General features: G+C 41.4%; 6 protein-coding genes across 7 annotated transcripts; all 6 read right to left on the bottom strand.

Moving 5' to 3' along the window:
• Positions 1 to 16,655: 16,655 nt before the first annotated feature.
• On the bottom strand, positions 16,656 to 17,612 carry LOC134571396 (olfactory receptor 10AG1-like). The gene has a single exon (XM_063429600.1). The coding sequence runs from the start codon at positions 17,610 to 17,612 to the stop codon at positions 16,656 to 16,658; it is 957 nt and encodes a 318-aa protein (XP_063285670.1).
• Positions 17,613 to 36,859: 19,247 nt separating this feature from the next.
• LOC134571395 (olfactory receptor 10AG1-like) lies at positions 36,860 to 37,816 on the bottom strand. Its single transcript, XM_063429599.1, has one exon. The coding sequence runs from the start codon at positions 37,814 to 37,816 to the stop codon at positions 36,860 to 36,862; it is 957 nt and encodes a 318-aa protein (XP_063285669.1).
• A 10,797-nt stretch (positions 37,817 to 48,613) lies between these two features.
• Positions 48,614 to 78,343, bottom strand: LOC134571058 (uncharacterized). Of its 2 annotated transcripts, none has more exons than XM_063429103.1 (10): positions 78,320 to 78,343; positions 72,788 to 73,083; positions 67,295 to 67,549; positions 55,192 to 55,257; positions 53,543 to 53,602; positions 52,957 to 53,016; positions 52,612 to 52,659; positions 52,503 to 52,534; positions 51,321 to 51,389; positions 48,614 to 49,448 (listed from the first exon to the last, which is right to left on the bottom strand). In XM_063429103.1, the coding sequence occupies exons 2-10, from the start codon at positions 73,071 to 73,073 to the stop codon at positions 49,374 to 49,376; spliced, it is 951 nt and encodes a 316-aa protein (XP_063285173.1). In that variant the 5' UTR covers positions 73,074 to 73,083; positions 78,320 to 78,343; the 3' UTR covers positions 48,614 to 49,373. The 2 variants fall into 2 exon arrangements, with proteins under 2 accessions (XP_063285173.1, XP_063285172.1); XM_063429102.1 differs by lacking the exon at positions 78,320 to 78,343 and adding an exon at positions 78,272 to 78,293.
• Positions 78,344 to 83,808: 5,465 nt separating this feature from the next.
• On the bottom strand, positions 83,809 to 84,853 carry LOC134571057 (olfactory receptor 5AR1-like). The gene has a single exon (XM_063429101.1). The coding sequence runs from the start codon at positions 84,830 to 84,832 to the stop codon at positions 83,882 to 83,884; it is 951 nt and encodes a 316-aa protein (XP_063285171.1). The 5' UTR covers positions 84,833 to 84,853; the 3' UTR covers positions 83,809 to 83,881.
• Positions 84,854 to 95,100: 10,247 nt separating this feature from the next.
• Positions 95,101 to 113,047, bottom strand: LOC134571056 (uncharacterized). Its single transcript, XM_063429100.1, has 8 exons — positions 111,763 to 113,047; positions 109,182 to 109,438; positions 108,490 to 108,690; positions 106,827 to 107,021; positions 102,861 to 102,901; positions 98,956 to 99,075; positions 95,550 to 95,829; positions 95,101 to 95,438 (listed from the first exon to the last, which is right to left on the bottom strand). The coding sequence occupies exons 1-8, from the start codon at positions 111,780 to 111,782 to the stop codon at positions 95,227 to 95,229; spliced, it is 1,326 nt and encodes a 441-aa protein (XP_063285170.1). The 5' UTR covers positions 111,783 to 113,047; the 3' UTR covers positions 95,101 to 95,226.
• Positions 113,048 to 123,180: 10,133 nt separating this feature from the next.
• On the bottom strand, positions 123,181 to 124,125 carry LOC134571394 (olfactory receptor 5AR1-like). The gene has a single exon (XM_063429598.1). It carries the CDS (start codon positions 124,123 to 124,125, stop codon positions 123,181 to 123,183), a length of 945 nt encoding a protein of 314 aa, XP_063285668.1.
• Positions 124,126 to 144,179: the final 20,054 nt, after the last annotated feature.

Below are 144,179 nucleotides of genomic sequence, written 5' to 3'. Positions count from 1 at the left end.
GGAATGAGAGTACAAGATAGATATTCCATATGTCTTATTTATCTTTGAAAATTGATGTAAACCTAATAAACTATCAGGGTTATATTAGCTTACATTAAATAACTGCCTATTTTAGACATATTAATGTGCCCTATATAAGTTACTAATAGGGGAGATCAAAGGGGGCTCCTAAATGTCAGCATGTCATTATTTACTATGAAGAGTGAAAGTCAAGATCATTTGGAAATCTGAATTATATATGCTATTCAATTCCAGCTTCCCTTGGCCAACAACTACATCGAATATCTGCACACCATTCACATCAGCCACCACTGATACCGACCACCACTAGGTCCTTGATGCTTTGGAAATTGTACATACAGCAAGAAAAAAAGAGTGATTCTTTGTCACATCAACTCTACCAAGACATTACAAAAGGTTCGTTCAGTGAAGGCACACTTACCCTGTGATAGTCTGAGCAAGCTGCCCCCTGCTGTTTCCAGACACTTGGCTTACAACATCTTACAAATATTTTTTTAAAATACATGTACTGTTATTAAGGGTCGGCTTCATGCTTTAATGACTACTCCACGCATCATACAGCCGCTGTAGCAATTATGATGTGAGGAGTATACGGGCTCTGTTTACCAGTAATGGGCAAAGATCCATGAATTCTTCCTGGTCTAAGGATGAAAATACGGCTTTTGCAAAACTACAGAAGCCGAATGCTGATACTATATCCAATCTCAACCCCTCGAGGAACTCAGCATAGGCAGAGCATCGGAAGCCTGCTTGATGGCTTCCGATCCTCTGCACTACACTGCCGGGCGCCACGTGCGATCACCCATTGCCTCGGCATTGAAGGGGGTATTGCGAGATGCCTCATGTAACGGAGCTCCCTGAACCCCTGACTGGGTACCTCCATCAAGGACCGCTTCCTAGCTGGAACAGGGGACAAACCGCAGCACTTCTGCCCACAGTCACAGTGGCTTGACTTGGGCCCTGGAACCGCTCCCTCCTGGAGCCGAATGGGGAATTCGCTCTAGACACCCCCAGGCACTGGACAACACTTAATCCTGGGAGCTCTGTCCTAACAAGGACTTTCCCTGTGGAATCTTCCACACTGGAACAGTGAAAAAAGAATAGCCCTTTCCCCGCCCAGAAACCAGGCGACACATGGTTCTGGGAGAACAAGCTGGAATCTGTTTATTGGCAGCCACAACGGCCCTATATGCAGGTCCCCATGCAAGGGGCACTCCCCCCTGGACCTGAGAGTAAACCACAGTAAAATCATATACACAATCACATTGGCTGATAGGTCCAAGACACTCCCAAAGAAAACATGATAATCCCTCCCCTTTGCCTAGGAAATAATTGAGTCAAGCACTGTATTAAACTCAATTATCTCCAGGCACAAAAACACACATTTTTCAAACACCCCAAAAGTACCTTAAAATACAAAAAAAACCTAAAAGTTACATCCCCTGATAGCCCCGATCTGGGTGACCAACATATCCAAAAATTACCCAGATTGGTTAAGGGATTCAGTTATTTTTCAGGAAGTCTTAATTTTGACCGACCACACGCATGGTCCCATGCCCAAAACAGTTCCAGAGAATCAGACTTGTGGTCAGTCTAGTTCGGTAGTTTTAAAATGAGCAAACTACCGAACATAGTCAATTGTCTTACCGTGGAGCTTGATTCCCTTGTTCGTGGGAACGTTTCCACAGAACTGCACCTTTCTAAGTGCTCTAGAACCAAACGCAGGTGATTATGGAAGTCCAGCAGTGTTCGGGAGTTTCAGTGTCCAAAAATAGTTCCATAATCTCGACGACCAAACACCGCTGTCTGCGTTCGTGTGAACAAGATGGCCACCACCTTGTGGTTATTCATAGGAAATGCAGCCACCCAGACGAACACTTAGAACACTGCGGAGGAAATTGTCAATAAGGCTTAACAAGCTCCAGGGTGTTCTTCGGTACGTGCGACTGTTCGGTTCCCGAAACATATTGTTCAAACACACAAACGGAAACTTTTAATTCCAACCCCCTGCATTAAAACCTATGGGGGTCACTATGACCCTCATATTAATAAAAGGGAGGTTAAAACCTCTCAATGCCCCTACTTGCATGTCGCCTTTCAAACTAAATATAAATCAATATGGGGGTCACTATGACCCCCATATTGATAAAAGGAAGGTTAAATCCTCCCACTTGCCCCTACTCACGACATGCCACGAGTAGGGGCATGTTGCCTAAACAAATTTAAAACTACTAGTGACTGGGCAGCCATTGCTGCTCAGTCACTAGTGCAATGAGGGGAGACCTGGCCCAGGTAAAATCCTCCCACATGATCCCTGTGCCAGGCCCTCCATGTAGTTGGGGCATGTTGCCTAAACAGCAAGCAGCCAGTGGCTGCTCGATGTCATTTAAAACTGGATATAAATCATTATGTTTATGTAGAAGTGATAGAGAGCTATGGTAAGAGTACATGTAACCAAAAGTTATAGTAAAAAATATAACAATGTTGCAATATGATTTTCCCATGCTGTGTAATTTGACTCATAACACTCTAATTGGTTGGATTTCAAATTGAAATCCAACCAATAAGAGTGCTCTGTTATTTTACACAGTGTGGGAACATTCCAAATAACTTAATAACCCATGCTGTGTAAAATGACACAGAGCACTCTGATTGGTTGGATTTAAAGCCAACCAATCAGAGTGCTGTGACAGGTAAATGTAGAGACTTACCTGTCAGTCTCTTCATTTGCCTGTCAGAGCGCTCTGATTGATTGGCTTAAACCAATCAATCAGAGCCTAATTGGAGGGTGTGGAAAGGCTTTATAAGCCTTCCCCGCCCTGCGAAGCTCAGTCTGTGTGAAGCCCTTCATTGGGGAAGATGGGTTACTTTTAGCGTCAGGATATTTTTATTTTTTACCGCATTTTTTCTTTATCATTTTTACAGTTGCGACGTATATTATTGATTTTTATTTGGCTTTTTTGGGGGCTGAAGAAAGAAAAGAAGAAAGAAGGCATCAAATGGCAAGTATGAAATGTTATTTTACAGGTTTAGTTTATGCCCCCCCACGCCTCTATTATTAGGGTGAGGGGGTAAGTAGGATATTTTTATTGGGGGGTAGTGACTAGGGGTTTGGGGACCCCTAGTCACTTTATTATTTTAGGGTTCCCACGTGCTGCTCATGGATGGGGAACCGGAGGGGACATTAGGTCCCCCCCCATCGTAGTGACCCCCATATGGATTTATATTTAGTTGTAAATGACAGCAAGCAGTCACTGACTGCTCGCTGTTTAGGGGATATGCCCCTACTCGCGGTAGGGGCATGCGGGAGCTTTTAACCTCCCTTTGATTAATTTGGGGGTCATAGTGACCCCCTTAGGTTTTAATGCAAGAGGAGGAGTTGGAATTTATAATTTTTACAAGGAGGGAACTGGTAGTGCTCCCGGCTCTCTCCTTCCTTTTTTTTTCTTTCTTTTGCGCATGTGCAGTGCTGTTTTTGCCCTAATGAACGAAAACAAATGATTTGTTAACAAATTTCGTTCAAAAACAAATGGTTTGCGGACGGAATTCGGGATTGACGAATGAAAATGTTATTTAGTACGAAATAATTCGTACGAATGAAAATTTCACTGGTGCACATGGTAAAATCTTACCTTTCTGCAGCGCTGGGCTCCCTCGGCGCTGGGGACTCTCCTCCTCCATACGACGTCTTCGGCTGAATGCGCATGCACGCGCATTAAGTCAGTCCAAAGGAAAACATTCTCAATGCTTTCTTATGGATGCTTGCGTCTTCTCACTGTGAAAATCACAGTGAGAAGCTCGGAAGCGCCTGTAGCGGCAGTCAATAAGACAACCACTAGAGGCTGGATTAAGCCATATGTAAACATAGCATAACAAACTGCTATGTTTACAGCAGGCGGGGTTAACCCTAGATAAGGCATAGGCAACCTTCGGTACTGCAGTTGTTTTGGACTACACCTCCCATGATGCTTTGCCAGCATTATGTGTGTAAGAGCATTATGGGGGATGTTGTCCACAACATCTGGAGTGCCAAAGGTTGACTATCCCTGCCCTAGATGGACCTGGCACCCAGACCACTTCATTAAGCTGAAGTGGTCTGGGTGCCTATAGTGGTCCTTTAAGGAACAACGCACACATAAAAATAAAATTTTATCTTTTATGAGGCTACTTGGAATCACCTATCTCAGCAATAGTCTGTTGTCACTACTGAACATTTGTTTAAATTATCTTCTGAGAATTATATGCACTATATATATATCTATATTATTTAAGGGAATGATCACAATGGTTTTGCAGTTTTGTATATTATTTTAGTTTTTATGTGCACTATATATTATTATTTATAAATGAGAGAAATTAAAAAAATAAAAATATTATACACCCGTGGAAAAAAATTAAACAAGGTTGTCTGCTTTCCCCATCCCAGCAACAATTGTAAGACAACACAAACCAAACTACTGGTAACCAGTATTCGTTTTGTCGACTAACATTTTTACTCAAATTTTAGTCAACTAAAATTTTTGCGATTTAGTCGACTAAAACTAAAACAATTCAGATGACTAAAATACGACTAAACTAAAATGACTTTTTAGTCAAAAGACCTAGAAAATTAAGAAATAAAACTCAGAAATTGGGAACATGTAGATTCTCTTGATTTGCAAAAGTTGTCATCTAAACTATTTCTTTTTTTGTATAAATACCATCGATTTTCATGTGCTTTCCAGTATGACAATCAATACAATGAACCACATGATCTATGGATTTGGCTAAACAACATAAATATCAGAAATGGATCAGGAAGGGGATGTTTTACAAGGATAGTCTTTTTTAATGTCAGTGAGAATATTTAATTAGGAATTGACCCAGATGAGCCAGACCAATTTTACATTTTTTTTTTCATGATTTATTTAAAACATGGAATGTATAGCTAGCACATTAATTAGGATAAAATTAAAATATAACGTATCCACTCAAATATCGTTTGTATATACTATAACGTATTCACTCAAATATCGTGCATATATACTATAACGTATCCACTCAAATATCGTGTGTATATACTATAACGTATCCACTCAAATATCGTGTGTATATACTATAACGTATCCACTCAGATATCGTGTGTATATACTATAACGTATCCACTCAAATATCGTGTGTATATACTATAACGTATCCACTCAAATATCGTGTGTATATACTATAACGTATCCACTCAAATATCGTGCATATATACTATAACGTATCCACTCAAATATCGTGTGTATATATTATAACGTATTCACTCAAATATCGTGTGTATATACTATAACGTATCCACTCAAATATCGTGCATATATACTATAACGTATCAACTCAAATATCGTGCATATATACTATAACGTATCCACTCAAATATCGTGCATATATACTATAACGTATTCACTCAAATATCGTGTGTATATACTATAACGTATTCACTCAAATATCGTGTGTATATACTATAACGTATCCACTCAAATATCGTGCATATATACTATAACGTATCCACTCAAATATCGTGTGTATATACTATAACGTATCCACTCAAATATCGTGCATATATACTATAACGTATCCACTCAAATATCGTGTGTATATATTATAACGTATTCACTCAAATATCGTGTGTATATACTATAACGTATTCACTCAAATATCGTGTGTATATACTATAACGTATCCACTCAAATATCGTATGTATATACTATAACGTATCCACTCAAATATCGTGTGTATATACTATAACGTATCCACTCAAATATCGTGTGTATATACTATAACGTATCCACTCAAATATCGTGTGTATATACTATAACGTATCCACTCAAATATCGTGTGTATATACTATAACGTATCCACTCAAATATCGTGTGTATATACTATAACGTATCCACTCAAATATCGTGTGTATATACTATAACGTATTCACTCAAATATCGTTTGTATATACTATAACGTATTCACTCAAATATCGTGTGTATATACTATAACGTATTCACTCAAATATCGTGTGTATATACTATAACGTATCCACTCAAATATCGTATGTATATACTATAACGTATCCACTCAAATATCGTGTGTATATACTATAACGTATCCACTCAAATATCGTGTGTATATACTATAACGTATCCACTCAAATATCGTTTGTATATACTATAACGTATCCACTCAAATATCGTTTGTATATACTATAACGTATTCACTTAAATATCGTGTGTATATACTATAACGTATTCACTCAAATATCGTATGTATATACTATAACGTATCCACTCAAATATCGTATGTATATACTATAACGTATTCACTCAAATATCGTATGTATATACTATAAAGTATCCACTCAAATATCATGTGTATATACTATAACGTATTCACTCAAATATCGTGTGTATGTATACTTTAACGTATTCACTCAAATATCGTGTATATATACTATAACGTATTCACTCAAATATCGTGTGTATGTATACTTTAACGTATTCACTCAAATATCGTGTATATATACTATAACGTATTCACTCAAATATCGTGTGTATGTATACTTTAACGTATTCACTCAAATATCGTGTGTATATACTATAACGTATTCCCTCAAATATCGTATGTATATACTATAACGTATTCACTCAAATATCGTATGTATATACTATAAAGTATCCACTCAAATATCATGTGTATATACTATAACGTATTCACTCAAATATCGTGTGTATATACTATAACGTATCCACTCAAATATCGTGCATATATACTATAACGTATCAACTCAAATATCGTGCATATATACTATAACGTATCCACTCAAATATCGTGCATATATACTATAACGTATTCACTCAAATATCGTGTGTATATACTATAACGTATTCACTCAAATATCGTGTGTATATACTATAACGTATCCACTCAAATATCGTGCATATATACTATAACGTATCCACTCAAATATCGTGTGTATATACTATAACGTATCCACTCAAATATCGTGCATATATACTATAACGTATCCACTCAAATATCGTGTGTATATATTATAACGTATTCACTCAAATATCGTGTGTATATACTATAACGTATTCACTCAAATATCGTGTGTATATACTATAACGTATCCACTCAAATATCGTATGTATATACTATAACGTATCCACTCAAATATCGTGTGTATATACTATAACGTATCCACTCAAATATCGTGTGTATATACTATAACGTATTCACTTAAATATCGTGTGTATATACTATAACGTATTCACTCAAATATCGTATGTATATACTATAACGTATCCACTCAAATATCGTATGTATATACTATAACGTATTCACTCAAATATCGTATGTATATACTATAAAGTATCCACTCAAATATCATGTGTATATACTATAACGTATTCACTCAAATATCGTGTGTATGTATACTTTAACGTATTCACTCAAATATCGTGTATATATACTATAACGTATTCACTCAAATATCGTGTGTATGTATACTTTAACGTATTCACTCAAATATCGTGTATATATACTATAACGTATTCACTCAAATATCGTGTGTATGTATACTTTAACGTATTCACTCAAATATCGTGTGTATATACTATAACGTATTCCCTCAAATATCGTATGTATATACTATAACGTATTCACTCAAATATCGTATGTATATACTATAAAGTATCCACTCAAATATCATGTGTATATACTATAACGTATTCACTCAAATATCGTGTGTATGTATACTTTAACGTATTCACTCAAATATCGTGTATATATACTATAACGTATTCACTCAAATATCGTGTGTATGTATACTTTAACGTATTCACTCAAATATCGTGTATATATACTATAACGTATTCACTCAAATATCGTGTGTATGTATACTTTAACGTATTCACTCAAATATCGTGTGTATATACTATAACGTATTCCCTCAAATATCGTGTGTATATACTATAACGTATTCACTCAAATATCGTATGTATATACTATAAAGTATCCACTCAAATATCATGTGTATATACTATAACGTATTCACTCAAATATCGTGTGTATGTATACTTTAACGTATTCACTCAAATATCGTGTGTATGTATACTTTAACGTATTCACTCAAATATCGTGTATATATACTATAATGTATTCACTCAAATATCGTGTGTATATACTATAAAGTATCCACTCAAATATCATGTGTATATACTATAACGTATTCACTCAAATATCGTGTATATATACTATAATGTATTCACTCAAATATCGTGTGTATATACTTTAACGTATTCACTCAAATATCGTGTATATATACTATAATGTATTCACTCAAATATCGTGTGTATATACTATAACGTATTCACTCAAATATCGTGTGTATGTATACTTTAACGTATTCACTCAAATATCGTGTGTATGTATACTTTAACGTATTCACTCAAATATCGTGTGTATATACTATAACGTATTCACTTAAATATCGTGTGTATATACTATAACGTATCCACTCAAATATCGTGTGTATATACTATAACGTTTAAATATCGTGTGTATATAATATAACGTATTCACTCAAATATTGTGGAATTATTTTTTAGATTATATAGGGCTAGAATATGAGAATTCACATAGAATATTTATTTTTCATATGCTGTATGGATGACAAATATAGATATGTGAAAATAGTCAGATATCCTGGTAATGAGTTGAAGTGAGGGACCTGATGACATTTATGGCATAGAAGCTTTATAATAAATGGCAATGTATGGAGAGAGTTATAATGCCTGCTAGGCAACTAACGAGGAACCAGAAGCTATTCAGATACTTACAGCTTTGTAAATGGGTTTCAACATTCAGTAGTCTAGCAAAATATTACTGAGTATGAAGTTTGCACTAAGATCATTCAATGAAAATCTGTTCTAAACCCATCAGCAAAGTGACCAAATCAAATCATGTTAAAACAATATGTTAATGTGTCAACAAGTAAATCCTGAATGTAAATATTGAGATTGTTTATGCATTGTGCTATTTGTTAATCTCTTCCCCATAAAGTATAGTTCTATCGCCATAGAACAGAGGTAAGCTACCTACACCACCTGTAGACGTTATGGACTACATCCCCCATAATGCACTTACAGCCATATCGCTGGCAAAGTATCAGGGGAGATATAGTCTACAACACCTGGTGTGACGAAAGTTGCCTTACCCCTGTCATAGAACCTAAAGTCCTGGTAAAAGTCTTACAGTAGATACTTATGTACCAAGATACAAAAAGGATACTGTGACAAACTGCCCTTTGTCACTGGCTTTTTATACAACAAACTGCCCTTTGCCCCTGGCTTTTGGAGGAGCCCAATTGTCAGCCTCCTGCCTTATGACCATGGCCCTGGGGTGTATGGCCCTTTAAAAACATTATTTGGGCATATTGGATTGTAACACACTTTTTCTGCCCCTTTAATTCCATGAGAAAATGTGCCTCTTCCCCACCCCCGTTTTCCTGTCTATTGTTCTCCAGCAAGGCGTTGTCCCAGGGACACTGCCAGACCAGTTAAAACTGGCTGCTTTGTCCTCCTCAATCTCTCATTAGCCCTTGCTAAACTTTAAACCTATGGCGATTTTATTTTGTCCGTGGGATCTGAGCGCTGTTCAGATATATTTAGTGCTCAGACCCAAGCTATCTGGGGATAGGTTGAATGTGGGGGTTTTAAATGGAGATATTTTCTGTACCTGGAGATAATTAAGTTACCACACCCACTTAAGCCAATTATCTCCAGGATAGAGGAGAAGATAGACCGGCTGCACAGCCTAAATCTGTGGAACTGTTTTGGGCATGAAAGCCATGCTTGCAGTCGGTCAAATATGACTTCCACCTATCTTTTGAACCACTGGACCAAATTGTATGATTTTTTAATATGTTTGTCCCCTAGTTATGCTTGTTCTGAAAATGTGAATGTGATGTATATTCCTAAAGTTATCAACATTGTGTAAAATTGTATATTTTCCTGCCTGTGATAATTACGTTAGCCCATTGTGTTTAGTAATTATATCACAGGCAGAGGGGAGGGCTTGTGTGCCTTGGCTGGGAGTGTCTGACTGTATTGTAATGTGTTTGATTGGCTGTTCCACATAACCACGTGGGTGGTAACCTGGTGGGAAAACTTGTATAAAATAAAGTCCTTTGGTGCTCATTAACCAGACCTGCTTGACCCTTTCTTGAAGCCTTGGCTCATGCTTGGGGGATGTGATAACTACACTTGGGGATTGCTATAATCACACTATGCTCCCCAGGATAAGCTCTTGGAAGAGCTGTTCTTGTTCCTGAAACGTTCTCTGGATTAGGAGAGGTCTACCCACTGGAAGGTGGATCCTGGTCTTGGGTCCAGGGTGGGTGGAGGACGGCGAGACCCCAGCGCAGCTGCATCACTGGAAGTGGGGTCTGCAGTGCTTATGGTGTCTGGTGGAGTGCTTAGAGTCCTCAGCCAGCACTAGGAGCATCGATTAGTGGAGGCACTCGGTCGGAGTGCCAGCGGTCCGTCACAGATACAATCAAACAAAAAAAAGAAAAATATGTATTTATAAAATTACCCTTGTTAACAAACTATTGCTATATAGCTGATCACATGAATAAATATGTATTAGTATATTGTACCTAAAGGAGACTATCTATAGTATGGGATAAAGGTGATACAAGCTTCATGATAATGAAACGGCTGGTGCTATGTGAGTCTTCTGGTAATTAGAATGCAAAAAGCACCTCGTTCCATCACCCTACCCCACCCCTTACTGAATAGAGAAAGATAAATATAATATCCTGGATATCCTATACGGAGAAAGGAAGAGAAAAGAGGGGGTAATAATAGAAGGAGTAGGAAGGAAAATATCATCATATAAGCATGCTAAGCCCTGCCAACATAATAACAGCACAATTAATGCTACGACTGATGTATTTCACATACCATTATCTACTACTTAGTCCAAGATTCATATTTAGGTATCTAAATCTACACATGTCTACATACTATTAAAAAAATGTTGCAATTTTACATAGATTTTATTATCATTTTGTCACAAAAAAACTATATATTTTTGCTCCAATTAACATTTTGCTTTGTGAACTTGACACTTATATAGTTGATAAACAAACAAGTCTATGACTAAGTGCCACACTTGGCATGAAACACATTGCTGTTGTGTTTTTAACTATGTATGTATTTTTTAAGCACTACTTGGTCCAAAATTTTAGGACATATTGTTCTTTTTTTTTTACAGCTGTGTCCGTGACATTAGGCTTTTGGAATCATAAGTATGTGTTAATAAAGTTGCTCTGTGTTCCACAGTATATTGTACCATCCTCAGCCATTGCAGTATGTGACATAATTGGGAAAGAGACGAATATTCACAATCACCGACTGGCATGGGTGTAAAAGTACCATATTTAAAGAAGAAAGCTGATGCGATAACACATCCTGAGGAAGTCCAGAAAGTGACAGGATGAAACATGTTTATATCCTCCCATAATTTAATAATACTTGGACAAAGCCAGAAAATGTGATATATAGACCCCTCCTGTCCTGAGCATCGCCAACACCTATTACTCGTCCCTGGATACATGTGTGTTAATTAAACTGGCACCAAGTACCATCGCATGATAATTTTGCAGTATGCTTCCCAATGATTAAGGTTGCAGGAAACCTCTCTAGTTTCCCTTTGTCCCTGGTACCAAGTTGCTAACGAGAACAATTCCCCTAGATCCCTTTCCCATTTTAGCATATATTTCTGTTTCTTAGGTTCCATTTGTGTCAAGAGAGTATTACAGCAGAAAGATAATGCTTTAATATTAGGCAGTTTCCCCATACATTTTAAGGCAAACGGTGCTAGTGAATGGATTTCTTTAATATTGCTCTTTAATTCCTGATCTGTAGATATGTAAATATTTCCTTAGATGGTAAATGGGTAAATGGATTTTAAGCGTTGTGTGGTTTCTGTTGAAAGCCCTAATCCTTATTATTTTGATAATACGACATTTGACCAAATCTTTCGAGCATAATTAATAATTGTGATATTGATACCTCTGGATTGGTTAGAAATAATAAGACATCATCTGCAAAAAGAGCGATTTTTTTATTCCCCTATCGGCGTATTTAGACCTTTAATTCTTTCCTGGCCTTTAATGTGTCTCACTAGGTGTTCCATACATAAAATAAAAATCAGTGGGGATAGGGGGCATTCTTGTCTGGATCCATTTGTAAAACAGAGATAAAGGATGGCGCTAAAAATTGATAGTATTATGTTCGAAATATCATATATAAAAGACCAGTGCAGCACACATAAAAACCACCCAAGTGTATAGTCACTTTATAACACTTACTACAACGATAAAACAGAAAAGAGGGCGGTGGTTGCGCACACAAGGATATCATTCATTGTGTGCGCAACCACCGCCCTTTTTTCTGTTTTATTGTTGGATCCATTTGTAATTTGAAATGGCCTGGACAAAAATTCGAAATTATATTTTGGCTGCGGGACTAGAATATAGAGCTATTATATTACCCCAAAGAACTGGGGGCAAGCCCATTCTTATCATTACTTCCTGCATGTATGTCCAATTTAAACGATCAGACGATTTCTCCGCGTCCAGGGCTTATAATAGGCCCTTTTGTTTACTATCGTGTGCCCAAGAAATTAAGTTTAAAAAATGACTTTTGTTATCCCCAGGTTGTCTTGATGGGACGAACCCCGTTTGCTCTGGTGAGATCAAATCTATTAACATAGGTTTTATTCGTGTGGCCAAAAAAAAAAAAAAGCTCCCAATTTTAAACCCAATAAATACACACAAAATTACCACACCTTCTCACCCCATAAATCAAAAGGGGTTTCTATAATGTTTCACAAGGATTGGGAATTTACACAGGACTCAATATATGGATAATTTAGGTAGATTATTGGTTGTGGTAGGACATTTTAATGGAATACAACAGTTGCTTCGATATATTTATATAAATTAAAACTAACCCAATATATGCAGGGTAATAAGGCTGGTAAATTATTGGCAAGTAAATTAAAATTCCAAAATTTACAGTCTAAACTATCTTTCTTGAATAACTCCAAAGGCAACAAACTGTATAATCCGCAAGAAATAGTGGAAGAGCTGGCTTCCTTCTATCACACACTATATAATTTAATACTTGATATAAATACACATCAGTAGTGATGTCGCGAACATGAAATTTTCCGTTCGCGAACGGCGAACGCGAACTTCAGCAAATGTTCGCGAACGGGCGAACCCGGCGAACCCGGCGAACCGCCATATACTTCAATAGGCAGGCGAATTTTAAAACCCACAGGGACTCTTTCTGGCCACAATAGTGATGGAAAAGTTGTTTCAAGGGGACTAACACCTAAAAAAAGTTGTTCGGTCCACCCCCTATTTGTTATCATTGAGTAAACTTTGACCCTGTACCTCACAGTCAGCAGACACATTCCAGCCAATCAGCAGCAGACCCTCCCTCCCAGACCCTCCCACCTCCTAAACAGCATACAATTTAGATTAATTCTGAAGCTGCATTCATTTTTTTTTTATTTTTTTTTTTTATTATACATTATCCACCATAGTCAGTAACCTGTGTTTATTATACATTATCCCTCCCATAGCCAGTAACCTGTGTTTATTATACATTATCCCTCCCATAGCCAGTAACCTGTGTTTATTATACATTATCCTCCCATAGCCAGTAACCTGTGTTTATTATACATTATCCCTCCCATAGCCAGTAACCTGTGTTTATTATACATTATCCCCCCATAGCCAGTAACCTGTGTTTATTATACATTATCCCCCCATAGCCAGTAACCTGTGTTTATTATACATTATCTCCCCATAGCCAGTAACCTGTTTAAAAAATAAAATAAAAAAGGGTCCCCCCTCCCTGAGCGGGTGGGGGCCCTAAAGTAAAAAAAAGGGGGGAGGACCTATTGTCCTCCCTACCGGCCCACACCCCTGAGCGGTGGTGGGGGCCCTAAATAAAAATTGGGGTGGGGGGAACCTAATGTCCTCCCCCCTGGCCCCAACCCCTGAGCGGTGGGTGGGGGCCCTAAACAAGAATAAGGGGAGGGGCCTAATGTCCTCCCCCTGGCCCCCACCCCTGAGCGGTGGGTGGGGGCCCTAAATACAAATTGAGGGGGGGACCTAAAAATCCATCTTCACCCGGCGAGGGCTCCGCGCAGACTGAGCTCTGCAGGGCGGGGTAAGGCTTATAAAGCCTTGCCCCGCCCTGCAATTAGGCTCAGAGCACTCTGAATGGTGGGTTTAAGCCATCCAATCAGAATGCTCTGACAGGTAAATGAAGAGACTGACAGGTAAGTCTCTACATTTACCTGTCACAGCACTCTGATTGGTTGGTTTGAAATCCACCAATCAGAGTGCTCTGTCTCATTTTACACAGCGTGGGAATGTTCTGGGGAATTTTCCCACGCTGTGTAATTTGACTCATAACACACTGATTGGTGGATTAAGTAACCAATTCAAACCAACCAATCAGAGTGCTGTGACAGGTAAATGTAGAGACTTACCTGTCAGTCTCTTCATTTACCTGTCAGAGCATTCTGATTGGATGGCTTAAACCCACCAATCAGAGTGCTCTGAGCCTAATTGTAGGGCGGAGGAAGGCTTTATAAGCCTTCCCCCGCCCTGCAGAGCTCAGTCTGCGCGGAGCCCTCGCCAGGTGAAGATGGATTATTTTTTTTTGCGCTCGTTTTTTTTTTTTATTGCGTCGGTTATTATGGATTTTTTATTTGGCCTTTTTGGGGGCTGAATAAAGAAGATTTTAGATGAAAGAAAACATTGAATGGTAAGTGTATTTTTATTTTTAAAGGTACTTAGTTAAATCGTCCCAGTTAGTTAAAGGGGGTCCCCCCCCTTATTCTTGTTTAGGGCCCCCACCCACCGCTCAGGGGTGGGAGCGAGGGTGGAGGACATTAGGTCCTCCCTCCTTACTTTTGTTTAGGGCCCCCAACCACCGCTCAGGGGTGGGGGCCATGGGGGGGACATTAGGTCCCCCCCAATTTGTGTTTAGGGCCCCCACCTACCGCTCAGGGGTGGGGGCCAGGGGGGAGGACATTGTTTAGGGCCCCCACCCACCGCTCAGGGGTGGGGGCCAAGGGGGAGGACATTAGATCTCCCCCCCAATTTGTGTTTAGGGCCCCCACCCACTGCTCAGGGGTGGGGTCCAGGGGGAGGACATTAGGTCCCCCCAATTTGTGTTTAGGGCCCCCACCCACCACTCAGGGGTGGGGGCCAGGGGGAGGACATTAGGTCCCCCCCCAATTTTTGTTTAGGGCCCCCACCCACCGCTCAGGGGTTGGGGCCAGGGGGGAGGACATTAGGTTCCCCCCACCCCAATTTTTATTTAGGGCCCCCACCACCGCTCAGGGGTGTGGGCCGGTAGGGAGGACAATAGGTCCTCCCCCCTTTTTTTACTTTAGGGCCCCCACCCGCTCAGGGAGGGGGGACCCTTTTTTATTTTATTTTTTAAACAGGTTACTGGCTATGGGGAGATAATGTATAATAAACACAGGTTACTGGCTATGGGGGGATAATGTATAATAAACACAGGTTACTGGCTACGGGGGGGATAATGTATAATAAACACAGGTTACTGACTATGGTGGATAATGTATAATAAAAAAAAATAATAAAAAAAAAATGTACGCAGCTTCAGAATTAATCTAAATTGTATGCTGTTTAGGAGGTGGGAGGGTCTGGGAGGGAGGGTCTGCTGCTGATTGGCTGGAATGTGTCTGCTGACTGTGAGGTACAGGGTCAAAGTTTACTCAATGATAACAAATAGGGGGTGGACCGAACATCGCATATGTTCGCCATCCGTGGCGAACGCGAATACGCTATGTTCGGCTGGAACTATTCACCAGCGAACCTTCGGGACTTCACTACACATCAGCCCTCAAAGGACGAAATAGCTACCTTTTTCAATGAGGTAAACTTGCCCAGACTAACCAGCCAACAATGCAAAATACTTACAGCCCAGTTTTCCGAAGATGAAATAAGGAAAATGATTTATACACTTCCTAAAAATAAAGCCCCGGGCCCAGATGGGTTTCCAAATAGCTTTTATAAAACTTTCGAAACTGAACTCGCACCATATCTTACAAATCTATTTAATTATTTTAAGGATTCTAGGTCGATACCAGAAGAAATGCTCCTGGCCCATATAATTACTATACCCAAACCAGGCAAATCCCCTAATGAGTGTGCCAATCTAAGACCTATTTCCTTATTAAATACAGATCTAAAATTATAAGCAAAAATGTTGGGTTGACATTGTTTTAGGGCTAACACTGTCCTTTTAAAGCTTCTTCCACCTTGAATCCTCAGTTAAAATACTCCCTTAGAAATGTGAAACAAGACTTGTCTGTTAATGTGCAGATTGTACATTTCATATTGAATTTATCACCACTTCTTAAACACAACACACATAAACAGTTATAATGTAAAATTTAATATCATATTACATTTCTTAGCTGGTTTTACTTTGCTTGAAATGTGTTACTATTTACGTTCGATGATACATTTTACGTACAGTCTCTGCGGAGTCCAATCAGAAAGTTTGTCTTTTGGATCTATTCACAGTCTGCAATGTTAGATTTAGTAGAGCTTTCTTCATGTCTTTGTTTCGTAGGCTGTAGATCAGTGGATTAATTGCAGGAATTACCATACAGTAGAAAAGAGCTATCATTCTATCATTGCCAGTCGAACCCTGAGTCCCTAAACGTAGATACATAAACATGGCCGCCCCATAGAATAAAATAACAGAGGTCAGATGAGATCCACACGTGGATAATGCCTTATGACGACCCTCTGCTGAGTGTATGCGCATTATAGACGACAGAATGTTGATATATGAACAGAAAATGAGAAGGAATGGGATTGTGGCCCCCACAAGACAAGCAATGAAGACAGAGAGTTCATTTATAAAAGTATTGGCACAGGCCAGGCTGAGCAGTGGGGGGATATCACAGAAGAAATGGTTTATGTGGTTGGAATTACAATAAGGCAAGGTGAAGATGAAGGTAGTTTGTCCCAAAGACACAAAGATCCCCACCGCCCATGACCCGACAGTCAGTTTGTAACACAAGGTTCTGTTCATAACAGACATATACCTTAAAGGGTGGCAGATAGCCACATATCGATCAAAGGCCATCACTGCAAGGAAAACACATTCTGAAACTCCAACAGCAAAGAAAATAAACATCTGAAAAGCACAACCAGTAAAGGAGATGGACCTCTTCTTAGACGAGAAGTCTTCAAGTACTTTGGGAATGGTGACAGTAGTAAAGAATAGCTCAAGCAGTGATAGGTTCCTCAGAAAGAAATACATAGGGGTATGAAGCACAGGGTCAGATGTAACAGTCAGGATGATTACACCATTTCCAAGTAATGTAAGGATATAGGCAAAGAGGAAGAAACTAAACAGAACAGACTGGAGAGAACTAGATAAATCAGAAAATCCCAGGAAGATAAACTCTGTAACATTGGTGTGAAGGTCTCTTCCCATCGCAGAGTCATGATATGTTAGAGCTATTCATGTCATAACTTTTCTGATATTATTTTATCAACATATTAATCTACAGAAAATGTAGAAATCTGTATTTTATCTTTTTATCTTTTAATCTTAGAATACCATTGAATGCTAAACAACATACCCAGATTTATTGATTTATGGATCATGTGTCTGTTGGTCAATTGAAAGAAGAGAAAATAATGAGAGACCTGCATGTACTGTCAGTCAGTCCCGCAAATCTCATGGTAAGAATAATATTAATATATCAGACTGTAACCTCTCATGAGATATCATTTCTCCCTTGTACTAAGAACAGCACTGAGCAATCTCAGGAAGTAATAATGGACATTAGAAGATTATTTTGGCAAGGAGTCACTTGGCAACAGCAGATGATACAGTTACTGTATATTTATGGAATGTTCCATATTTCTATGTATTTCATTAGAAGGACATCATTGTGATGGTATCTGTGATGGTGTCTTTCAGTAGTGGAAGCCCTAGCCGATGGGAGAGAAAAAAAAAACAGTATTTCTTAGGGAGAATCCTTTTATATACTTTTAAAGTTATTTAATTTATTTTATAATATGTTTTATGTATATTGTATTTCTGTTTTCATCCTCATTATAGAGCAGTGCAAAATGTGTCAATCACACACAGAAACTCATACAACTATACAGTATATTGAGTGACAAAGATCACAACTAATTGAGTAATTGATTAATTGATTAATGACATAAGGTGATCTAAGTGAATTGCCAATGTCCGCCGTTTAGCTTAGACACCCAGACTGTCGTTATTGTATTCTATAACCAGATTTACATATAATCAATACTCTTTACTTTACAAGACTTTCTTCCCACTTTTTGAATATTTGATTTTGGAGCTATCGGATGTTCCACAAAGCCTGATTATTATATAATGTGTTTCACTCTGTAGGATCAGAGCGGTGCGCGGCCAGAGTTGGTCTGTTTTCATCTTCTAGTGGACTCATATAGCGTATGGTGGGCAGCAACGGGATGAAAACCTGCAGTCATTCAGAGTGCACAAGACGATTAGTCTACATGTTGTGTTACATTAATGACACAGACACACAAACTATAAAGGAACAGCATGATTACTGGTATAATTATCAAATGTTCACTTCAAATTTAAAAAAAAAGTTTATTACATATAATGAAACAATGATTTAATGAATTGTTAACTTTTTTAAATGGTGTATATTGATTTATTTATAGAAGATTTCGCCTTATTTCATGTTTTTTTATGATGTGTGTAACAAACTCCTTGTACTTCGTATACTATGTTCATTCACACTCTCCTAAACTCCTAGAGGGTTAAGTGATTAAAGCCCATTTGCATAGTACACTAATTCATACTCTCCCGAAATCCAAGAAGGTCGTGGGAAAAACCAAGCACTTCATCGGTCTCATACGCAAACAAAACAGGTAGCAGTCGGTCACTTTCGGGAGTCCCAAATGAACAAAATATCAAACGGATGCCCTGACTCATAGGTAGTGATAGTTCATCTAGTTTGTGCGTACATTTTCACCGAATAGCGCTCTCCTGGCTTGTCGGGAATAGAAGTAGGCGTTCATACAAAGTTACCAGTGTTCACGAGGTCGGGTGTCCGACTTAGAGTTCCAGACACTCGACGACCAAGTACCGCTACCTGCTTTCAGGAGACAAGATGGCCGCAATTTTCCAGCGCATGTGTTGTTAAGTTATACGAACGGCGGCCACACAGAGAGAGCACTTAACTTTGTCGTTACTTTGAAGTTAATTGAGCCAGGAGGTGGTCGGTGTTCAGTAGATCAATCTACCAAATACAGGGAAAATATCTGGGACAAGTAAAAGTACAGGGTATGCCACAATGTATGTATATGTATATACACATTATTATATAAATATGATGCCAAAATACCAGAGTATTGCAGTATGCAATGATATTTTTTTATTGGACTAACATAATATTTCAAAGACAAGCTTTTGAGAGTTTTTCTCTCTTTATCAGGTCTAAAGCAATACGGATAAATCTGATAGTTTAACACTTAAAACAACTGATGTTAGAGAAGGGGAGGGAGGCGGGTGAGTGGGGCGTCATAAATAGCAGTAGATGTGCCTGAAAGTGAAAGGTGCAGGTTGGCTGAGAATAGCCAGAGAAAGTAAATAAATTGAGGAGAGTCAATAATCAAGTAAAAAAAACAAAAAACAGCAAGGCATGGAAGTATATAGCTGCATGTATGTTTGTATATAAATTGATCCAAATAAGGTGAAGCAAAAATATTGAAAAATAACTATATAAGACATTAAGATGTGAGTTTATAAAAAGTTTTGGTAGTGTGTGAGAAAGCCAGAGTCTACAATAAGTCCTTCAATTATGGTGTTGAAATGTGTGATCATATTCATCTCAAAAGTCTTTCGTTCATGAGAGTCTTTGAAATTCCCTTTAAGAACTTTAATCCTGAGGGTTTGGATGGAGTGCCATTCTGTGTGAGCATCGTTCAGTGCCATTCTGTGTGAGCTTCGTACACTGCCATTCTGTGTGAGCTTCGCACAGTGCCATTCCGTGTGAGCTTCGTACACTGCCATTCCGTGTGAGCTTCGTACAGTGCCATTCCGTGTGAGCTTCGTACAGTGCCATTCTGTGTGAGCATCGTTCAGTGCCATTCTTTGTGAGCTTCGTACACTGCCATTCCGTGTGAGCTTCGTACACTGCCATTCTGTGTGAGCTTCGCACAGTGCCATTCTGTGTGAGCTCTGTACAGTGCCATTCTGTGTGAGCTCTGTACAGTGCCATTCTGTGTGAGCATCGTTCAGTGCCATTTTGTGTGAGCTTCGTACAGTGCCATTCTGTGTGAGCTTCGTACAGTGCCATTTTGTGTGAGCTTCGTACACTGCCATTCTGTGTGAGCTTCGTACACTGCCATTTTGTGTGAGCTTTGTACACTGCCATTCTGTGTGAGCTTCGTACACTGCCATTCTGTGTGAGCTTCGCACAGTGCCATTCTGTGTGAGCTCTGTACAGTGCCATTCTGTGTGAGCTTCGTACACTGCCATTCTGGGTGAGCGTCGTACAGTGCCATTCTGTGTGAGCATCGTACAGTGCCATTCTGTGTGAGCTTCGTACAGTGTCATTCTGTGTGAGCTTCGTACAGTGCCATTCTGTGTGAGCTTCGTACAGTGCCATTCTGTGTGAGCTTCGTACACTGCCATTCTGTGTGAGCGTCGTACACTGCCATTCTGTGTGAGCGTCGTACACTGCCATTCTGTGTGAGCTTCGTACACTGCCATTCTGTGTGAGCTTCGCACACTGCCATTCTGTGTGAGCTTCGTACAGTGCCATTCTGTGTGAGCTTCGTACAGTGCCATTCTATGTGAGCTTCGTACAGTACCATTCCGTGTGAGCTTCGTACAGTGCCATTCCGTGTGAGCTTCATACAGTGCCATTCTGTGTGAGCTTCGTACAGTGCCATTCTGTGTGAGCTTCGTACAGTGCCATTCTGTGTGAGCTTTGTACAGTGCCATTCTGTGTGAGCTTCGTACACTACCATTCTGGGTGAGCTCTGTACAGTGCCATTCTGTGTGAGCTTCGTACACTGCCATTCTGGGTGAGCGTCGTACAGTGCCATTCTGTGTGAGCATCGTACAGTGCCATTCTGTGTGAGCTTTGCACACTGCCATTCTGTGTGAGCTTCGTACAGTGCCATTCTGTGTGAGCTTCGTACAGTGCCATTCTGTGTGAGCTTCGTACAGTGCCATTCTGTGTGAGCTTCGTACACTGCCATTCTGTGTGAGCGTCGTACACTGCCATTCTGTGTGAGCTTCGTACATTGCCATTCTGTGTGAGCTTCGTACACTGCCATTCTAGGTGAGCGTCGTACAGTGCCATTCTGTGTGAGCGTCGTACATTGCCATTCTGTGTGAGCTTCGTACATTGCCATTCTGTGTGAGCTTCGTACAGTGCCATTCTGGGTGAGCGTCGTACAGTGCCATTCTGTGTGAGCTTCGTACAGTGCCATTCTGTGTGAGCTTCGTACACTGCCATTCTGGGTGAGCGTCGTACAGTGCCATTCTGTGTGAGCGTCGTACACTGCCATTCTGTGTGAGCTTCGTACATTGCCATTCTGTGTGAGCTTCGTACAGTGCCATTCTGGGTGAGCGTCGTACAGTGCCATTCTGTGTGAGCTTCGTACAGTGCCATTCTGTGTGAGCTTCGTACACTGCCATTCTGGGTGAGCGTCGTACAGTGCCATTCTGTGTGAGCATCGTTCAGTGCCATTCCGTGTGAGCTTCGTACAGTGCCATTCTGTGTGAGCTTCGTACAGTGCCATTCTGTGTGAGCTTCATACAGTGCCATTCTGTGTGAGCTTCGTACAGTGCCATTCTGTGTGAGCTTCGTACAGTGCCATTCTGTGTGAGCTTCGTACATTGCCATTCTGTGTGAGCTTCGCACTGTGCCATTCTGTGTGAGCTTCGTACATTGCCATTCTGTGTGAGCTTCGTACAGTGCCATTCTGTGTGAGCTTCGTACATTGCCATTCTGTGTGAGCGTCGTACAGTGCCATTCTGTGTGAGCTTCGTACAGTGCCATTCTGTGTGAGCGTCGTACAGTGCCATTCTGTGTGAGCTTCGTACAGTGCCATTCTGTGTGAGCTTCGTACAGTGCCATTCTGTGTGAGCATCGTACAGTGCCATTCTGTGTGAGCGTTGTACAGTGCCATTCTGTGTGAGCATCGTACAGTGCCATTCTGTGTGAGCTTCGTACAGTACCATTCCGTGTGAGCTTCGTACAGTGCCATTCTGTGTGAGCATCGTACAGTGCCATTCTGTGTGAGCTTCGTACAGTACCATTCCGTGTGAGCTTCGTACACTGCCATTCTGTGTGAGCATCGCACTATGCCATTCTGTGAGAGCATCGTTCACTGCCATTCTGTGTGAGCGTCGTACAGTGCCATTCTGTGTGAGCTTCGTACACTGCCATTCTGTGTGAGCATCGCACTATGCCATTCTGTGAGAGCATCGTTCACTGCCATTCTGTGTGAGCATCGTACAGTGCCATTCTGTGTGAGCTTCGTACAGTGCCATTCTGTGTGAGCTTCGCACAGTGCCATTCTGTGTGATCGTCGTACAGTGCCATTCTGTGTGAGCATCGTTCAGTGCCATTCTGTGTGAGCGTCGTACAGTGCCATTCTGTGTGAGCATCGTACATCGCCATTCTGTGTGAGCTTCGTACACTGCCATTCTGTGTGAGCGTCGTACAGTGCCATTCTGTGTGAGCATCGTACAGTGCCATTCTGTGTGAGCGTCGTACACTGCCATTCTGTGTGAGCTTCGTACAGTGCCATTCTGTGTGAGCTTCGTACAGTGCCATTCTGTGTGAGCTTCGTACAGTGCCATTCTGTGTGAGCTTCGTACAGTGCCATTCTGTGTGAGCTTCGTACAGTGCCATTCTGTGTGAGCTTCGTACAGTGCCATTCTGTGTGAGCTTCGTACAGTGCCATTCTGTGTGAGCTTCGTACACTGCCATTTTGTGTGAGCGTCGTACACTGCCATTCTGTGTGAGCTTCGTACAGTGCCATTCTGTGTGAGCTTCGCACAGTGCCATTCTGTGTGAGCTTCGTACAGTGCCATTCTGTGTGAGCTTCGTACAGTGCCATTCTGTGTGAGCTTCGTACATTGCCATTCTGTGTGAGCTTCGTACACTGCCATTCTGTGTGAGCTCCTGTTCTGTGGTCAATTTGCTGCGAACCAATCTCTGTCTCAGGTTGTTTGAATGCTAGTATGGGGAGAGCTCAGGAAATATTTCTGTGAGTGTGGGGTCCTCTGAAATTAATGGCTGTAGGTCTTTAATAAGGTTACGTACTCCTTCTATAGTTGGGTTGTATGTAACTACTAGAGGGATTCTAGTTTTGTTTTCCTTTTCTTTGTATTGTAGGAGCCTTTCCTGCGGTGTGTTTAGGGGAGATTTCTTTTTAGATATTGTCCTTTCCTTGTAACCCTTTTGCAAGGAACTGACTCTGACAGTGTACTCAGGTACTGATCTGTCTTTTGTCTTAGAGCAAATAGGGAAGAGAGGAAAACTCTTGAAAGCTTGTCTTCGAAATATTATGTTAGTCCAATAAAAAAGGTATCATTACAAACTGCAATACTCTGGGATTTGTATATATAAAAGGTATCATTGCGTACTGCAATACTCTGGGATTTATATATATATAAAAGGTATTATTGCAAACTGCAATACTCTGGGATTTTTATATATAAAAGGTATTATTGCGTACTGCAATACTCTGGGATTTTTATATATAAAAGGTATTATTGCGTACTGCAATACTGTGGGATTTATATATATAAAAGGTATTATTGCGTACTGCAATACTGTGGGATTTATATATATATAAAAGGTATTATTGCATACTGCAATACTCTGGGATTTTGGCATCTTGTCTACTGAACTAATGCAGCTAATCCAATCTATACTATATATAGATATATTTATTTGTCTCAGTAAATGTCACTTTTTTTATCTCGCTGCAGCCATGTTGACTTATCTGACCAACTGCTGCCCAAACTAACTTGGTGGCCGAGGTAGGTTCACACAGAGCAATCACAGAAGTAGCAAGTTAGGTTGAGCAGCAGTTGGTCAGATAACAGAAAGTCTGACCCAACATGGCCGCTCAGTAAGATAAAAAATAAATATATATATTTATGGAGACAGATAACTACCTTACAGTAAGTCCTTATTGCTCCCCTATGCCTGCCTCCACATGGACTCTGGACTCCAGCATTGTAAGCATTTCTCTTTTATTTTATACTTATTTCCTATTACTACAATAATAAGAACATATATTAACTATTTATAAAACAAAAATAGAGAATATGAATGTCATATCTTCATCACATTGTTTTAAGCATTAATGAATATTTTTTTTAACTAACACAAGTCAACAGTCCCCAAACACACCAATCATATACACATAACTATACCCATAACTAAGAACAGAAATCAGTCCATTCTACAAAATCTGCAAACATTCCACCGCATTCTGATAACACACACACACAGACTGACATCCACCTCATACTGATAACATACACACAGACTGACATCCACCTCATACTGATAACATACACACAGACTGACATCCACCTCATACTGATAACATACACACAAACTGACATCCACCTCATACTGATAACATACACACAGACTGACATCCACCTCATACTGATAACATACACACAGACTGACAGCCACCTCCTACTGATAACACACAGACTGACATCCACCTCATACTGATAACATACACACAGACTGACATCCACCTCATACTGATAACATACACAAAGAGTGACATCCACCTCGTACTGATAACATTCACACAGACTGACATCCACCTCGTACTGATAACATACACACAGACTGACATCCACCTCATACTGATAACATACACACAGACTGACATCCACCTCATACTGATAACATACACACAGACTGACATCCACCTCATACTGATAACATACACACAGACTGACATCTACCTCATACTGATAACATACACACAGACTGACATCCACCTCATACTGATAACATAAACAGACTGACATCCACCTCGTACTGATACCATACACACAGACTGACATCCACCTCATACTGATAACATACACACAGACTGACATCCACCTCATACTGATAACATACACACAGATTGACATCCACCTCGTACTGATAACATACACACAGACTGACATCCACCTCATACTGATAACATACACACAGACTGACATCCACCTCGTACTGATAACATACACAAAGAATGACATCCACCTCATACTGATAACATACACACAGACTGACATCCACCTCATACTGATAACATACACAGACTGACAGCCACCTCATACTGATAACATACACACAGACTGACATCCCCCTTATACAGATAACATACACACAGACTGACATCCACCTCGTACTGATACCATACACACAGACTGACATCCACCTCGTACTGATAACATACACACAGACCGACAGCCACCTCATACTGATAACATACACACAGACTGACATCCACCTCATACTGATAACATACACACAGACTGACATCCACCTCATACTGATAACATACACACAGACTGACATCCACCTCGTACTGATAACATACACACAAACTGACATCCACCTCATACTGATAACATACACACAGACTGACTTCAACCTCATACTGATAACATACACACAGACTGACATCCACCTCATACTGATAACATACACACAGACTGACATCCACCTCATACTGATAACATACACACAGACTGACATCCACCTCATACTGATAACATACACACAGACTGACATCCACCTCGTACTGATAACATACACACAAACTGACATCCACCTCATACTGATAACATACACACAGACTGACTTCAACCTCATACTGACAACATACACACAGACTGACATCCACCTCATACTGATAACATACACACAGACTGACATCCACCTCATACTGATAACATACACACAGACTGACATCCACCTCATACTGATAACATACACAGACTGACATCCACCTCGTACTGATAACATACACACAGACTGACATCCACCTCATACTGATAACATACACACAGACTGACATCCACCTCGTACTGATAACATACACACAAACTGACATCCACCTCATACTGATAACATACACACAGACTGACTTCAACCTCATACTGATAACATACACACAGACTGACATCCACCTCATACTGATAACATACACACAGACTGACATCCACCTCATACTGATAACATACACACAGACTGACATCCACCTCATACTGATAACATACACAGACTGACATCCACCTCATACTGATAACATACACACAGACTGACATCCACCTCATACTGATAACATACACACAGACCGACATCCACCTCATACTGATAACATAAACAGACTGACATCCACCTCATACTGATAACATACACACAGACTGACATCCACCTCATACTGATAACATACACACAGACTGACATCCACCTCATACAGATAACATACACACAGACCGACAGCCACCTCATACTGATAACATACACAGAGACCGACAGCCACCTCGTACTGATAACACAAACACAGACTGACATCTACTTCATACTGATAACATACACAGACTGACATCTACTTCATACTGATAACACACATGTGGACATATCTGCACCATACAGATGTACACACAGACATACCTTCAGGCTGATCGGAGCAGTGTGTCTCTTAGTGCAGCTGATTTTACCTGTATATTCATATCATGCTTGTCTCCAGGGAGCATATTCCCTGAAACATGAACAAAACACAAAGTTCCTGATCATTGTATCCTCCAGATCAGTATTCTTTAATTACCATAACTTTCATGTGATAGCAGGTATACCTATTATTAGGAAATGGTGAATAATGATGTAACTTTTAAGAATATTTTCAAGATGTCTCTATGGCAGACCTCTCTGCCTTTGGGTTATTATTTAAAACCTAATTTGTCTGATTGTTCGGTGGTTGCCGGTTGTTCGTATGTTTCTTGCTTGCATTAATCAAAAGATGAACAAACTACCGAATGGCAGGCCACCTAGCAGGGAAGTGTGCTGCTTGTTAACCTCTCTGCGCTCATTAACATTGTGGGTAGCCGCAGACACCAACTCCAACTCCAACTTCCAACTCCCGAACGGTCGGCTGGGTGGTCGTCGTTTGTATGAACGAACACGTGGCGGCAGCCATCTTGGACAGTCGAACGCCCAGCGGTGTTCTTCGACAAACCCATGGTACTGATTTCAGACACTGCTTCCCACGAACACCGCTGAAATCACCGGCCATCCATCGCTCTGTTCCAAATTCATAAATTGACAATACACGAACGGAACTGTGCCAGTTAGAAAACCCATGGAGCTCATTCGTTTTGTCGAACGCCCAATGTAAAAACTTTAACTCCATGGCAATTGAACTATATGTATGGGATCTGAGCGCTCTTCGGTTATATCGAGCGCTCAGATCCAAGCTATCTGGGGATACATTCTAAAAAATAAAGTGATTTGCGCACACAGAAAAGACAGGTGTGAGTTTTACCTCTTGCACAGGGTATTCTTGTGTGTTCACACTACATACAGTATGTATCACCTATATACAGGTAAATAAAATACACATAGTGTAAACTGTAAAAAACAAATAATGTTTTAAAAATGATGTATATCATCAAACTCACACTTTTCAGAGCCCATTTAAAGTTGGCTCTAGACTTATAGCGCTTTTCATCTCACTCTTGAGATATCCAGTATTGGAAAGATGTGTATATCCACAGGAACTTGGAACTGGTAGCTTGCAGTGATGCTCCAAAAAGTCCAAGGCAGGTGTGTAGTTAAAAGTGTTTTATTCCAAAAGTTATTTTAAAATACAAAATAAATATATACACAGTAAGATATATATATTTTAGCAGCACAACGCGTTTCAACCTTTCAATAGGTCTTTCTCAAGTGCATCTGATTTTCCAATGGGCTCTAAAGCCCTAATATATGCCAAACAATCAGTTAATTACCTTAATAATATTCACATCTGTGAGTTAGTTCCCACCCATGTCCAAACATGGTCACAGCCGGAAGTGTTATGCCACACTCAATATGGCTACATTTCCATCTGTGCACTCCTTTCCCCAGCCCCCCCCAACATGTCCGATATTTCATTTATCTTTGTCAGTCCGTGTTCCTTCAGTTTGCTGTTTATTCTTTCGGTCTCCATTTCGCCGCGTCACTTCCGTTGATGACGTTGTGATGCAGTCCGATACGTCACTTCCGGTTGTAGTTTTTCCGGTCTCTCATGATCTTCCAGACGGTTTCAGCACACAATTGTCCATCATTAAGAAGGGCAAAAATGCCAATAGTTCATATTGCACATAGGTAGGAAAACGTTTAAAAGGAAGGGAAAACGACATATTAATTTTGGAAAAGAGAAAAGGTATTCTTGTCTGGACATTAGTGGAGCATTTTAAAAATATATAAAGCATATATTTTTAAAATGCTCCACTAATGTCCAGACAAGAATACCTTTTCTCTTTTCCAACATTAATATGTCGTTTTCCCTTCCTTTTAAACGTTTTCCTACCTATGTGCAATATGAACTATTGGCATTTTTGCCCTTCTTAATGATGGACAATTGTGTGCTGAAACCGTCTGGAAGATCATGAGAGACCGGAAAAACTACAACCGGAAGTGACGTATCGGACTGCATCACAACGTCATCAACGGAAGTGACGCGGCGAAATGGAGACCGAAAGAATAAACAGCAAACTGAAGGAACACGGACTGACAAAGATAAATGAAATATCGGACATGTTGGGGGGGGCTGGGGAAAGGAGTGCACAGATGGAAATGTAGCCATATTGAGTGTGGCATAACACTTCCGGCTGTGACCATGTTTGGACATGGGTGGGAACTAACTCACAGATGTGAATATTATTAAGGTAATTAACTGATTGTTTGGCATATATTAGGGCTTTAGAGCCCATTGGAAAATCAGATGCACTTGAGAAAGACCTATTGAAAGGTTGAAACGCGTTGTGCTGCTAAAATATATATATCTTACTGTGTATATATTTATTTTGTATTTTAAAATAACTTTTGGAATAAAACACTTTTAACTACACACCTGCCTTGGACTTTTTGGAGCATCACTGCAAGCTACCAGTTCCAAGTTCCTGTGGATATACACATCTTTCCAATACTGGATATCTCAAGAGTGAGATGAAAAGCGCTATAAGTCTAGAGCCAACTTTAAATGGGCTCTGAAAAGTGTGAGTTTGATGATATACATCATTTTTAAAACATTATTTGTTTTTTACAGTTTACACTATGTGTATTTTATTTACCTGTATATAGGTGATACATACTGTATGTAGTGTGAACACACAAGAATACCCTGTGCAAGAGGTAAAACTCACACCTGTCTTTTCTGTGTGCGCAAATCACTTTATTTTTTAGAATTTATCACATTTTAGTGTAAGTGGTGACATTACACTTCGGTGATTTTTGCTGCACCGGATCTTATTAATTTAGCGCCATTTGTGTCCTTTCTCTGTTTTAAGTTTTCTATCTGGGGATACGTTGAATGTGGGGGTTTGTTCGGTATATTATGTTATTGTTCGGAAATATGTATTTTAAACATAGAAACATAGAAACATAGAATGTGACGGCAGATAAGAACCATTCGGCCCATCTAGTCTGCCCAGTTTTCTAAATACTTTCATTAGTCCCTGGCCTTATCGTATAGTTAGGATAGCCTTATGCCTATCCCACGCATGCTTAAACTCCTTTACTGTGTTAACCTCTACCACTTCAGCTGGAAGGCTATTCCATGCATCCACTACCCTCTCAGTAAAGTAATACTTCCTGATATTATTTTTAAACCTTTGTCCCTCTAATTTAAGACTATGTCCTCTTGTTGTGGTAGTTTTTCTTCTTTTAAATATAGTCTCCTCCTTTACTGTGTTGATTCCCTTTATGCATTTAAATGTTTCTATCATATCCCCCCTGTCTCGTCTTTCCTCCAAGCTATACATGTTAAGATCCTTTAACCTTTCCTGGTAAGTTTTATCCTTCAATCCATGAACCAGTTTAGTAGCCCTTCTTTGAACTCTCTCTAAGGTATCAATATCCTTCTGAAGATAGGGTCTCCAGTACTGTGTACAGTACTCCAAGTGAGGTCTCACCAGTGTTCTGTACAATGGCATGAGCACTTCCCTCTTTCTACTGCTAATACCTCTCCCTATACAACCAAGCAGTCTGCTAGCATTTCCTGCTGCTCTATTACATTGTCTGCCTACCTTTAAGTCATCAGAAATAATCACCCCTAAATTCCTTTCCTCAGATGTTGAGGTTAGGACTCTATCAAATATTCTGTACTCTGCCCTTGGGTTTTTACGTCCAAGATGCATTATCTTGCACTTATCCACATTAAATGTCAGTTGCCACAACTCTGACCATTTTTCTAGTTTACCTAAATCATTTTCCATTTGGCTTATCCCTCCTGGAACATCAACCCTGTTACATATCTTAGTATCATCCGCAAAAAGACACACCTTACCATCAAGACCTTCTGCAATATCACTAATAAAAATATTAAAGAGAATGGGTCCAAGTACAGATCCCTGAGGTACCCCACTGGTGACAAGCCCAAGCTTCGAATATACTCCATTGACTACAACCCTCTGTTGCCTGTCACTCAGCCACTGCCTTACCCATTCAACAATATTGGAATCCAAACTCAAAGATTGTAGTTTGTTGATAAGCCTTCTATGTGCAACAGTGTCAAAAGCCTTACTGAAATCGAGGTAAGCAATGTCTACTGCACCACCCTGTTCTATAATTTTAGTTACCCAATCAAAAAAATCAATAAGATTAGTTTGGCATGATCTCCCTGAAGTAAACCCATGTTGTCTCTGATCTTGAAATCCATGTGTTTTTAGATGTTCAACAATCCTATCCTTTAACATGGTTTCCATCACTTTCCCCACTACTGAAGTTAGGCTTACTGGCCTATAGTTGCCCGACTCCTCCCTATTACCTTTCATGTGAATGGGTACAACATTCGCCAACTTCCAATCTTCTGGGACTACTCCTGTTAACAATGATTGGTTAAATAAATCTGTTAATGGTTTTGCTAGTACACCACTAAGCTCTTTTAATAGCTTTGGGTGTATTCCATCAGGTCCCATTGACTTATTTGTCTTTACTTTTGACAGTTGAAATAGAACCTCTTCCTCTGTAAACTCACGTGTAATAAATGACTCATTTATCCTTTTTCTTAACTGAGGTCCCTTTCCTTCATTTTCATCTGTAAATACCGAACAAAAATATTCATTGAGGCAGTCAGCTAGACCTTTATCCTCATCTACATACCTTCCTTCTTTTGTTTTTAATCTAACTAATCCTTGTTTTACTTTTCTTTTCTCATTTATGTATCTAAAAAAGGTTTTGTCCCCCTTTTTTACTGACTGTGCTATTTTCTCTTCTGTGTGTGATTTGGAAGCTCTTATAACTTGCTTAGCCTCTTTCTGCCTAATCTTATAGGTCATTCTGTCTTCCTCACTCTGGGTTTTTTTATAATTACTAAATGCTAACTTTTAGTTTTTTACTATTTTGGCTACATCTGTGGAGTACCACAGTGGTTTCTTGAATTTTTTGCTTTTACTGACAAGCCTAATGCAATTTTCTGTTGCCTTCAGTAGTGCAACTTTTAAATAATCCCATTTCTTTTGGACTCCATTTAAATTGCTCCAGCCTGATAATGACTCCTTTACACATATTCTAATTTTGGAAAAGTCTGTTTTTCTAAAGTCTAAAACTTTTGTTTTTGTGTGGTGTGTCTCAGTCACTGTTCTTATATTAAACCACACAGACTGATGATCACTGGATCCTAAACTTTCACCTACAGTAATATCTGATACCAAATCTCCATTTGTTAACACTAAATCTAGTATGGCCTCTTTACGAGTTGGCTCCTCAACGACTTGTTTTAGAGACAATCCTAGTAGGGAGTTTAGAATTTGTGTGCTCCTGGCACAAGTAGCTATTTTTGTTTTCCAATTTACATCAGGAAGATTAAAGTCACCCATGATGATAACTTCCCCCTTCATTGTCATTTTAGCTATTTCTTCAACTAGTAGATTATCTAAATCTTCAATTTGTCCTGGGGGCCTATAAATCACACCTACACGAGTTACTGTGTGATTACCAAATTCTAACGTAACCCAAATTGACTCTATGTTCGCCTCACTAACCTTTATTAGGCTAGATTTTATGCTATTCTTTACATACAGGGCCACCCCTCCCCCTTTCTTGCCTTCCCTGTCTTTTCTATATAAAGAGTACCCTGGTATTGCTATGTCCCAGTCATTTTTCTCATTATACCATGTCTCAGTAACAGCGACTAAATCTACACTATCAGTTGCCATTATTGCCACAAGTTCATGGATCTTATTCCCTAAACTGCGAGCATTTGTAGACATGACTCTAAGCTTATCATTTTTTAACACACTTGCTACAGGCACCTTCTGTCCTTGTTTTGGGGGACAATTGGATTGATGTTTTATCACCCTTTTGCCCCCCCCCCCCTCCTAGTTTAAATACATCCTAGCAAAACCTCTGAACTGCTCACTGAGAACATTTGTTCCCTTTTGAGAAAGATGCAAACCATCTTTTTTGTACAGTTTATTTCCATTCCAAACAGAGCTACCAAACAGAGCTTACCATTACTGTAAAATAGGGATATTCTCTATGCCTGGAGGTAATTGAGTTACTTCAAGCACTTAACCCAATTATCTCCAGGATAGAGAGGAGGAGTTGTACTGGTTGTGAGGGAGTGTTTGCATTCTGTAACTGCATGTGATTGGCTATTGTAAAAACTGTCTCAGTCTTCCACAAGGTCCCTATGGGAGTGTCTCTTGCTGGAAGACCTGCATAAAAGGCTGACATGTAGCCACCATTAAACAGATCCTGCTTGACCCTCAATACAGAGCCTTGTCTCGTATTTGGGGGGATAATTCGTATGGTTCCTGTTCCGAGTTTAGGAGTGTTCGGTAGCTGACTTCGCATGCGGGAAAAAGAACAGCTTTGGTGGCATTAACCCCTTCTATATCCGGGGTGCTGTTACAGTCTCCTAGAATGTTGTGTCCAGTTTTTGAGACTTTATCTCCAGAAAAACATAAATAAACGTAAAAGAAATGTAAATATTTTAGAAATGAAGTAAAATATGTATGATAATAAACAATTCGATTAAACAAACCATAATACAGATATTTTCTATGAAAACGGGTCAATTAGAGATAGTCTGAAGGAAGCAATTTGAAAGGTGATTTGACTATTTATATTTTAGTCATTATCGTTTCATTGTGTCCTTCTTTCATTACGATATTTCTCCCGTTCTTCCTCACCGTCTTTGCTTACACTCAGTATTTCACTGTCTTTATTTTCCTTTTACGACGTTAACTAGACACAGCCATCACATCCTCTACATCTCCTTTCATCTGGGAGGGCCAGAAATCTTCTGGGATACTCTTTGGTGGTACTGCCACATTCATACAGGAACTAGTGGTTATTTGATTACATTTTCTCAGAGTCTCTGGACAATGTGGATGGTGGTGTCTTTTTGGTAGATATAAATGATTGATCTTTGATTCCTGCAGTATATATTTAATATTTATTAAATGTGTTTTAGTGGGGCCTAGTGAGTCATTATTCTCTACCTGGTTATATGTCAGCAAGTCGGATTAATTAACAGTATATATAAATAATATTTTACATGTTAATACAATTTGTGAGATTTATCACTATATAGAATTCTCCCTTCCAGTGATCCGTAATTAGATTGAAGACTTGAAGTAGACACAATAGTGTCTTGGGCTGTAAATTAAAGGGACATGTATCACTTTGAGACAACTGTCTCAGTCAAAAACGTAATCTTTGAATGAAACAATTGCCCCACTCGGCAGGCTATAAAAACAAGTAAATATGATTAGTATTTTATATTTAGGTTTTTTCTTATGCTTTCCACACCCACTCAAGGGTAAACACTGATCTAATCAATCAATGTCCTATCCCTAGGAATGTTGGAAAAGTGCATTGGGCTGTATGACTTTGTAGCAGAGCTATAGTCCTCCACTGAATCCTTCACAATGCACTGCAGTTTAGCTTTGCAGAACAGAGAATCTTAGAATTTAAGAAAAGTCATTTATATATATTTTTTCTAATAATAATTTAAGATTATACTCACTAAACTGATTTAAGATCTTGAAACTGAAGGTAGTTTTGATAACAATCAGTTCTAACCCATGAACCCTTAGCTCCAGATTGTTTGAAAGCATTCTGTACATTTCCTATTGACCTGGTTGATTTCACATTCTACACGTTTTCAAAAGACATTCATCTTAGGGTTCGACCAGGAAATAGTTAATTTCATCAAATTAATTAATACCACCACAGCGGGATAACTAGGCATTGAGTGATATGTGCAATGCATCGTTGTGCAACTCACTTTTGTGAGACTTAGAAATGAGCTCAGAACTATGTTACGCAAGGGTTTTACTATTGTAAGTGTGTATATCGTTAATAAATAGTATTACCTATACATTGCAACTCATGTCCCACTTTTAAATTTAATGATTTCAAATATGTTAGAATTAAAGGGGGCACCACATTGGAGAGGAGAAGACAGAGTTAAGAAATTGGTCGAACGGAAGACATATTAGATCCATAGGTTGCAGACATTGGAACTTAGGAGACTGAATGTCGACAAAGATCTAGTTTGTTTTCTGTGAACCATCTTAAATTTTTGGGGATATGTGGATTTCTGTAAGGGATTACATCAATGGTTGTCAACCTGGTCCCTACCGCCCACTAGTGACCCAGTCTTCGAACCATCACTATTTGACCCTTGTCAAAGTCCCTCACAATGTTTGCCCATTTTTCCTGCTTCCAACACAAGAATCTCAAGAACTGACTGTTTACTTGCTGCCTAAAATGTCCCACCCTTGACAGGTGCCATTGTGCCATTGTATTATCGTAATAATGTTTTTCACTTGACCTGTACGTGGCTTTAATGTTGTGTCTGATTAGTGTATATTGTTACCTTTTCAAGTTTATTATTTTTAAACTCTTACTCTTAATGTAACATTAGTTGTTTAAATAGCTTCAAGCAGCACTTTTTTTTCTTTATTTGCACTTTGTATGTTTGTGCTGTGTTTATTATGTATGTATATGTATGTGTTAGAAACTCTTACTTGCACTGCGTATACAGGTGTATAATAAATATCTCAAGGGAACACTCCACTGCCCAAACAAAAAAAGAAAGTACTGTTTAGTAGATATAACTCCAATGAAAGCATATGTATTTAATTATGCATTGTTTCATTAGGTTTATATCTAAAAACACATTGCAAAACATGCATCTTGTCTGCAGCCTTTGCAAATCCCCCTGAGACTTTCTGTGGCTGTCCAGTCACAGACCTTCAATGCAGCTCAATGAGAAGTCTTTGTAAGGCAGTTGCGTATATTGTAATTCCCTTGCCTGTAATATCTATACATGTTTTGACATGCTATGCATTTTCCATATTCACGGAGATCCTGGGTTTATAGCATGTGTGGTACAGTGGTGAATAATATTGCAGCATCTACTACTTTGGCAACAGCCCCATTTTAGGTTTTTTTGTGTGTTTTTGTAATCTGGTTAAACCTGGCAGCTACACAATTTGTACCAATTGAAATCTTTGATGAAGGCTACCAAAGGAGGTGAGGATTTGTTTTGTATTCATTGCAAGACACTATTGAAACAGGTGAGATGAACATTGTAAAGATTTATGGATATCTAAGCTTAGGTAGACCACGATGGGACCTACTTGCACTCTAACCTATGCAGACGTTATAAGTTCATCGTGATGGTGCTTGATGTGTCTCTTAAATTGTTGAAGGAGGCAACAAAGTAGATTTTCACCTAGATTGTAAAAAATCCTTGCACTGGCCCTGAGCATTTTCCAGAAACCAAATGCACACGTCTAAGAGTTATTATGATTATTATATATATATAAATAATCCCCAAAAAACTGATAGAGGGAGCACACTTGGTCTGAATAAAGTGTCAAAGGTTATTTATTATTCATTATTGTTATTTATTGTATTTATCCAAAATACATGAGCTGTGTTAATTTACAAAGCTCATGTATTTTGGATAAATACAATAAATAACCTTTGACACTTTATTCAGACCTAGTGTGCTCCCTCAGACAGTTTTTTTTGGGATTATATATAACGCGGATAGGATATAATGTTGCCAGTATATCCTAGAGTCCTTTACGATGCAGATATAGAAAATAACAAAGAAACGGGAAACAATAAAGATAAATGGTGCAAAGAGATAAAGAATTTCTCTCATATGAACTTATAGCAAATGTTTGCTTTTCATCCTTTTTTTATTTTAATTTATTGTATGTTTTGGAAACAAAGGTTCTAGAAATTAATGATGTTATTTCACTTTAATTAAAATTCTGTAATTTAAAAATAGCAACAAAAAATCCAAATGTAAATTAAATTTCTTAGGTAGTTATATTTTGTTTAAAAGGTCTTCCATATTGTGTGCAGCCTTATTATCGTGCTTAAAATGTGTTACTATTTACGTTCGATGATACATTTTACGTACAGTCTCTGTGGAGTCCAATCAGAAAGTTTGTCTTTTGGATCTATTCACAGTCTGCAATGTTAGCTCTAGTAGAGCTGTCTTCATGTCTTTGTTTCGTAGGCTGTAGATCAGGGGATTAATGGCAGGAATTACCATACAGTAGAAAAGAGCTATCATTCTATCATTGCCAGTCGAACCCTGAGTCCCTAAACGTAGATACATAAACATGGCCGCCCCATAGAATAAAATAACAGAGGTCAGATGAGATCCACATGTGGATAATGCCTTATGACGACCCTCTGCTGAGTGTATGCGCATTATAGACGACAGAATGTTGATATATGAACAGAGAATGAGAAGAAATGGGATTGTGGCCCCCACAAGACAGGCCATAAAGACAGAGAGTTCATTGATGAATGTGTTGGCACAAGCCAGGCTGAGTAGTGGGGGGATATCACAGAAGAAATGATTTAAGTAGTTAGAATTACAATAAGGCAAAGTGAAGATGAAGGTTGTATCTCTCAAAGACTCAAAAACTCCCATCGCCCATGACCCGGCAGTCAGTTTGTAACAAAAGGTTCTGTTCATAACAGACATATACCTTAATGGGTGGCAGATAGCCACATACCGATCAAAGGCCATCACTGCAAGGAAAACACATTCTGAAACTCCAGCAGCGAAGAAAATAAACATCTGAACAGCACAACCAGTAAATGAGATGGACCTCTTCTTAGACGTGAAGTCTTCAAGTACTTTGGGAATGGTGACAGTAGTATAGATCAGTTCAAGCAGTGATAGGTTCCTCAGAAAGAAATACATAGGGGTATGAAGCACAGGGTCAGATGTAACAGTCAGGATGATTAAACCATTTCCTAGTAATGTAAGGATATAGCCAATGAGGAAAAAACTAAACAGAACAGACTGGAGAGAACTAGATAAATCAGAAAATCCCAGGAAGATAAACTCTGTCACATTGGTGTTAAGGTCTCTTCCCATCGCAGAGTTATGATATGTTAGAGCTTTGTGTTGTAACCTTACTGATATTATTTTTTCAACATAAATAAATAAATAGAATAAATAAATGTTATCAACATATTAATCTACATAAAATGTAGAAATCTTTATTCATGAAGACAAAGCAAACTTTGTATTAGCCAATCTTACAATATCATTATACCATTAGATTTATTGATTTGTGGATCATTTGTCCGTTAGGCAATTGAAAGAAGAGAAACTAGCAAGAGACACTAGTATTGTCAGTCAGTCCCGCAAATCTCATGGTGAGAATAATATTAATATATCAGACTGTAACCTCTCTCATGAGATATCATTTCTCCCTTGTACTAAGGACAGCACTGAGCAATCTCAGGAAGTAATAATGGACATTAGAAGATTATTTTGGCAAGGAGTCACTTGGCAACAGCAGATGATACAGTTACTGTATATTTATGGAATGTTCCATATTTCTATGTATTTCATTAGAAGGACATCATTGTGATGGTATCTGTGATGGTGTCTTTCAGTAGTGGAAGCCCTAGCCGATGGGAGAGAAAAAAAATACAGTATTTCTTTTATATATTTTTAAAGTTATTCAATTTATTTTACAATATGTTTTATGTATATTGTATTTCTGTTTTTCATTATAGAGCAATGTAAAATGTGTCAATCACACACAGAAACTCATACAACTATACAGTATATTGAGTGATACTAAAATATGTAACAGGGTTGATGTTCCAGGAGGGATAAGCCAAATGGCTAATGATTTAGGTAAACTAGAAAAATGGTCAGAGTTGTGGCAGCTGACATTTAATGTGGATAAGTGCAAGATAATTCATCTTGGATGTAAAAACCCAAGTGTCACATCTTGCTCTGTTCTGTGGAGATGTCTGGCCTTGGCTTCTGGTATCCAGTACTCTTTTTACAATTCTTGTTTTGTTTTTCTTATCTTGTCTTGTTTTAGTTTGTATTCCCAGTCCATGTACAGTCCTGTCCAGTCATGCCCATGTTATGTTCAAGTTTCCCTCATGTCTTGTGTACATGTTCTGGGTTTAGCTTCATATCCTTCTCTGGTTCTGGGTTCTATTAGTTCTGTCTTGTTTTCATGTTTGGTGACTATGCTAGCCTTGTCTTGTTTCTGTACTGGATACATTCTTGCTGCAGAGCCTCCCTATTCAGCTCCTGGGAGGTCTGCTTATTTCCTAGCTCCTAGTTCCTGGGATCCACATAAGCTGAATCAGGGTTCTGGTTTGTGGCTGCACAAACGCTGGTGCTCAACACCATGGGGCGTGCGGTTACCCTGCACCAGACCCTGCTAATCCACCTCCACACTGTGACTCCTACTTATCACCAGGCATACTGGGTCCCGGTCCTCGCACCGCCGCCCTGACTGTGTCTGGGTCCCGGGCACCGCACCGCCACCTGTGACAGTATGGCCGTAGGCACTTGGAGTTCGTGGAGTGGAATTTGCAGCTTTCCTGTTCTGCACTGTCTGTGTCATGTCCTTTCTGGGTTTTCTGCATGCAAGAGATCCTGTATCTGGACCAGTCTGCTGGAGATGACTTCCTTATTTTTGTCTTGGAGGGGGTCGATCTGCTAAGCGGTACGGTGGTCGCTTCAGGTGTTCCCTTGTGATGCTTGTTTCCTGGTTCCGATTCCGGTTTTGTGGCAGTGCTCCTGTTCTGGTGGTGATCTCCATTCGTTGCTGGTGGTTCCTATGCAGGAGGCCTCTCCAAGGGGGGATCCTTTCCTCCATGGAAGTCAAGAGGACTTCATTGCAGGATCCGCTCGCCATTCCTGGTCTCTGCCTGGGAGCTGTTTGGAGCGTCCGGAGTTTACTCCTTAAGAGGGGTGTTATGTCACATCCTGCTCTGTTCTGTGGAGATGTCTGGCCTTGGCTTCTGGTATCCAGTACTCTTTTTACAATTCTTGTTTTGTTTTTCTTGTTTTTTTGGTTTTCTATTCTATGTCTGGTTTTCTTTATGCTGGGTTTTTCTGGGTTCATTTCTGTAACCCGTCCCTGGATTTCCCAGTCTCCAGGTTTCCTTTAAATGTTTGTTTTATTTGCCACACCCGTTTGTTTTCCATCATTCCTTTTGTTTCAGTGTCCTGCAGGCAGCTGCTCAAGGTTTCTGCCCTTTCTTGCAGGTAAGTGCTATATATGTCTTCTTTGGTTGGTTTAGCTTGCATTAGGCAGTGTAGGACCTGCCAGATATGGGGTACATTGGTGTTGTTGGCAGGCTTATGCAATGTATGATCATATAATGTAACTAAATCCCCATGATTTCATATATAGTGCTTAGTTATATCTCCTCTTGTTTTGCCTATCTTATCTTTTCTTGTTTTATTTTGTAATCCCAGTCCATGTACAGTCCTGTCCAGTCATGCCCATGTTATATTCAAGTTTCCCTCATGTCTTGTGTATATGTTCTGGGTTTAGCTTCCTATCCTTCTCCGGTTCTGGGTTCTATTAGTTCTGTCTTGTTTTTCATGTTTGGTGCCTTTCCTAGCCTTGTCTTGTTTCTGTACTGGATACATTCCTGCTGCAGAGCCTCCCAATTCAGCTCCTGGGAGGTCTGCTTATTTCCTAGCTCCTAGTTCCTGGGATCCGCATAAGCTGAATCAGCTGCTCAAACACTGGTGCTCAACACCAGGGGGCGTGCGGTTACCCTGCACCAGACCCTGCTAATCTGTGACTCCTACTTATCATCAGGCATACTGGGTCCTGGTCCTCGCCCCGCTGGCACCGGACCACCACCCTGACACCAATGACTGAGTACAAATATTTATGGAGTCCTAACCTCAACATCTGAGAAAAGGGATTTAGGGGTGATTATTTGTGATGACTTATAGGTAAGCAGACAATGTAATAGAGCAGCAGGAAATGCTAGCAGAATGCTTGGTTGTAGAGGGAGAGGTATTAGCAGTGGAAAGTGCTTGTGCCATTGTACAGAACACTGGTGAGACCTCACTTGGAGTATTGTACGCAGTACTGGAGACCGTATCTTCAGAAGGATATTGATTCTTTAGAGAGAGTTCAGAGAAGGGCTACTAAACTGGTTCATGGATTGCAGGATAAAACTTACCAGGAAAGGTTAAAGGACATGTATAGCTTGGAGGAAAGACGAGACAGGGGGGATATGATAGAAACATTTAAACACATAATGGGAATCAACACAGTAAAGGAGGAGACTATAATTAAAAGAAGAAAAACTACTTCAACAAGAGGACATAGTCTTAAATTAGAGGGACAAAGGTTTAAAAATAATATCCGGAAGTATTTCTTTACTGAGAGGGTAGTGGATGCATGGAATAGCCTCCCAGCTGAAGTGGTAGAGGTTAACACAGTAAAGGAGTTTAAGCATGCGTGGGATAGGCATAAGGCTATCCTAACTATAAGATAAGGCCAGAGACTAATAAAAGTATTTAGAAAATTGGGCAGACTAGATGGGCCGAATGGTTCTTATCTGCCGTCACATTCTATGTTTCTATGACATAAGGTGATCTAAGCGAATTGCCAATGTCCGCCGTTTAGCTTAGACACCAAGACTGTCGTTATTGTATTCTATAACCAGATGTACATATAATCATTGCTCTTAACTTTACAAGACTTTCTTCCCACTTTTTGAATATTTGATTTTGGAGCTATCGGATGTTCCACAAAGCCTGATTATTATATTATGTGTTTCACTCTGTAGGATCAGAGCGGTGCGCGGCCAGAACTGAGTTGGTCAGTTTTCATCTTCTCGTGGACTCATATAGCGTATGGTGGGCAGCAACGGGATGAAAACCTGCAGTCATTCAGAACGCACAAGACGATTAGTCTACATGTTGTGTTACATTAATGACAGACACACAAACTATAAAGGAAGAGCATGATTACTGGTATAAGTAGCATAGGAAACTTGATATAAAACGTTAATTTCTAATTTTTTCAAAATTTCATTACATTTAATTAAAAACACGGTTTAAGCGACGTATGCGGCTTCTCACATTTGGCCACGCCCTGAACTGCTTCTTTGGCTGACATCATCAGAATTGATAATCTCATAGGAAATCATTGGATTTGCTTATATTGTCAATTCTAATTATATAAGCCAAAGAGGAGGGGCAGGATATGGAGCCAATGGCCACTCTGGTCTCATAGACATGCATTGAATCAATATGAGAGTGGCAGAGAGTGGAGACACAGAATGGCAGTCACACTGTGCAGCACTACCCCAGGAAGCAGCTCTTGTAGCCATGTGAGGAATGGTTAGTGGAGGTATCACTAAGCTGCAATGTAAACACTGCATTTTCTCTGAAAATTATAACATTTCATACTGATAACATAACACACACACAAACACAAACTGACATCCACATTATACTGATAACACACACACAGACTGACATCCACATTATACTGATAACACACACACAGACTGACATCCACCTTATACTGATAACATACACACAGACTGACATCCACCTCATACTGATAACATACACACAGACTGACATCCACCTCATACTGATAACATACACACAGACTGACATCCACCTCGTACTGATAACATACACACAGACTGACATCCACCTCATACTGATAACATACACACAGACTGACATCCACCTCATACTGATAACATACACACAGACTGACATCCACCTCTTACTGATAACATACACACAGACTGACATCCACCTCGTACTGATAACATACACACAGACTGACATCCACCTCATACTGATAACATACACACAGACTGACATCCACCTCATACTGAGAACATACACACAGACTGACATCCACCTCATACTGATAACATACACACAGACTGACATCCACCTCGTACTGATAACATACACACAGACTGACATCCACCTCATACTGATAACATACACACAGACTGACATCCACCTCATACTGATAACATACACACAGATTGACATCCACCTCATACTGATAACATACACACAGACTGACATCCACCTCATACTGATAACACACACACAGACTGACAGCCACCTCATACTGATAACATACACACAGACCGACAGCTACCTCATATTGATAACATACACACAGACTGACATCCACCTCATACTGATAACATACACACAGACTGACATCCACCTCGTACTGATAACATACACACAGACTGACATCCACCTCATACTGATAACATACACACAGACTGACATCCACCTCATACTGATAACATACACAGACTGACAGCCACCTCATACTGATAACATACACACAGACTGACATCCACCTCATACTGATAACATACACACAGATTGACATCCACCTCGTACTGATAACATACACACAGACTGACATCCACCTCGTACTGATAACATACACACAGACTGACATCCACCTCGTACTGATAACATACACACAGACTGACATCCACCTCATACTGATAACATACACAGACTGACAGCCACCTCATACTGATAACATACACACAGACTGACATCCACCTCATACTGATAACATACATACAGACTGACATCCACCTCATACTGATAACATTCACACAGACTGACATCCACCTCATACTGATAACACACACACAGACTGACATCCACCTCATACTGATAACAAACACACAGACTGACATCCACCTCGTACTGATAACATACACACAGACTGACATCCACCTCATACTGATAACATACACACAGACTGACATCCACCTCGTACTGATAACATACACACAGACTGACATCCACCTCGTACTGATAACATACACACAGACTGACATCCACCTCGTACTGATAACATACACATAGACTGACATCCACCTCATACTGATAACATACACACAGACTGACATCCACCTCATACTGATAACATATACAGACTGACATCCACCTCATACTGATAACATACACAGACCGACATCCACCTCATACTGATAACATACATACAGACTGACATCCACCTCGTACTGATAACATACACACAGACTGACATCCACCTCATACTGATAACATACACACAGACCGACAGCCACCTCATACTGATAACACACACACAGACTGACATCCACCTCATACTGATAACATACACACAGACTGACATCCACCTCGTACTGATAACATACACACAGACTGACATCCACCTCGTACTGATAACATACACACAGACTGACATCCACCTCATACTGATAACATACACACAGACTGACATCCACCTCGTACTGATAACATACACACAGACTGACATCCACCTCGTACTGATAACATACACACAGACTGACATCCACCTCGTACTGATAACATGCACAGCATACAGATATACTCACGGACATGAGATTATAGCTGAGACTGAAGAGAGAGTATGGCTATAGATACCACTCAACTGGAAATAGCAGGGATTCTACTAAAAAATCCCAAAAATGCAAAATGAGAGGGTGGTATTAGATGTTATCTAATGAGTATCCAGGAGTGGTCGATGATATATACCTTTAAGAGTTAAAACATATATTTTATTTATCTCATTTATGAGATACTGTTTTAACTCTTAAAGGTATATATCATCCACCACTCCTGGATACTCATTAGATAACATCTAATACCACCCTCTCATACACACGGACATACCTTCAGGCTTGGATCAGAGCAGTGTGTCTGTTAGTGCAGCTGATTTTACCTGTATATTCATATCATGTTTCTCTCCAGGGATCATATTCCCTGAAACATGAACAAAGCACTATGTTCCTGATCATTGTATCCTCCAGATCATTATTCTTTAATCAACATAACTTTTAACATCAGCCAGAGCTCTTTGGGGGACACTGTTTTGTTACTACAACATTTATACAGGTACCAGTGGTTATTTCAATACATCACACAACTTGGCTCCCTGCAAGCATTTTCACAGAGTCTCTAATTTAGTTAAATGGACACTATAGGCACCCATACCACTTTAACTCAATGAAGGGGTCTGGTTGCTCTTTCCCAGGTCCCTTAACCCCGAGCAGGTAATTATTGCAGTTTTTAAGAAACTTTCGGGCTGTTAGCTGACGCTGCATTTCCTCACCCTATGCACAGGGACGTCCAGCGTCACCCAAAACCTCATTGGAAAACATTGAATAATGATTTCACATGGGGAAATACTAATGCGAAAGCAGCCTTTGCTACATTGCATTTCATCTGCTCCTTAGGTCTCCCCAGCCGAAGGACAGGAGGCCGAACCAAGCCAGTGGCGAGGGATATTGGCGCTGGATCCAGTGTCATAAAGTGTCAGAAAGGGTTTTTATCCCCTTTTGTGTATTTTGTTTACATTCATTGTATAATGTATATAAGCCCATGACTTACATTTGATATTATTAAACCTGAGGAAGACCAATAGATTGGTCGAAACGCGTTGTGCTATAGTTTTATTCTTAAAAAGAGCAATCTTGCATTTCATACCTGGTTCCTGTACTTTCATCCAGATGAATATCGATCTTTTCCTGGGGGACCTGCATCTCTTTCCAAGCATCCACATTGGATTTATCTACACGCCATTACAGCTAACAGTCGCCTCACATGGCTCTTTAGATTGTGAGTGTTCCAAGTTACTTTCTCTTTTATATTTTGCACATATATATTGCCCTATGATGGTCTTTTATACCTTGCAGATATAAATACAGTTACTACTATATCCACCGTGTGCGCAAACCACCTTTCTTTTTGTACCAACCTGTCATGAATGCGTGTCCGTTGGTGTGTGTGTGTCTGTCAGTGAATGTGTGTGTCTGTCGGTGAATGTGAGTGAGTGTAACTGTGAATGAGTGAGTAGGTTAAATATGACTGTGCATTTTTCAGTGAGTGTATGTCAGTGCATGCATTAGTGAGGGTGTGTCTATCAGGAAGAGAAATTTGGAAGGGGGTAGGGGGTGCCCGAGTTTTGTCATGCCTAAGGCAGCACAAAACCAGAATACACCACTGGGCGAACCTCACATTCTATAGCACATGGATAAAACACATAGAAAAAAGAGAGAACTAGTAAATATATAGTAATCTCAAATTAGAAAATTGTCAAATAAGCATAAAAATAATGGACGATTAGGATGTAAGCATGATGGAAATCTGAATACAAAAAATAGAAATAAAAAACAGTAACAAAAAGAAAATATAATTTATTTATTTTTCTTCTACAGTGAAGCAAAATAAATCAAATATGTATAGAAAATATCGTATAGAAAAAGGTATAAAAAAATAAACCTGTGTAGAAGACCCTAATCTATAAATGCCAGAATATCAAAGTCTATATTATGACCCAATGGAGCTGGGGTGTTTAATTTAAATATCCATTCTATTTCTTACTTAGATACTTGATTTGTAACACACCTTCTCTCCAATGGGGCACAATCCAATCTATCCATCAGGATACTTGGAATCAATTAATAACACTAAAATTGGTTCCATTATAATTTCAGATCATGCCCCTGTCTTCTATGTAAACTCAGATCATAGTTATAAATGAAGGATGGGATGGAGATTTAATGATAGTCTTTTAAATTCAGACTCAAATGTTAACAATCCATCTCACAACTTAGAATGTTGTAGCCCTAAACAATAATGGAGAGTTATCCATGTCAATGGTCTGGTGCACTTTTAAAAGCTATGCAAAGGACCTTCTTATAAAAGGCATAGGCTTGGTGGCAAGGAAAATAAAAGAGGGACTTTTTTCAGAGCTGCTGGTTAATCTGACAATTAAAGAGAGATTAAATAAAAGTCAGGGAGATGCCGAATTGGTGAAAGAAATAGAAAGATTAAAAAGTAGTATAAAATAAAGAACCTATGATAAGGTTAATAAAGCCATCTTATTCCTTAGACAAAAGTGATATCACAAAAGGAAAAAAAATAGAAGAAATAAGATTCATAAAAAAAAAAAAAAAAAAAAATCTAAGAAAATGCCAAAGATAAATCTATTAGAAAATTAATAATCGGGGACAAATATCTAACTTTCACAAAATATATCTTTCAGGAATTTAATTAATAATGATCAGATAGGCTTAGCCAGAGGGAGAAGCACTGCAGATAATACCAGAAAGATTTTTAAAATAATTCACAGGATTAATATGCATCACTGACACTCTGCTATCATGACCTTGGATGCCAGGAAAGCCTTTGATAGAGTAAATTGGAGATTCCTTGACTTCTCATGGGGAAATACGGCATCCTGGATATATTTGACGATAGAACTATGTTATTATATGCAGACTTTACTACAAAGATCGTAAATCCATTCTTTAAATCAGCCCTTTTCTCAATAAAAAATGGCACTAGACAGGAGTGCCCTTTGGCATCCCTTTTAGACATTCGTACTATAGAACCACTTGCTGTTATGATCAGAGAGAACATTGAAATTAAAGGAGTGAAGGTATTTAGTAGTGAGTTTAAGGTCTCTCTTTTTTCAGACAATGTGCTTCTCACCCTCACAGACCCTTTAACTTCAATTCCAGCTGACCTAAATACTGGAGAGACTGATAGCAAATATTCAAACTATACAATTCACATTAAAAAAAACTCAAATACTGGCTTCTAACCTGGCAGGGTTAACAGATAAACTGGAATCCACCCAAGTAACTGTTGGAGATGTGACCAAGATGGTTGTACGATGTATCACATATGGTGGGAATGTAGTGAGCTACAGACGACAAAAGACCAGCTACTCAATTTAAAAAAAAAAAGTATTTCCTGAAAAAAATATCTCTTCCCACCTTTTCTTATTAAATATAGATTTTCCATCTCAGAAAAAAAAATGTATACTTACACACATATTCTTTGCAGTTAAGATCTGCATATCTCGATCTTGGAAAAAAGCAATTCCTATTCCTTGGTGAGAAAGTCTAGAACAAATTGAGTTTCACTATAAAATGGAACACAACTTTATTTCTAGTTCAGGCACAAGGATTTCCCACACAAAATACACTATCGAGACAGATTGGTATAGCTATCCCCAGACATTGAGTTCCAACATCCTTTTGTTACTCTATATGTTCTTCTTTACTTTTTTTGGTATGTATGTATTCTGTCATATATTACATTCATGATTATTTTAGATTGTGTTAGATATTTACTGTATGTTCTCTTTTCTAATGATACGATACATTTACTTACAATTTTATGGCATATGAATTGATGAACGAAAGATGTAAATGTGAAGATTCTAATTAAAGAAAATAAAGATAAATTATAAATGTTTTAAAATATGTCTTATTACATACATGTCCTTCCATTATATAAAAACAGTGAAATCTGCCATAAATTTAAGACCATACTCATTAAAATTAATATATTCAAAAAAATAATTTAAAGAGAGCGTCCACCATCCCATTTCATAAGGACATTATCTATGTATCTTTTCCAATAAATAAATGGAAAATGAAAAAAATGCATTAAGCTGCATAATTTAATTTTTTTGTTTTTTTACTGAAATGTAACCTGTACAAAAAAATGTTTTGTTTTCTTTGACTATATATTTACATGTTTTATATGTTTAAAATAAATGTTTTGTGAATATTTGTTTTCAAACAGAAAGTGCTTGGCAAACATGTGAAGGAGTTAATTAGATTTAAATACTTGATATAGGCACACTCCTGTCCTGAACTGTAAGTTTCAAATTTAAGTGTTGGACAATTAATTGTCTTTATTTAATGACACAATTTAGGTTCTATGTGAAATTCCGAAGGTATGTTATCTTGAGGTTCCATTATCCAAATTATTGATATGAGATTTGTACCTGCCCTACTTACTCCCCCTCCCCTTGCTGATCATTGATCATATAAACTGAGTTCATTAGTACACTTTCCATATTGCTCCCCACTACATGCAGTGGAAAATGACCTTATAGAAGAGGCTGCTGTGCATTCCCCTCCTAGCCGTTACTACAGTGAAATGATTTAATATTTTGTGCAGAGCACATCTATTATATCCATAAGACTCATATTTCAGGGACACAACATACATTGCAGTTTGGGTTTGCAGGACAGAAAATGTTAGAATTTAAGAAACTCTGATTTAACTCACTTTAGTAATTGTGTAATTAATATATTTCTATTTTATGGGTTTTTCTATAATAATTTGCATTTATCATCACTAAATCAAGATTTTAAAAATCAAGGTAGTTTGAGCATAAACCAACTCTTAACTAATAACCTTTAGCGCCAGATTGTGTGAAAGCACTCAGCAAATTTCCTATTCGCCTGGTCATATTCTAGATCTACACATCTTCAAAGGGGATTTTGACCGGGGAATAATGCAAATCATTAATTTAATCATTGAGGGAAATATATTTTGTTGGAGTTGGCCATAATCCTAGATACCAAGCGACTCCAATAAATGTTTCTCAAATCTGATTTCTGTTTGGGTTTCGCACAAAACATGATCGCCCTTTTAGATGTAATTTGATAATTAGATGTAAATCAAGTGTGAATGAGACACGTAATGTGAATTCATATAAGATATAGGATTTTGCAGAGGGTACTTTGTCCCTGAAGACAAGAGAACTTTCAGATGATCAGTGGATTTAGAATCAGCATCTGGTCTTCCACACACGTCGCCTTCACAGTGTAGCAAGAATTGAAATCAACGTGATCAGCAAAATTAGTCCAACTACTCCAATAATAATAAAGACAGCCTGCAATACATAAAAACATGCTTTGTTGAAAAACAAAAATCATAGTCTTGAGTGTATTATTTCATCCATTGCACAGTCTTGGGTACTCAAACCTGATACATTAATTTATAATCGTACCAGATAGAACCTTGTGTACAAGAAATGTCTGCACCTTATGTCACTATCACCTATCTCTGTAAATCTCATCTACAACAATAAAAGTAATGTTTCAACTACAGCTCTACAGAACTTCTATGTGCCTCCAAACAACACGCCACCAGGGCCTCGATTCAATATTTTTTTTTATAATCTTCTTATTTGATTTAATATTTATGGAAACACATTTCAAATTATGTAATAGTTGGAAAAATATTTTAATATTTGGATATTTTTTAGATATTAATATATTATTTATATATGATATATGATTAGATATTTTAATATTTGGATATTTTTCAGACATTGATATATTATTTATATATGATATATGATTAGATATTTTAATATGTTGAATAAATAAAGTTAATTGAAAATATTAAATAATTTGAAAAGTTTATCCAAACATAATAAATCAATGTCAATATCACAGTTGACTTAATATTTTTGAATACGCTTTTCAAATGATTCCAATGTGTTAGAAAAACGTTCCAAATGATTTAGCTACAAAAATCCCAACACGCTGTAACACGCTGTAATGGCGACTTCTATAGATAAATAATTTGAAAGGTTTTCTAGCAGTTAAATCAACAAGAATTCCAGTATCCTTTAGACACAGGCCAACTCCCTCCCCATTCCAGTGTCAGAGAGAGAGAGATAAAATAAACAGATAGCGTTAACTCCATTTATTAAATGAATATTTTGTGTGATGGTTGGAATCTCCACCCACTAACAGCACACAGGCCGATACACCACGTTTGATGCGTGCGTTTGGCTGGCTGTTATCGACAAATGCCAAATTACATACAGATGTGATGATGGAAGTACGTTGTGATGTCACCATTAATTAATTTCATTAATGCGCACATCGAGGCATGTGTCACTATACAAACACCATGTGCTTATATAGTCTCTGGTCTCTCCAAACCTCTTTCTTAAAGTGACCATAGTATATGATTCATGTTCACAATTAGTAACATTTCTTATCCGGCAAATAGCAAGTTGTAGATTGCACACTTATCTTTACATTTTAAAATCACAAAAGACATTATTTGTTGTACAAGATCAAACATATAGTAGCAAGCAAATTGCGTCAGACCCATTGTCACAATGTCTTTGTATCGCAGGAAGAGGAAGTGGCGAGGAATTTGATGGGTTTTTTTTCCGCAATTAGTGATGTATCAGACTTTATATACTGTTGGCCAGATTATAGCACCAGGTCTGATTACAGAGACTGCGCCAGGTCCAAACTGGATCTATATCCATATTAATCAGGGGTTTTTTTAGATAGAAAGTTCTAGATGTGCCCTGTATTGTTTTTCTTTCTCTTTCATTATGTTAGTTGAGGGAGAACTATCGCAAGATCAGTCCATTAAATATAATAAAGTGAATCTTGTTTACTTTGCTTAATGGCATTGGCGTACCGTGGATCATTTAATATAATAAAACCAGAAAACAAAAATTGGAACTGCTTTCAATCCAAAAATAAAGCCGGGGTGCAACTAAAACCAGGGGCCAGCACCAAGGCCCAAGAAGGAGCTTGTAGGCATTGAAGAAAGATAAAGGTCCAGGCACTCCAAGGCTTAGATGGGCATTTTATTGAACTTCAGTGACCAGCAGCAACGTTTCGACCCTAGGGTCTTTTTCTAAGTCTTGGGGTGCCTGGACCTTTCTCTTTCTTCATTGACTACCTGTAATATAACAAGGACTATGAGTTCTGATATCATTTCCACGCACCTTGTTAGAAAGCCTCCTGTGTTTTCTAGGGGTGTGATTTGGGTTCTCAGCATCATCTGAACTTCGCTTCTACAAGAGAAAAAAAAGTAATTTTAGTAAAAGTATTTGTCTCACTTTAAGTAGCATCTGTTTTAGATCTTATAATTGTAAAGAATTTTAAGTAATTTCAGGGTTTGTGAACTAAAACTATTATTTTTCTATTTCAATTCTTTATAAATGAATGCTGTCATTGACATTCCATCTGAAAGAAAGTCTTCGATATAAACGCCTGGTTACATTAGAGTCTGACATCCATTTCTAATCAGTTATGGTGGCGTAGAAAACTCACAAGCGATTTAAGAGAAACATTTATATAGCGATGGCAAATGATGTTTATTACATACACTAAGCAAATTATGCTCAGACGTTGGAAACATTTACCCCAGAAATCCAACACTTGCTTTGTCACTAGTTCTACTGGCTAGCCGCTACTTGTTTTTAGCAAGTAAAAGCTGATAAGTATCTCCCAAATTCACAAGAAGTGACAGGGAATGACCAGCATTCACTGACAATTCCCATTAATATTTACGGGACGAACTTAGTGACTGGTTCCAACCCGGATGCTATTGTTACCAGCTGTTGCTAAGACTCCATATTGTGTGTAAATGCTCACTGTTAGCAAAGGAGCTACGGCAGATTGTCAGAATTCCTTTGATGAACATCGTCCTAACCTGGCATATCTGCTGTCACTGCTACCTGGACGGCTTTACACAAGGAAAATACTACACTGAAGCTATAGGTTTACTCTACTCAGACGAGCAAATGTTGTGCATCACATGATATATAAGCCTAAAGCTTTGTCTTGATTACGCAGATTTTTATATGCAGTAACAAGTCGAATGAAATTCTGAAAAATAAAATGGATAAAAAACCTAAATATATATATGATATTTTCCACAATAATTTTCTGATGAGATTCGTAAAAATACCTGTTCAAAAAAGTTCTGGAGTGAGCCTACAATTGGTGATATTACAATCAGAATGCTATTTTGTTTAGTTCAGTATATTAGAGAGTTTATATTTACTACAAAGCAGAGAACTAGATTGTCAGATTATTTTTATCAATGACGGAAACCATTTAATTCCCCTTGAAGTCCGTGAAGGATTCCAGCAGGAAGGACGAGCTAGATTAAAGTTCCTTACCAGATTCTGGCGTTCTTTCGTGTCATCTGAAACTAAATAAGATATGTTTTAAGGCAGAATATTAATTTTCGGATGATTTTATAAATATCTCACACCGTCAAACACTTACCATAAGCCTGTGCACCAGATGATGGCGGGAGAAGATGGGCTCCAATTCCTGGATCGGAAATTGTGAGAAAGAAACCAGATAATTCAGGAAGAGATTTAAATTACGTTCATAATATGAGTTATTACTATTGCTAATATCAGGTTAATACTAATGTTATGGAAATACATTCTTATTCGGAAAAAACTATTAAAAAAAAAAAATTTAATGTAAATCGCAATATTAGGTTTAATTTTATCTACTGCTACCATAAATTTAAATTGTTCTAATTTAATGTTGAAGTATGAAAGAAATACAGGAAAAATGACTTAATGATTGATGTGATTGTGTTTTCCTCCACAGCCTTACCTGAATTATAGTTGGAAGACGGTGCTGTGATTTGGGAATTATTATCGGTAAAGTCTTTGGCTGTAATTGTAAGAGGCAAGGATTAGCAAACACAGTCAAATATCCACACATATCCCGTCCACGTTTATACCATGAAGCTGGTATCACAAAGACTTGATCAATAACTATTATATGCGTCGTCTTTGACTGTCTGTTTGGTCAATAAACAATTATTCCCCAGGAACGTATGAAAACGTATGAATAGGCCTAAAAGTAGGACGATCACCATAGGAACCAGTGATACCAGCAGGCACATTCCACTGGTGACTCCTAACCTTCTTTACATTTTTGCAACACTTTTTCAAACAGACACTTTGATACATTTCTTCCCTCGTCTCCTAACTAAATATCTTTGTTTTTTTTTTTTGTACAACAAATTCAAGTCCTGGCCTCTAGGACTTCAGCCCCTTGGCCCCGTAACAATATATATATTACAGTTGTTTCAGCCAGCATTATTAATGTGATAACTCTGCATCCTGAAAGAACGTATCCATCAATGTGGCTAAGGTAGATACTTTAAACCTCAGTATTTCAGGCCCATTCTCACCTCTTTGAGAGTCAAACATCGATTCAGTGAATTGGGAGTCAGTGTCAGAATAGCGTCTTCCTACAATAATGAAGAATAATGACAATTGTTGTTTTCCGGTGTTCGCATGCAAGAAGCATGTTTACAAATCTCACAATTAGAAGCAGGTAGCTGGAATGAAATCTGTTTGCCAAGTCTGTTTCAATATGACAAGCACTGTGATATTACTCTCCTAGGGAGAGCCAGAGGCACGAAGTACCCGGCACATAGTCACACACAGTTACAGGTAAATAGTCAAACACACAGTTTAAGGCAGTCACACACACAGGTACAAGCAGACACCGTTACAGACAGTCTTACAGGTACCGTCAGACAGCGACACACGGTTACAGACAGTCTCTCACACACACAGTTACAGACAGTCTCTCTCTCTCTCTCTCTCTCACACACACACACACAATTACAGACAATCTCACACACACACACACACACACACACACACAGACACACAGGTACCTGCTTCCATTATGGGCTGCCTGGGGGGAGCAGAGGCACTGTAGTCCCTGGTGTATAGGTGTCTGAGGAGCAGGGACTCCTACCTGCTTCCCCCAACAGTGTCCATAAGCCATCAGGCAGTGGGTTTGGTTGTGTGTAGCTCCACCCCTGCTGCTCATATATCTCCACCCCCTCATCGAATTTAACACCGCCTCCTGTCTTATCGGACAGTCCTGGCTGGAGGATAATGAAATCCTCAAGCTGCAGCTAGGCTACGGCCTACATTATAGGAGAGTTCTGTTTACTCCCTCACACCTCTCAACCAGGGAGGTTGGCCATATGGCACCCCCTGCTGCCATGGCACACTGTGTCACTGCACAGCTTGCACACCCCTAAGGCCGGCCCTGAACACATGTTCCAATAAATGTGCTAACGCTATTGGAGTGCCTGGACCTCTTCTCTATTATCAATATTTCTGTGTGTTGGGATTGTACTGGCCCATGGTCTGGTTTAGCACCCTTAGTTTATGTGGATTGAATGCGATTCCTGTCTGATATGTTATGAAATCCAGTGAATCACAATGCAGGAGAGAAGCCTGGGACCACTAGGGTAGTATAAATGTTTCTGAAGCTCTCCATGTTTTGGCTAGCTGACATCTGCTAGATAAATAGTAACTAACGTAGGATAATGCTGATTGTGGGTGCATTAGAACCCCTAATCCTATAAAAACTAAAGTCCAGGTAAATGGTCACTTCAGTCCCCCTGCCTGAACCAGCTCATAACCATGTCTTTAGCCAAAATCTCCATGCACTAAGCTAAGGCCAGTGGTGGAGGGAGGTTGGCCAATGAGTTGGATTTAGCTCAGTAGTGGTAACGGAGGTTCCTTGCAGAAGCTTTTGGCTGTAGAAGAAGAGTTGACTGGTGGCCAAGTTTTTAAGCTGTTCTCGGAAGGCGTGAATATTTACCCTGGGAGGACACCGAGGTACAGCGGGCTGTGGTTATTATTGTGCTCGCAGTGTTCCTTTAATAAATCACCATCTCTTCATTTATAATAAAACCTCATTTAATGAAATACATTTTACAGTTACATCATGTATTTTTAACCTCAGTAGTGTAGTATGTGAATCATGAATGTTTGGTTAAGGTTCAGATTAACTGAATTCACTGCGTCCTACCTGGACTCCTGTAGGAAGATGACCTGCTGTAAGAATCCTTATCATTGACTGTATGAGGAGAGGCCTCTGCAAATGTAAGAGGTGAGAATTAGTGAAAATTGACAGATTTTGATACAAACACATTCCCACATTGATACCAAGATGCAGATATCACATTTAATCTATTCCCACCTAACAAGGAGTGTTACAGTCAACAATACCCTGAATGTCACGACTAGCCGGTTTGACTATAACTACTTTGGTTGAGCGTTATTTGTTATGACTTTGCGGTAAGATTTGTAGGAAGCTCAGGTTACTGACAATCACTCACAATCCCGATTTAACCAGTTTGATTTATATTTTTCTATTACAACTAGTGATTATACATTTTTCGTTTAGGTAATAAACTCTCCAGTTTGACAAGGTGAGTGGAATTCACATTGCTACTTCCAGCTGCGGCAATAAAAGGGGTACGATTGAGATAGTCAATAAGTCAAATAAAAATGATGCTATTTTTTTAGCAATAACATATGTCTCTCTACTTAAAAGAAAGCTCTGATTTCTCTGGCCCATACCAGGAGGTGAAACATAAAAAAACTAATAAATAGAAACAATTAGGAAGCTATAGTATAGCACAAAAGTATATATATATACATAAAGTCCCAAGAGGAGCAACAAAAATATATGACCAGAAAAAGAAATCTAAGCAAAGAGGAGGGAGAGCAGGAGGAAGATTACAAAAGAGAAAGATTGAAAAGACCATAAGCCCTCCAGATGAAAAGTCACTAGGTATTTTTAATTTGTCCCAAATAGTTTTATCCTCTACACATATCTCCGTTTGAAACAAAGGTCTTAAATTCGCACCCACTAACCCTTTTCAGCCCTTCCAAGCATTTTTAGATGTAAATACATTTGTCAGAAAAGCCACTCTTAGACAAATCCATAACCACAGCTGCAACACCCACCCACATCATTCACTATCTACGACAAAGTCAAGAATAGTAACCACTCATTTAAAAAAAAAACATCTAACTTTTACCCAGCAAGTTTCAAATCTGGCCCCCTGGTGTTTGAAAAACTAATTCATAAAGACCTCGAGAACATTAAAATTCACAAATATCAACAGCATAACCCCACCCGCAATGAACAATCAGCCCTCAAAGAACTTCAAAAAGATGAAAGCATAATCATTAAACCAGCAAATAAGGGTGGAGGTCTAGTTATGCTCTCCAAAACTATTAGAAGAAGCTTTGAGACAACTCAATGACCCCAATGTCTTCGAGAAACTACCCCAGGATCCCACTGTCACAATAAAAAATGCTATAGATATATATATATTTTTAAAGGCCTTGAATCACACTGTAACGGATCGCCTGGCACCCCGACTGGGTACCTCCATTGATGGATACTCCTAGTGCTTTCTGAGGGCTCCAAGCACTGCACTAGACACCATAACGACAAAGTCCAGTGATTTAATATGATAAGCTGTGGGATATTATTGTAGAGCAAGCGTCAGTGTTGACGTTATAGTGGTCACGGCTGCAGAGTTGACCTTTAGGGAAATGTTCTGGGATGTGGACTGCTATAGAGTCATTTGATTCCAGTGGCGAAGGGAGATTCGGACAGAATATTCTGCATTCTAACAATGATGTGGATCCTGCAAATGTTTCTCCATGACAGATTAAAGTGATAATTAAATTTTAATAGATAAGAATTAGGACACAAGAACATTCAAGAGGCGTCTTATTATGTGTGAATCATGTAAGTTAGCCTCTCCCACTAAGATTCTCCATGTTGTCCCTGGGTGCCCTGTACTTACAGTAACATTCGAGATGTCTCTGATTAAGTGCTATGTGTGAATCATGTAAGAGAGCCTCTCCCACTACGATTCGTTGTCCCTGAATGTCCTGTACTTCCAGTAACATTCGAGATGCCTCTGATTAAGTGCTATGTGTGAACCATGTAAGAGAGCCTCTCCCACTATGATTCTCCATGTTGTCCCTGGGTGCCCTGTACTTCCAGTAACATTCGAGATGCCTCTGATTAAGTGCTATGTGTGAACCATGTAAGAGAGCCTCTCCCACTATGATTCTCCATGTTGTCCCTGAATGTCCTGTACTTCCAGTAACATTCACAAGGTCTCTTATTTATCCCGGGTGGTACATGTGAGCAAAACCATTGTGTTTTCTCTTTGAAGTTTATTTACTAAACTCTGACTTGTAGTGAATTGAAATCTAAATAATAAAATGTAAAATAGCCGAGCGTGAGTTTACCTGAGTTGGAGAAATTAGCCAATCCAGCTATTGTTGTTACATTTTGTCATCCAGATTTCAAGCATAAACAATCATTCCTGTGAAGGAATGACTCTATTATCCGGTATTTCTGCATATTTCGTGCTGTTTCTGTTTATTTTCATTGGGCAGATGGGACTGCCGAACAAAGTCCACCCCTGGCTCACTTAACTTCAAAGCCAGCATCACTTTCACCCTCTATGTGTGCGGTCAGCGTTCGTACTGCCGAACGCCACGTGGCAGTGAAAACCGTGGCCATCTTTTTTTCGTCAAACAAAGGCAGCGGGACTTGGTCGTCGAGTGTCTGGAACTAAAATCGGACACTCGACTTCCCGAACACCGGTCTCAATCATACGAACGCTGGAACTATTGATACCGATTAGCTAGAAGAGCGCTATTCGGTACAAATGTGCACACGAATGAGGGGAACAATCGCTGCTAGGAGCCAGGGGAATTCATTCGGTACTTTTATTTGTTTTCTCCCTTTTTCTAAAGTGACCGGCAAAACCACACGAACCTCTGGAACTATTTTGGGCAGCCCACCCACAGTGAACCGGTCACAAAGGACTTCCATGGTTTTTGCGAAACCCCTGAACCGATCTGGGTGAAATTTGGATATGTTGGTCACCCAGATCGGGGCTATCGGGGGACATAGGATTTGTGGGGATACCCCATGTAAAAAGGGGTGTTCCAGAAATTGGGGAAAGCAGTGCTTTTTCAGCCTGGAGATAATTAGGTTGTTACTGTATCAGACCTGATTATCTCCAGGACTAGGGGAGGGAACTATCTGTTTGTGTTGGGTGTGTTTTATATTTTTAACGTACAGGATTGGATAAATGTTACTCCTCCCTGTGGGTTGTCCCCTTGCATGGGGACCTGCATAAAAAGCCATGTATGTGAATAAAAATTAGTTCTACTTGTATCCTGATCCTGGACTCTGACTGTTATTTGGAATTCGTATGCTTTACCAAGGGAATTATCTTGTGAAGCTGTTTGTATGTCGTATGGATTTTGTGGCCTGTAACTATCGAACAGAGGTCTCTCTACACTAGATTCAGACCGTTCGGGAGGAAACTACCGAAAGAGCGTTGGCTAGACTTGGTTTCCTTACAACTGGTGGCAAGCGGAGGGATTCGAATACCGAATGGACATTTCAAACCAAGCAAGGGAATGAATGGCTCAGCAGTACCAGCTACTTAAAAGAACCACACTAAAGGACTTACTGGAAGCTCGGGGCAGAGTGGAAAGTAACAAGACAAAAGCCACGTTAATTGCAGAATTAATACAGAGCGATAATACCAGTAATACAGAGATGGATCAAGAGGAAGAAACCGTGATGCAACAGGACATCCGATGGATGATCAGCCTACTGGGGCCCAATCCGACTTCAGAGGTGGTTCTGCAGGTCATGGCACAAGCCAGACAATCGCAAAAAGAGCGAGAAGACCGGGACAGACCGTCACAGGGAGATTTACTACACTCCCCGGGAAGTACTGGCGAACTACCAAAGAAGGTGAATTATGCAGCTTTTAAATCGTTTAATGACAGTGAGATGGAAATTGACAGTTACTTACAAGACTTTGAACGGCAATGTGCACTGGAGAGATTAGACTCCACAAAATGGGCTGCAGTCATTAGCAGCAAACTGTCAGGTAGAGCAGCTGAGGAGTAGTACCTACTGTACCTACTGAGGGGGACATACATAATTAATAATACAGAGCAGTACCTGAGGGGGACATACATAATTACGAAAAGGTAAAGGACATTTTGTTGGCCAGATATACTGTAATTCCGGAGGCATACCGGAAAAAGTTTAGAGATCTAAGGAAGACGGGAAGAGATTCCCACACAGAATGGGCTTTTCGGCTACACAGGGCGGCCCGTAATTGGATGAAGGGCTGCCAAGCAACCACGCTGGAGGATGCGTTGCAACTAATGTTATTGGAGCAATTTTTTAATCACACTGCAGAGGACATAAAGGACTGGGTTAAGGATAGAAAACCAAAAACTGTGGAGGAACCCGCCAGGTTAGCGGACGAGTATCAGGACAACAGGAGGAAGGAGCAAGGGGTGAGCAGACCACCTTTTAAGCCTAATTACACGGCTCCAACCAACCCTACTCCTCCTAGACCCTCCATGAGTAACCCCTCACCGAACCCAGCAAGCACATCTCGACCCCCTGCAGTGTGCCATTATTGCAAGCAACCAGGACATTACAAGAATCAGTGCCCTCGCTTAAACCGGGGAAGCTGGGAAAGGCAAACCCCACAGCAACCCAGGGCGGCTGCTCATTGTGTGCAACAAGAAAGCACAAACTCTGTCCCTAACCAAGAGGAACAGTGGAGTGTGCTACACGAGGTCAACCCAGTGCAAGCTGGGGGTGACAACCGGGACCACCACCGCCAGTGGATTACGGTAGATGGCGTGGGGGCCCGGGCGCTGAGAGACTCTGGGGCTACTTTGACTGTGGTGCAACCTCACACAATCAGGGCGCAAGCTCGCACCGGACGCACAGTCGCTGTGAGGGTGGCTGGGGGCGCGATCCACAAACTGCCCACCGCTAATATCCTTGTTGATTGGGGTTCGGGGTCCAAACAGCTGTAGGTTGGGATTATGCAAGAACTACCCGCCGAGGTTTTGTTGGGGAATGATGTGGGATGCTTAACCTCTCAACTAGCCCGAGACACCCCTGCCGAGGCATACCCGGTTACCACCCGAGCTCAAGCCAGACTGGAAGCACCGCTGCACTCTGAGGAAAACCAGGTAAGAGTCGAAATACCTCCCTTACCCGATCCCCCCTTTCCCTTTTGGGATACCCCCCAGGGGTTTGAACAAGAGCACCGTACCGACCCCACATTAGAGGGATATAGGAAGGCAGTGGCCGTTACCCCAGGGAACAACACGCACGAAAAGTTTGAATGGTACAAGGGGTTGCTGTATAGAGTGACAGGGGGGGTGGGACAGGGGGCCACCCAGGTCATCAAAAGACAGTTAATTGTACCCCGTAAATTCCGGGCTGAGTTGTTAAAACTCAGTCATGACATTCCCCTAGCAGGACATCTAGGGGTCAAAAAGACAAGGGACAGGTTAACCCAAACATTCTTCTGGCCCAGGGTCACCCAGGACCTCAAGTATTATTGCAGGACGTGCGACGTCTGTCAAAGGGTAGGGAAAAGGGGAGACCTTCGGAAGGCCAAACTTCACCCATTGCCCATTATAGAACAGCCCTTTCACCGAGTAGCGGTGGATTTAATAGGACCCCTCAGCCGACCCAGCCAGTCGGGCAAAAAGTTCATACTAACGGTAGTCGACTACGCCACTAGATACCCGGAGGCATTCGCCCTCACCAACATAGAGGCAGAGACCGTGGCAGAGGCCCTTGTTCAGATATTCACCCGGGTAGGTTTCCCACAGGAGATCCTATCCGATCGGGGAACTCAGTTCACGGCTACCCTGACACAACAATTGTGGCAGAGCTGTGGAGTGAAACCCCTGTTCAGCGCCCTGTATCATCCCCAGACTAATGGGCTCTGTGAACGTTTCAATGGCACTCTAAAACAGATGCTAAAAACCTTTACAGAGTCCCACAAGAACTGGGAAAAATTCCTTCCCCACCTTCTGTTTGCCTACCGTGAGGTGCCCCAGGCCTCCACTGGGTTTTCCCCCTTCGAACTCCTGTTCGGTAGAAAAGTTCGGGGCCCACTGGAGCTCGTACGGGAACACTGGGAGGGCAATACAGATGAGGGGGGAGTCCCTATCGTCCAGTATGTTCTGGAGTTCTGGGACCATCTGCGGGCTCTCGCCGAATCTGTTCGGGAGAACTTGCAGACGGCCCAGGAGGACCAGAGGAAATGGTACGATAGGGGAGCCCAAGATAGAGTACTGGATATAGGGCAGAAGGTCTTAGCTTTGAGACCAGTTAAAAAGGATAAGCTGCAAGCGGCCTGGCAGGGACCATTTAAAGTAGTAGAACGGGTTAGCGAGACTACCTACATCGTGAGCAAATGTTCAGATGAAAGGCTGACCAAAGCCTTCCATGTGAACATGCTCAAACCATATTTTGAGAGAACAGAGGATGTGGGCGCCGTGTGTGCCCCCGCCACGGAAGATAGTGAAGGGCTACCCCTCCCTAATTTACTAGACACCACCCCCTGTACTATTGACCAAGTAGGCTTGGGCCAAAATTTAAACCCTATAGAGAAGGGTGAGGCCACTCAACTGCTGCAGGGATACCGAGAGATGTTTTCAGCCACCCCAGGCTATACCTCCGCTGCAGTACACCGCGTGGAAACCCAGGGAGAGACGCCGCTACGGCAACAACCATATCGGATCCCGGAGGCAGTGCGTGAGAGTATGCTCACCGAGTTAAGGGATATGTTACAGCTAGGGGTAATAGAACCCTCTCAAAGTCCTTGGGCCTCCCCGGTAGTACTAGTACCGAAGCGCGACGGCACCACGCGCTTCTGTGTAGACTATTGGAGGCTTAATGATCGTACTATAACAGACGCCTACCCCATGATGCCCAGAATAGATGAGCTACTAGACCGTATGGCGGGGGGGAACTACTTGACTACCCTGGACCTGTGCAAAGGTTATTGGCAGATCCCCTTGGAGCCTGCGGCCATTCCCAAGTCGGCATTCGTCACCCCATTTGGGCTATACCAATTCAAGGTTATGCCCTTTGGGATGAAGAATGCCCCGGCTACGTTTCAGAGGATGGCCGATAGGCTCCTGGAGGGGTTTCAGGACTTTGCATGTGCGTATCCATGGGCGTAGGAACCCCAAAAAATCTGGGGGGGATAGCATTTTTACTCGCCGGGTATATTCTTATTCCGTAAACTAGGAGTTGTTTATCCCATTGTACAGCGCTACGGAATTTGCAGTCGCTATATAAATGATTAAATAATAACATTAAAGGGTCACTACAAGGAAGGGGTTTTACTTACCTGGATACAGCGCCGGGATCCTCCTGATTAGAACCACCCCTACCCTTCCCATGAATATTAGAACCACCCCTACCCCTGCCATGCACAAAAGAACCCCACCTACCCCTTCCGCGCATATTAACCCCCTACCCCTTCCATGCATATTAGTACCCCCTAACCACTTCCATGCATATTAGTACCCCCTTACCCCTTCCATGCATATTAGAACCCACCCTACCTCTTCCATTCATATTAGTACTCCCCTAACCCCTTCCAATAATTTTTCTACCTCCCCCCTCCTCCCATCCATATTAGTAGCCCCCCTAAACCCTTCCAATTATTTTTCTACCTACCCCTCTCCCCCTATCCTTATTAGTAGCCCCCCTAACCCTTTCCAATTATTTTTCTGCCATGTTAACTAACGCCAGTGCTGGAGTGCCGCCGTGTTTACATTAAAAGGCCTGCAGGGACAGGCTATAGACACCAGAACCACTACATTAAGCTGCAGTGCTTCTGGGGACTATATTGTTTCTTTAATGTGAGGTAAATTAGAGATTAGTGCCACAAATAATATGCTAGATTGCCTACTTACAACCAGATGGGGATGATGATGGGCTCTAGCTGCAGTCTGGCTCCACTGGTCTGGTGTAGAACAGGCTCTCTGGAGGCTGTTTGTAACTGTGGTCCCAAAAATCAATGTTCTGTGAGAACGGGAAGCAGCTCCATTTTTTGGGGGCCCTTTACACAGCTCAAGGTCTGGGTCCCAGGGTCCACCTTCACGTTCCACCAATGAGTTTGTTCACAGGGGGTGGAGTGTGTAGGGGATGTCCTGATATGTGTGTAAGGAATGCATTGTGTGAATCTGTGTTTGTATGTGTAAGGGCTGCAAGATGTGATTCTGTGTATGTACGGGATGCAGTGTGTGCGTCTGTAAGGGGTGCATTGAGAGTGTGTACGGGGTGCATTGAGTGTGTGTAAGGAAGGCATTGTGTGTTTCTGTGTGTGTACGGATTGCATGATTGTGTGTGTGTGCACGGGGTGCATGATTGTGTGTGTGTGCACAGGGTGCATTGAGTGTGTGTAAGGATGAATTGTGTGTTTCTGTGTGTGTGAGGGTGGCATGATTGTGTGTGTGTGATGGATGTCAATCTCTCTCCCTCGTCACTCTCTTTCTCCCCCTCCCTCCCTTGTCACTCACTCTCCCCCTCCCTTGTCACTCTTTCCCCCCCCTCCCTCCCTTGTCACTCACTCTCCCCCTCCCTTGTCACTCTTTCCCCCCCTCCCCCCCTCCCTGTTTCTTTCCCCCTCCCTCCCTGTTTCTTTCCCCCCTCCCTCCCTGTTTCTTTCTCCCTCCCCTCCCTGTTTCTACCCCCCTCCCTGTTTCTTTATCCCCCCCTCCCTCCCTGTTTTTTTATCCCCCCTCCCTCCCCGTTTCTTTATCCCCCCTCCCTCCCTGTTTCTTTATCCCCCCTCCCTCCCTGTTTCTTTATCCCATCCCCCTCCCTGTTTATTTATCCCCCCTCCCTCCCTGTTTCTTTATCCCCCCTCCCTGTTTCTTTATCCCCTCCCCCTCCCTCCCTGTTTCTTTATCCCCTCCCTCCCTGTTTCTTTATCCCCTCCCCCTCCCTCCCTGTTTCTTTATACCCCCTCCCTCCCTGTTTCTTTATCCCCCCTCCCTCCCTGTTTCTTTATCCCCCCCTCTCTCCCTATTTCTTTATCCCCCCTCTCTCCCTGTTTCTTTATCCCCCCTCCCTTGCTGTTTCTTTATCCCCCTCCCTCCCTGTTTCTTTATCCCCCCTCCCTGTTTCTTTATCCCCCCTCCCTCCCTGTTTCTTTATCCCCCCCTCCCTCCCTGTTTCTTTATCACCCCCCCTGTTTCTTTATCCCCCCTCCCTCCCTGTTTCTTTACCCCCCCTCCCTGTTTCTTTATTCCCCCCCTCCCTCCCTGTTTCTTTATCCCCCCCCTCCCTCCCTGTTTCTTTATCACCCCCCTCCCTGTTTCTTTTGTCACCCCCCCTCCCTCCCTGTTTCTTTATCACACACCCCCTCCCTCCCTGTTTCTTTATCACCCTCCCTCCCTGTTTCTTTATCACCCCCCCCTGTTTCTTTATTCCCCCCCTGTTTCTTTCTGACCCCCTTCCTCCCTGTTTCTTTCTCCCCCCCTCCCTCTTTCTTTCTCCCCCCCACCCCCTCCCTCCCTCCCTGTTTCTTTCTTCCCCCCTCCCCTACCTGTGTTGTAGCGTGGCCGAGCTCTGTACTGTCCGCGGGTACAGGGAGCTTTTGTTTCCTGTACCCGGCGGACTAACAGGAAGTGCACACTCAGTGTTCACTTCCTTTTAGTCCGGCCGGGTACAGGATACAGATGCTCCCTGTACCGGCGGACTATACAGGGCTCGGCCACGCTACATAGAGGGAGTGACAGGAGGGAGCGCTGAGCGCTTCCCTCCTGTCAGCCCCTCTCCTCTGGCTGCGCCCGGGTGGTGCGCCCTCATGGACGCACCAGCCCGGGCAGAGCTGCAGCCGCCTGAGGCTCTCTGCAGAGCGCTCGGGCGGCTGCAGCAAAAGGGGGGCCGGCGGAGCTGGGGGGGATTTCCCCATTACCTGTCCCCCCCGCATGATTTGCTGGGGGGGATGCGTCCCCCCCATCCCCCCCGGTTCCTACGCCCATGTGCGTATCTAGATGATATTGCCGTCTACAGCCGCACATGGGGAGACAATCTGGGTCATGTGTCCAGGGTACTCAAACGAATTCACCGCGCCGGGCTCACATTGAAACCCGACAAATGTCACGTAGGCATGGCTGAGGTACAGTATCTCGGCCACAGGGTGGGCTCCGGTAGACAGCGTCCAGAGCCAGCTAAGGTAGAGGCCATAGCTAACTGGCCCCAACCTCGTACCAAAACCCAGGTACTAGCCTTCTTAGGGACGGCCGGTTATTATAGAAAGTTTGTCCCAGAGTACAGCGCCCTGGCCAAACCCCTCACCGACCTTACCAAAAAGGCCCTTCCCAAACAGGTCTCCTGGACCCCAGAGTGCACGGACGCTTTCCAGAAGCTTAAAGCGGCATTGAGTGAGGCTCCTGTGTTGGCAGCACCCGACTACACTAAACAATTTCTTGTACACACAGATGCCTCCATGTTTGGGCTGGGAGCCGTGCTAAGCCAAGTGGGAGCAGACGGCATGGAACACCCGGTGGCATACCTCAGCCGTAAACTTTTACCCCGAGAAGTCAGCTATGCCACCGTGGAAAAAGAATGCTTGGCCCTCGTGTGGGCACTCAAGAAGCTTCAGCCCTATTTGTATGGGTGGGCATTTACCCTTATGAATGACCACAACCCCCTGGTATGTCTTAACCGGGTAGCTGGAGACAATCCCAGGCTATTACGGTGGAGCCTAGCCCTTCAACCCTATAATTTTACTATGCAGTACCGGCCCGGCAAACAAAATGGTAATGCGGATGGCCTGTCACGCCAGACCGAACTGGACTCCTAACAATCTACTTTTCTCGGACATCCCCAAGCCAACCCGACAGGGTCTAGGCGGGTATGCCGACCTATGGACTTATAGGGGAGCAGTGTGAAGGAATGACTCTATTATCCGGTATTTCTGCCTATTTCGTGCTGTTTCTGTTTATTTTCATTCGGCAGATGGGACTGCCGAACAAAGACCACCCCTGGCTCACTTAACTTCAAAGCCGGCATCACTTTCACCCTCTATGTGTGCGGTCAGCGTTCGTACTGCCGAACGCCACGTGGCAGTGAAAACCGCGGCCATCTTTTTTTCGTCAAACAAAGGCAGCGGGACTTGGTCGTTGAGTGTCTGGAACTAAAATCGGACACTCGACTTCCCGAACACCGGTCTCAATCATACGAACGCTGGAACTATTGATACCGATTAGCTAGAAGAGCGCTATTCGGTACAAATGTGCACACGAATGAGGGGAACAATCGCTGCTAGGAGCCAGGGGAATTCATTCGGTACTTTTATTCGTTTTCTCCCTTTTTCTAAAGTGACCGGCAAAACCACACGAACCTCTGGAACTATTTTGGGCAGCCCACCCACAGTGAACCGGTCACAAAGGACTTCCATGCATTTTTGCGAACCCCTGAACCGATCTGGGTGAAATTTGGATATGTTGGTCACCCAGATCGGGGCTATCGGGGGACATAGGATTTGTGGGGATACCCCATGTAAAAAGGGGTGTTCCAGAAATTGGGGAAAACAGTGCTTTTTCAGCCTGGAGATAATTAGGTTGTTACTGTATCAGACCTGATTATCTCCAGGACTAGGGGAGGGAACTATCTGTTTGTGTTCGGTGTGTTTTATATTTTTAACGTACAGGATTGGATAAATGTTACTCCTCCCTGTGGGTTGTCCCCTTGCATGGGGACCTGCATAAAAAGCCATGTATGTGAATAAAAGTTAGTTCTACTTGTATCCTGATCCTGGACTCTGACTGTTATTTGGAATTCGTATGCTTTACCAAGGGAATTATCTTGTGAAGCTGTTTGTATGTCGTATGGATTTCGTGGCCTGTAACTACCGAACAGAGGTCTCTCTACACTAGATTCAGACCGTTCGGGAGGAAACTACCGAAAGAGCGTTGTCTATACTTGGTTTCCTTACAATTCCCCTTTATGTTTTCATATAAAGCCAATCTCTAACTGACTAGAGTCTCTCGTATACTATAAATAATATGTTTCAGGTTATTCCGGTATACAGTGAGCAATGTACATGACTGATAACGTATTCCAAAATATTAAGCTGAATAAAATACGTCCCTCTTGGAATCACTGCTACCGGCAGTACTCCTGAACAGTAAGTGGTGATGGTCATTTTGGAATGTGGAGCAATCTCATTAAAACATAGAGAAATGACTTTTAGTTTTCTAATCTGGCTTTAACGAACCTGCGATGATGTCTTTAATCTGAGCCCTCTTCTTTGACATTGATCTGTGCTCCTCTTGCAGTCGTGGTGATATGGGATCCTCACTCCATTCTTGATTTGAACTGTTTAGGTTACATGACTCCTTCTCCATTTCACTGATAAGAAACAGCTCACACGCTTTATCTTTAATATCATACTGTTCACGTAAGATTTTATCTTTTTTATTCTGGCTGTTGTCCTCTAAATCATCCATTAGGACGATGACATTTTTCTTCCCTACAGAAGAGCAATCAATTAATGCCATCATTGTATGTCAGCCCTCTACAACCACAAGAGTATACTATGCATAAGAATATTTCATTACTCAGAATAATTGTGTGGATTATAAAGCGTGGGATAGAGAGTATATACTGGCGCTAAAATTCCAAAAATTCCAAAAAATCCAATCCAATATGGAACAATTACCAACAGAGCAGCTATAACACCTAAATGTAATCTTTCTTATTTACATCAACATATAATCCAACAAAACATAAATGAAGGTGTAGCGCTACATACATGTATAGGAGTTGTACCAGAGAGTATTCGTATAGGTGACAATTCCACAAAGAATCCCAGAGTATACCTATAATTATAGAAATCTCTGATAGTGTGATAATGTATGTACTTTATGATTTTATGTTACTAAATAGTCAATACACTCACATTCTCCTGACCTTAACACCTAAGCTCAGGGATAAACGCTAGTAGGTCCGTAGAGGCGACCTTCCCCTTCTTTGGATTATGCAGTCTTCTACCGTCTCTTCTATACCTTGAACAAAATGTATATATGGTGCAATATTGCGGATTACAAAATATTTGTGCACACTTGAATTAATATGTACTCACAAACGTAGAGCCTCTCCGTTCGGCTCTGTCACAGCACTGAGTGTAGTATAGGGACTACACGCCCATAAGCAGGAACCAACAGCCCAAAATAAGTACAATTGTATAAAATATACACTTTATTAAATTAATAGTGAAAAACAAATAAAATTAATACTTAAAATGTCTCTATAGGGCATATGGTCTTCACTGGAGCTTCCCCAGAACGCGTTTCACCGTAGTTCCAACGGCTTCCTCAGCTGGAGGCTGCATAATCCAAAGAAGGGGAAGGTCGCCTCTACGGACCTACTAGCATTTATCCCTGAGCTTAGGTGTTAAGCTCAGGAGAATGTGAGTGTATTGACTATTTAGTAACATAAAATCATAAAGTACATACATTATCACACTATCAGAGATTTCTATAATTATAGGTACACTCTGGGATTCTTTGTGGAATTGTCACCAATACGAATACTCTCTGGTACAACTCCTATACATGTATGTAGCGCTACACCTTCATTTATGTTTTGTTGGATTATAAAGCGTGTCTGTGGATAATAATGTGTGTCTGTGGATAATAATGTGTGTCTGTTGATTATAAAGTGTGTATGTGGATAATAATGTGTGTCTGTGGATAATAATGTGTGTCTGTGGATTATAAAGTGTGTATGTGGATAATAATGTGTGTCTGTGGATTATAAAGTGTTTATGTGGATAATAATGTGTGTCTGTGGATAATAATGTGTGTCTGTGGATTATAAAGTGTGTATGTGGATAATAATGTGTGTCTGTGGATAATAATGTGTGTCTGTGGATTATAAAGTGTGTATGTGGATAATAATGTGTGTCTGTGGATAATAATGTGTGCCTGTGGATTATAAAGTGTGTATGTGGATAATAATGTGTGTCTGTGGATAATAATGTGTGTATGTGGATTATAAAGTGTGTATGTGGATAATAATGTGTGTCTGTGGATTATAAAGTGTGTATGTGGATAATAATGTGTGTCTGTGGATTATAAAGTGTGTATGTGGATAATAATGTGTGTCTGTGGATTATAAAGTGTGTATGTGGATAATAATGTGTGTCTGTGGATAATAATGTGTGTCTGTGGATAATAATGGGTGTCTGTGGATTATAAAGTGTGTATGTGGATAATAATGTGTGTCTGTGGATAATAATGTGTGTCTGTGGATTATAAAGTGTGTATGTGGATAATAATGTGTGTCTGTGGATAATAATGTGTGTCTGTGGATAATAATGTGTGTCTGTGGATTATAAAGTGTGTATGTGGATAATAATGTGTGTCTGTGGATAATAATGTGTGTCTGTGGATTATAAAGTGTGTATGTGGATAATAATGTGTGTCTGTGGATTATAAAGTGTTTATGTGGATAATAATGTGTGTCTGTGGATAATAATGTGTGTCTGTGGATAATAATGTGTGTCTGTTGATTATAAAGTGTGTATGTGGATAATAATGTGTGTCTGTGGATAATAATGTGTGTCTGTTGATTATAAAGTGTGTATGTGGATAATAATGTGTGTCTGTGGATAATAATGTGTGTCTGTGGATTATAAAGTGTGTATGTGGATAATAATGTGTGTCTGTGGATTATAAAGTGTTTATGTGGATAATAATGTGTGTCTGTGGATAATAATGTGTGTCTGTGGATTATAAAGTGTGTATGTGGATAATAATGTGTGTCTGTGGATAATAATGTGTGTCTGTGGATTATAAAGTGTGTATGTGGATAATAATGTGTGTCTGTGGATAATAATGTGTGCCTGTGGATTATAAAGTGTGTATGTGGATAATAATGTGTGTCTGTGGATAATAATGTGTGTATGTGGATTATAAAGTGTGTATGTGGATAATAATGTGTGTCTGTGGATTATAAAGTGTGTATGTGGATAATAATGTGTGTCTGTGGATTATAAAGTGTGTATGTGGATAATAATGTGTGTCTGTGGATTATAAAGTGTGTATGTGGATAATAATGTGTGTCTGTGGATAATAATGTGTGTCTGTGGATAATAATGGGTGTCTGTGGATTATAAAGTGTGTATGTGGATAATAATGTGTGTCTGTGGATAATAATGTGTGTCTGTGGATTATAAAGTGTGTATGTGGATAATAATGTGTGTCTGTGGATAATAATGTGTGTCTGTGGATAATAATGTGTGTCTGTGGATTATAAAGTGTGTATGTGGATAATAATGTGTGTCTGTGGATAATAATGTGTGTCTGTGGATTATAAAGTGTGTATGTGGATAATAATGTGTGTCTGTGGATTATAAAGTGTTTATGTGGATAATAATGTGTGTCTGTGGATAATAATGTGTGTCTGTGGATTATAAAGTGTTTATGTGGATAATAATGTGTGTCTGTGGATAATAATGTGTGTCTGTGGATTATAAAGTGTGTATGTGGATAATAATGTGTGTCTGTGGATAATAATGTGTGCCTGTGGATTATAAAGTGTGTCTGTGGATAATAATGTGTGTCTGTGGATTATAAAGTGTGTATGTGGATAATAATGTGTGTCTGTGGATTATAAAGTGTGTATGTGGATAATAATGTGTGTCTGTGGATTATAAAGTGTGTATGTGGATAATAATGTGTGTCTGTGGATTATAAAGTGTGTATGTGGATAATAATGTGTGTCTGTGGATAATAATGTGTGTCTGTGGATAATAATGGGTGTCTGTGGATTATAAAGTGTGTATGTGGATAATAATGTGTGTCTGTGGATAATAATGTGTGTCTGTGGATTATAAAGTGTGTATGTGGATAATAATGTGTGTATGTGGATTATAAAGTGTGTATGTGGATAATAATGTGTGTCTGTGGATAATAATGTGTGTCTGTGGATACTAATGTGTGTCTGTGGATTATAAAGTGTGTATGTGGATAATAATGTGTGTCTGTGGATAATAATGTGTGTCTGTGGATTATAAAGTGTTTATGTGGATAATAATGTGTGTCTGTGGATAATAATGTGTGTCTGTGGATTATAAAGTGTGTATGTGGATAATAATGTGTGTCTGTGGATAATAATGTGTGCCTGTGGATTATAAAGTGTGTCTGTGGATAATAATGTGTGTCTGTGGATTATAAAGTGTGTATGTGGATAATAATGTGTGTCTGTGGATTATAAAGTGTGTATGTGGATAATAATGTGTGTCTGTGGATTATAAAGTGTGTATGTGGATAATAATGTGTGTCTGTGGATTATAAAGTGTGTATGTGGATAATAATGTGTGTCTGTGGATAATAATGTGTGTCTGTGGATAATAATGGGTGTCTGTGGATTATAAAGTGTGTATGTGGATAATAATGTGTGTCTGTGGATAATAATGTGTGTCTGTGGATTATAAAGTGTGTATGTGGATAATAATGTGTGTATGTGGATTATAAAGTGTGTATGTGGATAATAATGTGTGTCTGTGGATAATAATGTGTGTCTGTGGATACTAATGTGTGTCTGTGGATTATAAAGTGTGTATGTGGATAATAATGTGTGTCTGTGGATTATAAAATTTGTATGTGGATAATAATGTGTGTCTGTGGATTATAAAGTGTGTATGTGGATAATAATGTGTGTCTGTGGATAATAAAGTGTGTATGTGGATAATAATGTGTGTCTGTGGATAATAATGTGTGTCTGTGGATTATAAAGTGTGTATGTGGATAATAATGTGTGTCTGAGGATAATAATGTGTGTCTGTGGATTATAAAGTGTGTATGTGGATAATAATGTGTATCTGTGGATAATAATGTGTGTCTGTGGATAATAATGTGTGTCTGTGGATAATAATGTGTGTCTGTGGATTATAAAGTGTGTATGTGGATAATAATGTGTGTCTGTGGATAATAATGTGTGTCTGTGGATTATAATGTGTGTCTGTGGATTATAATGTGTATCTGTGAATAATAATTTGTGCCTGTAGATTATAAAGTGTGTCTGTGGAAATTCATAGAGATCTGGTACATACAAGACTTTAACGTACACCATGAGACTAACACGGAACTAACATAGAATAGCCACAGTAATATGTCCTTGTTCCTAGTCTGTTGGAGGTTGGGGGTAAACTGAAATGATATTTTGGTATTTGCATTCCAATGAAATTAGTATAACATGGTTATAGAATGCAGGACCATGAGATGAGTTATATATCCAACTGCAAACTGTAGAGGCTTGATAAGGAAATTGCAAGTTTTAGACAAAAATAGCCGTAAATATTAGAACCATTCGCCATCTGAGCAATTCGTACACAATGTCTATTTGTAGTAAAATCTGCAATAGACACATTAACCTTCAAACAAGACTGAAAATGTTGATCTAATTTTAGATTTTAGCAGAGGACCACATTTTCTAATGATTTGTGGAAATTTATAGCAATATTTCTTATCACCATTTTAAATCTCTGCTTCGAGTGAACTATTCCTGCAACGAAGAAATTACAAATAATTCCCATTTGACTCCTGAATCAGTTGACATTCTTTCAGCTTTTTTGCCACTTACTTCATTACAAAGTGACGTCTCTACTATTCATTTTTATTAGAGAAGTTGACATTTATAGTTGGAAATCTATCTTCAGAAAACATTTGGTTGATCCATAATGAGGGGGAGGTTTTCATCTCACCATATTGGTTATGGAGGTCTTCCAACTCCTCGTCATAGAGAGAGTCCGTTACATTTGTGACATTCAGTCGGCCCCTCTTCTGTGTGTGATACAGAATGGCAAAGGAGAAGTTGCGTAACTCAGACAGAAAATTGCTGCGAATGTTAGATATGTAGACTGATCGAACTTCATCAACAACACTATTGAAAAACTGTGACAGCAGTAATTTAACCAGCCAGACATAATTGACATCTCCATCTCTTGAGAATATCCCAACCGCGTGTTTGCTGTGTTTAGTGATTGCCATGTTCTATACCCTGAGAAAATAAAAAGGAAATGGCTATTAGAAGATTAGAAAGACCTTTATTTACAAACCACTTCTAGTTATTTAACCCCTTAAGGACTGAGCCAAATGTACACGTTGTGATCAAAACAAAACGTAAACAAAAACTGGAATTTGCGCTACATGTCTGTCCAACCGTAATTCACCTCTTTCATATTAAATGCACCCACCCTTATTATATATCATTTTATTCAGAGGAAACAGGACTTTCATTTAACATCAAATATTTAGGTATAAAACATAATTTAATATAAATAAAATGTTAACAAAAATAAGAAGGGGAAAATAAGAATTTAAAAAAAATAATTTAGTTCTACATGACATTCTAACTGTCAATTTCATAATACTGTTTGCTTTTACTGCAATAAAATACACATATTTGTATTCAGCAATGTCTCACATGTAAAACAGTACCCCCTATGTTCAGGTTTACACCGTGTTTTGGGAAGTTACAGGGTCAAATATGGCATGTTACAGTTTTCAGTTTTTTCACATTGAAATTTGCCAGATTGGTTACGTTGCCTTTGAGACCGTATGGTAGCCCAGGAATGAGAATTACCCCCATGATGGCATACCATTTGCAAAAGTAGACAACCCAAGGTATTGGAAATTGGGTATGTTCAGTCTTTTTTAGTAGCCACTTGGTCACAAACACTGGCCAAATTTAGTGTTAATATTTGTTTGTGTGTGAAAAATGCAAAAAACTAATTTGAACGCCAATTTTGGCCAGTGTTTGTGACTAAGTGGCTATTAAAAACGGCAGGACATACACAATTTGCAATACCTTGGGATATCTACTTTTGCAAATGGTATGTCATCATGGGGTTGATTCTCATTCCTGGGCTACCGTACGGTCTTAAAGGCAACGTAACCAATCTGGCAAATTTCAATGTGAAAAAACTGAAACGCAAGCTTAATATTTGACTTTGTATCTTATGAAAACACCATAAAACCTGTACATGGGGGGTACTTTTATACTCAGGAGACTTCGCTGAAAACAAATCTTAGTGTTTCAAAACAGTAAAACGTATCACAACAATTATATCATCCGTGTAAGTGCCATTTGGGTGTGAAAAATGAAAAAAAAATCACTTTCACTGACAATATCGTTGTTGTAATACATTTTACTATTTTAAAACACTAAGATTTGTGTTCTACAATGTCTTCTGAGTAAAACATGTACCCCCCATGTACAGGTTTATGGTGTCTTGGAAAGTTACAGGGTTAAATATAGTGCTAGCAACTTAAATTCCCTGGACTTTTGGCCTGGGTTGTCAGCCAGGTCCCCCAAATTGTAATTAATAAAATGACCTAATTATGTAAAAATATTACATAAATATATACGTAGAATTATTATATTATAATGTTATAATGTTATTATGTTAATCTTTATGAAATGCTCATAAAGACTGCTCTGGAATCTCATTGAAATTCAAATGAAGTCAAAAGATATCCTAAACAAAGTAGGTACTACTTTGTCTTATGTTAAATTCTAGAGTTGACAAAACATGTGTAACGGACCGTTTCACTTACAAGAGGATAAAACCCAGTTTAGGCGATAATCCCCTTTTCCATAGACCAGCAGCTACTGCAAGCACCAATCTCCCAGACTGCAAACTGTACAAATCTTCCAACTCCCGAACTGGAAACACACGAACCCTGGAATAGCTGAACAGGAAAAGCATATAATCCGCTTACACTCCTGGCAGTCAGCATACAATCCAATTCCCCCAAAAACGAGACGACACATCGGTTTGAGGGTCAAGCAGAATCTCAGGTCTGGAACACCCAGCCTGCTTTTTATTACAGTTGTGCACATACAGGACACACCCAGGGGGAGGCATAAAACATCCAATCAAGTAACAGTACAACCCACACATCCCCTCCCCTCAGATAAGCAATTAACATAATTACTACATACAGTAAAAATACAGTTTCCACACATACTCTGTAACTTTAAAACCATACATCACATTCACATAAAAATACATATCCACAATCAATCCATTCAGGGGAACAACATATTAAAAAATGGCATGAATTAGACCAGGGGTTCAAAAGTTAGTAAAAGTATCTTTTGTTCCCCCTGGCTGGCAGTATTTTAATCTGGTCACACAGTAAAAGTAAAAACATCCCCACAATGCATCCTGGTTTCCTCCCTTCTGCCCTGGAGATAATTGGAGAAGTAATCCAATTATCTCCCAGGTCAAAGACAAAACTCCATTACACATGTGGGGACCTAAATACAGGATTATGTTTTAAAATATATAAAGTTACTTTTCATACATTAAACACAGACATGTAACATATCCCCAGATAGCTGGAATCTGAGCGCACAAAACTACCGAATAGCGCGCAGATCCTATTCACACAGTACAATTGCCATGGAGCTAAAGTCTTTCCCATAGTCTTTCATTATATGAATAGGCTCCATGGTATAGCTATCTGGGGTATCACATTCCCATAAAGTCTGGTCCATAGTCCAAAGGCAAGAGGCGGGCAATCAGCTCCCTCCAAGGACACGTGGCGAGGTTGGTTTCGCCACTCCCAAATGTAAGTTTTACAGGGCAATATAGTCCAGGGCCCTAGTCGCAGGGGAGGAGGCAGACAAGCAGGCCTCTCCAGGACAAAGTGGCGAAGGGCACTTCGTCACAACATGATAAAAAGCATAGCTACCATGTGTGAGAGGCAGGGCCGGTGTCACCTGTCGGGCGAACTAATCATGGTATATTTCCTGGTGGGTTCCCCCTGTCTGGGTCCCCATCTCTGGGCGAGCAGCTCTTGAGCCGCCCCCCGCACCAGCACAGAAAGTGGGGGCGCTTAGAGGATCCCTGTCACAGGGGGCAAGGAGGAGGTCATCTGGCCACCTCAGGGCACCTCCGAAGCTCTGCTAGGTAAGGTGGAGCAGGCGCCTGCTCTGCCAAGAAATACTGGAGAAATGAGCGGACGAGAGGGGGACAGGAGTCAGGCTGCTCTATTGTGGTTGGTGAGGAAGGCTGCTCTTGCAGCTTCCCACTCCTCCCTCGCGCGCCCTCTGTGATGCCGGGAGCCGGAATATGACGTCATTCCAGCCCCGGCATACTAAACAACACGCTGGAGGAATGAGGAGCTGCCCCACACTGGACCTCAGGGAGGTAGGGAGGCTGGATGTCTGAGTCTCTGTGTCAGTGAGTGTGTGTGTCAGTCTGTGTCTGTCTGTCAGTGAGTGTTTTAATGTCAGTGAGTGTCTGTGTGTGTCAGTGAGTGTCTGCCTGTGTGTGTGTTTGTCAGGGAGTGTCTGTGTGTGTGTGTGTCTGTGAGTGAGTGTATGTATGTCAGTGAGTGTCTGTCTGTATGTGTGTCTGTCAGTGGGTGAGTGTATGTCTGTCAGTGAGTGTCTGTCTGTGTGTCTGTCAGTGAGTGTGTGTATGTCTGTCAGTGAGTGAGTGTATGTCTGTCAGTGAGTGTCTGTGTATGTCTGTCAATGAGTGTCTGTGTGTGTGTCTGTCAGTGAGTGTGTGTGTCTCTCAGCGAATGTGTGTGTGTATGTCTGTCAGTGAGTGAGTGAGTGACATGAGGGGGCGGCAAAATGCACCATGCACACACACACACCTTGCACACACACACCATGCACGCACACCAGGCACACACACACACACACCATGCACACACACACACCTTGCGCGCACACACACACACCAGGCACACACACCATGCACACATACACACAATGCACACACACACACACCATGCACACACACACACACACACACACACCAGGCACACACACCATGCACACATACACACGATGCACACACACACACACCATGCACACACACACCAGGCACACACACCATGCACACATACACACGATGCACACACACACACCATGCACACACGCACACACACACACCATGCACACACACACCAGGCACACACACCATGCACACATACACACACACACTATCACTCTCTCTCACACCAGGGGAGGAGGGCAAGTAATCTTCACTGGGCTTAGGGCAGAAAGAACCCTTCATCCATCACTGGGTATCGGTACAAGGGCTGAATCTGCTCTGACTGCCGCTCAGGATCTCCAGGAGGATTTACTACTTTAAACTGAGAATTCTCTAACATAACTCAAATTTAAACGTAATCAATAAAAATACAGATACAGAGACTCTTAATCTGGTGGACGTTTAGCCAGCGTGGCAAATCCTTTTCTGTCTTAGTTTCCATAAAGGACGGGCATTGGTTTATGAAAAATGACTTAAATAATAAATACAAGAAATACATTCAGTTAAACAAGTTCTGAAGTTTGATCAGTAAGTGGATATAGCAGAGGAGCGGTCAGGAAATAGAGATTTTATGGTTTTATTCACTCAATGATTAAACATCCTGGAGCTCGGTGTTCAGGAAGTGCAGGTATTTCACATATTAGTATTAAGATTCATTCTACAGAGAAGTTTGAAAAGTTGTGAAATTGTCACAGAAAGCAATATTATGTTTTTACTGATTGCTCAATGTTAGTCATTCTTTGTATGAATTATTGTTACAGCTCTCACACTGTCTACAGCCAACCAAACCTGTCTGTCTGTCCTCATGGCTGTCTGTCTCACACAATATACAGTGATACAGTATATCCATTACCTGTCCGTCTCACAATATACAGTGATACAGTGTATCTGTTATCTGTCTCATACAATATACAGTGATACAGTGTATCTGTCATCTGTCCATCTCACAATATACAGTGATACAGTGTATCTGTTATCTGTCTCACACAATATACAGTGATACAGTGTATCTGTCATCTGTCCATCTCACAATATACAGTGATACAGTGTATCTGTCATCTGTCCGTCTCACAATATACAGTGATACAGTGTATCCATTACCTGTCCGTCTCACAATATACAGTGATACAGTGTATCCATTACCTGTCCGTCTCACAATATACAGTGATACAGTATATCCATTACCTGTCCGTCTCACAATATACAGTGATACAGTGTATCTGTTATCTGTCCATCTCACAATATACAGTGATACAGTGTATCTGTTATCTGTCCATCTCACAAAGTATATAGTGATATGGAGTATACACTACCTGTTCGAACTCTTGCCTGTCCATCTCACACAATATGTACAGATACTGTAGGTACAATACCTGTTGGCATACATACCTGTCTGTTTGTCTCACGCTATTTAGAGGAATATGCAGTATACGTTACCTGTAAAGCCTGCCTGTCTTTCTGTCGACTGTGTGTTTGATAGTGACCTTTGTCCTCGCCACACCCAGAGCTGTTCTGAGATAGTCACCAGGAAATAACTGTCTGTTAAATGAACAGAAACAGAAAGGTTTTGACAGACTTGGCAAAATCTCCAATGTTTCCAATATTATCCAAAGATGTTCAGGCGCACAACTGCTATCAATGCAGCTTTGTATTGGGAAGAAATACACAGGAAATGTTTGGATCTCACAATGAGACCTTTGTCAAGTTTAACAGGAGACTGAAATGTTGTTTGTGTGTTCCTTTACCCAATAAAAAAAGTGTGAACGTGTATGTAGTTAATAATCAGTTAATATCCGGGAAACTGTGGATTCTTCTGTTATTTATCAGAGTGAGAACTATTAAGAAAAGGATAAGATCCTATAACTGCCCTCCAACCTCAGGCTCAACTGTTTAACTGAACATTAGACTTGGGTACGTACCACGCTGGTCAAATAGCTGTTGTAAGACAGGAAACCATACAGAGGCAGATGGATAGATGGATGATGGATAGATAACTAAAATTACAGGGAGTGCAGAATTATTAGGCAAATGAGTATTTTGACCACATCATCCTCTTTATGCATGTTGTCTTACTCCAAGCTGTATAGGCTCGAAAGCCTACTACCAATTAAGCATATTAGGTGATGTGCATCTCTGTAATGAGAAGGGGTGTGGTCTAATGACATCAACACCCTATATCAGGTGTGCATAATTATTAGGCAACTTCCTTTCCTTTGGCAAAATGGGTCAAAAGAAGGACTTGACAGGCTCAGAAAAGTCAAAAATAGTGAGATATCTTGCAGAGGGATGCAGCACTCTTAAAATTGCAAAGCTTCTGAAGCGTGATCATCGAACAATCAAGCGTTTCATTCAAAATAGTCAACAGGGTCGCAAGAAGCGTGTGGAGAAACCAAGGCACAAAATAACTGCCCATGAACTGAGAAAAGTCAAGCGTGCAGCTGCCAAGATGCCACTTGCCACCAGTTTGGCCATATTTCAGAGCTGCAACATCACTGGAGTGCCCAAAAGCACAAGGTGTGCAATACTCAGAGACATGGCCAAGGTAAGAAAGGCTGAAAGACGACCACCACTGAACAAGACACACAAGCTGAAATGTCAAGACTGGGCCAAGAAATATCTCAAGACTGATTTTTCTAAGGTTTTATGGACTGATGAAATGAGAGTGAGTCTTGATGGGCCAGATGGATGGGCCCGTGGCTGGATTGGTAAAGGGCAGAGAGCTCCAGTCCGACTCAGACGCCAGCAAGGTGGAGGTGGAGTACTGGTTTGGGCTGGTATCATCAAAGATGAGCTTGTGGGGCCTTTTCGGGTTGAGGATGGAGTCAAGCTCAACTCCCAGTCCTACTGCCAGTTTCTGGAAGACACTTTCTTCAAGCAGTGGTACAGGAAGAAGTCTGCATCCTTCAAGAAAAACATGATTTTCATGCAGGACAATGCTCCATCACACGCGTCCAAGTACTCCACAGCGTGGCTGGCAAGAAAGGGTATAAAAGAAGAAAATCTAATGACATGGCCTCCTTGTTCACCTGATCTGAACCCCATTGAGAACCTGTGGTCCATCATCAAATGTGAGATTTACAAGGAGGGAAAACAGTACACCTCTCTGAACAGTGTCTGGGAGGCTGTGGTTGCTGCTGCACGCAATGTTGATGGTGAACAGATCAAAACACTGACAGAATCCATGGATGGCAGGCTTTTGAGTGTCCTTGCAAAGAAAGGTGGCTATATTGGTCACTGATTTGTTTTTGTTATGTTTTTGGATGTCAGAAATGTATATTTGTGAATGTTGAGATGTTATATTGGTTTCACTGGTAAAAATAAATAATTGAAATGGGTATATATTTGTTTTTTGTTAAGTTGCCTAATAATTATGCACAGTAATAGTCACCTGCACACACAGATATCCCCCTAAAATAGCTATAACTAAAAACAAACTAAAAACTACTTCCAAAAATATTCAGCTTTGATATTAATGAGTTTTTTGGGTTCATTGAGAACATGGTTGTTGTTCAATAATAAAATTAATCCTCAAAAATACAACTTGCCTAATATTTCTGCACTCCCTGTATAGATGGACAATAGACCAGCGGTTCCCAAAGTGCGCGCCGTGGTGCCCTGGGGCGCTGTGACTGGCATACAGTGGTGCAGAGAAATGTTTCCCATCGGGTGACCCGTGCACATCAGTGTGTCAAGATGTACGTCTGTGTATGTGCATCTGTGTGTCAGGGTGTACATCAGTGTGTGTGTGTCAGTGTGTGTATCTGTATGCCATTTCATTTTGAATACTGCAGCCTTTAACCCCTTAAGGACCAAACTTCTGGAATAAAAGGGAATCATGACGTGTCAGACATGTCATGTGTCCTTAAGGGGTTAAAGACCCAGACCACCCATTCCAGCAACATGAAGGCCATTTAATTCTGAAAACTGCAGCCTTAAAAGGTACAAACAGATGCAGAACATATTCAACTGGATTTCTTTCATTTTGTTACTAGATTATTACTTTACTATAATGATACTACCATTGTTACATATAGTTTACTACTGTAGTATTTTCTACTTACTGTTACGTGTAGTTATTAATAATCTGTCTCTTAGAATTTTGGATAGCAAATATTTATGTCCTTTGAACTATAAAGCAATCTCTTCCAGATGTTTGGAACCACACCAATCACCTCCTCATTCCCTTAACATGCTATCAGCTGCTGCAGTTATACCATTAACTCTCTCTGTCATCACATACAAATCCATCTGCTACCTTTTGTCTCATCTCCCCAGTCTAACCTTTAGATTGTAAGCTCACAGGCAGGGCCCTCTACCTGTTGTAACGGTCTGTTCTTATTGTGTTTGTCTTTTTCCCAATTGAACAACGCCACGGAATTTGTTGGCACTTTATAAATAATAAAGTAATAAATAATAAATAAATAAATGGTATGTGCATGTGTCAGTGTTTGTGTGTGTTTAGGGTGTGCATTTGTATGTGTGTGTGTATATGTCTGTGCATGCGTATGTTAAGGTGTTTGCATGTGTCAGTGTGTGTAAAATTATTTACAAACACACCCCTTCCCTCAAACACAAATACTGCACACAAATGTACATCTGCATTTAAAAGTGAACATTACATCCAAACACACCACTGCTAACAAACGCAGACATTACATCCAAACACACCACTGCTAACAAACGCAGACATTACATCCAAACACACCACTGCTAACAAACGCAGACATTACATCCAAACACACCACTGCTAACAAACGCAGACATTACATCCAAACACACCACTGCTAACAAACGCAGACATTAAATGCAAACACACCACTGCTAACAAACGCAGACATTACATGCAAACACACCTGTATTAAATCACTAAAATGAATTAACTTCATTTAAACCCTAACAATGTACATTATAATAAAGCGTCAGTATATGCCGCAGCGTTGTACAGACCTAAACCTAAAACTTTGTTTTGACTAGGGTGCCTTGGACCTCGATGTCCTAATGGACCTCTCTCTTACAATCCAGGATAGATGGCAAGGCTGAACTTCATTATCTACATTCATCACATTGTAATGACCCTAAGTACAGTATGTGGCGAAACAGCTGCCTGTTCGGGAAACTCCCTTGTCTTTTACATTTGTTTTCCCTATATGTTCGTTTATTTGGACTGCTCCCCGTTCGGGAGTGCTCCCGTGAAGGGAATTCATTCATCTCCCGAACGGAGACCACCCCATTACCTCATTTAGAATGTTAGGTAAGAATATTCACACCTCACAACACAAGTGTCCAAACCGCAAACTACACGGGAAACAATTAATGAGTGCTTCCCTGGGTGGCCGCCATTCATACAGGTGAATGCCACCAGAGGGAGCATTCGTGGATTGTTTCCTGCCTCGTTCTTCAACCGAACAAGGGCCTCCCATTAGAATGTTCCCACCAATTAATCAGAATGTTTGCACTCGCAACAAAGGTGTGATACTGCAAGGGAAGTAATTAATGAGTGCTTCCCACGGTGGCTGTTGCTCGTTTAGGCGAACGCCGGCCAGGGGGAGCATTCATACCCTGAAAGGAGACACTTCCCTTGTCTGGGTTTCACACCAGGACCTCGTGAATGGAGACTAGTTGAGCGAGGGACCGGGGCGAGGGTCCCTGAGATTGGTGTGGGCACTTTTGGGGCACTGGCGAGTTTGGCGGGCTCTCATTAGCCTGAGGGACAAAGAGACTAGCTCTTTTCCCGTGGGTGTGCTTTTCCGTGCCTAGAGGGGAAAGGTACGGTCCCTTTTTTCCCTCAGACTCCCAGGCACAGAGGCTCTTGGGAAGAAGACCCCTGGCGGTTGGTGTGGGGAACCCTGGGGATTTAGTGGCGGGTCCCTGCGTTGGGACCCCAAGTTGGGGGAGGATCTTGGAGTGGGTCCTTGTTTATGTCTGTGGTCAACCCCTTGCATGGGGTTATGCATAAAAGCTGTGTGTGGCCAATAAAATTATGTTGTACCTCCAGGACTGTGTATCATTCAGTGACTGATTGGGAAATGGGTCGCTTTATACTGTAACTCAGGGCTGCCCAACAGGTAGATCCCCAAATGTTGTAGAACTACAACTCCCATGATGCTTTTTCATACTTTCAATATCCTACTTTTTTTTTTTCTATGGACCATAGGGGCTCAATCTTGTGTGTGGACTACTGTACTTATATTGTGAGATATTGTCTATGATTGGGAAACGTTCAGCACCAGGATTTAAACCCCTTCAACCATATGATTTCAGGATTCCCATCTATACATTAAGAATCTACCTGATACCAACGATACCATGAAACTTGGGGTTGCGGAATCGCCTGTGGTTGGGATTTTGCATCTCATCCACATTTTTATGTTTCACCACTGTATACCCCCTGAGACCACCACATTTACACAAACCGTGACAATGACACAATGAGGCTTTATTTTTACTTTACAACCCTTTGCTTTTTATTTTAAAATATGACAAATCCGCTGATCTTTAATTGAAAGATACTTTGTGTTGGATTCTCATAGCAGAATAGCAGTTAACTCTGCTCACTGAATAGCGATTTCTAACTTGAAGTCTATGGGAAAGCTGCTATTCAGTGAGCAGAGTAAACCCTAACTCAACCAAGACAGTTCAGCTCTTAGCGTGGGTAGAGCTAAAACATGGAGGGAATAATTCTCAGAAATATACATCAACAGGACTTTTACACTCAAAAAAATCACAAAGAATCTTTTAAAATGCTAACATTTATTTCACACATATAAAGGAAAGGCCAGGACATAATACAAAAATAGGAATTAAAAAAAAAAAGCAATAATTTACTTTACTGGTGGTAGAAACATTGACATCTAATTTTACTGGTACTTTCTCAAACTACTTGGGTAAGACCCCAGTATATCAGCTTTAGGTGATAAGGGAAGGACTTGGATTTAAGGTGATAATAGCTACAGGTCATTTGATTTACAATATTTAATGATCACCCTCTGATACGGCTGTTTAGAAAGCATTGACTTTCACACCCCTCATACCATACAATGTTTTTAATAAGGCCTCCTTTAGATCCTTGTTCCTCCAACTATAAATCAAAGGGTTTAACAATGGGGTAACAACTGTGTAAACAACAGACACAAGACGATCACCCGAAAAATAAGTACTGGGTGTAGGACGAAAGTAAGTAAAGAGCAGTGTACTACAAAATATGATGACCACTGTCAAATGTGATGTACAGGTGGAGAAGGCTTTCAATTTCCCTTCCCTGGTTTTAATTCCCAAAACAGTACGAAATATTTGGATATATGGGACAAATATCATCCCAAGAGCCCCTGACCCCATGAAGGTTCCAACAACAAACATTACCAGGACATTAATAAATGTATTAGTGCAAGAAAGCAAGAACAACTGGGGTAAGTCACAGAAGAAGCCATAAATTGTGTTGGGTCCACAGAAGGCCAGCTTTTTTGTACAAATGGTATGAATCATGGAGGTGAGGAAGCCAAAGGACCAAGCTGCAGATGCCAATTTGGCACAGAACTTGGGGTGCATTATTTGAATGTAATGCAATGGCTGGCAGATAGCGATATACCTGTCGTAGGACATTGCTGCCAACAAGTACAGCTCGATGCAGGTGAAGGAGAAGAAAAAGAAGAACTGGGTGATACAGTTGGAGAGGCTGATGGTTTTGTTCCTAGAGAAGAAATCATAAAGCATCCGAGGTGAGGTAGTAGAGGAATAAAAAACATCGACACAAGCAAGATTACTGAGGAAAAGGTACATGGGTGTGTGGAGGTGGGAATCAGAGAAGATCAGGAGAAGAATGAGGAGGTTGCCAGTCAGGGTCATGGTATATATCAGGAGGAAGAGCAGGAAGAGTGGAAGCTGAACACTTTGGATCTCAGATAATCCAAGAAACAGAAATTCAAACTCCTTGGTTTGATTTATTGACCACATGTTTGCTTTGGGAACAGTAGGTGCAATATCAGGTTTTCATTAGTAGATACACGGTGTACAATAATACGCATGTATTGTGAAAACAGATCGACAACTTGCACCTGTTAATGAAATGTGATATTAAAGAGTTACTGAACTTTTTAAACAAACTTTACTTGCTTGCAAATGTCTTAAAAATGAATAAGACCATGTGTTTTTAATAAAGAAGATGCCATTATCTTTTCCCGTGCTGTTATGTATATTCTTCACCAGACAGGTGGAAATGGTAACTGGCCCCACAAAAGTCAGACATTACACTTAACGGCACGGATCACTTACAGGAAAATAATGGGAAACGAGACATTCTCGTTGCCGGGCCACTAATATTGATTGTGTGAAGGTGTGCGTGAATGATAGCAATTCATAGCCAAAGCTGACATTTGTGAGCCGTGCAGGAGAAAAACGCTGTGTGTAATAAAAATAAAAAAATAAATCAATTTCCGTATTTATACATCCTTGATGTTTGACAAGAATATGTATAATTCTAAGAAAGTAACTCTCATTCAGTCCCAAGACAAGTAATATATCTATGGAAGACAGTAAGTTTGATTTACCTAAAGGTAAGAACTTCTAAGGAACAGAACAGATTGTTATTATGTCCTGATATGTAAAACCATAGAATTCTAAGAGGGTGGACTTTCCTTTTCCCATATATATATATATATATATCAATTTTGAATATTTAAAGAAAATAAATCTTAAAAAGTTATTTACTAACGTCTGAATTATCAGGAATTCAAGGTGACTTCAATGTGAATTTCAAATTTAGGGCCAAAATATAAAAAATAGAAGCATAGCTGACATGGACAAATTGTCAACTACCGGTACTTTGACCTTAAATATAAAATTCACTTTGAATTTGCTGTGGAATAAGCTGGAACTATGAATGATAGAATAATATTAATACAATAACTATTAATAGGATCTTTCTCTCGCTGATAAATCAAGTTCTACAATTTAAGTGAAAGTTTTATTACACAAATGATAATATGTCTGACGAGGAAACCTGGCTGAGCTTGAAAGCTTGCACTCAAAATCTATTATCTTAAATCTGCAGAGCTTCCACAGCTCAATCGGTTTGTCTTATTACCTTCACAAAAAGGAGTGTAAAAATATAACCGTAATTAGCTCAGCGTTTTCTTTTTACGTGTGGGGTAAATGAGATCAGAATGAGAACTGGAGTTTATAGATGACAAAGTCTGCCAACGTTTACAGAAAACCAGTGATAATAATAACACAAAAAAGGAAGGTCTTCAGGAAGTAAACATATAGAATGTTCTGTCTTGGAAGAAGATCTGCTCTAGAATTTGCATATGTAAAAGGTGAGTCGATCAAGCATGTGTGAAAGATTAGAAACAAAGAGTTAAGGGCTTTATTCAATAAATAAAAACACTTTAACAGTCAGTATTTTGTAATGTTCAAGCAGTACTTACCATAGGCTTAATAATTTGGTGGTAAATTAAATATATTTTCCATTATTCGATGATGCATAATGTTGTTGTTGTTGTTGTTTAGTCGTTCAGTCGTGTCCGACTCTCTGTGACCATATGGACCATAGCACGCCAGGTACATCTGTCAGTCACTGCCCCTCTGAGTTCCAACAACTTCAACTTCAATATTCTCGGGACAGTGTACATTTTATCATGGAATTCCTGTGAAAAGGGAGGTAACGTCACATTGTATTTTTGAGCTCTGCAGATGTACAGAGACAATCCATGGTGGGAAGCTGATATCTCGTATTAATGAAGGTCAGAATATATCATCGTATTAGTCATCTGGATTGAAAGTCGCCTATAAATTCATCTCCTGCGCAGCTTTGGGACCTCATTATTTATTATCTTACTGGAAATCGTTCAATACTCCTGGGGTTACCAGCCTTAAGAGCTTTCGGCTAATTAGGAAATTGGGATTTGGAGACAAAGTAAAGAAAACAAATAAAAACTACAATGGTCTTTACTGGCCCATGGGAAGACACACTGGAGACAGAATGAATGGTCGTGCTAAAACAGTGACGGCACTAAGTAAACTTATTAAAAAATATATATATATATATATATTTTATTTCAGAAGCATCTTAGACATTGTTTGCTATTGAAGAAATATTATTTGAAGGGACACTGTAGGCACCCAGACCCCTTAAGTTCATTGAGGTGGTCTGGATGCTGTGCCCCTTTTGAACTTAGTGCTGCAATGTAAAACATTGAGTTCCAGAGAACTGTAATGTTTACCACCTACTGGACAGCCACTGGAGGACTTCCGGAATCTAAACAGACTTTTGGTCCATTATCTGATGCTGGACCTCCTCACAGACCTCCAGTGTCAGATTTTCACCATAGGAAAGCATTGAATATGATGTCGGCGGGGGAGGAGTGTGGGCGGAGCCTGACCCAGCGCCGAGGGACATCGGCACTGGGTTCAGGTAAGTGGCTGAAGGGGTTTTAACCCTATAGTGCCAGGAAAATGGCTTTGTTTTCCTGGCACTATAGGATCCCTTTAACAACCTATAAAGATTCCAGACACTGAGTATTATAGTGTGTAACGGAACCGCTGGCACCCGACCGGGTACCTTCCATTGATGGATGCTCCTAGTGCTTTCCGAGGACTCCAAGCACTCTGCCCGACACCATAACCACTGCAGACTCCACGAACCGCCGCAGCTTGGTTGGGGTCTCGCCGTCTCCACCCACTCTGGACCCAAGACCAGGGTCCAGCTTCCAGTAGGTCGAACTCTCCGAATTCCAGAGAGCAGGAACGGGAACAAGCTCTTGGCAGAGCTTAGTGATTTTACCCTGGGGAGTATAGTGATTATAGCAATCCCCAGAGTGTAGTTCTCCAATCCCCCAAACATGAGCCGAAACTTCATGAAGGTCCAAGATGATCTCTCTTTTTAATGACCATACACTGGCTTTTATGCAAGTCCCCATGCAAGGGGACATCCCACAGGGTGGGACACAATACAACCAATCATTTACAGGCAAACCGTTAAAACACACCCAGCACAAACATACAATCCCTCCCCTCTGCCTGTGATATAATCACTGAACACAATGGGTTAATGTAATTTATCACAGGCAGGAAAAATACACTTTTATTACATACACTGTAACTTTAAAAATGTGCATCATATTCACATATATTCTATATAATTATATACATATTCTGAATCAGCATACTTTAAATATAAACATAACCAAAATTCAGCCAATTCCATCCAGGGGTTGAAAAGTTAGCTGGAGGTCCCTTTATGACCGACCGTAAGCACATTTTCCTGCCCAAAACAGTTCCATAGATTTGGGCTGTGCGGTCGGTCTATTTCAGGCTGAAAAAATTACGCCGAATGGGACTTAGTCTCTGCGGCTGCAAAATTATTGTGGGAGAAGGTTAGGCTTAGCGGCGCTTGCGGAACTGTGTAGCCGATTTCAGTTCCATGAATTTGGCTCCACACACCGCTGACCGCATTGAATGAAAAAAGATGTCTGCCGCCACGTGTCGGTTTGCACGAACTGCGGCCACCCAGCGTTCGGCAAATTACCTACAGCAGGCTCCCAGCCTGGGAGGTAAATTGCCTGCACACTTCTAGTTCTGGGTGGTCCGCCTGTGCAGTGAATGGCTCGGTAAGCCCCAATTACCGAACCATAAGGGAAAAAGCCATTTAAAGTTATTTCCAAAGTCTGGGGACACCGTCTTAAAGGAGCAGTGTCCCAAACAAGTCTGGGGACACTGGGGACACCGTCTTAAAGGGGCAGTGTCCCAAACAAGTCTGGGGACACTGGGGACACCGTCTTAAAGGGGCAGTGTCCCAAACAAGTCTGGGGACACTGGGGACATAGTCTTAAAGGGGCCTTGTCTCAAATAGGCCTGGGGACACAGATTTAAAGGGACATTGTCGCACAAAGTCTGAATGTGTCCCCAGATGGTTCTTAAAGGGCCAGCATGTTCCAGTACAAGTCCATAAGCCACAATGCAGTTCTTAAAGGGCCAGCAGCAGCACAATATAAATCCATTAGCCCAAATAATGTTTGAGAAGGGCCATAGTCATGAGGCAGGAGGCTGGCAATCAGGCTCCTCCAAGAGCCAAGGGGAAAGGGCAGCTTGTCACCAAAAAATCCAGTGACAAAAGGCATTTCGTCACATAGTGTAAATAGATTATTTAGATATTTTACATGAAATTAATGAGTTGTGTCACCGGTTGCTCAAGGACACAATCACAAAGCACTTTGGATGTTTTCTGTTCATCTTTATTTCCCCTTTTTCACCAGCAAGACCATACAAAAATCCAATGTCAGATGGTAGAGAATCCTCTTAATTATTTAAACTTTCTGTTTAAACTCCCACCTACAGGAGACTCTGAATGAACATTGGAGGCTGTTCCCTGGCCCTCAGCTTACCCTGCCTCCTACAGGAGACTCTGAATGAACATTGGAGGCTGTTCCCTGGCCTTCAGCTTACACTGCCACAGACAGGAGACTCTGAATGAACATTGGAGGCTGTTCCCTGGCCCTCAGCTTACACTGCCACCTACAGGCAACTTTGAATGAACATCGGAGGCTGCTCCCTGGCCCTCAGCTTACACTACCACCTACAGGAGACTCTGAATGAACATCGGAGGCTGTTTCCTGGCTCTCAGCTTACCCTGCCTCCTACAGGAGACTCTGAATGAACATTGGAGGCTGTTCCCTGGCCCTCAGCTTACACTGCCACCTACAAGAGACTCTGAATGAACATCGGAGGCTGTTCCCTGGCCCTCAGCTTACACTGCCACCTACCGGAGACACTGAATGAACATCGGAGGCTGTTCCCTGGCCCTCAGCTTACACTGCCACCTACAGGAGACTCTGATTGAACATCGGAACCTGTTCCCTGGCCCTCAGCTTACACTGCCACCTACAGGAGACTCTGATTGAACATTGGAGGCTGTTCCCTGGCCCTCAGCTTACACTGCCACTTACAGGAGACTCTGAATGAACATTGGAGGCTGATTCCTGGCCCTCAGCTTACACTGCAACCTACAGGAGACTCTGAATGAACATCAGAAGCTGATTCCTGGCCCTCAGCTTACACTGCCACCTACAAGAGACACTGGATTTAAAAAATCGGAGGCTGTTCCCTGGCCCTCAGCTTACACTGCCACCTACAGGAGACTCTGAATGAACATCGGAGGCTGTTCCCTGGCCCTCAGCTTACACTGCCACCTACAGGAGACTCTGAATGAACATGAGAGGCTGTTCCCTGGCCCTCAGCTTACACTGACACCTACAAGAGACTCTGAATGAACATCGGAGGCTGTTCCCTGGCCCTCAGCTTACACTGCCACCTACAGGAGACTCTGAATGAACATGAGAGGCTGTTCCCTGGCCCTCAGCTTACACTGCCACCTACAGGAGACTCTGAATGAACATCGGAGGCTGTTCCCTGGCCCTCAGCTTACACTGTCACCTACAGGAGACTCTGAATGAACATGAGAGGCTGTTCCCTGGCCCTCAGCTTACACTGCCACCTACAAGAGACACTGGATTTAAAAAATCGGAGGCTGTTCCCTGGCCCTCAGCTTACACTGCCACCTACAGGAGACTCTGAATGAACATCGGAGGCTGTTCCCTGGCCCTCAGCTTACACTGCCACCTACAGGAGACTCTGAATGAACATGAGAGGCTGTTCCCTGGCCCTCAGCTTACACTGACACCTACAAGAGACTCTGAATGAACATCGGAGGCTGTTCCCTGGCCCTCAGCTTACACTGCCACCTACAAGAGACTCTGAATGAACATGAGAGGCTGTTCCCTGGCCCTCAGCTTACACTGCCACCTGCAGGAGACTCTGAATGAACATCGGAGGCTGTTCCCTGGCCCTCAGCTTACACTGCCACCTACAAGAGACTCTGAATGAACATCGGAGGCTGTTCCCTGGCCCTCAGCTTACACTGCCACCTACAAGAGACTCTGAATGAACATCGGAGGCTGTTCCCTGGCCCTCAGCTTACACTGCCACCTACAGGAGACTCTGAATGAACATCGGAGGCTGTTCCCTGGCCCTCAGCTTACACTGCCACCTACAGGAGACTCTGAATGAACATCGGAGGCTGTTCCCTGGCCCTCAGCTTACACTGCCACCTACAGGAGACTCTGAATGAACATCGGAGGCTGTTCCCTGGCCCTCAGCTTACACTGCCACCTACAGGAGACTCTGAATGAACATCGGAGGCTGTTCCCTGGCCCTCAGCTTACACTGCAACTTTTAGGAGACTCTGAATGAACATCGGAGGCTGTTCCCTGGCCCTCAGCTTACACTGCCACCTACAGGAGACTCTGAATGAACATGAGAGGCTGTTCCCGGCCCTCAGCTTACACTGCAACCTTCAGGAGACTCGGAATGAACATCGGAGGCTGTTCCCTGGCCCTCAGCTTACACTGCCACCTACAGGAGACTCTGAATGAACATGAGAGGCTGTTCCTGGCCCTCAGCTTACACTGCAACCTACAGGAGACTCTGAATGAACATCGGAGGCTGTTCCCTGGCCCTCAGCTTACACTGCAACCTACAGGAGACTCTGAATGAACATCGGAGGCTGTTCCCTGGCCCTCAGCTTACACTACAACCTACAGGAGACTCTGAATGAACATCGGAAGCTGTTCCCTGGCCCTCAGCTTACACTGCCACCTACAGGAGACTCTGAATGAACATCGGAGGCTGTTCCCTGGCCCTCAGCTTACACTGCCACCTACAGGAGACTCTGAATGAACATCGGAGGCTGTTCCCTGGCCCTCAGCTTACACTGCCACCTACAGGAGACTCTGAATGAACATCGGAGGCTGTTCCCTGGCCCTCAGCTTACACTGCCACCTACAGGAGACTCTGAATGAACATCGGAGGCTGTTCCCTGGCCCTCAGCTTACACTGCCACCTACCGGAGACACTGAATGAACATCGGAGGCTGTTCCCTGGCCCTCAGCTTACACTGCCACCTACAGGAGACTCTGATTGAACATCGGAACCTGTTCCCTGGCCCTCAGCTTACACTGCCACCTACAGGAGACTCTGATTGAACATTGGAGGCTGTTCCCTGGCCCTCAGCTTACACTGCCACCTACAAGAGACTCTGAATGAACATCGGAGGCTGTTCCCTGGCCCTCAGCTTACACTGCCACCTACAGGAGACTCTGAATGAACATGAGAGGCTGTTCCCTGGCCCTCAGCTTACACTGCCACCTACAGGAGACTCTGAATGAACATCGGAGGCTGTTCCCTGGCCCTCAGCTTACACTGTCACCTACAGGAGACTCTGAATGAACATGAGAGGCTGTTCCCTGGCACTCAGCTTACACTGACACCTACAAGAGACTCTGAATGAACATCGGAGGCTGTTCCCTGGCCCTCAGCTTACACTGCCACCTACAGGAGACTCTAAATGAACATGAGAGGCTGTTCCCTGGCCCTCAGCTTACACTGCCACCTGCAGGAGACTCTGAATGAACATTGGAGGCTGTTCCCTGGCCCTCAGCTTACACTGCCACCTACAAGAGACTCTGAATGAACATCGGAGGCTGTTCCCTGGCCCTCAGCTTACACTGCCACCTACAAGAGACTCTGAATGAACATGAGAGGCTGTTCCCTGGCCCTCAGCTTACACTGCCACCTGCAGGAGACTCTGAATGAACATCGGAGGCTGTTCCCTGGCCCTCAGCTTACACTGCCACCTACAAGAGACTCTGAATGAACATCGGAGGCTGTTCCCTGGCCCTCAGCTTACACTGCCACCTACAAGAGACTCTGAATGAACATCGGAGGCTGTTCCCTGGCCCTCAGCTTACACTGCCACCTACAGGAGACTCTGAATGAACATCGGAGGCTGTTCCCTGGCCCTCAGCTTACACTGCCACCTACAGGAGACTCTGAATGAACATCGGAGGCTGTTCCCTGGCCCTCAGCTTACACTGCCACCTACAGGAGACTCTGAATGAACATCGGAGGCTGTTCCCTGGCCCTCAGCTTACACTGCCACCTACAGGAGACTCTGAATGAACATCGGAGGCTGTTCCCTGGCCCTCAGCTTACACTGCAACTTTTAGGAGACTCTGAATGAACATCGGAGGCTGTTCCCTGGCCCTCAGCTTACACTGCCACCTACAGGAGACTCTGAATGAACATGAGAGGCTGTTCCCGGCCCTCAGCTTACACTGCAACCTTCAGGAGACTCGGAATGAACATCGGAGGCTGTTCCCTGGCCCTCAGCTTACACTGCCACCTACAGGAGACTCTGAATGAACATGAGAGGCTGTTCCTGGCCCTCAGCTTACACTGCAACCTACAGGAGACTCTGAATGAACATCGGAGGCTGTTCCCTGGCCCTCAGCTTACACTGCAACCTACAGGAGACTCTGAATGAACATCGGAGGCTGTTCCCTGGCCCTCAGCTTACACTACAACCTACAGGAGACTCTGAATGAACATCGGAAGCTGTTCCCTGGCCCTCAGCTTACACTGCCACCTACAGGAGACTCTGAATGAACATCGGAGGCTGTTCCCTGGCCCTCAGCTTACACTGCCACCTACAGGAGACTCTGAATGAACATCGGAGGCTGTTCCCTGGCCCTCAGCTTACACTGCCACCTACAGGAGACTCTGAATGAACATCGGAGGCTGTTCCCTGGCCCTCAGCTTACACTGCAACTTTCAGGAGACTCTGAATGAACATCGGAGGCTGTTCCCTGGCCCTCAGCTTACACTGCCACCTACAGGAGACTCTGAATGAACATGAGAGGCTGTTCCTGGCCCTCAGCTTACACTGCAACCTACAGGAGACTCTGAATGAACATCGGAGGCTGTTCCCTGGCCCTCAGCTTACACTGCAACCTACAGGAGACTCTGAATGAACATCGGAGGCTGTTCCCTGGCCCTCAGCTTACACTGCAACCTACAGGAGACTCTGAATGAACATCGGAGGCTGTTCCCTGGCCCTCAGCTTACACTGCAACCTACAGGAGACTCTGAATGAACATCGGAGGCTGTTCCCTGGCCCTCAGCTTACACTGCAACCTACAGGAGACTCTGAATGAACATCGGAGGCTGTTCCCTGGCCCTCAGCTTACACTGCAACCTACAGGAGACTCTGAATGAACATCGGAGGCTGTTCCCTGGCCCTCAGCTTACACTGCCACCTACAGGAGACTCTAAATGGATATCTGATCTTTCAACTACAGCTACAGAAACCTTCTTGTTATATCTGTGACGGGCACATGGCTGACAATAAACTCTGCCCTTTGAGAGTTGGCTAGTTAAATCCACTCACAGATTAAGACAGTTGTTTACTGAACTCCTTATTTGCTGGCGGAAGCAATTTGGCTGAAATGTGCTAATTCATTGAAGTAAAAAAACAAAAATTGTACCTGAAAACAAGAGATTCTCCTTTAATTACCAAAAGCAATTCTTTGATTACTCTTGAAAAACATGTCACTTTATAGTGGGAGCTTGTGCCCATTGCTCAGCTTTGTAAATAGTATTACAGCCCAAACTTATAGATACAATAAAATAGATACCAGCGGTTACCTGTACACCCTCACCTCTCTGTATCCCAGATCATATTCACTGCTCAGTGTTTTCCTGGAATGAATCATGTTTTATGATAGTCCTACATGATTGGATAGAGCTATAAGATTTACAAGGATTATAGGATGATGCAAAGCGTTCATCACCAATTGGATTTGTTTTGAGAAAAAGTTGGGACATTTCTGAAAAGTGAATGTCCTCAAATCACTTTCTGTATCTTAAAGCGCTATACGGTTATCTTTCATTCAATCATTCAGTTTAGTTTAGTAAAGCAAAATCCCCTTCATCCTGGCCAAGACATTGCGCTCCTTTATCCAAGGGTCAGAGACTGTCTCTGCCCAACCCATTAAATCACCACTGCCTGGATCCACCAGACCCCATTCAGAGACCCTCCAACACTAGCGGAAGTGAAATACAGGCCACGTGTATCTTTTTATTTAATTACTTTATACTAGGTGTTTCTTGGAGTCTATTCATTGACCTTCTTCGCGAACAGACCTGCTGTCTAATCTGAAATAGTGATTTTCTATAAGAGAGAGAAATAATAACTATAGAGGTATAGATCTTGTTAATCTGACCATCAATCATATTAATTGATAGTGTAGACAAATTCCTTAATTATACTTCAAATATTGGATTATAAATTAATCATAAGAAACTTGATACCAAATGAGCTGAATTTTTCAGTGTTTCCATTTGTATCTGATAAATCCAGAGATTATTAAACTTTAACATGTTCTCTGTAAGGTCATTCATCTGGGGGGGGGGGGGTGGATCATTGGACAGTGCTGCCATTTATCATCAGAAACTGATCACAGGCTCATTGTCTCTTTCTCTTGTTGGCTAATTATTGTCCTCTCAAGTTTTCTAAGCAGGATTTCCCTATCCATCTTCTCAATCTCTGTGACAAGGACGACATCAGCAGCGTATTCCCCAATACGAGGCTGGGTTCTCAGGATCCGGAGCTTCTCTTCAGCGCTACTGTTTTCCAGGTCATCGATCACCACAAAGACCTTGTCCCTCCCTGTACAGAACACAGAGAAAGATTAAATTAGATTATAATAGATCTATACATATTGCTATAGGTACATGCACACCTAGAATTCCATTCATTTCTATACTATGAGCCGCTCACCGAGCATGTCAGACATCAATTTCAGCTCCATGTCATAGAGAGAGTCCATCACATTGGTAATATTTATTCTACCGCTGTTCTTGGTGTGATACAATATTCCGGCTTTGCACTTAGAAAGGTTTTCTATAAACTGTAACATTCCATTGTTCGAAATGTAAAAAGACTGAACGTCTAAACCCTGATCTCCGAATCGCTCAGTACTCAACAATGTCTGAAGCCATTCATAATCACTCTCAGCCGATCGCGAGAAGATCCCAACAGGTAAGCCCGACCCCTGAACCTTGGACACAGAGAAAAGAAAGTAAGTTATGGATACAAAGCGATTTGTTTGCAAAGTTCTAAAAGTGCGTCAATCAGCAGGAACATTCCATTGGCTGCTATGGTGATAGCTCCATTGTTACACTTTATACATAAACACGTTTACCAGCATACAGAACCATTTATTTAGACCAGGTTCTTGTGTATTTTATGAACGATGACTTTATCTTTATATACATGTAAATTATTATATAAAATGGCTTCAAGTAAAAAACATTTTGGATTCCATAGCTTTCACACTGAGGGAGACAACCTGTGAGTTATTCACTCAACTGCAAATTGTCAGAAATTAAAAGTGAACTTTGAAATTTCTTACCAAAATATTTAACCTGAAAACATGAGCGACATCTTTTATAACGCCAATTCTCACAAATGGTAGTTTATGAAATCCGAGGAACTCGGTTTTAGGAGCTAAGGCGCCCTCTCTCTCCAATTAGCCCTTGGTGTGATTACCTGCAAAGTTAACCTGTCTCTTGTTCTGGATGGTAACCCCTTGATTTCTGGTTTGGAAAACTCTACAATGAAAGACTACCATAATAAGCCTCTAACATCTCCTGGGTATGAAGCTGGATATACCACCAACAGCGTTACTTGTTTAACTTAACTACTCAAACATTTGGGGAAGTCATTTGTTTCATAGATTTATCAAGTTAAAACTGAGTCCTAGAACCCAGCAGTCGCATAACGTGTGAATTAAAATGTTAAATTAATTCTGCGGAGTTTTAGGCTAGATCCAATAGTATTGCAGTGACACGAGCTCATTTTAATCCTGCCTTACAGCTATAGGGATAGAATTCATTTTACAGACATTTTGTAATAATTTATTTCTATTTTAATTTACTGAAGTTATTATTTGAGATGTTTACAGACAGCCTGCGTTAGAAGTGTATTATTAAGCACAGATTCCACGTTCCTCCCTGGATCCGCAGAGCTTGGAGGCTACAAGGATCCAGCGCATTACGCACTATATTCAATCGATTAAATAAACTTTCTTTCACAAGTCTTTTATCCATTGGTTTTATACTCTGTCTGTTGCTTTCTTTGATGACATGATGACATCCATGATTATATTTCTTTGTATAACTCTAGATTTCCCCTGGGTTGTTTTACAGAACAGAACGAGGGAGGTAGGTGTACACAGCACATTAGTGACCTGCCACGTTCTTCAGGGTTATGGCCATTGGGCAGGGTGGTTGGGCGGGAGTTCCCGTCATTTAACTATTGCCCATAAAAGGGGAATGCTAATCGGGAATGCCCTATAGGGATAAATAGGGGCTAGTACAGGATAAACAGCTCTGTCATTCATAACAAGTGCAGCACAAGGCATATTTAAATACATGTGTTAAGTTACACTGTGCCCCGGTAACACCAGGTGAAAGGTCCTGCCTGCTGGGTGATCGGAGGGCTGTGATACCACCAGTGTTACATAATATGAGGGTGTGAACCCTATGTTTTACTTATTGGGGTTTTATTTAAATAAAATGTGACAGCTATTGATATTTCGGCAGGGCCGGACTGGCCCACCGGGATACCGGGAAATTTCCTGGTGGGCCACGGCACCTGGGGCTGGGCTGACAGCCCTAATCATTGCTCAGGCTCCTGTGATCCCAGCCGGCTATGTGTAAGCTGTGTGGCCGCACAGGGCCCCATGGGAGCAGGGGGAGCCAGGCAGCCGGCACAGCTCACACATGGCCGGCCGGGATCATTAATAAAAAAAAAGTCCCTGCTTCCCCAACAACCAGCCTCCAGGAGCTCCAATCAGGAGGTAAGAAGCAGGTCAGTGGGTCGGTGTGTGACTGCCTGTGTGTGTGTGACTGTGTGTGTGTGACTGTCTGCCTGTGTGACTGTGTGTGTGACTGTGTGTGTGTGACTGTCTGCATGTGTGTGTGTGACTGTCTGCCTGTGTGTGTGTGTGACTGTCTGACTGTCTTTGTATGTGTGGATGTTTGCCTCGGTGTCAGTGACTGTCTGACTTTGTGTGTGTGCATCTGCTAGTGAGTGAGCGAGCTTCTGTGTGTGTGTGTGTGTGTGTGTGTGCGCGCATCTACTAGTGATAGAGCCTCTGTGTCTGTGCGCCTGCTAGTGAGTTTGTGTGTGTCATTGAGCTTGTCTGTAGTGAATATGTGTGTTAGTGAGCTCTTCTGTAGGGAGCATGTGTGTGTCAATGGGCTTGTCTGTAGGGAGAGTGTGTGCGCATCAGTGAGCTTATCTGTAGTGAGCGTGTGTGTGTATCAGTTTGTCTGTACTAAATTTGTGTGTGTGCCAGTAACCTTGTCTGTGTGTGTCATTGAGATTGTCTGTCAATGAGCCTATTTGTGTGCATCAGTAAGATTGTCTGTGTCTGTGTGTGAGTATGCTTTACTGTATCCTTTAATTACCCTGAAAGAACTAATATTTTGAATTAGAAGAAGAAATGTATCAAATATATAAGCTGTTGTACCTTGCACTCAGGCTTCAAAGTTGTGTGACCGGGTGCATAACCAGGGTTCCAGAATCCAGGCAATTGAAACAGTTGGCTGCACTCTCGGATTTCCTTAAAACATATTTTTTATTGAAATATTTAAGAGAAGAACAATGTTTCAGTCCCTCATGTGAACTTTCATCACAAGAGGGACTGAAACGTTGATCTTCTCTTAAATATTTCAATAAAAGTTACGTTTTAAGAAAATCCGAGAGTGCAGCCAACTATTTCAATTGCCTATATATAAATATATATACACCCTACATAGCACAATGACTTATGGGGCTGGCGTAGATTTTTTTCCAGGGCTGCTTCGTATCCCCAGTCCGGCCCTGTATTTCGGTCACAATTGATATATATATATATATTTTGTATGTATAAAAAAAAAAAAAGTAACGGTGTATTTTTTACATTTCCAAGTAAAGTTTACATTTACAATATAAACAGACCAAACAAGTCACAAAACAGCAAGTTCCCCTGCGATCACTGCTTCTTAGAATGTTTTCCCCATTGTTTGGAAAATGCTGCAAAGTATCAAGAGCAGGGCAATCACCATGGAAACCAGTGAAACAAACTCCTCCCCTTTTTACATCTTTGTGCCGCTTTCTCTCCCACAGAATTACTTACATCATTATTTATCACCTGGCGTTTTTCTCTTTCCTTTTTGGTAAATTTTATTTTCGGTATTTCACTGTCCTTTTGACGTTGTTGCAGACTGTATGGTTCCTTAAGACGAGATGACATTTCCTAAAACATAAAAATATATCATGGAAAATAATGACTGTCGAGCGTGCATGAATAATATGTGACAATGTGTGACAATGTGTGACGATGTGTGACAATGTTTGACGATGTGTGATAATGTGTGACAATGTGTGACGATGTGTGACAATATGTGACAATGCGTGACAATGTGTGACGATGTGTGACAATGAGTGATTGTGGCGAAACCGAACTCGCCACGTGTCCTTGGAGGGGGCTGCTTGCCCGCCTCTTGCCTTTGGACTATGGACCAGACCTTATGTGAATGTGTTAACCCAGATAGTTATGCCATGGAGCCCATTCGTGTAGTTAAAGACTTCGGCTCCGTGGCGAGTGAACTGTGTGAGTAGGATCTGCGCGCTATTCGGTAGTTTTGTGCGCGCAGATCCCAGCTATCTGGGGATATGTGAAATGTCTGTGTGTTATGTGTAAATGTGACTTTATGTATTTTAAAGTGTTTTATGTCGTTTTGCAACCATGTGGTTAATGGAGTCTGCCTCTAGTCCTGGATAATTGGATTACTTCTCCAATTAACTCCAGGGCAGAAGGGAGGAAACCAGGGTGCATTGTGGGGATGTTTTTTCTGCTAGCCAGGAGGGACAAAAGATACTTTTAGTAACTTTTGAACCCCTGGTCGGATTCATGCCATTTTTTAATATGTTGTTCCCCTGAATGGATTGATTGTGGATATGTATTTTTATGTGAATGTGATGTATGGTTTTAAAGTTATGAAAGTTGTGTAAAAGTATATTTTACACTGTATGCATAATGGGATTATGTGTCACACTAAGGGGAGGGGATGTGTGGGAGGTAACATCTATGTAATTGGTTCTTTTATGCCTCCCCCTGGGTGTGGCCTGTATGTGTGAGTTGGAAATAAAAGCCAGACTGGATGAGCCAGTCCAGAGTTCCTGTTTTACCCTCAAAGTGATGTGTCGTCTCATTATTGGGGGGAAGGATTTATTGCATGCTGTTCCAGTTGACTGCTAGGAGTACACGCCTATTCGTATGGTTCCTATTCAATGGTCTACAGCATTCATATGCTTGGGAGAATTTAAAAGGTTTCTCGGATTCGGTGATTGTGGTGTCTGCCAGAGTGCTTGGATTCCTCAGGAAGCACTAGGAGCATCCATACAGAGGTACCGAGTCGGGGTGCCAGGTGATCCGTTACAGTGACAATGAGTGATAATGTGTGACGATGTGTGATAATGTGTGACAATGTGTGACGATGTGTTACGATGTGTGACAATGAGTGACAATGTGTGACGATGTGTGACGATTTGTGACGATGTGTGATAATGTGTGACAATGTGTGACGATGTGTGACGATGTGTGACGATGTGTGACAATGTGTGACAATGTGTGACGATGTGTGATAATGTGTGACAATGTGTGACAATGTGTGACGATGTGTGACAATGTGTGACAATGTGTGACAATGTGTGACGATGTGTGACGATGTGTGATAATGTGTGACAATGTGTGACGATGTGTGACGATGTGTGACAATGTGTGACGATGTGTGATAATGTGTGACAATGTGGGACGATGTGTGACAATGTGTGACGATGTGTGATAATGTGTGACAATGTGTGACGATGTGTGACGATGTGTGACAATGTGTGACAATGTGTTACGATGTGTGACAATGAGTGACAATGAGTGACAATGATTGACGATGTGTGATAATGTGTGACAATGTGTGACGATGTGTGACAATGATTGATGATGTGTGATAATGTGTGACAATGTGTGACGATGTGTGACAATGTGTGACGATGTGTTACGATGTGTGACAATGAGTGACAATGAGTGATAATGTGTGACAATGTGTGACGATGTGTGACAATGTGTGACGATGTGTTACGATGTGTGACAATGTGTTACAATCTGTGACAATCTGTGACAATCTGTGACAATGTGTGACAATGTGTGACAATGATTGACGATGTGTGACGATGTGTGACAAGGTGTGACAATGTGTGACAATGCGTGACGATCTGTGACGATCTGTGACGATGTGTGACAATGCGTGACGATGTGTGAGAATATGTGACAATGCGTGACAATGTGTGACGATGTGTGACAATGAGTGACGATGTTTCAGATTTCCTGGGTTCAGAAGTATCACCTGTGCAACAGAAGTGTCTGAATGTTCCAGCTCACACAGTATTCTTCTCAGGAGATTCCCAAAGAAACGCGTTAAGTGTGGATACTAGTCCTTTTTATTGCTAATGTTACTCAAATTGCCAAATTATTTATTTGTTACAATAAAAGTTTTTCTTTTAAAATGTAATTTGTTTTGAATTTATTTTGGATTTCTCAAACTCATCTGTCCTGCTTCCTGACTTCCCTCATCCCTGGTGGGGATTATACCACCCTGGGCATCCCACACCAGAGCAGGCCATATGCTCAGGGTCATGTAGCTAGGTTACCCATGTAGCTAGGTTTCCTGTGCATTGAGAAATATCTATACATATTGCGCTGTTGGATATTTCTGTTTTGTGTTCCCATATTATATCTGGCTCTCAGAGTCCTACCATCACCACTAACCTATAAATCCTGAGACGGGGATTGTACAGTCTATGCTGGATACAGCAGAGCTCTCAGTAGCCTCAGTAGTGTGCCTTCACTATACAATCATTCTTTGCGATTTATTAATACGTCTTACTAATGTTTGTTTCTTTATTTTTCCTCTTTGAGATACCTGGCATTGTATAGAGAAGGCTTCGATTAACGTAAGTGTAGATGTTTGTTTATAATCACACATTTGGGTTTACAATTCTTGGCGCGGTTTACGTTTATCTTTGCGTTGATAGAATTTGTTACAAGGTTGGGAAATGCTTGGTGGATTTACTGCTGCCGCTTTCTAAGTAATAGCGGCACCTATCCTTTTGTCAGTAGCGAGCACCTATCCTTTTGTCAGTAGCGAGGACCTATCCTTTTGTCAGTAGCGAGGACCTATCCTTTTGTCAGTAGCGAGGACCTATCCTTTTGTCAGTAGCGAGCACCTATCCTTTTGTCAGTAGCGAGGACCTATCCTTTTGTCAGTAGCGAGGACCTATCCTTTTGTCAGTAGCGAGGACCTATCCTTTTGTCAGTAGCGAGGACCTATCCTTTTGTCAGTAGTGAGGACCTATCCTTTTGTCAGTAGCGAGCACCTATCCTTTTGTCAGTAGCGAGGACCTATCCTTTTGTCAGTAGCGAGGACCTATCCTTTTGTCAGTAGCGAGGACCTATCCTTTTGTCAGTAGCGAGGACCTATCCTTTTGTCAGTAGCGAGGACCTATCCTTTTGTCAGTAGCGAGGACCTATCCTTTTGTCAGTAGCGAGGACCTATCCTTTTGTCAGTAGCGAGGACCTATCCTTTTGTCAGTAGCGAGCACCTATCCTTTTGTCAGTAGCGAGGACCTATCCTTTTGTCAGTAGCGAGCACCTATCCTTTTGTCAGTAGCGAGGACCTATCCTTTTGTCAGTAGCGAGGACCTATCCTTTTGTCAGTAGCGAGCACCTATCCTTTTGTCAGTAGCGAGGACCTATCCTTTTGTCAGTAGAGAGGACCTATCCTTTTGTCAGTAGCGAGGACCTATCCTTTTGTCAGTAGCGAGGACCTATCCTTTTGTCAGTAGCGAGGACCTATCCTTTTGTCAGTAGCGAGGACCTATCCTTTTGTCAGTAGCGAGGACCTATCCTTTTGTCAGTAGCGAGGACCTATCCTTTTGTCAGTATACAGAGAGCATGGAGTGCAGATTTGTAACATAAGTACTCACTGTGTAACTCGATAAGTTCTCTTCATTTTTGCAATCGTTTACTGAGACATAGACAAAACAAATGAAATCTGAATTAATAACATTATTAGGAAAGAACATGAGCAAGATGATAATTAATACTAAAATAATAATATGGACAAGCTGTGTACCTGTATACCTATATACCTGTGTACCTGTATACCTATATACCTGTGTACCTGTATACCTATATACCTGTGTGCCTATATACCTATATACCTGTGTGCCTGTATACCTATATACCTGTGTGCCTGTATACCTATATACCTGTGTGCCTGTATACCTATATACCTGTGTGCCTGTATACCTATATACCTGTGTGCCTGTATACCTATATACCTGTGTGCCTGTACACCTATATACCTGTGTGCCTGTATACCTATATACCTGTGTGCCTGTATACCTATATACCTGTGTGCCTGAATACCTATATACCTGTGTGCCTGAATACCTATATACCTGTGTGCCTGTATACCTATATACCTGTGTGCCTGTATACCTATATACCTGTGTGCCTGTATACCTATATACCTGTGTGCCTGTACACCTATATACCTGTGTGCCTGTATACCTATATACCTGTGTGCCTGTATACCTATATACCTGTGTGCCTGAATACCTATATACCTGTGTGCCTGTATACCTATATACCTGTGTACCTGTATACCTATATACCTGTGTGCCTGTATACCTATATACCTGTGTGCCTGAATACCTATATACCTGTGTGCCTGTATACCTATATACCTGTGTGCCTGTATACCTATATACCTGTGTGCCTGTATACCTATATACCTGTGTGCCTGTACACCTATATACCTGTGTGCCTGTATACCTATATACCTGTGTGCCTGTATACCTATATACCTGTGTGCCTGTACACCAATATACCTGTGTACCTGTATACCTATATACCTGTGTGCCTGTATACCTATATACCTGTGTGCCTGTACACCTATATACATGTGTGCCTGTATACCTATATACCTGTGTGCCTGTATACCTATATACCTGTGTGCCTGTACACCAATATACCTGTGTACCTGTATACCTATATACCTGTGTGCCTGTATACCTATATACCTGTGTACCTGTATACCTATATACCTGTGTGCCTGTACACCAATATACCTGTGTACCTGTATACCTATATACCTGTGTGCCTGTATACCTATATACCTGTGTGCCTGTATACCTATATACCTGTGTACCTGTATACCTATATACCTGTGTGCCTGTACACCAATATACCTGTGTACCTGTATACCTATATACCTGTGTGCCTGTATACCTATATACCTGTGTGCCTGTACACCAATATACCTGTGTGCCTGTACACCAATATACCTGTGTGCCTGTGCACCTATATACCTGTGTACCTGTACACCAATATACCTGTGTGCCTGTATACCTATATACCTGTGTGCCTGTATACCTATATACCTGTGTGCCTGTACACCAATATACCTGTGTGCCTGTATACCTATATACCTGTGTGCCTGTACACCAATATACCTGTGTGCCTGTATACCTATATACCTGTGTGCCTGTATACCTATATACCTGTGTACCTGTATACCTATATACCTGTGTGCCTGTATACCTATATACCTGTGTGCCTGTACACCAATATACCTGTGTGCCTGTACACCAATATACCTGTGTGCCTGTGCACCTATATACCTGTGTACCTGTACACCAATATACCTGTGTGCCTGTATACCTATATACCTGTGTGCCTGTATACCTATATACCTGTGTGCCTGTACACCAATATACCTGTGTGCCTGTATACCTATATACCTGTGTGCCTGTACACCAATATACCTGTGTGCCTGTATACCTATATACCTGTGTGCCTGTACACCAATATACCTGTGTGCCTGTATACCTATATACCTGTGTGCCTGTACACCAATATACCTGTGTACCTGTGCACCTATATACCTGTGTGCCTGTACACCAATATACCTGTGTGCCTGAATACCTATATACCTGTGTGCCTGTACACCAATATACCTGTGTGCCTGTATACCTATATACCTGTGTGCCTGTACACCAATATACCTGTGTGCCTGTATACCTATATACCTGTGTGCCTGTACACCAATATACCTGTGTGCCTGTATACCTATATACCTGTGTGCCTGTACACCAATATACCTGTGTACCTGTGCACCTATATACCTGTGTGCCTTTACACCAATATACCTGTGTGCCTGAATACCTATATACCTGTGTGCCTGTACACCAATATACCTGTGTGCCTGTATACCTATATACCTGTGTGCCTGTATACCTATATACCTGTGTGCCTGTATACCTATATACCTGTGTACCTGTGCACCTATATACCTGTGTGCCTGAATACCTATATACCTGTGTGCCTGTATACCTATATACCTGTGTGCCTGTACACCAATATACCTGTGTACCTGTGCACCTATATACCTGTGTGCCTGTACACCAATATACCTGTGTGCCTGAATACCTATATACCTGTGTGCCTGTACACCAATATACCTGTGTACCTGTGCACCTATATACCTGTGTGCCTGTACACCAATATACCTGTGTGCCTGAATACCTATATACCTGTGTGCCTGTATACCTATATACCTGTGTGCCTGTATACCTATATACCTGTGTGCCTGTATACCTATATACCTGTGTGTCTGTACACATGTATAGCTGGATACCTGACATGATTAAGAAGTTCATTATTATTCAAACCAAACATCAGAATGATCTAAGCAAACTGATTGCTTGCAATGATTGCTGCTGAGAAACGTCTGATTTATTGGGATTATCGAACACAGTTTCTATGTTGTTTTTAGAGAATGGTGCAAAAAACAAACAAAAAAAAATAAATGAAGTGGCGGTTCTGTGAGAGAAAGCATTTTAATAATAAAGGAGAGATGAGAGGAGAGTGGCCACATATAAACTATATACACAGCTACTCTGGAGAGGACAATGGCCATACTGGTTCAAGCTGACAGGTAGGTGATCATGAAGAAGGTAGGTGACCGTAAAGGAAATAACCCAACTAACCCAGCATTTAAACAATAACGTCAACCTTAGCACTGTTGCTGACCATATCCATCCTATTGCGGCCAGAGATTACTGATCGTCAAGTGGCTCCTTCCAGCAGGTTACTGAGCCCCGTCACAAAACACACATTATCTCTAGCTAGTTCTACAAACAGGACAATGAGTTCAGTGAGCTCTGATGGCCTTCATGTCACCAGATCTCAGTGCAGTAAAGAACCTCTGGGATGTGGTGGAACGAGAGGTTCACAGAATGAATGTGCAGCCAATGAATCTATCTGTATGAGGATCTCATGTCAACGTGGACAAGGATCTCTAACAAAAGTTTCCAGTGAGTTTTTGAATCCATGAAACCAACTATTCAGGCAAAGAGAGCCTCAATCTGCAGCCAGCTTCTCATTCATAGAAAATCAAAAACGGAATTCGAAGCATTTGTGTAAATGAATAGGAGACCCAGCCAGCTACTCACATGTGCAAGTGGTCCTTTAATAACCGGCTTTATTTATATTTTATCCTGAGCAGCGTGTCATTGTCCATTCTCATCATTGTCCATTCTCACATACATTTTTATGGTGGGATCAAGACTGGATAAAAAGACAATTTTTCCAGTTTGCGGAGACATCAATGCAGAAGCTGCAGACACTTAGGACTTTTTTTTAAGTGCATATTTTTATAAACACCTTCATTGTTTAAGCTGAATCCCTTTCCCTATAAAAATGGTGGTTAATTCACCCTGAACATTGAAAAAAAAATACAAAGTATCTACTCAATAATTATGGCATTAGTGTCACATCAAGGCATATTTATTTATCAGAGTCGGAAGTCCTCTGTTCCCACGATAAGTCTGGACGTGGATGAGGTCTATCAGAGAAGAAAATAGAGAGGGTAATGGAGATCTTACCTCTGTCAGACACCAACGTTTCCAGCTTGGACAGCTGTCTGTGAATCCGTTCTATAGTTCCTCTATTATAATGTTGACAGAATTTCTGGAAACCTGATACTTTTTCTGTCCTGCGTTTGATATTCGTGTTAGACAATTTGTTCGGGATCCTGATCAGTTCCTGATCATCAATAACCCCCAGACCCTTGTTCTCCTCTGTAAAACAGTGTGATGTCCCATTAACAGCCAATATTACATTGTACATGGACGCCACCTTTCATTATAAATAGAAAATATAAAGAGATGTAGGAGATGGATGAACTGGTATATCTATTTATTTATTTGTTACATCTTTCTCTAGGTTTGTGTGGTACTTGGGATAAGACAAATTACATCAAATTCCAGGTAATTCCAGGCTGAAAAGAGACAGGCGCCCATCACGTTTTTTGCTGTTGATCCAAAATAAGACAAAAAAACATTTTGAAGCACTTTCCGATTTCAGAACAAACTAGGAAAAAGTACCATCTTGACCCAAGAAAGGCAGTCAGATATCTCCGTGGATAAAGAAGCTATTAATCAAAAAGTATATCCTTTCATATATTGTTTTTGTAAGTATTCATAAAATTGCTGTTTAAACATCTGATAAAACCACTTCTTCAGGCCGAGAATTCCACATCCTTATTGCTCTTACTGTAAAAACCCTTTCCTTTGCCTTAGACTAAATCTCCTTTCTTCCAGTCTAAATGCGTGACCTCATGGCCTATGTAAAGTCCGGTTTGTGAATATATTTCCACACAATGGTTTGTATTAGCCCCAAATATATTTGTATAATGTTATCACATCCCCTTTGAGACTCTTTCCAAACTAGAGATGTTTAAATTTGTTAACCTTTCTTTATAACTAAAATGTTCCATTGCTTTTATCAATTTTGCAGCTAAGTAGGGATTGTGGATTAATGCCATCAATGTTAAATGCTCCAAATTTAAACAAGTTGACCCTCTGTTACTTCTGAATAACAGATTTTATAATGAATATTCCCATCTTGCAGGTTGGTACCTCCTTAACCCCTCACTATACCATCTCCCTGGTTACGAGATGGAGTTAAATAATAAACGCATCAATCCATGGACTCCTGATATCTGCTGTCCCCTGACGTGGTATGCTGTGGATAAAAAAATAACAATTTCTGGCTAGGCCCTCTGTCTACTAGGGGAACTTCTTTTTGCCCCAAAATTTGCATTATTTTTTACATAAAGTGACATGTTTAACTATTTTCTTATGACTTTAATGTTATTAATATCACAAAGTATAAAGCAAAGCAGACTGCTATAGTTAATTGGAACAAAGATGTCCAAACACAGGCTTGTGGACAACACACGGCCTGCAATATAATCACTGTCCCAGTTCATAAACTGTTTTCAGATGTTGTGTATCGTGTCCTATAGTGGACTGATATCTGGCTGTGTCTTGTCTGAACTGTAATGGGTCAAAGAACTTACACTCACTTGTAAGATATTCAGTACAAATGCATGTTCGGAAATAGCCTTCCAGATATAGGATACGTTGAGGAACAACAAAACGGTTATTGTGTTTCTAAGCAGATATCTGTGTTCTATGTTGTACTTTCTGTTAGTTCTCTTCATATGAGACACACATAGTCTTTCACACGTAAGCAGGATCTTACCTGCCTTCAGAATCTCGTCTAGCTCCTGTTGCGTGCTTTTCCATGATTGTGATTTATGAAGGTTAATAAAATCAAGGTTATTTTTGGTAAAAAGCAGAAGTTCCCAGCATGAAAACCGTTTTCGTCTCCACCGGTCGCTCATCTCCTCTATGGCGTATTCATCCTTCATGTCATCAATCACCACAGCCAGGCCTTGGCTACCTGGATATCATGAAAACTCAACGGTTATCAAGGAATAAAATATAACTGTCTATCTTTGCAGAAACTAATAAATATCGATAGCTGTACCTTTATTATTATTGTTCTACATCCCATCACACACTATACTCCTATAGTATCTGACTGCTCATAGACCCTTAAGTTAGATAATTTAAGTGGACAAAATATGTCCCTAACCATCCATCCAATACTATACTGATTAACTCATAGATAACTGATAGATTAATGGAACTAGGATAGTTTGCTCTGTTAGATAACTGATAGATTAATTATTGGTAGACTCAAGGTCAAAGAGAAGAAGTCAGAACATCACCAACTGGTTTGACTATTTGCACTGTGGATGCCAGGGTCCTCCTGGCATCATAACCACTATAGCACACTATTCCTTTGAGGTAACATTCCTTGAAAGGGGAGGGGGCTTCCTACCTTCTCCTCATCCATGTGACCCATTTTTACCCTGACATGTCGCTCACCTTTCTTGTCTACACAAAGGTCCAGGAAACTCTCCACATCATTCTGGTATATCTGTGACTGGTTACAGTAACAAATGATGAATTGGGATTTGTTGAGTATTTCATTCCTCTCCTGCTTCTCTGTAATGATAAACATGGGGACACAGCTCACTAAATCTGATGTCATGATGGAGGAATACATGCTCAGCTCGTTGGCCAACCATGAGAGGTCAGTCTGTTTGTTCCAGAAGCAGATCGCTATCTTCCTCTCTGTGAGTCTGGAAAAGAAACCCAAAGGCACTGAATGTGTAACATGTCCAGAACTATTTACTTGCAGTAATACAAGCACACATTAACATGCACAAAAATGATCAAATTTTCAATTACGTGATTTCACTAATATATTGCTGACAAATACATGCAGGTGACATTGTATTGGTGTTTGTAGGATACATGTCATGGGATCATGGCCATGGATGAGGTTTGTTAATTTGTATACACAATACAATTTAGAAAATAGTTTCAGTATTCCTGTTTACATTTAATCTTTGGATAGGGGAAAAGAAATGCAGTGGGCTACAACTCCCAACATCATCAGTAGTGGATGTTTGTTTGGGACTATTTAAAGTTGATTCCTAATGATCTTGTAGATCCAAGAGTTCCACGCTGTGGAGAAAATAACCTCACCACTGGGTTTTGGAGTGGCCTGTTTGACAGCCTTTTGCCCCAGGATTATGGGCAATAACAAGAATTTAAATGCATAGTAATGTTGATTGAAGGAGTAGGTGAAGAGAGCCTTGCTTAAACCCGCTTACAATCTCCATGCTCATCTGATAGACAAAAATGAATATGTCTCTGGCATAGGGACCATTTAGGGGCAGTGACCCCCGGTTTCCCAGATGCTGAATTGAAGAGTTACTTCATAGCCCGCTGTAGTGATTATGATGCCAGGAGTACCCTGGCCCAGTTCCGTGCTAATGATGCCATTATTTGTTCTGTGCTAATGATGCCATTATTTGGCCCTTAATGCCCTTATTTGGTTCCCCATTGGTCTGCGATGCTCCTTGGTGGTGCAGTGATATGCTTCCACCTTCTGCAGAGCCACAGAAAGTCATGACCATCGCAATTCATTGGCTGAGAGCGTCATCTCTAGTTCTGTCTGGCTGGTGACACTGCCTGAGTTGGAGTTACAGCAACAGAATGGTAAAACTCAATTTGTACAGAATTTCATAGTGAATGGTGGCACATACAGACTCCTGGCACCATGATCACTTTAAATCACTCTAGTAGTCAAGGTGTTTGGGGGAACCTATTGTCCCCCCCCCCCCCACGCTGTGTAAAATGACACAGAGCACTCTGATTGGCTGGATTTCAAGCTAACCAATCAGAGTGCTGTAACAAGTAAATATAGAGACTTACCTGTAAGTCTCTTCATTTACCTGTCAGAGCACTCTGATTGGATGGCTTAAACCAACCAACCAGAGTGCTCTGAGCCTAATTGCAGGGCGGGGCAAGACTTTATAAGCCTTCCCCCACCCTGCAGAGCTCAGTCTACACAGAGCCCTCCATGGGTGAAGATGGATAATTTTATTTGCGCTCAGGGTTTTTTTTTTTTTTTTTTTTGTAAGTGCAACGTATATTATGTTTTTTTTTATTTGGCCTTTTCTAGGGCTGAAAAAAGAAGATTTTAGAAAAAAGAAGACATCAAATGGTAAGTTTAATTTATCTTTTACAGGTACTTAATTATTGTTCCCCCCTCACTATTTTTAGGGTGAGGGGGGTAGGTAGGGATTCTAATAACTTTTTTGGGAGGGGGTGACTTGGGGATTGGGGACCTCTAGTCACCTGGGGGGTGGGCATTTTTATTTAGGGCCCCCACCCACCGCTCAGGGGTGGGGGCCGAGGGGAGGACAATAGGTCCCCTCCCTCTTTCAAGTAATTTAAGGCCCCCACCCACCGCTCAGGGTTGGGGGCCAGGGGGGAGGAAATAGGTCCCCCCTTTTATTTTACTTTAGGGCCACCCGCCACTCAGGGGTGGAGGTTAGGCGGGAGGACAATAGGTCCCCTCCCCATTTCAAGTAATTTAGCTCAGGGATGGGGGCAAGGGGAGAGGACAATAGGTCCCCCGCCCCTTTAAAGTAATAAGGGTCCTCACCCACCGCTCAGGGGTGGTGGCCGGGGGGGAATAGGTCCCCCTTTAGTTTAAAAACCCACACTCGCGCGGCACGGGTGGGGGCTCGGGATGGGGTCCCTGTTTTTTTGTTTTGTTTTTTTAACAGTGAGCAGCCACAGGCAATTTAGGTCTTTCAGCCTTTTGGTAGATAGCTCCCTAATACCGTGGGAATTAGGGAATTATCTACTAAGCGGCTGCAAGAGAACATCCGAAGTCCCGAAATTCCGATGTCCCGAAATTCCGAAGGTCTGAAGTTGCAGAAATTCAGAAGTGTTGAAGTTCCGAAGTACCAAAGTTCCGAAGTCCCGAAGTCCCGAAGTGCCGAAGTCCCAAAGTCCTGAATTTCGGAATGCCGAACTGAACCAAATTTTTTCCCCATGCACATCCCTATTAATAGAATAATAAATATACTTTCTAATATATACTCACTCGCTACCTGACCTGGTCATAGGGAACACTGAACCTTCAACACATGATGTTCTGGTACCACTGACAGAGTGTGTTGTCTCTGTATCGCTGGGAGAGAGTGCTGTCTCTGTATCGCTGGCAGATTCTGCTGTCTCTGTATCACTGGCAGAGGGTTCTGTCTCTGTATAACTGGCAGAGGGTGCTGTCTCTTTATTGCTGGCAGAGAGTGCTGTCTCTGTATCACTGGCAGATTGTGCTGTCTCTGTATCACTGGCAGAGGGTTTTGTCTCTGTATCACTGACAGATTGTGCTGTCTCTTTATCGCTGGTAGAGGGTGCTGTCTCTGTATCACTGGCAGATTGTGCTGTCTCTTTATCGCTGGCAGAGGGTGCTATCTCTGTATCACTGGCAGAGGGTGCTGTCTCTGTATCGCTGACAAAGTGTGCTGTCTCTGCATCGCTGGCAGAGGGTTCTGTCTCTGTATCGCTGGTAGAGAGTGCTGTCTCTGTATTGCTGGCAGAGGGGGCTGTCTCTGTATTGCTTGCAGAGTGTGCTGTCTCTGTATTACATGCAGAGAGTGCTATCTCTGTATCGCTGGCAGAGTGTGCTGTCTCTGTATTACATGCAGAGAGTGCTGTCTCTGTATTGCTGGGAGAGGGTGCTGTCTCTGTATCGGTGGCAGAAAGTGCTGTCTCTGTATTGCTGGCAGAGTGTGCTGTCTCTGCCTTGTTTGCAGAGTGTACTGTCTCTGTATTGCTGGCAGAGTGTGCTGTCTCTGTATTGTTGGCAGAAAGTGCTGTCTCTGTATTGCTGGCAGAGTGTGCTGTCTCTGTATCGCTGGCAGATAGTGCTGTCTCTGTATTGCTGGCAGAGAGTGCTGTCTCTGCATTGTTTGCAGAGTGTGCTGTCTCTGTATTGTTGGCAGAAAGTGCTGTCTCTGTATTGCTGGCAGAAAGTGCTGTCTCTGTATTGTTGGCAGAGAGTGCTGTCTCTGTATTGCTGGCAGAGTGTGCTGTCTCTGTATCAGTGGCAGAAAGTGCTGTCTCTGTATTGCTGGCAGAGAGTGTTATCTCTGTATCGCTGGCAGAGAGTGCTGTCTCTGCATTGTTTGCAGAGTGTGCTGTCTCTGTATTGTTGGCAGAGTGTGCTGTCTCTGTATTGTTGGAAGAGAGTGCTGTCTCTGTAACCCTCTCTGTCCCTGCATCACATTCTTCCTCTGTACCCTGCTTAACTCCTGCACTAATCCCTACACATAGCTCTTCCCCTTTTTCTTTACTCTGCTCTGAATCTGTACCCTCCTCTACCCCAGCACCCTGCTCTACCCCTGCACCCTCCTCTACCCCAGCACCCTGCTCTACCCCTGCACCCTCCTCTACCCCAGCACCCTGCTGTACCCCTGCACCCTCCTCTACCCCTGCACCCTGCTCTGTTCCTGTACCCTCCTCTACCCCTGCACCCTGCTCTACCCCTATACTCTCCTCTACCCCTGCACCCTGCTCTGCTCCTGCACCCTCCTCTACCCCTGAACTCTCCTCTACCCCTGCACCCTGCTCTACCCCTGCACCCTGCTCTACACCTGTACCCTGCTCTACCCCAGCACCCTGCTCTACCCCTGCACCCTCCTCTACCCCAGCACCCTGCTCTACCCCTGTACCCTCCTCTACCCCAGCACCCTGCTCTACCCCTGCACCCTCCTCTACCCCAGCACCCTGCTCTACCCCTGCACCCTCCTCTACCCCAGCACCCTGCTGTACCCCTGCACCCTCCTCTACCCCTGTACCCTCCTCTACCCCAGCACCCTGCTCTACCCCTGCACCCTCCTCTACCCCTGTACCCTGCTCTACCCCAGCACCCTGCTCTACCCCTGCACCCTCCTCTACCCCTGTACTCTCCTCTACCCCTGCACCCTCCTCTACCCCTGTACTCTCCTCTACCCCTGCACCCTGCTCTACCCCTGTACCCCCCTCTACGCCTGTACCAACCTCTACCCCTACACCCTCCTCTACCCCTGCACCCTCCTCTACTTCTGTATCCTGCTCTACCACTACACCCAGCCCTGCCCTTTTACCAGTTCCAGGATCTTCTTGCATTATGTTCACCTCACATAAGAGGATCCAGTGTCCCTGGGAAGGAAATTACAAAATGCAGAATTCCAGCCTTGGCCCAAGTAGTTGCACTGTGATTCAGTCTGTTTGTAACAGCAGGTAATGCTGTCTGTCTGTCTGTGCTGTTACTGAGTCATATTGTCTGTTTCTTGCAGACTTCAGATACGGTGTGTTTGTTGTACTCCAAGCTACACTTTTTATTATCCAGGAAATGTCTTTCAGCCAGAGGGGAAAGGTCTGTGTTTTATGCAAATTCAATGGGTAGAGTTACTTACCTTTGTAAATATCTCTACCTGCCCAATGCAGTAGACAATGGGATTTATTCACAAAGCATTTATTTTGCTTAACTTGAAAGACAATTCTATTCCCTCTCAATCAGAAAACAATCTCATCACTCGCACTTATGTAAATGTGTTAATATTTGGAACATTTTAAACATTGTGCCCTGTGAGCGTTATTGCTGCGTTCTGTGTTCTGTGAAACACTCATAACAGGCGCACAGTCGGATTTGCCGGCATATGCGCTAACCTTACCCAAACCCCCATTAAAACACAGACACAGGTTATACGGTTGGAAATAATTAGTCCACAGCTTTATTAAATTATTAATAAAATAAGGAATAACAAATGGGGTCATTGCCAACAAATCTTACTAAAGTTAACATCCCCCCATATACATAACATACCCCTAGCAATGACCCCACAATAATAACAATAGATAACAATCTAAATAACATGTTAACACAGAAACTGGCCGCCCAATATGACCACATTTCCACCAGGTTAAATTGTAGGGGTGTACCGAGACACCGCTACCCACCATATCGATTGTAGGGGTGTACCAAGACACCGCTACCCACCATATCCATTGTAGGGGTGTACCAAGACACCGCTACCCACCAGTTCCAGTGTAGGGTGTACCAAGACACCACCACACCCCCAGGTTCGGAGCCACCGACGGGCTCGAACCTACCAACCACGTGCAACACTGCCCAATCCACACTAAACCTCAGGATGCCCACTTTCTCCTCCATCTACCCTCCGATTTAACCAGGCCATTCCCCGCTGCTGTGAAAAAACGGGAAATCAACTAACCTAACCAAATACAGGGAGGGTGGGAGGGACAACTGACAGGTAAGCTTAGGTTCAGTTAATATGGCCACTTCATATAACGGCCGGTATAAATACTCCCCTTATGGCTCCGCCCTACCCAGCATGCTAGCTGTCACTAACTTCCTGTGGCTATGCCTACCTCCTGGCTTTGTCAAGGCCTATTCCTCTTAGATGCGTTGATCCATGGGCTACATGCATACTGCACATTACTGTGAGTTTCATTACTGTGCAGCTCTGTGATACCATCATACACACTGCACAATACTATGAGTTTTATTGCTGTGAAGTTTTTTGATACACTCATAGACTCTACACATTTGTGTGATTTTTATTGCTGTGGAACTTTGCGATACATGCATACACACAGTACACAACTGCGAGATTTACAGGTTGTGTGAGATCAGCACTTGCAGCAAGCACTAAGAGGGGAGAAAATTGTCAGCAGTTTTGAACAGGCAATCTGAGAATAGAGAGAGAGAACACTATATATACATACCACTAAGGGCTATTATCCTATAGAGTGTAATATGCCCTATCAGGTACTATGGGAAAAGTCCTCTCACTCAATGTGCATTAAAACCTGAAATAAAAGGGTTTGACTTACCTTGAATCCAGCGCCTTGCTGACATCACTGGGGCTGTGCATAGTCCAATCACAGGCATTCAATTGCTTTCTCAGAGCATGTTCTATAGGCTGACAAGGGGAGTGAAGTGGAGGGACAGTGTGGGAAGGAGGGAGAGACAACAGATGGAATTATGCACAGATTTGATGTTAGACAGCCAGGAGTTCTGGGCTGCCTAGTTCATGTGTGTAAATAAAGAATGTAAAAACAAGAAGAAACAGATAAAAACAATATAAACAAATATTAAAAAAATTGGAAAGTTGAAAAAATAAAGTCATAACTGTCAGGGTACCTGTGGTCTCTACCTCCGAAAGAGGTAGAGACTTAGCTGTTCCTCCATGCAGACGGTCTGATGGCTCCCTTCCCCGCGGTCTATCCGGTCATGCTAGGCCGGCCGCGAGGGAGTGACTGCCTTTTACAGCATCTAGGCAGGAAGTAGTCATCAGGACACTCCCCCGGAACGACCTGTCAGTCAATTGCTGCAGGACCAATCAGGACGCCTCGGAGGCGTGGTTACTGCTCTGAACAGGGTATTTAACAGAGCTTCTTTCATTAGCTCATTGCCCTGTCGTGGTTCTAGCTTGTTCTAGTCACTCAGTGCTTGTGTATTCTATTATCCCTTTTGGTTTTGACCCGGCTTGTTTACCTTACTCTGCTTATCTCTGTTACCCTTGATTCGGCTTGTCTCTCGCTTACCTGTCTTCTGTTACCCTCGACCTCGGCTTGTCTTTGACCATTCTATACTGTACTACTTACGTTAGTCCGGCCATTCTAAGGTCCGGTATACGTATCTGGCTACTGTTTGTACTCTGCGTGTTGGATCCCTGTCCCGATCCTGACATTACGACAGGGCCAATGGATCCTGCAAGTACAAACAGTCAGCTGGCTGCTCCTGATCCTAGGTTTGAAGCCATGGATCACAGAATGGATCAGATGGCGCTTGCGCTACAGGCTCTATTAGCTGGTGCCAATAACCCACCAGAGGAGATACGTAATACCCCTGTTTCTCCTGTCGGTTCAGGTCTAGAGGTAGCCACAGTGGGTGCTTCTTCTCACATTACCCCCCCAGTACGCTATGGTGGGGCTCCTGAGAAGTGTCGTGGTTTTTTAAACCAAATTAGTATCCACTTTGAATTGCAACCTCGCTCTTATCCTACAGATAGGGCAAAAGTAGGATTTATTATCACCCTACTCATTGAGAAAGCTCTGAGATGGGCCAACCCACTATGGGAGAACGATAATCCATTAGTTTATAACTATAACGCATTTGTAGCTGCTTTTAGAAGAACATTTGACCCTCCAGGTAGAAAGGTTAATGCAGCCAGATTACTGTTGCGCCTGAGACAGGAGAACCAAACACTGGTGGATTATGCACTAGAGTTCAGGTCTCTGGCGGCAGAAATCAAGTGGAATGAGCAGGCGTATATGGATGTATTTTTGAATGGCCTATCTGATGTAATCCTTGATGAGGTTGCTACCAGAGAACTCCCTGAGAATTTAGAGGATTTCATTTCGTTCATCTCTCGTATAGATGAACGTCTAAGAGAGAGACAGAACACTCGAGAGAGGAACCAGAGACCTTCTTTTAGGTTAGCTCCCGCTGTTCCAAGTCCTGACTCCACGATATCTTTGCTTACTGAACCTATGCAGATAGGGTATACCCGCCTCTCTGAGGAGGAAAGACAGCACAGGAGAAGAGAGGGTTTGTGTATGTATTGTGGAGCCAAGGGTCATTTACTCTCGAACTGTTCTAACCGCCCGGGAAACGCTCGCACCTAAGTCTCTCTAGAGGACAGGCCTTGGGTGTTTCTATTTTGTCCTCTACTCCTGATTATAAAGATCACAGGCTTCTGCTACCAGTTTCCTTAACTTGGGGGAAGGAAGTAGTAAGGGCTATGGCATTGATAGATTCCGGTGCTGCTGAGAATTTTATCGACCAAGCCTTTGCTAGTAAGAACAATTTCCCATCCCAGCTAAGGGAGACACCTTTGGCCGTTGAGGCCATAGATGGTAGACCACTACTAGACCCTGTTATCTTTCGTGAGACCATACCCATTAATTTAAATGTTGGTATCCTACACGTGGAGAATTTATCTCTTCTGCTCATTTCGTCTCCTTCCGTTCCCATAGTTCTGGGGTACCCATGGTTGAAAAAACATAACCCTATTATCGATTGGGAGTTAGGAGAGATACTCTCGTGGGGCCAGGGCTGCCAGGATCGGTGTTTGTGCAAGGTTTCTCCATTAGCTAATATTAACATACCGGAGAATCCTACTCAGTCCACAGAAAGACAAATACCAGACCTTTACCTAGACTTAAGGGCAGTGTTTGACAAGAAGAATGCCGATTCTTTGCCTCCACACAGGTCATTTGACTGTAAGATTAAGCTTCTACCCGGCACTATGCCTCCGAGGGGCCATGTATATCCTTTGTCTGTTCAGGAAAACTCGGTTCTAGAGGAGTATATTTGGGAGAATTTAGAAAAGGGATTCATCAGGAGGTCTTCTTCTCCGGCCGGGGCTGGGTTCTTTTTCATTAAGAAGAAGGATGGCACGCTGAGACCTTGTATCGATTACCGAGGCTTGAATAAAATAACTGTCAGAAATGCCTATCCTATCCCACTGATTACCGAGTTATTTGATCGTCTTAAGGGCTCCAAAATCTTCACCAAGTTAGATCTCAGAGGGGCTTACAATTTGGTGAGAATCCAGCAAGGTCACGAGTGGATGACGGCATTCAATACCCGGTATGGCCATTACGAATACACTGTGATGCCATTTGGACTATGCAATGCTCCTGCAGTATTTCAAGATTTGATTAATGAGGTACTTAGGGAGTTTCAGCATGATTGTGTTATCGTTTACCTGGACGACATACTAATACACTCTAAGGAGATTGAGACTCACCATAGACAGGTCAGAAAGGTATTACACAAGCTGCTGCAACATGGTCTATATTGCAAATTGGAGAAGTGCAGTTTTGATCAGTCTCAGGTAGACTTTCTTGGATACGTGATTTCTGGGGAAGGTTTTAAAATGGATCCTGTAAAACTTCAATCTATTTTAGACTGGCCCTTGCCCAAAGGACTCAAGGCTATCCAAAGGTTTATTGGTTTTTCCAACTACTATAGGCGCTTCATTAAAGGATACTCCTCTATCATTGCGCCTATTACCAATATGACCAAACAAGGGGCTGATACTAAGTTCTGGTCTAAGGAGGCTCTGGGTGCTTTCAAGACTCTCAAGGAACTTTTTGCCTCGGCTCCCATTCTAGTCCATCCTGATACGACTCTGCCTTTCTTGCTCGAGGTCGATGCCTCTGAGACAGCAGTTGGGGCTGTTCTGTCTCAAAGGTTAGGGGTGGATAAACCGTTACACCCTTGTGGTTTCTTCTCTAAGAAATTTTCTGGGCCTGAGAGCAGATATGACATCGGGGAAAGGGAACTGTTAGCAGTCATTAAAGCCTTAAAGGAGTGGAGACATTTGTTGGAGGGGACCCTACACCCTATTACGATTTTGACGGACCACAAAAACTTGTCCTATATTGGGGAGGCTAAGCGCTTATCCTCTAGACAAGCTCGTTGGTCCTTATTCCTGACTCACTTCAATTATGTACTGACTTACAGACCTGGTTCTAAAAACTCTAAAGCCGATGCATTATCTCGCCAATATGAACCTTCTACTGTACCTGAACCAGTTCTTTCTTCTATAGTTCCGAAATGCAATATCATTGCTAATACGAATCTCAGGATTCATTCTCCATTATTGGCCGAGATCATTAAGTTGCAACATCTAGCACCTAAACAGACTCCTGCGGGCCGTCATTTCGTTCCTCCTGCTCTTCAACTGGAACTTTTACAGTGTTTACATAATAGCAAGATGGCGGGACATCCTGGTATTCGCAAGACTTACGCGTTGATCTCTAAGGACTTCTGGTGGCCTGCTTTACGGAGGGATATTGAGGAGTTCATCGCTGCATGTGAAGTTTGTACTAAAACCAAACAACCCCATACGCTTCCATGTGGATTCCTGCAACCCTTGGAGGTTCCAGAAAGACCATGGTCCTGTTTGGCCATGGACTTTATTGTCGATCTACCTATCTCTAAAAGACAGACTGTTATCCTCACCGTGGTTGACAGGTTTACTAAGATGGCACACTTCATTCCCCTGCCTAAACTCCCGTCTTCTCCCGAATTGGCAGAGATATTCGCTAAGGAGATTTTTCGCCTACATGGGATACCCTCTCAAATTGTATCGGACAGAGGCTCCCAATTTGTTTCCCGCTTTTGGAGGTCCTTCTGCTCTCAACTTGGTATTAAATTAAACTTTTCTTCTGCCTATCATCCTCAGTCTAACGGAGCTGCTGAACGTACCAACCAGAAAATTGAACAATATTTACGATGCTTTGTTTCTGAACACCAGGATGATTGGGTCGGTTTGATTCCTTGGGCGGAGTTTGCACACAACAATCTCGTTTGCGATTCTACTCATTCAAGCCCCTTCATGAATTATGGTTTTCATCCGTCTATTCTTCCTTCGGATTCTCCTTCCCAGGGGGTACCGTCGGTTGATGTTCATGTTGCCAATTTGAGGAAGTTGTGGGATCAAACTCGACAAATCCTTGTGCACAACTCTATGTTGGTCAAGAAACACGCTGATAAACGTAGAAGGGCGGCTCCGGTCTTTGTTCCTGGTGATAGGGTATGGCTGAGCACGAGGAACATCCGTTTAAAAGTGCCCTCCATGAAGTTCGCTCCTCGTTATATTGGACCCTACAGGGTGCTGACCTGTATCAATCCAGTTGCGTATCGTTTAGCTCTTCCTAATACCTTACGCATCCCGAACTCGTTTCACGTTTCATTGCTGAAACCACTCATATGTAACAGATTTTCCTCCACAATAGCCCCTCCTCGCTCCGTTCAGGTGGAGGGTCAGGAGGAGTATGAGGTTAACTCTATTATTGATTCTCGAATCTCCCGGGGGAGAGTACAATATCTGGTTGATTGGAAGGGATATGGTCCTGAGGAGAGGAGTTGGGTACCTCAGGAGGATGTTCATGCTCCCCGTCTCCGCAGGGCGTATCACTCTCGCTTCCCATCTCGTCCCGGTTCATTCCGCCCGGTGGGCGTATCTGAGAGGGGGGGTACTGTCAGGGTACCTGTGGTCTCTACCTCCGAAAGAGGTAGAGACTTAGCTGTTCCTCCATGCAGACGGTCTGATGGCTCCCTTCCCCGCGGTCTATCCGGTCATGCTAGGCCGGCCGCGAGGGAGTGACTGCCTTTTACAGCATCTAGGCAGGAAGTAGTCATCAGGACACTCCCCCGGAACGACCTGTCAGTCAATTGCTGCAGGACCAATCAGGACGCCTCGGAGGCGTGGTTACTGCTCTGAACAGGGTATTTAACAGAGCTTCTTTCATTAGCTCATTGCCCTGTCGTGGTTCTAGCTTGTTCTAGTCACTCAGTGCTTGTGTATTCTATTATCCCTTTTGGTTTTGACCCGGCTTGTTTACCTTACTCTGCTTATCTCTGTTACCCTTGATTCGGCTTGTCTCTCGCTTACCTGTCTTCTGTTACCCTCGACCTCGGCTTGTCTTTGACCATTCTATACTGTACTACTTACGTTAGTCCGGCCATTCTAAGGTCCGGTATACGTATCTGGCTACTGTTTGTACTCTGCGTGTTGGATCCCTGTCCCGATCCTGACAATAACGAAGATAAAAATAGAAAAAGAGTGATGAAAGAGGGAAATAAGCAAATAGTATATATATAAACACTAGAAATAGCTGATAAAGTGCCACATTTTGCAATTAATGCAATAGAATTAGTCCAACGAACCAAGTCCTAAGGTGTTATGGCAAGTGGATCCACTAAACAGAACCAGATAGAGTTAACCTTAAATCAAGCCACTTGCTATAATTGTGCAGTACTTCATTTAAGTAAGTACAGTTAAAGGGACACCAGGCACCCAGACCACTTCAGCTCATCGAAGTGGTCTGGGTGCCAACTCCCATCACCCTTAACCCTAGTGTGGTAATTATTGCAGTTTTAAACTGCAATAATTAACTTTGAGGGCTAACTCCACCTCTAGTGTCTACCAGATCTCCGGCTTCTTAGACAACATTTGGTCGTCTAAACGACGGTGGACGTCCGCACGCTCTGCATCGCCGGTATCCCCATAGGAGAGCATTGAATAATGCTTTCCTATGGGGAGAGCCTAATGCGAGCATGGCCATTGCATGCGCATTATACCTCCCCTGCTGGCGGACGTTGACGGGGGAGGAGCGCTGGACGCAGGTAAGTGACTGAAGGGGTTATTTACCCCTTCAGTGCCGTGGGAGAGGGCCTTGACAAAGGGGAAACCTAGAGTTTGTTTTCCTGGCACTATAGTTTCCCTTTACCTGTAATTCAGTTAAATTTAGGAAGATTTGACTGCATGTACTACCACAAAATCCCACTTGGTGGCTCAGAATACCTGAAATTAAGTAGAATAGTTCCTAGTACTCACTGAAGGAAACATTTGTATTAAATTCAAAGATTAAAAACACTCACATTTCTCAAATTAAAAAGCAGGCCCAACAGGGGATCAGTACCCCACATGTAGGTAAAACTAGTGACCTGAGACTGGATGGAGATATTGGGAGCTCCTTCATTGATATAGGGGCAATAAGGAATCATATATATACACTAATGTCATTTGATGTTTGTATAGATAAATATATTTATCAATTATTCATAAAGGTTAGATTGATAAATGATATATACATTCTTTATAATGATATATATAACCAACCTTACTTGGTTAATGAATATATGTAACCAAAAATGGATATTTAAAGTAATATTACCTGACACCAGTGTAGATAAATTAAACATAAATTAATTTATTCAACCAGGTAATCAATTATATAATTAAGGTCTTCATACCTAGGGAAATAGTGCCATCTACTGGTCAGAGTACCCGGGGGCAAATTAATTATTACATATTAAGATACGCCCATAACCAATCAAAAGCCAGATTTTAATCCCAGGACACTCATCTTTGTGTCATTGTCTATTCATATATGTGGCCTCTGAAATTGTATTTATTGGCTCAGCTAGTCAAACGTTTCTCAAAGTCCATTAATGAGAGGACATGCAGGATATAAAGATTATTTCTCTCTGTAGCTCTGAAGATGGAAGGATGGTAGACATTGTGTGTCAATTGGATGGGGAAAGGAGGACACGACCCTCTCTCAATGGAATTCTTCTGTTGGTGAACATATCAGCAGCTCTGCCAACACTTCTATAGATTTCATTGTTTGAACTGAGCTAATTATTTGTTATGCGTATGGGAAAATCTACATTATTTAGATTGTTTCATTAAATCCTGTATGACATTTAATTGACAATTTATAACTGTATTATAATAATATTTCAGTGCCATCGATAATTACATAATATTATATATCATGCTTAGTAATAGACTGAACATGCCTCAACTTATAAATAATATCATAATGCAAGTAACTGAGGTATTTTTTTATTTAAATATTTCAAGTTATAAGTCACTAAAGTAAGCATATGATATAGAAATAAGAAATTACATAAATCGTACTTGAATTATTTTTTATTGACTTTTAGGATTTTTTGCAGAGTTCTTCTTAAGGCTTCCTTCAGATCTTTGTTCCTCAAACTGTAGATTAGAGGATTTAATAATGGGGTCAGAACTGTATAAACGATGGACACTAGGCGGTCATCAGAAGCAGAAGAACTTGGGGTGGGACGGAGGTAAGTAAAAATAAGGGTTCCATAAAAAATAAAAACCACCATAAGATGCGATGTACAGGTGGAAAAGGTTTTCAGTTTCCCTTTCCTGGTCTGAATTCCCATAACGGTACGGAATATGTGGATATATGGGACAAATGTTATACCCAGAGCCCCCGACCCCATGAATGTTCCAACAACAAACATTACCAGGACATTAATAAACGTATTGGTGCAAGAAAGCAAGAACAACTGGGGTAAGTCACAGAAGAAGCCATAAATGGTGTTGGGCCCACAAAAGGCCAATCTTTTTGTACAAATGGTATGAATCATGGAGGTGAGGAAGCCAATGGTCCAGGCTGCAGACACCATTTTGGCACAGAATTTGGGGTGCATTATTTGAATGTAGTGCAATGGCTGGCAGATAGCGATATACCTGTCGTAGGACATTGCCGCCAGCAGGTAAAGCTCAATGCAGATGAAGGAGAAGAAAAAGAAGAATTGGGTGATACAGTTGGAGAGGCTGATGGTCTTGTTACTAGAGAAGAAATCATAGAGCATCCGAGGCGAGGTCACTGAGGAGTAAAAAACATCAACGCAAGCAAGATTACTGAGGAAGAAGTACATAGGCGTGTGGAGGTGGGAATCGGTACAGATCAGGAGAAGAATGAGGAGGTTGCCAATCAGAGTTAAGGTGTATATCAGGAGGAAGATCATGAAGAGTGGAAGCTGAGCATTTGGGATTTCAGACAATCCAAGAAACAGAAATTCAAACTCGCTGGTTTTATTTATTAGCCACATGGTGTCTCATACAGCAACTGCAAAAAAAAAAAAAATTAATAAAGACATTATATATACATAACAATTGAATGCAGTGTTTATAGAGAGCAATTGCTGAATCTGTGTTCAATGATGGCACATTTTATTTTATATATTTTTTATGTTGCTGTAGGTTTTGAATTACATAGAAACATAGAAACATAGAATGTGACGGCAGATAAGAACCATTCGGCCCATCTAGTCTGCCCAAATTTTTTAAATACTTTTATTAGTCCCTGGCCTTATCTTATAGTTAGGATAGCCATAAGCATATCCCACGCATGCTTAAACTCCCTCACTGTGTTAACCTCTACCATTAACCTTAATTAAAAGTCGCTTTTAATTAAAATGTATTTGGAGATCAAAGACCTCTTAATGAACAAAGGGGCTGTTGGTTTTGACCTGAATCAGACTAAACATGGAATGAATAATGTAGTGCAGTAAAGGTTTGAAGGATAAATGTGTAGTAATAAACTGTGAGGAGGCCATGTAATTCTGTAATTATTTGTTCTGTGTGTCTAGAAAACTGAACACGAGCCTCTCGAACCTTCAAGAAAGAAGAGTCAAAAGGGAGCACGTCACTAATTTATATAATGAGGCGGATGTTATAAATAAGAGAGTTTCATAGTGAAACAGAGAGAAACCATCTAGTAGTTCTACAGAATTTACTTAATATGTGTAAACTGTCTTGGAAAATATGTGATGGGCTCAGGTCGAGAAGAACACGACGTGTAGGCACAAGGTTAATTTATAAAGTATTATTACATGTGTTCATATTAAACAGGGCTCTTTAAAGTTCTTGAAACATGGAGCAATAATGCATGGACTATCCAAAACTTTCCATCTGTACCTGCAATATACAGAACTGCCTGGAACATCTATGTAGAACTAGATACGATTTGAAATGATGATTGTCTTACGTTTTATACAAACTACACTTATTACAAAGCAATTCGACATACTATTGTTATGTCTTTGCAGCTTCAATCTGAATTCATTTTGCATTAAAACGTAGATCATAAATGTAAAATAAACTAAATAAAATGTTTTTTTGTGTAGACATGGAACTTCAGATTAAAAGATAATCAGATTTAAAGACAAATATTGAAAATAAATAAAATTAACAATTACTCATTAAAGTTATGAATGTTTAATAACCACATTATAAATTCTCCAAGCTCTCCGGCCAAGAAGAAGACATGTGAAATGAGTTCTCAGAAAACACATACATACACACACACAGAAGTTTTGTATTCATAGTACAATGGACACATTTGGGGAGGTTTCCCCCACTATTATCAAACCTGATATGTTTTGGAGTTATATTATTGTGACAATTTTTCATTGTTTGGGCATTGAAGACCCTGATGGGTGTCAAAAGACAAGAACACATTTTTCATTGGTGTAAAGAAGCACTGTACATTTTTAAATTGTAAACTGAGTATACCCTAGAAGAAAATGTAACCTTCAATTACAGACATATCTGATACTTAATGAATTTAATTAAAACATTTCTGAGAATGGTTTTGTGTCGCTGCAGTGAACATAATACTTCGTGTTGTGTTTATCCCTAATACTCTACAATCCCACCAGTCAGAGGATGTGGGACAATATGTAGGTCAAACAACTCACCTTATAAAGTAAATTCTAATCCAGATTAAGGAGAGAACGAGCAGTAACCTTCACCAGATACGGCCAGGAACCATTCAAGGTTAACTTTCCCTGAGGTCCAGAATGGTGGAGAAACATTCATTAGGAGATTGAAGCTGTCTCACACTAGGTATCTTTGCATAATCTATGATCAAAAAAGTTGAAAAAAGATGAGTATGACCTCATGTTCAGACAGAAACCCATAAGGTAGTTAGAGCGTTTTGTGTATTATAATTGTATTATTTGGTATCTGCTGAGGATTTATTGTATTCCAATGGATACTATTTCACAGTTAATGGTGAAGCCTGTTCTCTGCACATTGCATAGCTTAGAGGGATTGTTTTATATCCATGTGTTTGAATTTTAGGAAATGAAATCTCACACCTTATTCAAATCAACAATGAGAATGTATTTTTTTCTTAATCTGTCAATTCATTCTTTTCTTAAAGAGTGAAGGAGATACAGTTTAAGAAAGGTCAGTCAAAACAAATGACTCTTCATGCCATTAGTTGGATTTATTTTTAGGCGAGGGTTATTTACCAAGAGTTGGATTCTGAAAAAATAAAAATGTTAAAAAAATATCCAAAAAATACAAATATAAAAAAAAAATCTTCAATGCAGTTATTGTTCACAAAATGGCTATTTTCAGCTAAATTCACATTTTGCTCACAATTTACAATGTAGAAAATAAACCCTGTAATAAATCGTAAGAGAAGACTAAACACGAACAGGACATACCTGGCTGGAAACTCACCTGTGTTAGGACATATGGAATATAACTGAGTGTTCGCTGGACGTCCCAGTTACTTAATCAGGTATTATTGATACATTTCCAGTAACTGAGTCTTATTAAATCACATTCTCCGATAGTGAATTTTCTTTTCATTGGTTATTTAGAGAGACAGAAGCAATGTAGTACAAGCAGTAGGTGCTTTGAAGGCATTCAATATAATACAATATATTAAATTTGCAATCAGTGGAATGCTGGAGATGGGTCAGTTACAGTATCTGGAACACCTGACTCGTCATCTGGTAGTAAAGTCGTCTTTAAAGCAGAATTTTCCCGACTTGGGACCTCATTAAAGATCTGTTTTATTAGAAAATATTTTCATCCTCAGAGATTGCAAGTCTCTAGAGCTTTCTGTTGTATCGTGCCAGAAATAAGATTAATTCCCAATGCCTCCTATGTTTAGGGACTGTAGAGAATTTTTTTTTAAATCTCTTTTATTAGTATTTTGTATACAAAACATAAAAAAAAACAATTACTATTGAACAATTTAACAATTTTCTGCCTAAGTGCACAATCTATTGTATCGCTCATATTAAAATTGTCTTTGCTATCTCTAGCGAAAAGCTAAATATGTGATCCATCTAAAATGTATAATTGATGATAACGATAAACATCTCGTAAGGCAGATATCAGATTGTAAACCATCTCACTGGGCACAGATAGACATAAATTGCACAAATTACACAAACAAATATCATGCTCTCGATCAGAGGGATACAGGTGGAGAGGAGAGAGTTTTTCATTTTTCTAGACTCCCCTTGATTTTATATATACTTTCCTTAAAGCATGTTGATTTGTTTTTATTGATTAATCCCAAAAAACATTATACCTATATTTTTTATTTTGGGGGGTTGGAATGTATTTTTCCATATTCAGTTGGTAACAAATTTGGTGTTTAATTAGGCACCAGTCAAGTTTAGATGGACTTTTCCAATTTCTTGCTATTGTTAATTTGGCAGCAGTCAGCATATGTTATAACAAAATCAGTTTCTCATACTAGGTAGATTAATATGTAAAAGCATCGATTCAGCTCTAATCGGTATCTTTATATTTATTGTATTATTTCTCCTTCTACCGACATCTTGCCATTATTTGTTAATGAACGGGCATTCCCACCATATATGTAGATGGTCTGCGTCCTTAGTCCCACATCTCCAGCATTCTGAAGAGCGGTTGTGAAAGATTCTTTTAATCCTTTTAGGGACTAGATACCATCTATTTAACATTTTGTAATGTAGTTCATTTAAGTTCAGACAGTGAAGGTTTTTATTTACAACCAAAATTGATCTATTCCATTCCTTATGTGGGATTTGCAAGCCCAGATCTCTACTCCATTTCTCTATAGCTTTTGAAAACTTCTTTAGCATTTTATATAGCAGGGAATTAGCTTTAGAAATTCATTTTTAGTGTCAGTTAAATTAATGATTTGTTTAAAAAAATGTTACATTCTCCTCATAAATTTGTTTTAATATTTTTATTATATAAGATCTTACTTTCATATAGTCAAATAAATCTTTATCCCGAAGGCCTGATATCTTTTGTAAATCAGTGAATTTTCGGACTTTTCATGATGTAATTATAGCTTCAATGGTATTGATATCTTTTTCAGACCATGAGATTAAATTAGTATCAGGTAATAAGTCTAGAAAAAAGGGGGCACCGAAGTGCTAAGTTACCAACAAGTGGAAACAAGAGTGTGTCTGCAGAACTGGGAGGTAACCCTTGTGTTTATACACAAACAAAAAGTAGAGAGGCATGATCCCAAGCTATAACGGCTTCAGGAGCACTGGGAAATACTTCTGCAGATATCGTTCTGCCTTAAGTAACAAACTAAAATAACTTTATTGCGGGCATCATAAGCAATATGATCCCAAAAAGAAATACGGATAAATAAATAAAGTTTAGTGCACCATCACCATTGTAAACAAGAATGGGGGTGGTAGGAATGGGTTTAGTCTAAAGACTTGGCTAAAGACTAAAGTAGATAGTGCTCATGGTGCCTGAAGGGAATGTTCCTGCTATTTGGAAAATGCTGTAGTGATGACTCTACATGTAGAGGCTCAATGTAACAGCCACAGGATACACCCAAGGCACCAAGTGGTAGAAGATAGTCTTTGTAGCAACATAAATAGTAACAACCCAGGAGAGTGTAAAAAAGGGGAGAACAAAGTATCCCTTGCACTCTAAACAGCTAATAAGTTGCAAAATAATACGTTGGATCTATCTGTAGAGATCCTGCTGGTTATGCATAGCTTAAAAAGAATGTGTCAACTGGAGATGGAGTACACTCCCCTGAATGTGGGGGAGCTGATGGCTGTTGCTGTAAAAGAAAAAAGATTCTATTCTTAAGCACTTAAACCTTTCTGTCTGGCTCTAACATCGGTTAGGCAAATAGAGATCCCTTTCCCCCAACCCTGTGTTCACATCAATCCGTGCTGGTCTAAAAACAAAAGAACAAAGGACCTAACGTACATTTCGGCGCTGCCAAATCGCCTTTGTCAAAGGTAAGCCAGGTACTGAGCATGCAGCGTTTAAATACAACCTTGAGAGAATCAGTCGGCCAATCCTAGTGCTGGGCATGTCTTGTCTATGCGCGCCAAACATGCGGCGGGGACATGAAGGCAAAGAGTGTATCGCCGGCTGATTCTACATCAAGAGAGGAAATCTCCCTCGTAAAGGGATTTCTGTCAGACCTACACTGTATTAATAGAGATGATCGGTACATCTTCCCGATAAACTATGAACATTGCAGACATGTACACATGCCCTGTGGTAATGGGTGATTTTGGGTAGAATATATGCTTTTATAGTGTTTATCTTACCTCCATTAGTTCATTAATTGAGTTTACTGGGTCTTCCAACAAAATGAGTACATCATCGGCATATAGCTTTATTTTTATTTCTACTGTATCATTGAATCCTTTTATTTTGTGGTTATTTCTGATTTTGAATGCCAGTATCTCAATCATTAAAACATAAAGAAGGGGAGAAAGCAGACAGCCTTGTCTAGTGCCGTTATTTAATTTAGAAGAGATACCCTGGCCTATTACTTTCCCTGTGGAGTTCGAGTCTACAGCCATTATAGCTTGATAAAAACTACCCGTAAAGCCAAAAGCTTTTAAAGTATTTGAAAGGAAATATCAGCTGACCCTGTCAAAAGCTTTCTCAGCATCTAATGACAGGGCCAGCATTGGGGTCCTTTTACGCCTTACAATCTCAAAAATATTTGACAATGTTCGTATATGACTTGCTGATGATCGTCCTGGGATGAATCCCACCTGGTCATTATGGATTAGGTTGTTTATCACAGATTTTGCCATAATGTCAGCATAAAATTTTAAGTCTTCATTCAGCAGAGAGATTGGTCGGTAACTTGTTACCTACCCAGGATTTGTCTCTTGCTTTAAAATAGTTACTATGTTCCATCTTAATAGATCTTCCGGAAGGTCTCCCTTTTCTGCAAACTCATTAAAAGTGATCTGCAGATAGGGGCCCATTTCTCATTTAAATAGCTTATAGAACATAGCTGTCAGACCATCAGGACCCGGTGCTTTATTAATTTTTGAGTGGTCGATGTCTATAATCTCTTCTAGTGAGAAGGGTTCATTAAGTTTTTTTAATTGTACAGGATTTATTTTTTTCAATTCCTTCTCTTGACAATACAGTTCGGCATTCTGTAACGGATCTTTAAGATTGATGCTGTATAGGCTTCTATAGTATTCCTCGAAGGCTTTAGCCATTTTAAAAGGGGGATAAGAGAATCTCATTTTATAAATTATTCTGCTTTCCGAATATTCTTTTATCTATTCGTAAGCATCTTATCCGCTTTATAACTTTTATAATATTGAAAAGATTTCGGCATTTCTAGCTTTCTAGATGTCTCTTTAATTCATTTTTCATTGATAGTATTTTCAAGATCCTAAATCTCATTTGAGATATTTTGTGATGGATTGGTTTTATTACAACGGTTTTGTTTTGCAGACATATTTTTTTTGTCTGCTTTATTTATTTTGGGAATCAAGTTTTATAAAACAGATCACACATTTAAAGGCAGCCCATATTAAGACTAGAGAGATATCATTAGAAAAAAAATCTTGAAAATTTAATTTTTTTTCTTTTTTATATATAAACCTTATTTTGTGTAGATTTCAGTAAAAATTCTTTGAGCTTCCATTCCAGTCTCTTTTTTGTAAATTTATCTTTTACCTCCAAAATAATTATGTTGTGATCTGACCATGTTATCTGTTCAATATCGATTTTCTTGACTCTTTGTATAGAATTTATATCTGTCGAAATATAGTCGATTCTCGAATACGCAAGATGTGTCTTAGAAAAGCATGTATAGTCTCGTTCCTGGGTATAAAATACATGCCAGGTATCATAGAGAAAATTTCCTTGGGCAAAGGATTGAAATTTCTATGCTTATTTGTGGGCATTTTTGTCTATCTATCTGCCTTGCATTGTCTGTTTGTCCAACCCCGGGTCCATCATACAGTCGAAATCTCCCTTTCAAATAATATGTCCATGTTTAATCTTAATCAATCTTTCCTAAAATCTTGATATACACTTCATTGGTGCGATATTTGGTGAATACGTATTAACTAGTGTATAAAGAATGTTATTAATATTACATATCGTAATTATATATCTCCCTTCCTTATCTTGTTCAGAATGTTTTATACACAAATCTATTTGACGTGAGAATAAAATTGCTACCCCACATTTCCTTTTATCTTGTATTATTATTATTATTATAGCAATTTATATAGCGCCAACAGATTCCGTAGCGCTTTACAATATTATGAGAGGGGATTTAACTATAAATAGGACAATTACAAATAAACTTACAGGAACAATAGGTTGAAGAGGACCCTGCTCGATCGAGCTTACATTCTATAGGAGGTGGGTGTAAAACACATTAAGACAGGAATTTGCAATCAAATAAGGTGGACTGCCCTTTAGGAGAGGGCAAGAGACAGGTATGTGAGGTAAGGGTTAGTCTTGGAGGCCATATGCTTTCCTAAAGAGATGGGTTTTAAGGCACTTCTTAAAAGATGCAAGACTAGGGTAGAGTCTGATGGTGGTAGGCAGGCTATTCCATAGGAAGGGAGCCGCCCGCGAGAAGTCCTGCAAGCGCGAGTTGGCCGTACGAGTGCGGACAACGGACAGGAGGTGGTCACGGGCAGAGCGGAGAGACCGAGAAGGGACATACCTATGGATCTGTGAGGAGATATAAGAGGGGCTAGAGTTGTTCAGTGCTTTATAGGTGTGAGTTAGTACCTTGAATTGACTCCTATAGCATACAGGAAGCCAATGTAAGGACTGGCAGAGGGGTGAGGTGTGAGAGAAACGACTAGAGAGGAAAATCAGTCTAGCAGCAGCGTTCATTACGGACTGTAGGGGTGCAGTACGGCTTTTGGGAAGACCAATCAGGAGAGGGTTACAGTAATCCATGCGGGAGATTACCAGAGCATGGACAAGCTCCTTGGTAGTATCTGGTGCAAGAAAGGGGCGGATGCGGGCTATGTTTTTAAAATGGAATCTACAGGATTTGGCAACATGCTGGATGTGAGGCTCAAAGGTGAGACCAGAGTCAAGTATGACGCCAAGACAGCGCGCTTGCAAGGATGGACTGATGTTGGTACCACAAACTTGAAGGGAGAGTGAAAGAGGAGGATCAGTATTAGGAGGAGGAAAGACAAGGAGTTCAGTTTTTGAGAGATTGAGTTTCAGAAAGCGGGAGGACATCCAGTCAGAGATGGAAGAAAGGCAAGCAGTGACACGTTGCAGGACGGCAGGGGAGAGGTCCGGGGAGGAGAGATATAGCTGGGTGTCATCAGCGTACAGGTGGTAGTGGAATCCAAAAGAGGTAATAAGTTTGCCAAGAGAGGCAGTATAAAGAGAAAATAGAAGGGGACCAAGGACGGAGCCTTGGGGAACTCCAACCGAGACAGGGCGAGGGGAGGAGGTATCATTAGAAAAGGAGACACTGAATGAGCGTTGGGAGAGATAAGAGGAAAACCACGAGAGGACAGAGTCACAGAGACCAAGCGATTGAAGAGTTTGAAGAAGGAGAGCATGATCAACGGTGTCAAAGGCCGCTGAGAGGTCAAGAAGAATTAGTATGGAGTAGTGGCCTTTGGATTTAGCTGCGATTAGGTCGTTAGTGACTTTGATAAGGGCAGTCTCTGTAGAGTGGAGAGGGCGGAAGCCAGATTGAAGGGGGTCAAGGAGAGAGTTGGAATTGAGGAAATGAGACACACGGGTAAAGACAAGCCTTTCCAGAAGCTTTGAGGAAAAAGGGAGCAGGGATATGGGACGGTAGTTAGAGAGGGTGGATGAGTCGAGGGATGGTTTTTTTAGTATAGGTACTACAGTGGCATGTTTAAGGTCAGCAGGGACGATGCCAGAAGAGAGCGAGCAGTTGAAGATGTGTGTTGGAGAAGGCACGAGACAAGTGGAGAGAGATCTGATAAGGTGAGATGGGACAGGATCGAGCGGGCAAGTGGTGGGGCGAGAGGAGCAAAGAAGAGCAGCCACCTCTTGGTCAGTAGCTGGGGAGAATGTCTGAAGGGTAGGAAAGGCATGATCTATGTGTGGTTGAGAAACAGAAAGGCAAGGAGGGGAGAATTCTTTCCTTAGCTGTTCAATCTTGTCAGTGAAGTAACATGCAAAGTTATCAGAAGTAAGGTTAGTTTTGGGGGTGGCCACAGCAGGGCGAAGAAGAGAATTAAAGGTGTGAAAGAGACGCCTGGGGTTGCGAGAACATGAACTAATGAGAGAGGAAAAATAGGACTGTTTGGCAAGGGCAAGGGCTGCACTGTATGAACACAATATGAATCTATAATGTGGAAAGTCTGATTGGGTACGAGACTTTCTCCAGGAGCGTTTTGTAGTGATGATATAATAATCCTAGGGATACATCAATTGTATATGTTTTAAGTGATTTGATGAGAATAGATCTTTTGTGCAAGGAATTCAGTCCCCTCACATTGAAAGAAGCAAACGTAACCATTGACCTCTATATCGCACATGCCTCCCTACTCCTCACCTATCTCCAATGTTAAGAACATAAAAAACATAAAAAAAAATGAAAAAAAACATCAAAAACATTAAAAACATACATTCATAAGTTCTAGGATCTATAACAGAGATATCCTCTGGCAACCGGTACTTGAAGAGTACCATTATCCCTATCATGTGGACCAGTACACACTGATAGAAAGACTCACAAAGAAAGTCAAACATATCATCACTCCTGTGGTAATTCTGAAACTCGGACTCTGGAGCTAAAGGTATCAAGAGCCAATGGAAGGAGTTATATTTTCTCTTTTATCTCTCTCTTTCCCCTTTTCTTTTCCCCCTTCTCTCTCAGGTCATCGTTTATAGGAGGGAGATAAAGGGACCAAGAAGGAAAGGGAAGGCCTAAAATAATAAACAATGAAGGAAAAAAAAAGTTTAATGTCATTGCTCCATACCTTAAAAGGTTCTTTTAGCAGTGTATATAATACATTTAGCATTTAGTATTACTGCATCAAACTTCATTTATTTAAATCCACTTCTTAACCTTAATCTGTGTTATTTTTTCGACTTCTTTATATTCCTTCCCCTCTGACTCTTTCCAGTCATCTTTTCATCTTATCGTTTTATCTTATCTGTTTTATCTTAGTGATGTGCCTCAATCATATACTTTGTTAGTGTGCATACTTATTAATCCTTGTTGTGCTTTATACATCATTTTATTTTCTTCTCTTGTTCACAGTTTAAACTCTTATAGTGAACATATTTCTTATTATTTATCTTTCATCTCTTACTTTGTTCTTTCATTTATTTATCCTCTACCTCCTTTTTTTTTCTTCCTTTCTCCCATCTCCCCCTTCCCTTTCCCTTAATACTATCACCCTTCTTAATATTTGTGTTCAGAAAAGTGATTCATGACAACAACAAAAAAAGTTTTTTAAACTCTCTTTTTCCTTCTTCTTTTCTCTCTCCTTCTTCTTTCAACGGCCCCTTTTTTCAACATTTTTTTTTAATCAGGTGCAATGCTGACTGCATAGAGGGATGTCTTTGTTATATAGTGTGGTCTGTGACAAATGACAAATTGTTCAATAAGACATCTAAGTAAGACATCACAAATGAAGGATGAATAACATAATATGAACAAAATTACAAGTGAAGACAGCAATAGTCCCAGTTGTGATAAGAGCACTCAGGGCTGTGACCCCCAAGTTGTGCGAGTAGCATTAGCAGATTCCAGGTGGGACATCTAAGATCGCTGTCCAGAAGAGTTCAGTTCTAGAAACAGCTAGGAAACTGCACAGACCCCTCAGACTTCCAGGCATCTGGTAGAGGACACAAGAGAAAGTTTATATCATTAAAACAGTATCTGTGGCAGTTACTTTGTATGATATGATATGTAATATACACCTTTCTCGGCTATATTCTGAAGGTATCATACTGAAACAAATAGGTTAATGTTACTCAAGATAGGGTCTGTGTTTGTGGATGGAATCCATCTTAGATCTCCTGGGGATTATTAGTTACCATTGATTTATAGTATCTTCTCTTATCGAGGACTCTCAGCAGATTGAGACATTTCAATGACAGAGTCCGTATCTCACAGGCTCTTCATCTTATTTTTTTTACTTTATTTTTCCATAATCAGACATGAGATGAACATGCCAATCAACATTAAAGCCTAGACATTAGCATGGACAAAAGCACAAGCTCGACAGTGAGGATAAAATCTGTGACCATAGTTATTTTTGGGGTGTTCAGCCATGTTAGCACCTTAAGGGTAACTATTAAATGGTATGGATTCCTGGAAGGAACACAGCAATAACTAAAGAAGTTTAAAAATGAGTACACAGTACAAATTAGAAACAGATTAGAGACACAGCTCCAAAGGGTAGATTTAAATGGGGATTAATGTGGGGAGAGGGGTGGATGGTAAAATAGGAGCCCGTATAGCCGGGGCATTCCCGATGTTGGCCAAGACAGGCCTCAAAATCACAGTCCCTACTAAGAGTGCAGTAGGTAGAGCAATTGGGAAACATGGAATAAACTAAAAGTGAAGGACAAGTCCAACAAGAAAAGAGGAAAAATATGGAAAAAAAACAGAAAAAATTACGAAAGTCAGGTAACTGCCACCATGGTTGCACCCCTGGCTGCCGGAACAAATGGGACTACCTTAGCAGGAAACAAAGAACAAAAGATACAATTTGTGGAGCTAAGATAAATGGCAGCTAGAACACACTAGTGGGTACAATCACAATAAACCCAGAGAAACATAAATACACAAAAACAGAAAAAGTGTGCAGTGCATGTACAAGACCCACAGATCTTTGAGAAATACAAACACAATCAGTGATTGTGTTTGTATTTCTCAAAGATCTGTGGGTCTTGTACGTGCGCTGTTCACTTTTTCTGTTTTTGTCTACCTTAGCAGGATCCCAAGCTGTGATCTCAGATGGAGAGATGATTCCCAGGCCGTAGTCAAGATAGCTTATATCTCCAAGGCATCAGACACCTGGTGCTCTGTATTTTGGTGTTGAATTAAAAGCAGGTGGGGCGAGCCTCAAAGGTACTTTATGTCCTTAGAAGACAGAGTAGTAGGTCCACTGCAAGGTTGCGCAGGAAAGGTCTAAGAAAAAAATAAAGTCAATTTCTTAAAAATGGTGAGGGGCCTTCCCCCTGGTTGCATTCATAAATGCCACCTTGTCTTTACCATTCTGGGATTTCATTAATAGATCCCTGGTTGTTGAAGCCTTAGTCAGCTGTAGTTTAGGAAAGCAGAACATTCCATTGATTATTTTATAGTTTGCCTGTTTTGGGGTCAAATGAGCTGCAGCGGACTGGGCCCTGTACCAGAGTCTGCCCCAGTTTCCTGGAGGGGACTGCTTGCTCGCCTCCTGCCCAGTGATTATGGTCCCAGGAAGATGGGACCCTTTAAACCCATTGACTGGACATAATGGATTGTGTATGACCTTACTGGCCCTTTAAAAACCGGCCAGGGATATACTATGACTTTTTGGGAACAATACCCCTTTAAGACTTTGTTGCAGATTGCAGTAAGGCTGTCTTTTATATTATGTATGTTTCTGTGTGTTCGGTTAAACTGTGTTCAGTAGAATCACTCCATTCATTATATTGAGTGAAACTACTGAACAACCAGACCACCCAGGAATAAGTGTGCCTCCAATTACCATTTGCAACAATGTTGCAAACGGGTAATTGGCAATCAGTGCAGTGTGGGTTTTGTCCTCTGAGGGGGCTGCCATTCGGGAAACGAACACGTGGCGGTGGCCATCTTAAACTCCCGAACAGCGGTGTTTTGCTGTCGAGTGTCTGGAACTAAAATCGGACACTCGACTAGGCAAACACCGCTGAGACCTCCAGACTTCCATGAATTCGTGTAGAAACTACCGAACGGCCCGCTGTTCGGTAGAAAGAACCCCACGAACAAGGGGATTCATTCAAATCCTCCCCAGGCTCCATAACCCAGGCAATTTGTGTGTTTTCATTCCCTTTTCTGTGACCGACCGCAGGGCCAAAATACATGGAACTATTTTCGGATACTTTACCCATACGGTCGGTCAAATCTTTACCTGCCCATAACTCCTGAACCCCTTGTCTTATCTGGGTGATTTTTGGATATGTTACTCACCCAGATCAGGGATACCAGGGGTAACTATATTTAAAGGTGTACCCCCCATATTTGGGGTACATCCAAGAGTTGGGGAAAAGTGTGTACTGTATAATTATGTTAAGTGTTAATCTAAGGGGAGGAGATGTTTGGGAGGTAACATCTATGGGATTGGCTGTTGTACTAATTGTTGTGGATCCCTACCTTGCATGGGAGAACGTCTTAAAAAGAGGTTGTGTGAATAAATGATGAGTTCCTGCTTAACCCTCAAAGTGAAGTGTCGTCTCATTATTGGGGAAGGATTTATTGTATGCTGTTCCAATTTGACTGCTAGGAGTCTAAACCTATTCGTATGGTTTTGCCTATTCAGCTGTTTATAGCATTCATATGCTTGAGAGAATTTATATGCTTCTCCGGTTCGGTGATTGTGGTGACTGCCAGAGTGCTTGGAGTCCTAAGGAAACGCTAGGAACATCCTTTAACGGAGGTACCCAGTCGGGGTGCCCGTCGATCCGTTACATGAGCCATAACAACCTACGGAGAAAATGTGATAGTTCTGACAATGTCTGACAGGCCTCTGGTTTTTTGGTGTTTTCACCATCCCTTCTCTTCTAGTTCCACCAGTTGGTGTCCTAGGTTAGCTTGACCTGCTTTTGTAGCTATAGGGCTTGAATGATATGTGAAATTGCGGTCTGGCATCCTCCCAGACTTGTGTCATTTCAGCCGACAGAGTTTGACAGAGGTCTGCCAGGAGACTGGTAAGTATTGCTAACCAGGGGAGATGTTCCCACAGTCAGCTGAGCAAGCTTGTAACTCAGATCCTCCAAGTTATGAAAAGGGCAGTCTTCCGATGCATCTGAGAGGTCCTCGAGGTCCGTCACCATGTCAGGCTCAATGCTGCCTTGCAGCCTGCACAGCAGATGCCCTATGATAACAGAAAACCTGGGCTGATCCGGCCGTGGCTTTTTGGACTTCTGGCCTATTATCGGAGGAACACTTGCCGGCTTTCAGTCTTTCGATTGTGCCCCTTATGAAGCTCAAGCAATGATGTGCAGCATCAATGGAACTCCATAGGCCTGTGACCATCCTGGTCGAGAGCTAGCTCCTCACCCTTGTTTCTCTTTTTAAACTCTCTGCTCCTTCTCTCTCTGAGGTGACCTCAGTCAATCGATTAACACTATAGATTAATCCATTAACACCATAGATCAATCTATTCACTCCTTAGATCATCAATTAACAAAAAAAAATAATGGACAGTAGTCACTAAATCTGCAACCCTAAAGGATTGGGCTTGTACCCATGTACTAATAGTATAATATAAGGGAAGCTATTGAGTTGGATAAACCTATACAGCTAAATGGGCTTCAGAGTAAAAATAGAACAATTGACATATAGGATTATCTGAGTGGAAAATGGAGGTGGCTGTGGGCTAAGTGGAAGGAAGTAAACCTTATAGCAGGAGTCTTAGAAACCAAAATATTAAATAACAAGACTAAAGCCCCAATTGGTTCACCCTCCTAGCCACTCTGAACTAAAGAAGGGGAAAAGGGATGGGAATATATATCTACATATCTATATCTATAATTCAAAGGCAAGCTATATTCACCTATAGATACCAATGGGTGGGAAATAATCCCACTACCTTTGAGGGTATACTGGGGAATAGCTACTTACCTAAAGACGTCCAACCAAGTTTCATCAGTTGGTGCTCCCCATTTATATCCTATCGAGTATAATCACACATTACAGATGAGGAGGTTTGGAGGCATTATATTTGTTGTATACAGTATTAGCCAAAGACCAGAAGAGACGCCTACACTTTGTACCATTAGGCAACGCAGTCTATTCACCTCTGAGCCCCTCACACAAATCAGCTGAACGGAAGCTTATATCTGATTATCTGGTGATGTATGGTCACACTAGTCACCTGTTTTTTAGTTTGTTTTGTGAAGCTGAAAAAGCATTCTCAAATTGACTTAAAATTGCCCAATAGGAAACTTTTAAAACTGCAACATCATATCCTATTTAATGTTACCACAAATGGAGGAAGGACCACACTTAAATCCTAGAAGTCACTGGGTGCTATATTGTATAAAATATATTCACAATGGTCACTCAAAAGCCTTGCAGCAGGCTAATGAAACAGATGTTGAAGATGATGATTTTTTGAATGACGTAGACAGAGAGCATGACAGTGCTCAGTTTCCATATGTTGAGTTTACAGGAAGGGAGAGGATTACATGCCTGTCTTGCCAGGGGACTGGGTGGAATCCCACAGAACAAGTCAATTAGTTGGTTGCATTAATCCCATACAGTGACCAGAGGCGATGGTCACAGAGAACATTGTACGTTGTCCTGTCTTTGCTTCTGTACCTTTTGATATGTGGCGTGGTTCTGTTCTTCTTGTTTCCCTAATCAATAATAGTGCAGGCTGGTGGAATCAAAATGGTAACTGTATGGTTTGACAGAGAAAATAAAGTTGTAACTATCGCTATGACAAGTGCTATGTCTGTAGAGAATTCCAACTTTTATGCAATATCTGTCACCAATCTAATCAGCCAAGTGCAATACATGAATACTGTTGTAGCAAGTGCCTGGCACCCCGACTGGGTGCCTCCGCCAATTGATGCTGCTTAGTATCCATGAGTACTTCCAAGCACTTCACCTGAAACTATAACCACTGCAGTCCCCGTGGCCAGCGTTACAGCTTGGCTGGGGTCTCTTTGGTCTCCACCCACCCTGGACCATAAGACCAGGATCCAGCTTCCAGTGGGTAGACCTCTCCTAATCCAGAGAGTAAAAACAGGTAGCACCGGTATAATCCAGGGGAGTATAGTGATATAGCAATCCCCTGAGTGAATATAGCTGTTCCCTCCAAACATGAGACGAGGCTCTATGTTGAGGGTGTAGAGGAACTGGTTTAATGGAAGCCACACACGGCCTTATATGTGAATCCACATGCAAGGTGAATCCCCATGCAAGGGGTTTCCCCACTGGACCTGAGAGGAGACTACAGTAAAACATACACATAATTACATTAACTCTCAGGTCAAGGACATATATATGAAATAAACCCCCAAAACATACATTTAACAATAAGGTACCCCCTCAAGTCCTATATCCTCGAATAGCCTGGATCTGAGCGCCTAACATATCCAGAAAGCACGCAGATCCCACGAATGCAGCCAAAACGCCACCGGGGTATAGTTTAGACCGATCGCTCACGAGGCGCCTGCCCAAAAGATTTCCATGAATACAGGCTGAGCAGTCGGTCTCTTTCGGGAGTATGAAACACAATAAAAGGAACGAATATAACAGTTTGTATGTAAGCTGTCCGTGTGCCCCTTGTTCGGGAGTTTGCTGCCCTGAACACCGATCTTCCCAGATGAATGGAACTTTACGTATGTTGAGGTGGAAGTCTCAGCGGTGTTCACGCCTTCCATGCACTTGACGACCAAACACCGCTGTACATGTTCGCCGCTAAAGATGGCCACCGCCACGTGTTCGGCCATACGCATGACGGCCACCCAGCCGACTGCTTAGAACATTGCGGTTTCAAAGTGTTAATTAGGGCAAAAGGGTCAATTGGCATCACACGACTCCCCTGTGTTGTCCAACTGTTCGGGAGTTAGTTCGGCATACAAACAGCTTAAGTCTATTCAGTTCGGTGAATCACATACACCGAACCAGACAAGGGGAAAGGGACGAACATAGTCTTTCCCCATGCCTAACACCCAGGTCCAATACCTGGGCCATTTTTATTAGTGATATTGCAGAATGTCTTGATGGTAAGGTATGTCTTTTTGCTGATGGTACTAAGATATGTAACAGGGTTGATGTTCCAGGAGAGATAAGCCAAATGGCAAATGATTTAGATAAACTAGTAAAATGGTCAGAACTGTGGCAACTGATATTTAATGTGGATAAGTGCAAGATAATTCATCTTAGGTGTAAAAACCCAAGGGCAGAGTACAAAATATTTGATAAAGTCCTAACCTTAACATCTGAGGAAAGGGATTTAGGGGTAATTATTTCTGATGACTTAAAGGTAGGCAGACGATGTGATAGAGCAGCAGGAAATGCTAGCAGAATGCTTGGTTGTATAGGGAGAGGTATTAGCAGTAGAAAGAGGGAAGTGCTCATGCCATTGTACAGAACACTGGTGAGACCTCACTTGGAGTATTGTACGCAGTACTGGAGACCGTATCTCCAGAAGGATATTGATACCTTAGAGAGAGTTCAGAGAAGGGCTACTAAACTGGTTCATGGATTGCAGGATAAAACTAACCAGGAAAGGTTAAAGGATCTTAACATGTATAGCTTGGAGGAAAGACGAGACAGGGGGGATATGATAGAAACATTTAAATACATAAAGGGAATAAACACAGTAAAAGAGGAGACTATATTTAAAAGAAGAAAAACTACCACAACAAGAGGACATAGTCTTAAATTAGAGGGACAAAGGTTTAAAAATAATATCAGGAAGTATTACTTTACTGAGAGGGTAGTGGATGCATGGAATAGCCTTCCAGCTAAAGTGGTAGAGGTTAACACAGTAAAGGAGTTTAAGCATGCGTGGGATAGGCATAAGGCTATCCTAGCTGTAAGATAAGGCCAGGGACTAATGAAAGTATTTAGAAAATTGGGTAGAGTAGATGGGTCGAATGATTCTTATCTGCCGTCACTATCTATCTATCTATCAGAGGCGTCAGCCTCTGGCAGGGTTCAAATACAAAGCAGTTTTATTGGATCAAAATGCAAAGAGAAACATTTTGAACAAAGGTCTTTGCTCTTTGCATTTTGACCCAATAAAACTGCTTTGTCAGTGCCTGAAGTATATTCCTGGATATATCCTATTTAATATTGACATTGGAATGTTACAGGCATAAAAAAAGCCTCTATTGTTTTTACATACATACTAAGATTAATGAGACGAGGCATATGGCCCTATTAGCTCCAGTCAGTTCAATTCGTTCACAGAAAGCAGAATGATCTCAGTTATTTCGTATAGTGTGAGGGGTTCGGTTTTATAACATTCTTTTCTCTTTGATTACGTCATACTGCCCCTTTTCCATAATTTAGAGCCATTTTGTGTCGTCTTTAATGTAAGTGGCCCGTTCATAAAATTATTTGGACATAGATATTGAGTACTACAAACACATAATACAAATAAACCATTGCTTTCTATAGCTGAATCCCTCTGGATCTAATTGTGTATAAAATATTGTACAATTCGAATCATTAGACCAACGTTATGTGACTTAATCCTCTAGCTTATTAAACACGTCCCTAAGCTGCTAATGTAAACTTTGTTTCAATGAATCCCATTATGTATTACAGTAACGATTACCGGCTCACATCCTGAGACCTGTACGGTAATTACGATAATAACAAGGTCAACAGAGACTGCGTCACCCAGGGACACTCGATTTAATATCATCATTTTACATTTATTGTCTCTGAGTCTGATTAACCTGCGCTGTGCTATTAAATTCAATGAAAGGTCTAAACATGGCCAAAGACACATAGTGAGTTATACCGAGTCCGGCACAGTTAATAGCTTTACTGGAACACAACTTATAAAGGGCCTGAATTACAATTAGATGAAAATGAAAGACATGTGGCTGTGAAAATCAGAAAGAAAATAAAAAAGCAAATGATAAACATATACACAACATTATATCAGATGGTAAAAACAAGGGTCAGTGGGATCAGGGACTAGAATCGGAGCCACTAGAAAAACACTGAGTGCATGTGAATGACGGGTGTATTTGTGTAGAGCGCTAGTGTGTGAATGTGACATGGTGAAACATATATCCCTGTATGTTATGCAAAAACATAACATACAGCGATATCATTTCTAATTAGTGGGCTAATAGCTGCTTGATCCAAGGAGACATCGGACTGATATTTTGGGGTCAAGGAGGAATTTTTTCCCTAGTTTGTGGCAAAATTTGAAGCTCTTCAGACCAGGTGGTTTGCCTTCTTTTGGATCAACAGCAAAAACATATGTGAGGAAGGCTGAACTTGATGGACGCACATTTCTTTTTTAGCTATGTAACTATGAGTGGGTATGACTGGGTGGTGAGATATGACTCTCTGACTGGTTATATAGTGGAATATCACTGGTTCAGGGTATGTGGTTTAATGATAATCTGTATGTAGGAGCATATTTGTGTGAAGCTTTAGTGTGCATGTGTGGGTATTTAGTTTCCATGTGGGGGGGTGTAGGTACTGTATTTCCAATTACCGTCTGCCCCTCTTTATCTCTCTCCATTCCCCTCTATTCATTTATCTGTCCCTCCCTCTCCCACTTCCCATATTATGCCTCTGTCTCCATAACCCTCTTCTTGTTTCCCACTTCCCTCATGTGTTCGCCTCTTCTTTCCACATCCCTCACTTGTTCTCCTCGTCTTCCACCCTTCAATTAGGAGGTATGACAGCAACACTCTGATACATTTCTCAGAGCTGGCCAGTATGAGTGACAGCATCCACTGAGGGTGAAGACATGCTGCCTTTCCATTGGATCACCAGAGACCCGGACTTCCCCTCCCTGGTCCAAAGAAAGCCTTGGGGGGGCTCCAATATAGCTCTTACGCTCCCCCCCACTCACTCCAGCCACTCTCCCCCAGTGCAACCCTTAATATCCCACTACAACTTCTATTCCCCCATTATAGCCACTGAAGCCGCTGTCCTCCCCTCTACAACCCCTATTATTCCACTCAGTGGCGGAACTACCACCAGGGCAGCAATGTCTCTGTGCTCAGGGGGCTCATTGGGGGGTCCATGCACTTAAGGCCACTCAATGGGTCTCGCTGAACAGGGGCCCAGTTAGGCACCGCAGACCATCAAGAATATGACCGGACCCTGTGGCAAACCATGTACTATTTCAACCCAAGTTATCCCTGAAGAAGCTATATCACTACCCCTGGCTCAGTGCTGTGCCTTCTT

The sequence above is a fragment of the Pelobates fuscus genome, chromosome 8 (assembly GCF_036172605.1).
Source record: "Pelobates fuscus isolate aPelFus1 chromosome 8, aPelFus1.pri, whole genome shotgun sequence".
Classification (NCBI taxonomy): domain Eukaryota; kingdom Metazoa; phylum Chordata; class Amphibia; order Anura; family Pelobatidae; genus Pelobates; species Pelobates fuscus.
The sequence above is the reverse complement of the archived record's forward strand: the minus strand, read 5'-3'. Positions and strand labels throughout refer to the sequence as shown.

Bases quoted from the DNA above. Each gene is read 5' to 3' on its own strand.
- LOC134571396 (XM_063429600.1), bottom strand. From the start codon at position 17,612: ATGGGAAGAGACCTTCACACCAATGTTACAGAGTTTATCTTCCTGGGA.
- LOC134571394 (XM_063429598.1), bottom strand. From the start codon at position 124,125: ATGTGGCTAATAAATAAAACCAGCGAGTTTGAATTTCTGTTTCTTGGA.
- LOC134571056 (XM_063429100.1), bottom strand. From the start codon at position 111,782: ATGACCAGGTCAGGTAGCGA. The intron at 107,022-108,489 runs GTAAGATCCTGC...ACTGTTTTACAG, and splicing joins AGACGAGATTCTGAAGGCAG to AGGAGAACAAGGGTCTGGGG. The intron at 95,439-95,549 runs GTGAGCGGCTCA...TGTTCTGTACAG, and splicing joins ATTGATGTCTGACATGCTCG to GGAGGGACAAGGTCTTTGTG.
- LOC134571395 (XM_063429599.1), bottom strand. From the start codon at position 37,816: ATGGGAAGAGACCTTAACACCAATGTGACAGAGTTTATCTTCCTGGGA.
- LOC134571057 (XM_063429101.1), bottom strand. From the start codon at position 84,832: ATGTGGTCAATAAATCAAACCAAGGAGTTTGAATTTCTGTTTCTTGGA.
- LOC134571058 (XM_063429103.1), bottom strand. From the start codon at position 73,073: ATGGCAATCACTAAACACAGCAAACACGCGGTTGGGATATTCTCAAGA. The intron at 53,017-53,542 runs GTGAGAATGGGC...TTACAATTACAG, and splicing joins GATGTTTGACTCTCAAAGAG to CCAAAGACTTTACCGATAAT. The intron at 52,535-52,611 runs GTAAGTGTTTGA...TATCTTATTTAG, and splicing joins ATCTGGTGCACAGGCTTATG to TTTCAGATGACACGAAAGAA.